General features: G+C 40.0%; 1 protein-coding gene and 1 long non-coding RNA gene across 2 annotated transcripts; one reads left to right on the top strand and one right to left on the bottom strand.

The window, feature by feature from the left end:
* Positions 1 to 47,221: 47,221 nt before the first annotated feature.
* Ube2e3 (ubiquitin-conjugating enzyme E2E 3) lies at positions 47,222 to 103,208 on the bottom strand. Its single transcript, NM_001047857.4, has 6 exons — positions 102,858 to 103,208; positions 101,532 to 101,754; positions 99,698 to 99,748; positions 54,047 to 54,179; positions 49,168 to 49,315; positions 47,222 to 47,989 (listed from the first exon to the last, which is right to left on the bottom strand). Exons 2-6 carry the CDS (start codon positions 101,723 to 101,725, stop codon positions 47,892 to 47,894), a joined length of 624 nt encoding a protein of 207 aa, NP_001041322.2. The 5' UTR covers positions 101,726 to 101,754; positions 102,858 to 103,208; the 3' UTR covers positions 47,222 to 47,891.
* A 408-nt stretch (positions 103,209 to 103,616) lies between these two features.
* LOC120101585 (uncharacterized) lies at positions 103,617 to 107,229 on the top strand. The gene is made up of 2 exons (XR_005502261.2): positions 103,617 to 103,786; positions 104,145 to 107,229. It is a non-coding gene; the product is annotated as an uncharacterized LOC120101585 (long non-coding RNA).
* The last annotated feature ends 36,950 nt before the right edge of the window (positions 107,230 to 144,179 follow it).

Raw genomic sequence — 144,179 nt, 5'->3', positions numbered from 1 at the left:
AAAAAATAAAAAATAAAAAAACAACAACAATAAAAAAGAAAAACCAAAGCAGACCAACTTAATTCATATCTGTGTGTGTTTATTTAAAATTGAGCCATTCTAGAAATGTCCTGCTACCATTCATTTACACCTTTTTCAGGTCACTATGAGGCAATAATTTACACCTTTTTAGAGATGATTCAAAAGCAGATGTAGTCAATTAGTGTGCAACATGTTGCAGTTCAAGAATTGTCAAAATAACAGTATCACAGGAATACATTCAGATGCATGTGGGTCTCCTGCAGCATGGGTATGGAGAAGAGAGCCACGGCCTGCAGACACAACAGTGTACTTTCTATGCTGTCCACTCTGTCTACCATGCCACTAAACCTTAGTGTCTTACTGGTTTGCTTTGCCTTACTGGATGATTGTAAGCTAACCAGATCTCTGGTGTCAAGAATGGTCACTAAATTCACCAGGCACATATAATCATAGTTATTAGAGCCATTCCTTCAGCAGGTCCTCATCTACAGCTCAACCAAAATTATGGTTTCAATGGAGAAAATTTATTGTAGTACATAGAGGAAATGAGTGTTCCCAAAGAAAAGGAATCCACATTGTAGAGAAAATAGAGACAGAATGCATTACTGAGAAACTGTCTTGGAGACTCACACAACTAGAAGTAGTGGCTTCCAATGATAATAACATGCAGGATTCTGTTTTCCAACTCAGCTGAAATTTTCTTCTACTGTGCAAATGGTAGCTTGGTGGGGAAGTGGGTTTCCCCCATGATTCCTACTGCACAGAGTCTTACACGAAGAATGGTCCACCTTTCCAATTTAAAGCTAGGAAAAATAGAACTCAGATTGACTCTAACTTGAATGGACATGAAAGGCAGAAATATTATACTTAGTTCATAAGGATAAGACAAAAATTTCAGACTTTTTAAGTTATGGGAAACCGGGCAAGCAAGGAGTGAGAGAACAAACAGGCAGTGATCTCCTGTGGCACTGGGGCACATCGAAGTCTACTACTTTTGGCACCCAGAATTTACAATTTGCATTTAAGAGGGTAAACGTCATTCTGCTATAGGAAAATACATGCCAGTAAAAGGCAAGTTTACTTACATGGTGTAAACTAGATACTAGTGTCTTCTCAAGGACAGAATGGTTTGTGAAATAGCACCAAAACGTAAGCACATACACAACATATTAGTAAAAACCCTAGTCTTTATGTAGAGAACTAAAGTTATATATAAATAAAGGATGGGGTGCCCAGGGACACAGGAGAAGGAGGGTCATGCCCTTCTGGTTGCTGATCTCACAGAGAGCTGAAACCTAGCCCCAAGGAGTGACTTCAGGCAGGAGACCAGAGGTAAGACCAACTTTTCTTCTCCAAGTGATCTGCCTGGAGAACTCAGGACACACGCCCACAGGAACAGCTGAAAGCCAGGGGACAGGAACGACTAGACACCTGAAAGCAGAACACTCTGTTCCCATAACTGGCTGAAAGAAAACAGGAAAACATGTCTACAGCGCTCCTGACACACAGACGTATAGAACGGTCAAGCCACTGTCAGAAATAGCAGAATAAGGTAACACCAGAAACAACCTGATGGCAAGAGGCAAGTGTAGGAACCCAAACAATAGAAACCAAGAACACATGGCATCATCAGAGCCCAATTCTCCCACCAAAGCAAACACTGAATATCCAGACACACCAAAAAAGCGAGATCTAGATTTAAAATCACATTTGATCATGATGATGGAGAACTTTAAAAAACACATAAAGAACTCCTTTAGAGAAATGCAGGAAAACACAAGTAAACAAGTAGAAACCCTGAGAGAAGAAACACAAAAATCCCTGAAAGAATTACAGGAAAACACAATCAAACAGGTAAAGGAATGGAAAATGGAAATAGAAACAATAAAGAAAGCACAAAGGGAGACAACCCTGGATATAGAAAACCAAAGGAAGAAACAAGGAGCCGTAAATACAAGCATCACCAACAGAATACAAGAGATAGAAGAGAGAATCTCAGGAGCAGAAGATTTTATAGAAATCATTGACACAACTTAACAAAGATAATGTAAAACAGAAAAAGCTACTGCCTCAAAACATACAGGAAATCCAGGACACAATGAGAAGACCAAACCTAAGAATAATAGGTATAGAAGAGAGTGAAGACTGCCAACTAAAAGGACCAGTAAATATCTTCAACAAAGTCATAGAAGAAAACTTCCCTAACCTAAAGAAAGAGATGCCCATAAGCATACAAGAAGCCTACAGAACTCCAAATAGACTGGACCAGAAAAGAAACTCCTCCTGACACATAATAGTCAAAACACCAAATGCACAAAACAAAGAAAGAATATTAAAAGCAGTAAGGGAAAAAGGTTAAGTAACATATAAAGGCAGACCTATATGAATTACATCAGACTTCTCACCAGAGACTATGAAAGCCAGAAGATCCTGGAGAGATGTCATACAGACCCTAAGAGAACACAAATGCCAGCCCAGGTTACTGTATCCTACAAAACTGTCAATTAACATAGACGGAGAAACCAAGATATTCCATGACAAAACCAAATTTACACAATATCTTTCTACAAATCCAGCACTACAAAGGATAATAAATGGTAAAGTCAAACACAGGGAGGCAAGCTACACCCTAGAAAGAGCAAGAAAGTAATCGTCTTGGCAACAAAACAAAGAGAAGACAAGCATACAAACATAATCTCACTTCCAAATACGAAGATAACAGGAAGCAACAATCACTATTCCTTAATATCTCTCAACATCAATGAACTCAATTCCCTAATAAAAACGACACAGATTAACAAACTGGATACGTAATGAGGACCCAGCATTTTGCTGCCTACAGGAAACACACCTCAGAGACAAAGACAGACACTACCTCAGAGTAAAATGCTGGAAAACAACTTTCCAAAAATTGGTCTGAAGAAGCAAGTTGGAATAGGGATTCTAATATCAAATAAAATCGATTTTCAACCAAAAGTCATCAAAAAAGATAAGGAAGAACACCTTATATTTATCAAAGGAAAAATCCACCAGGATGAGCTCTCAATCCTAAATATCTATGCTCCAAATACAAGGACAGCTACAAACATAAAAGAAACCTTACTAAAGCTCAAAGCACACATTGCACCTCACCACCTCACACAATAATAGTAGGAGATTTCAACACTCCACTCTCATTAATGGACAGATCATGGAAACAGATATTAAACACAGACATAGACAGACTAACAGAAGTTATGAACCAAACAGGTTTAACAGATATTTATAGAACATTCAAACCTAAAGCAAAAGGATATACCTTCTTCTCACCACCTCATGGTACTTTCTCCAATCTTGACCATATAATCAAGCACAAAACAGGCCTCAACAGATACAGAAAGATAGAAATAATCCATGTGTCCTATCAGACCACCACGGGCTAAAGCTGGTCTTCAATAACAATAAGGAAAGAACGCGCACATATACATGGAAGTTGAACACTGTTCTCCTCAATGATAACCTGGTCAAGGAAGAAAGAAAGAAAGAAATTAAAGACTTCTTAGAATTTAATGAAAATGAAGGGACAACATACCCAAACTTATGGGATACAATGAAAGCTGTGCTAAAAGGAAAACTCATAGCTCTGAGTGCCTGCAGAAAGAAACAGGAAAGAACATATATCAGCAGCTTGACAGCACACCTAAAAGCTCTAGAACAAAAATAAGCAAACACACCCAGGAGGAGTAGAAGGCAGGAAATAATCAAACTCAGAGCTGAAATCAACCAAGTAGAAACAAAAAGGACTATACAAAGAATCAACAGAACCAAAAGCTGGGTCTTTGTGAAAATCAACTAGATAAACCCTTAGTCAGACTAACGAGAGGACACAGAGAGTGTGTCCAAATTAACAAAATCAGAAAAGGGAGACATAACAACAGAATCAGACGAAATTCAAAAATATCATCAGATCCACTACAAAAGCTTCAACAAAACTTGAAAATCTGGAGGAAATGGACGATTTCCTAGACAGATACCAGGTACCGAAGTTAAATCAGGAACAGATAAACCATTTAAACAACCCCATAATTCCTAAAGAAATAGAAGCAGTCATTAAATGTCTCCTAACCAAAAAGAGCCCAGGTCCAGATGGGTTCAGTGCAGAACTCTATCAGACCTTCATAGAAGACCTCATACCAATACTATCCAAACTATTCCACAAAATTGAAACAGATGGAGCGCTACCGAATTCCTTCTATGAAGCCACAATTACTCTTATACCTAAACCACACAAAGACACAACAAAGAAAGAGAACTTCAGACCAATTTCCCTTATGAATATCGACGCAAAAATACTCAATAAAATTAGGCAAACCGAACCCAAGAACACATCAAAACAATCATCCATCATGATCAAGAAGGCTTCATCCCAGGTATGCAGGGATGGTTTAATATATGGAAAACCATCAACATAATCCACTATATAAACAAACTGAAAGATAAAAACCACATGACCATTTCATTGGATGCTGAGAAAGCATTTGACAAAATTCAACACCCCTTCATGATAAAAGTCCTGGAAAGAATAGGAATTCAAGGCCCATACCTAAACATAGTAAAAGCCATATACAGCAAACCAGTTGCTAACATTAAACTAAATGGAGAGAAACTTGAAGCAATCCCACTAAAATCAGGGACTAGACAAGGCTGCCCACTCTCTCTCTACTTATTCAATACAGTTCTTGAAGTCCTAGCCAGAGCAATCAGACAACAAAAAGAGATCAAAAGGATACAGATAGGAAAGGAAGAAGTCAAAATATCACTATTTGCAGATGATATGATAGTATATTTAAGTGATCCCAAAAGTTTCACCAGAGAACTACTAAACCTGATAAACACCTTCAGCAAAGTGGTTGGTATAAAATTAACTCAAATAAATCAGTAGCCTTCCTCTACACAAAAGAGAAACAAGTCAAGAAAGAAATTAGGGAAACTACTCCCTTCATAAGAGTTCCAAATAATATAAAATACCTTGGTGTGACTTTAACCAAGCAAGTAAAAGATCTGTACGATAAGAACTTCAAGTCTCTGAAGAAAGAAATTGAAGATTTCAGAAGATGGAAAGATCTCCCATGCTCATGGATTGGCAGGATTAATATAGTAAAAATGACCATTTTACCAATGCAATCCCCATCAAAATACCAATCCAATTCTTCAGAGAGTTAGACAGAACAATTTGCAAATTCATCTGGAATAACAAAAAACCCAGGATAGCTAAAACTATCCTCAACAATAAAAGGACTTCTGGGAAAATCACTATCCCTGAACTCAAGCAGTATTACAGAGCAATAGTGATAAAAACTGCAGGGTATTGGTACAGAGACAGACAGATAGACCAGTGGAATAGAATTGAAGACCCAGAAATGAACCCATACTCCTATGGTCACTTGATTTTTGACAAAGGAGCCAAAACCATCCAATGGAAAAAAGATAGCATTTTCAGCAAATGGTGGTTCAACTGGAGGTCAACATGTACAAGAATGCAGATCGATCTATGCTTATCACCCTGTACAAAGCTTAAGTCAAAGTGGATCAAGGACCTCCACATCAAACCAGATACACTCAAACTAATAGAAGAAAAAGTGGGGAAGCATCTCGAACACATGGGCACTGGAGAAAATTTCCTGAACAAAACACCAATGGCTTATGCTCTAAGATCAAGAATCGACAAATGGGATCTCATAAAACTGCAAAGCCTCTCTAAGGCAAAGGACACTGTGGTTAGGGCAAAACGGCAGGCAATCAACCGATTGGGAAAAGATTTTTACCAATCCTACAACTGATAGAGGGCTTATATCCAAAATATACAAAGAACTCAAGAAGTTAGACCCCAGTGAAACAAATAACCCTATTAAAAAAATGGGGTTCAGCATGATTGTTGGGGGGAGGGTAGTAATGGGAGGAGGATGGGGAGGGGAAGTCCATATTGAAGGGGAGGGGGAGGGGTTAGGGGGATGTTGGCCCAGAAACCCGGAAGAGGAATAACAATCAAAATGTAAATAAGAAATACTCAAGTTAATAAAGATTAAAAAAAAAATGGGTTTCAGAGCTAAACACAGAATTCACAGCTGAGGAATGTCGAATGGCTGAGAAACACCTAAAGAAATGTTCAACATCTTTAGTCATAAGGGAAATGCAAATCAAAACAACCCTGAGATTTCACCTCACACCAGTGAGAATGGCTAAGATCAAAAACTCAGGTGACAGCAAATGCTGGCGACGATATGGAGAAAGAGGAACACTCCTCCATTGTTGGTGGGATTGCAGACTAGTACAACCATTCTGGAAATCCGTCTGGAGGTTCCTCAGAAAATTGGACATTGAACTACCTGAGGACCCAGCTATACCTCTCTTGGGCATATACCCAAAAGATGCCCCAACATATAACAAAGACACGTGCTCCACTATGTTGATAGCAGCCTTATTTATAATAGCCAGAAGCTGGAAAGAACCCAGATGCCCTTCAACAGAGGAATGGATACAGAAAATGTGGTACATCTACACAATAGAATATTACTCAGCTATCAAAAACAATGACTTTATGAAATTCATAGGCAAATGGAGGGAACTGGAAAATACCATCCAGAGGTAACCCAATCACAGAAGAACACACATGGTATGCACTCACTGATAAGTGGCTATTAGCCCAAATGCTTGAATTGCCCTAGATGCACAGAATGCATGAAACTCAAGACGGATGATCAAAATGCGAATGCTTCACTCCTTCTTTAAAAGGGGAACAAGAATACCCTTGGCAGGGAATAGGGAGGCAAAGATTTAAACAGAGACAGAAGGAACACCCATTCAGAGCCTGCCCCACATGTGGCCCATACATATACAGTCACCCAATTAGACAAGATGGATGAAGCAAAGAAATGCAGGCCGACAGTTACCGGATGTATATATCTCCTGAGAGACACAGCCAGAATACAGCAAATACATAGGCAAATGCCAGCAGCAAACCACTGAACTGAGAATGGGACCCCTGTTGAAGGAATCAGAGAAAGGACTGAAAGAGCTGAAGGGGCTTGAGACCCCATATGAACAACAATGCCAAGCAATCAGACTTTCCAGGGACTAAGCCCCTACCCAAAGACTATACATGGATCGACCCTGGGCTCCAACTGCATAGGGAGCAATGAATAGCCTAGTAAGAGCACCAGTGGAAGGGGAAGCCTTTGGTCCTGCTAAGACTGAACCCCCAGTGAACGTGATTGTTGCGGGGAGGGCGGTAATGTGGGGAGGGTAGGGAGGGGAGCACCCATATAGAAGGGGAGTGGGAGGGGTTAGGGGGATGTTGGCCTGGAAACCGGGAAAGGGAATAACAATCGAAATGTAAATAAGAAATACTCAAGTTAATAAAGAAAAAAAAAAGAAATACCCAATTTAATAAAGATGGGGAAAAAATAAAGGATGGATATTCTGATACTTGTGAAGCAAAGTTCTTGCCATCTTTTCACATCTTCTTATTGAGCATTAGCAATATTGTGTTTGGGGCTTTGGGCTCTGAGATAGGCTCTCATGTATCTTTCTCCATATAGCTAACGATGACCTTGAACTTTTGATCATGACTCCTCCACTTCCTGAGTGTTGGGATTGTGGCCCCAAGACTATATACCCAGATCAAGTGCTTCTTTGGACAGAACCCATAACTTTGTGCCTGCTTGGAAGGCAACTGTACTATATTTCCAGTCCCAGAATTATTTTATATTTGAATTTGCATTAATTTTCAACAGATATCTATAAACATTAAAATTATGTAGTGAAATTATATAATATGGAATTATACAAAATTATATATTAAAGGACCAGTGTAATTCTAAACTATGTATATATTATACAATGTTTGCATTTAGTTAAATGTTCCTCTGAGGTTATTTATCATTTCTTTACAATATTGGCTTTCATAGTATTCAGGTCACTTTTAATCTAGAGTCACCCTACTAGCCCCCATTTTTATCTAGAGTAACCCTACTAATTCCTACCTAACTGCAATTCAAGACTGCTGGTCAGTCCCCTCATCTGCTCCATGCTGCTCTTTCTAGCCTCTGCCAACACCACTCTACTCTCGGTTTCTGAGACGGGCTTTAGTAGATTTCATGTATTGGTGAGATTGCGTAGAGCCTGTCTCTCTGTGCCTGACTTACTTCACTATTCCGATCTTTGACCCCATCTGCATTGTGGCACTGATGAAATTTTACCTACTTTAATGACTGAATAGTATTCCACTGCGTGTAAGTACCACATTGTCTCTATCCATTCATCAGTTGACGGATACAAACTGTAAATAGAACCACAGGCGAAACTGGGTTGCAACTCTGTCTCTGAAACACTGATTTTGTTTCCTTTAGCTGTGTATCTGGGAATGGGTTATTGGATCATGTAGTAGGTCACTTTTAATTGTCTGGGGACCCTCCATATTGTTCCTCTATTCGTTATGTTATATGGATGGTGGATACAGCCAATGAACACTAGTAAAGCTGTTTCAAGATTAAAGACTGCACTCTGGAGATAACTGAATCCATCCATCCATCTACCCAACAAATACCGTTTGACTCCCCATTCTGTGCCAGGCTTACACAAATAGATCCCCTAGAGTTCTCTGGTTAGCCAACCTTGATGATTGGTGAGCTCCAGAATCATTAAAAGACTTTGTTTCACAAAACACAAGATGGAGGGAGAGGAGTAGTGAGTAGGTGAATCCATTCCTGCCAAACCTGACACTGGGATTCCTGGAATCTCCAAGGTAAAAGGAGAGAACTGATAACTGTCCTCTGGCCTCTACATACACCCTGTGGCATATGCATATACATGCATACGCACACATACACACACGGGGGGGAGAATAAATATAGTAAGAATTTTTAAAATACAGTGTGGAAAGTAATTGAGGAATAAGTTCACCTTCAGCATCTCTGGCATCTGCACACATATTCTTGTACAGAGGTACTCACTCATGGACACATAAATGATTGTCTACACATCTGCACCAAATAACTGCTTGAGAAAGACAAGTCTTATCTTAGATATCTAAAGCGCAGAATCATTCATGTATGAAACGCTCCTAGACCTACACAGTCTTCTCACATCCAAATCAAGCCCTTAGAAACCATCCAATGCTATTGCCTTGCCTCAGTGTGTGTGTGTGTGTGTGTGCGTGTGTGTGCATGTGTGTGTATGCATGTGTGTGTGTGTGTGTGTGTGTGTGTGTGTGTGTGTCTGTGTGTGATGGTACTGAAGTTTGAGTGGATTAAGTGACTTACCTTATACACCACCGCTTGCTAAACAAACAGCTTTCACAACTGAAAAGTAGAAAACATTGTGGATATCATTCTGCGTTTTACCTCATGTTAGTGGGACATGCCTCTAAATGTCATGAGGCAGTCTCTCAATCCATTTCAAATTGAAAGAATCTATGCAAATAATGGCCTATTGAATGAGGTTGCTCATCATCCTACATGGTAGTGAATACCATGGCTTCGAGTTCCCACTCTCAAAATACAGCTTTTCCTTTCCAGATTCACTTTAAAAATCTCTATTCATGGGGTGCACACATATATGCATATGTATAAAAAACACTGATACAACGCTTGGAGCATTGCAAAATGGATCACAATGACATCATAAACCTATACAAGTAGAGTCTATATTTAATTAACTACACTGAGGAATAAGACCATGAAACACCGATAAAGCAGGTGCGACTGTTTCCATAGGCCAATTTGTTCATCAAACAAATTAGAATGGCATGAATAGCAAAGACAATGTAACTCTTTGAGGGGTAGAAAATAGATTTGGAAAGCGTAAGTGAACAGTAACAGAGGCCGCACCCATGAAACTAAAATCCATGCTGCTCATCTCAGCCTCTGTGCGCTTTCGCAATCTCTCTCTCTCTCTCTCTCTCTCTCTCTCTCTCTCTCTCTCTCTCTCTCTCTCTCCATAAACAAGCATTATGGAGTCATCAGATACTTACACTACTGCCACAATCTGGGGAAGTTATGAAGAAAGAGACTCATCCATTGTTCTTTAGGAATTCTTCACATAACTCTATATGTGACTGTATTCTTCTACACACCCCCTGGGATGGAGAACTTACATGGGGAATGAAGGACACCTGCCCCTTTGTCCCTCTGCAGATGGTCTTTCTCTCTGTAGTATGGCATTCATACCTGTCGCACCTCTAAAAATTACATTAATATACGCAGCCATTTTAGTTCCCAGTGTTTGGCTGGCTTATCTTCTTGCTTTCTAAGGATACTGTAAAGAAGCACATGTGAGTAGTTACAACAGAACAATTTGCTTCCAGAATAAACCTAATATGTTTAAAGTATTACAGGCAGTCAGAGGGCAAGAGAGATGGGAAGAGGCGCTGGGCATCTGAACTGTTTCATTAAACAGAACATTTGTCCCACGATGGTAAAGAAATTCACAGCTAATACCACTAATGCAAATAATTTTTACCTTGGGATTCCCAATGGCCTGCTCATAGACTTGTATGCAAAGTTCTGCTCTAGTCTGTAAAGTTAGATGGTTCAGAAGCACTTCATGACCCTGACTCCTAGAAGAAGCATGGCTATTTAATGAGGCCAACGGACTCCATTATTTTGACACTCAGCTGCAGAACACTAAGTAAACAGGCAGAGGCCATGTGAGGTGCCACACTGTTCCCACTGGTAAGTGTTTATGCTTCTACACTCACACTCGTCTTCAATGGGCTTGACTTCAGTGACCAGTCACTGGCCCACCATTCCGTCAGCCCTCGGGTTTTTTGTTTGTTTTTCCTTAACTGGGAAAACTATTTCTAGTCATTCTCAGTGGCGGTGCTCTGATGTGGTGGGAAAGGAGCTAGAAAGAAAAGAAAATATGAGCAGGAAGGAGACAAGATCCAGAGCTGACACTCTTCATGCCTGAGGACGTTTAGTGTGCAGGAGGGGAATAATGTTGACTGAAAGCAGAATGGATTTTCCCTCTGTCGATGCTTCAGAACTCTTGTTGATTGATCCTGATGAACTGGCTATAGGGCCGCTCCTTTTTAGGGAAAAAAGGGAAAACATTTTTTCCTTGATCTCTGCTTTCTTTTAATTGATTTATACATTCTCGTTTTCAAACACTGAAAAGAAGTTAGGACTTCTGTGATCAGGAGTGATTAGTGATGGCCTGCACGGTGCAACTTTCCCTACTGAACTAATGACTCTTTAAGTAATTCATTAGCATGAAACCTGCAAACAATGAACCATCTTTGGACAAACTCCCTGGAGAACATGTTTTTCAGATGTTTGATGGTATCAGAGTTTTGGGGAGAAATCATAAACACAGAACTGGGGCCATTTGCAACTTAAATACAGAATTTGGTAGTTTGAGACATATTTACAAAATATTGAAAAAGCCTCTCCTACAAAACTGGAAATAGAAATAAAAGGAAAATCTCATCCCCTTAATACTTTTTATTTATTCTTTTCTGGGTTAGCTAATACCTCATCGTATGAGAGAACACTTCTATAGCAATGTAGAAAAAATCCATCCTAAATTATGGTCTGTCTAAATTATGCTAAAATAATTCAGTTTTGGAAATGTCATTCTACTGATTAGATAACACAATGCACCTTCTACTTCCGGACAGGAAATGTCCCTTTCAAATCTCTACATGGTCTCACTTCTCTAGTTTCTTATAATTATAGATATATGTGTATTCCCTTATTTACAAATAGTTAAACAAGTAAATAGAATTACGTCAAGTTGCTCATAGAAGAGCAGCAGCTTTGTCCTGCTGCGTGTGGAATGCCACCACTGCAATTATCTGATGAGTCTCTGATCCTTTTTAAGGCGACTGCCCAAGACACCGCTCTAGGGTCTGTCTTGCTGATTAACTCTGTCATTTATTGGAAAGCCGCAGGCTTCTCCCTGTCAGGTCAGGTTTCTGTACAGATAAGTCATGTGTTGAAAGCACACTGAAAGCCACCTAACAGATGTCCAGAAAACCTAAAATATAGAGGTCGGTTTTTAAAGCATCCTTGGAATGAAACCATTCGCTGAGACAGTCTTAAGGGGCCTATTGAGGAAAGCAAACTTCCTACAGAGCTGACTGAGTTTGTATCAAATTATTTCAAACGTATGAATGAAAGAATCTTTATGCCGGAGGACTGACTTCGTAAAACAGCAGAAACCACTTGACACGATGACATAGAAAGATTCATTTGAGAAGGTCGTCAATCACTCAAGATTTCCCGTATTGGCCTAGAACATAAGGGGATAGTCAGCAAAACTACAGACACCATCAGCGGGTAACAGAGAATACAGAAACGATTATGAAGCAAGGATGGGTGTCTAGGCAAGCTTCATTTGATGACTAGTATAAGGGCCTGCCCTTGGTTATAAAGAGAAAATTCACTGTAGATTAAAATGTAGACATTTTTCCCACACTAACTTTCTTGCATTTTGAAGCCAGATTACTGGTTGAGATTATCTGAAATGCTTCTTTTCTCCCCTCAGATTCACATTCTTATAGGTCAGATACGCTTGGGAAAAATCAGCATACATAGGAATGTTGGACCTTGGTTTGCATCTTCTTATGGACTTTCATTATTGTTTGAAAATAACAACAACAAAAAAGCCCCTGACTCTTCATTTAAAGATCACCTGGAAAATGTTAATCTTGGCTTCCTCCTACCTGGGATAAGAACGTCTAGTCTCCAGCGCCTGTGTGAGCACTGCAGCCAATGGCTGCTCCTACTGTGGACTCTTCGCTGTTCTCTGTCTTCCAGGCTTTGACCTTGATCCTGTCAGAGTCTGCCAACACATCCCGCTCTGAGCCCTGTGATACTTCAGCCTGCTTCTTTCTGCCCTTGCTGCTGTTGTTTTTGAAGAGGCATTCCCAGTTAGAGCCCCAAGTGTTGTATTCTGCATCCGGGATCAGATCCTATCCAATTCCCCTCTTTAATTTGCTCAGATTCACCTTCTGTCCACTTTTAATAAAATTCAGTGATTCTTTTTTTTTTTTTTTGGTTCTTTTTTTCGGAGCTGGGGACCGAACCCAGGGCCTTACGCTTCCTAGGCAAGCACTCTACCACTGAGCTAAATCCCCAACCCCAAATTCAGTGATTCTTATTTGGTGGTTTTCCATAGAGCTAAGAAGGTGTCTTCCTGGACTTTTCAAGCTTAACTTTGAGCCTCTTGAACACTGTGTTATCATATGGCTGCTTTTCCATAAAGTGGAATGGACCAGACCATGCATTAGCTATTACACTTCTAGGAGATGCTCAAGTTCTTCAAGCATCATCATCCAGTACACCATGGCATATCCACTTGCTCTGAACTCATTTGTGGTTTAAGTTTCTATCTCCAATGAACCTAGGACTGCTAGACATATCACAACACTTAATAAATGCTATGGAATGCTGGACGGATAAATATGTTATTGATATACACTGGCATTTATACATTTCCAGTTAAAACAGACTATTTTTAGACCTCCACAATCAGTTTTTGTTTTTAACTGAGACTGAGTTGAGGACAGATATAACATTGTATCTTATCTTCTCAAAATATTATATGTGCCCTTTGTGTCTACAGAAAAATACACTGAACATAAGCAGTAAATAAAAATTAATAAATATAAGAGTTGATTGACTAAGTCACTAGCAAAAGCAGTGCCTTGGGTACAGCTCGTATATGAGGTACCTAGAAAACAAGGGTTGTTTATCAAACTGGCCACGTTTCAGGATAGAGGCCTCAAGTTCAGTGAAGGAAGACAGAGAGGATTGAAATATTCAAATGAACAACAGGAAAAATGGCCTTTTGTAGACACAGACACAGTCTAATGAGGAAAGTGCTTCAGTTAGTTGAAATGCCAAGCCAGTGGTTGATATGCTTGGGAATAAAACCAAGCATTATCACAGGGGTAGGCAGATGGCACATTTTCCCTTAATTCAAAGCTTCACTTTTGTAAATAACAATGGAAATTGAACAACTGGCACATTCCGAGCTTCACAGGCTATATTAAGAGTTCTCAAAAAAAAAAAAAAAAAACCTTCTCAGCCATTTCTGCTTTTGGAACATACACTAGCCTGCAGGGCTATTGACTCCTTGTTCCCACTCATGTGCTGTATGTATCTGGTCCCACACAGACTGGAGCCAGCAAGAAGGACCTTATCTGTATAGATAGATAGATTACAGATAGATAGATAGATAGATAGATAGATAGATAGATAGATATGATATGATATGATGTAGAGTAGAGAAGTGATATAGATTTGTTCCCATGAAGGCTGTAGCCAGCAGGAAAGACCTTATCTAAATATCTCTATATAGACATCTAAATATAAATATCTCTAAAAATGTTTATATAGATATATAGATAGATTGAGATATGTAGATAGGTAGAAATACATGTGTTAAGTATAGAGTGATGCATGCTAAATGAGTGAATAATTCAGTAGGTCTTGGATGCCATGCAACCAGGTTCGAGATGTGGCTCTGGAGTTGAGAAGGGGAAGCATGGGTCAGGAAACGGAAGTCGAGATATACAGCACGTGAGCAGATTCTCAGTCTGGAGACGGAAGGTTGCACAACAGCTGTACATTTCATCATATAGATTCATTCCAGTGTTCCCCTTGCTTTGTCCCAGTATATTTCTAGAAGGTAAACTAGTTTTGAGTTCTGCTATTGGCAGCCTCTTTAACATTCTATCATGGAAATAGGTGAAAACTGGTTCCTTCCTGAAGGTTTTATAACCCTTTCACCAAGTACTGGGTCTGTCACCAGATTATTAATAACTAAGCTAGACACAAATACTTTTTCAACGGATGCAGTGAAGTTTTCTTTTGACTACATTATATTTGTCGGGAAAGTTACAAAGGCATACAGATACTGTTTACAGAGAGTCATATATTTATGAACAGTACCGATGACTACATGGTTTGAAGTAGACTGTCGATGTGATGACGTCAGGCTCATGTTTTAATCTGTTAACTACCTACCTATCATATAATTACTGAAAGAATGATGCTTTGATTCCACTCAAAGCAGGGGCTCTGGTGGGAGCATAAGAGCTTCTTATTTGTAGAGTATTTAAAACAGAATGAAATTAGCAATCTGTAACTTAAAATTATACCTAACATTTAGCTTCATTTAAAATTAAAGCAGTAGAAGGAACAGATTTTCATGGCATTTCCATTATGCAGAGAGGTAAACAACAAATAAATATGGCACACATGAATATGAAAATCACAGCATGGTAATTGCTGTACTCCATCAGCGTGTGCAGTATTACATCCTCAAATAAACACTTATTTAACCTCACTCTCACACATGCCTATTGCTTTTATCAGAAGCAGAGCCACCTGAACCATTCACACTAACACCTCATCCCCCAGTGAGGTACAAAGTCAGCTGGAATCGTGGCTGTTCCTGAGAAATTTCAGTTGTGTTCCTCCACTGGCTCCAAGAGTGCCAATATTTCCAAGAGCCAGGGACAAGAGAAGGAATGTGGAATTCAATTTGAAAAACTCAGCCTTCCTGAGATTATTTTTTTTTAATGTGATATCATCCTAACTCCTCTGCTGATTCTTTTTTTTTTTTTTTTTTTGGTTCTTTTTTTCGGAGCTGGGGACCGAACCCAGGGCCTTGCGCTTCCTAGGTAAGCGCTCTACCACTGAGCTAAATCCCCAGCCCCTCCTCTGCTGATTCTTAAAGTCTTGTAAAGATCATCAGTCTTGGTTACAGCCATGCCAGGAACCTCTCTGCCTTCCTTCCGGCTGAGGCCACACCCCAGCCCTCTCTTTCTCTAGCACTCATTTTACAACATTTGTGCTGAAAACTATTAAACTTTATTTTCTGCAGAGAGCAGAAACCCTTTCTATATACCCCGTCTCATGCTCTGGGCCCGAGCTTGCCCTAAATTTAACCCTAAGCAACGGTTCTCTGTTTTACTCACAGCCACGAACTGACTCATTTGTGAAGGGACCCTCTGCTACCCTGGAGTTTTTCAACAGACAAGGGTTAAAAGGTCAACCATGGTGTCATTTCTGTCTTTGTGAATAACAACCGGCAGAATTCAGTTCTGTAGAGGTAACGTGCTGAAGATATCTTATCATTTTACACGGTGTGACTAATGGTTCAGAGGAGTTGTGTGGTTTGTGTGCACATGAGACCAAGTCTGCTAGCAGGGGACATCGGCGACTTTATCAGAAACTCGGAAGCAGAACATAAATTGATTAAATTCAAATGTAAAATGGATGCCAAGGAAGTAAGAACTCCAAAGAAAGGAAAACTGCTTTGTTCCAAGCAAATACCTTCCAAGTTTACTAATTTTTGTTGTCCTGGTGATGAAATTAATACGTCTTTGCCGATCTAAACTTAAATTTGACTGGATGGGTAAATTCAAGCCTGAGGCTTTCATGCCATTATCAGAGGCTCTGTCAGTGAGTGCTTTAACCTAATTACATTTGATGCAGCAAATCAAGAAAACCACTGCTGGTTATGACCTCTGCCAAGAGCACTCACGAGCTAGACAAATGGAGCTTAAGATGTTATTAGTTGTTGGTTGCAAAGTTCCAGATCCTGCCCGACAGGAGGCTGCCGCCTGATGTGGGCATGGACCCTCCAGATGGCATTCTGCATTGGCTTGTGGCAAGGCTCTCGGGGACGCTGGCACATTTTCTCCGTCAAAATGAAAGTTTTCCAATTACGAGGAGATAATGTGAGGAGATGCAAACTTAATCTCTTGAACAAAAGGTTGCAAGCTGTGTAATAGCCATTTCAGGGGAGAGATTTCACTAGAGTTCAATTGATTTTAAACGTTGTAGATCACAAAATGAACTATGTTTCCTAATAAAACTGAGGGCGCAGCTGCAGTGGATTCCACTTCATGGAGCAGGGCGCCCATGGGCTCATCTTAGGGACTGTTTCTCTTAACTCAGTGCTCTGCCGAATTCAAGCCGGTGATTATTTTTGCCTTCCCTGTGAATGAATAACAAGAAGCCAGTCTCCCTTTAGTTGGACAGCAAATGTCTTAAACGAAGCCTTCCAGGTGTAACAGTTTAACACTGCCACTAGATAGCAGATCACAGAGTTTCAGCAGGGCATATTAAGTGGTAAGAAAGCCTTATTACTATCAAAACCTTTCAGACAATTTAGCTAAAATGTCAGTCTTTCTTTTTTTCCCCTAAGTCAGGCAACCCTGATGCAAATGGGGTGATATGCCTCAACACTCACACCCCCCCCCAGAAATGACTCATAGAGGCTTTCAAGTGTGAACTAGCTTGTAAGAACACTTCTCAGGAAGACACATGCACTTGACAATTGACAAAGATGCTGTCACAGAACACTCGAGAATCACATATCCATTCCCACAAACCAAGTAGAGACATTGCTAAACAAAACATGGGGAATGAAGCTGTGCCCTGTCGGTCAGGAGCACTTACCATGTGGGCTGTGAGGACTGGGGAGGGGGCTGGGTGCACAGTCTTGTGCTGAATGCACTGAGCTGGTCCTCAACAGTTTAAATGCTAAGCTTATCATGTAGCTCTCCGAGCAAGTACCCTTCAACATCATACAATTCTTTTCTTCTGTGATTTAAGAAGAATTTACGGATACAAACACCCACAGCACAGATTCCTATGCGTCCCCCACAGAGAAAACATATCCTTTCAAAAACCAAGGCAATTCACACATAGAAGAGAACTTTTATAACAAATCCCAAGATATTAAAAATACATTGTAGACATTGAGATGATGATGGATGATGCAGGATTGGATAAATCTCTGAACTGCAGCTGATTGGGCTAGCCATAGTAAGTAGCTGCCTTCTGTTGCTTTAGGAAATCGCTAGGGAACTGCTACTTCTCCATAAAATTCAGTCGACTAAATAAAGCAGGATTATAAATTCTAAGTAGTCTCAACTGCAACGTTGTAGGCTCTGTAAATCGGTCAAGAATATAAGCAAGCACTTCAAATCACTCAGGAAACCTAACGGATTCCTACTGAAGAGTTAATGTATGCAAGCCGTGAGCGCTCTAAAAACAGTCTCACCATCAACATAAAGTGGCCCACAGCAGCCGCTGCAAAAGCTCAACATGGGTGTCACGTTGGCTCAGCTAAGGAGCAGCGACCACAGTGGTGTCCCCTACGAGGTGTTTAAGGGCCCAAGCGTGTAGCAATTTAAAAACTAAGCAGGAAATCAAAACTAATGCCTAGTCTGTTTACAAAATGTTTCTCCCTGTGTGCTTGTACCACCATCTAGTGGCTACATAACTCTCAATCTGATCTCTAATAGGAAAGTAATCTGGAAGAAGAGGAAAGGAAAGGAGGAGGAAAGGGGGATAGAAAAAAGAGAAAAGGAGAAAAATGAAAAAAGAAAATAGGGAAAGAGAAGAAGAAAGCAAGAAAACAAAACTACAAGTACATATAATTTCCAGATCATTAAAAAAAACTTATAAAACTCATAGGATCTTGACCAATTAAAATTAAGATGTTATTTTGAATCACTTGCTTTGTGTATTTCTCTAGATATGAAAATTTTACAGTTGACGTAGCAAGTGCCTGGATTTTAAAATACAGCTGAATTTCTAATGACTTGTCCCACAACATAGAGCCTACGGGAATGTTTGCCTATGTGTCTACAGATATGAATACAAGATCGCAGGATTGTTTGAACACCCTCAATGTTGGTAAGCAGAACTCTTTACATAAAGCATGGTATGTTCATAGAGTAAAGCATCAAGTTGGTCTTGATGGTTGGTACGGAACAATCTTTATGGTTCTTAGTTAATGGAGGAAAAGCAGCTATACAGAATGGTGTGTTTTATAATTTATCACTTCTATAGAACATATTTAATTTACATGTGTACCAGGATATGAAAGATGCTTACACTCATGGGTTAAGTTGGAAGGCAAGGATGAAAAGGGATATACTATAGCTTAAATCATCTGAATGTATTAGGTATTCAAAACTATATGTATTTTAAATCCAGGATATCAGCATGACTAAAAGAAACTGCCACCTGTGGCGTTTCTAAATCCATACAACCTCACTGGCAATTTTCCATAGGAAGAAGCATATGAAACATTTTATGTAAGTGTACATTTATCATAAAATGACAAAGATTAAAGCTTTGCTTTTTCCAGATAAAAAGAAACTTTGGGGATCTGGAGACATGGCTGAACGGTTAAGAGCACTTGCTGTTCTTACAGAGGACCAGACTCAGTTCACAGCCCACACACAGCAAGCAGCTCACAGGCTTGAGTAACTCCAGTTCCAGGTACTAGGCATGCATGCGGTGCACATACACACATGTAGGCAAAACACCCATACACATAAAATAAAGCACACACCTTTTTAAAAGAAGACATTGAATAATCCAAAGGAGGAAGATTATTTGTGAAAAATTGAAGCTGTTACCCTCAGTCTTGCTGTGCTGTGGAGAATCGGCAGATGCACCTTAGTGTGAGGAGATTTAAGATGTTATGACTTCTAGCTCTTGGTTACAATAGTTAGAACAGGGAGGGGAGGGCACTGGGACAGCGACAGTTGGCAAGCATGTGACTAAAGGTAGGATTGGACTCGGTGAATTAAAACAATAAAAAGAGGCCATGGAGTGGAGGGTAGACCTGTTTTGGGGGGATAGAAAGGTACAGAGAGGATCGGAGGAGGACATGGGGTGAAAATGCTCAAACTACATTGTGGAAGGGGACTGGAAAGATGGCCCAGTTGTTAAGAGCACGTGCTGCTTTTGTAGACTCTGTATTCAGTTCCCAGAACCCACATGGCAGCTCACCACCAAGGGCCAAGCAAGGGATACAACACCATTTTTTTTAACCTCAAACATACAAAGGATTCTTGTGGTACACATACATACAGGCAAAACACTAATACTCATACACTTAAAATAATGAACAATGCTAATAAGTAGAAAGGTTGGGATCGGTTATGAGATAGAAGCAGCAGAGAGCTATAGAAGGAGGGTGTTCAATGGTGCAAGGATGCGATCCACATGGGCGCGGTTTGTCTTTCACAAAGGACTTGAGCACCCATCTTCCAAAGGCCTCCCATAGCTACAGCGAACTTTAGACCCTGGCAAGAGGAGAGCCATCGAAGACCTTTGTGCATCTTTTCATTCATGAAGTAGAAATGCTTAATTGTATATACTACCTTTCATTTACGGTCCAGGCCCTCCTGTTATCATCCAGGAAGTTTATGCCATGAACATCATGAAAAGTCTGAGAGAAGTCTCTGAGATAGGAGGACAAGCCGGAAGTAGGTTTGGACTGAAGAAAAAGAACCATTCGCCAGTCTTAGCTCCTGGGATTGTGGGAAGCTGAAGTAACGGGACTAGAGAGTTCCCCAAAACACCGAGCACCTAAGCTGCTCGTCACTACCATGATTTGATCACTTCTCGAGCGCTACATTGACGGCGTTGTTTAGCATGTAGCCTTTCAGGTTAGCTCGCTCTTTGATCGCAGAGTCAGTCTCTAGAGAGATATTCAGCTCCAACCCGGCGGCTGCGAGGCACTCCTTCTTCTGCTCCTCAGGAAAGGAGAAACGCATAGTGTATCTGGGGGTTGTTTACTAATCTGATGAAGAAGAACTGCCAATAGATCTATTTATGCCCTTTATTTCTTTCTATAGCTTGTTACAGCATCAAGATCATTATATACGTCATGATTTTTCCAGGTGCTAATTTCTCAATTAAATCTGTAGGATAATCTCAGAACCTACAAAAAAGGAGTCGTTGGAGGTGAGCATCAGAGGTAAGCATAGCTATGTACAGGTTACGGACCTAGCATTTGGAATATTGAAAACTAGCATCAAATCATCAAAGAATAGAATCTACTAAAACCAACAGGTTCTCTTTGAGCCAAGCTGTAAGGAAGAGCATGTTACCAGGGCAGCAGAGTAAGGGATTTGCTTGAGGAGGTTGGTCCAGTTGCACGGCTGTGCTCAGCGCCCAACTCTGCACAGCACACGCATGTCACGGGCACGCGCTAGCAGAAGGGCTGGAGCTGACACGTTTCTGCATCGAATTTATACACTGCGTTCGACAGGATTTTATTTTCAATCAAAATGCTCACTTTCAAGAGCTTTTTGTATATGTGCATGCATTTGTAGGAAATCAGATTCTGTAATTACCACACCCACTCTCTCTCAAAAAGTCGCATCTTCACCAAATTATAGTGCAACGTTACCATTGGGGCATAGGCAGGGGGAGACGCAGGTGTTCAGCATCCCAGCCATCCTTCAGGTTGCCTTTTAAAAGCCTTACTCAGCTCTCCCCCGCCCCCAACTACTATGTAGCACTCCACGAACATGAATTGTTCACCAGTATCATAATTTTAGAACTGCAGGAGTGTTGTACAGGGAGAGTGATTTAAATAGAAACATGAAGTTTAGCTAGGTCCACTCACAGCATAATCCTGGGGGAAATGCTTGGGTTGTTGCCCATACCCATAGTTCGTTCCTTCTCCCTGTGAGGTGGTGATGCCTCTCCACCATACAGACCACAGGATGCTCCACCATCTGTTTAACCGCTTACACATTGCAGGACATCGAAGGTTCCTTTTAGCGTGGGGAAGATGAGGTTGCTCTGATGATTCCTCACTTTTCTGGGTTCCTGGAAGCTCCAAGTAGTTGGATAGCTTGTGTCTCTGGTGTTTGAAATGTCATACAGTTGAGACAGAGTCTGAAACCTTTCAGATTGTCCTCTTTCCCTTAGCGATGGGCTTTAAGTTCCCGCCATGCCTTCTACAGGAAATAGCTCATTTCTTTTTGGGGATGGACGATATTTCATTGCCTGGATATACCACAGTTTCTTCATTCTTTCTCCTACTGAATGACATCCTGGTTGCTTCCAAGAGTTGACAATTATGAGTGAAGTTTCCATAAACATTTGAGCGTACGTTTCTGTGTGGCAATAAGTCTTCATCTCCTTTGAGTCAGTACCAAGGCGTGTGATCCCGAGAATGAGTGGTAAGTGCGGGCTCAGTCTTTGAAGCACCTGCTAGACTGCTTTCCCGAGAGGCAGAACCGTCTTACAGTATCACCAGCAACACTGAACGATTGTTTCGAGGGATCCTTGCCACCGTTTGGTGTTATCGCATTTTGTTTAATTTTTATTCCCAATAGGTATGTAGTAATATTTAGGGTCTTAATTTGCATTTTCTAAATGGCTCCCCTACTGAGATGGGTTCGTGTCTTCTGTCCACTCTTTGTACATTTATTTTATGAAGTTTTAATATCTAGTCCAGGAGTGCTGGGATAACAGGTGTATTTCACATTCCTAGCTATCGAATTTTTCTTTAAAATATGAGATTTTGGGGTTGGGGATTTAGCTCAGTGGTAGAGCGCTTGCCTAGCAAGCGCAAGGCCCTGGGTTCGGTCCCCAGCTCCGAAAAAAAAAAGAAAAAAAATAAATAAAATATGAGATTTTAGGGTTCTTCATATATGCAATCCTGACATGTGTAGAAGATACTGTTTTGGTATGGTCCTCCCTAAACTTCTGGCTCTCACAATCTTTCTGCCTTGTCTTCTGAAACGGCTCCCGGGTCTCGCGGGGACTTGCTGTGATAAAGATGTTTCATTTATAGCTGATCACTCCACTGACAGTTATTCTCTGCACATTGACCAGGTGTGAGTTTATGAGTTACCCACCATTCACTGCACAAAGATGTGTCTCTGTTGAGGTCTGAGTGCTGCACTAATCTATGTGTATAGAGATACAAATTCAGAAGGCAGTTCAGTAATATGCCCATTTCACAAAATACTTGTGGTAGGTTCACTCCACAAGTATTCTCCAGCTAAAGGGTTCTTGGCACTATTTACAATGGCTGGTATAGTTTTCCTCCTATAGAGGGGCCCTTAAACCCAATCAGGGAACGGTCGGTTATGCTCATAACGTTCTTGGCAGTATTGCACCTATGAGCATGTCCACAGATATCATTGTAGTTTGCAGTGTTACTGGCCGTGTAAGAATGCTGATTTCTCTCCCACCTCAGTGACCGTCAGGTCCTATGAAAGACACTGAGCAGGAAAGAAACATCTAAGTCAGCAACTTGAGTTCTCCATTTTCTGTGACCGAAGTATGTGATGACATCAGGAGAAGGGCCTTAACAGCGAGCTCTGGTCGGGGATGAGAACCAATGGCAATGGCCTCTGACTAACAGCGTGAGGGGAGAAGGCTACACCCAGCAACCTTTTTCTGGAGGAGCATTATGCAATGTGCAGGGAAAATACGGCTTATCTCTTTCACACATTTTCAACAAGTCTTCCCATCTTTCAAGGTTCAGGTCACATGTGATTCCTCTACAGAAATGTTAATGCCTCTCATTGGAAGGAAGAGATTTACATATGACTTTTCAAATATCATTAATGCTAGTTACCATTTCCTCTGCCCCCACCTTTGCCCTGCCCTCCCATCTGCTCCACACTTAAAACCTCCCATCATCCCACTTTCTCCTTCATACCACCCATGCTCTACCACAATCCCCTTAAGTTCTTTCTTCCCTTGCTCCACCAATGGCTTCTTTCCAGATTCCTGAAATAGAAGGTTAAAACTTGCAAAATAACCAGAGACGATGTAATAAGGCAAAGAGAACTTTTAAAGAGAAGACACTGAGCTTATGAGTGCTAGAGATAAAAACTCACAAATGTCGGTCCTCAAGCTTGTACTACAGGTGCATTACTGACTATAACCCCAGTGCTGGGGTAGGGAGTGGGTCTGATGGCTGATCCCTGAAACTCATTGGTCATCCAGCCTGGCTGAATCAGTGAACTCTAGGTCCAGTCAGAGACTGGGGTGTACATGTATGTGCATACACACCTGCATATACACGTGTGCATAACACTTGGTCATGCATACAAACACACATACACACACACACACACACACACACACACACACACACATATCCAAAGGGCACAAATGTTTCTCTCCAGTCAAGAGTCTAATAGATAGATAGATAGATAGATAGATAGATAGATAGATAGATAGATAGATAGATATATCTGCAGGTATTTGTCTGCACACACAGGTAAATACTTACATTAAAAAGAAGCTCAATGGTAAGTAGCCATGACAGTTGAATTCATACAGCAATAAGGTTAGATTGCAGTTCCCAGAAATTCCATCACATATAAGTTTAAATGCTCTGGGAAGGTTTTTATGTGATGGGATTAACATTTAAAACAAGATTCTGAGTAAAGCAGACTGCCCTGCATCAAAAACCTCTCTCAGCAGCTCAACACAGTAAGAAACCATGGACTGATGTGTCCCCGAGGAAGAAGGAATTATGCTTCCAAAGTATCCTCAAATTTGAGCCATGATTCTTCTCTGGGTGCTGCCAGTAGGTGCTGCAGTTTGGACTTGCCACCCCCCTAATCACACAAGAGAATGCCTTAAAAGTCAATTATAAAATATGCCCATGTGGGGTATGAAAGGAAGGGGGAAAGAAGGGGGATGGGGTTCAGTTTCTCTTCCACATCATGTAAGGACGTACAAAGAATGAACTTGGATTCTAAAATCCGTCTGAATTTGAACTAAGTAAATAAGGGCATGCTGGTAAGAAGGCCTTAGAAAATGGAAAAATCAACTGGCAAGTGGTTTCCATAAGCACAATGTAAGGGTTAGTTAGCAAGGCATGTTTGTTGAAAGATTTACATTTCAATTTGATCATAAGGGATGCTATATGGGTAAACTTTTCACAATAATCGAGTGGTAAATCACAGACTGAAATCAAAATGTTAAGAAGAAGCTTAAGCTATAGAAAATAGGAAGGAATCAGATTAACCTACTTTCAGACACTGGAAAACATAGCTTCAAATCCCTACTGTCTGGAATTTGCTGTCTTGTCTTGGATATGTTATTTCTTCATCCCTGTAATCTTGTATTCCTGCATCTATCACAATGGCGACGATTATGCCTCTCATATGGCTATGAAGATAATTAAATAAGAGGATGTATGTGAGTATAAAATCCACATTGCACTGGACAGGAAGCCATTAAAGAGTAATGAGTATTAGTTGCTTCCAGGGAGCAATTTAAAGAACATCAGGTTTTAAGGTGACTCTTCCTGACAGAGTGAGTTTAATATCTCTCTCACCATCTCAGAGGAGGGAATGAGGTGGAAGGAGAAAACAAGACAAGGCACTGATCTCTGAGAAATAGAGCAACCGCCATGGGCTGGGGAAGGGGCTCTCTCTTGTGCAAACTCCATCTATAGGAGGAAGATAAGTGAAGCTGGGAAAATACATTTGTTCTTCACTGAGTGAGTAACGGGGTTAAATGTTTGAGATTTTAATAGCACCAGAATTTCTCTCAGGAAGAGGAGAATTCTCTTCATTTACGAACACAATTTGGCCACTTGCCCCATCACGGTGCAGAGCAGTGGCCAGTGACAAGCATAACATTAGAAAGACAAATGGCTGCTTTGCACAAATGAGGGGTTCTTGTCTCTCTCTCTCTCTCTCTCTCTCTCTCTCTCTCTCTCTCTCTCTCTCTCTCTCTCTCTCCCTCTCTCTCTCCCTCCCTCTCTCTCTCCCTCTCTCTCTCCCTCTCTCCCTCCCTCTCTCCCTCTCTCCTTCTCTCCTTCTCTCCCTCTCTCCATCTCTTTCTAAACTTACTGGGTAAAAGATGAATAAATGAATAAAGGTAGAAGAAAGAGAGGAGAGAAGAGAAAGAAAGCATAAAACAAAAACAAAAGCTCCTTGGAGAGAGGTAGACGAAGAACCAGTGTACCTTGAGGTTTCAAGGCAGTGAGAGGGCGGGGTGCTCATGTTCTGAAACTTCATCCCGGTCGACCAAGTCTGTGCACGTTGAAAGGCTCTCTTATGTACACGCAGACTTTCTTTCTTAGGAACATTTTTGGTTTGTTGGTTGGCTTTTGGCTTTTTCAAGATAGGTTTTTCTGTGTAGATCTGGCTGTCCTGGCTTTGTAGGTCAGGCTGGCCTCCAACTCAGAGATCTGTTTCCCTCTGCCTCCTGAGTGCTGGAGTTAAAGGCATGTGCCACAACTGCTCAGCTAAGGACATTTTTTAAGTCCCTAGGACAGAGGTATCTACAGGTCCCAGGGAATCTACACGTTTTCAATGCGTTTACTCTCCAATCAAACCTACTAAGTGCACTTACCATTAGCATTAGAGCTCTGATAAGGTCTCATCCCACCTCCTGCTCTTTAACCAATTCCTAGACAAGGCTTGACTCAGGGCTCGTTCGTCCAGGAAGTCATCTTTGATTACTCTAGGCCAAAGCTATTCTCCTCATCACAATGTTTAATCCTTGGGATATAGCTGTTATTAATTTGATGACAGTTTTAATCTTTTCCTATGAAACTATTTTATTGACTTGACTTTATCTGACAGTTTTATACATGGAAATAATTTGTTCTGATTGCCCCCTCCCTAATACCATCGTATGCCTGTCCCGTCACTGTCAACCCACTGCTACCCTAGCCCATACCAATCCCTTTTCCAGTTTCATGGCTCCTGGGTTTGTTCTCTGATTCATTTGTTTAACCAGGGCCATCTGTGTGACAATTCCTCAAAAGTAGCTAGGAACCCAATGAAGTCACACAACTGAAGGCAGTAACTTTCCCTTACTGAAACCCTTGAATGACAAAGAGTTCAGCAGTGAGGGATGCATCCTCTGAGCTCCTCATTCATGCAGTGTCTGAATATTCCAGACCCAGTGCAGGCATCTACATAAGAAGAACTGTGAAATGAGGTAGGGACCTCTGACTTCTAAAGAGTCCAAGTCTTTTCAGAGAAGAGATTAATTAATTCAGCAATTTACTAACTAATGACAGGAATGCTGCTTGATATGGTAGAGATAAATAGCAGGGAATGTGACTAATATGACCTTTCTATATTTAAAGCAGAGGAGTTTTTTGCTGAAAATCATATAACACAGTTATTTCTTAGAAACCATACACTAATTGTGAGCCCCAGTGGATAATAAATACTAATTCAATTTCATTATAAACCACAAACAATTCACTATTACAGGACTAAGGCAGTCTCCACCAGTAAGAACAACTAGCTCTTGTGTTTATTTATCAAAGACTATGACTAGCTCTTCCTAAGAGGTCCCTGATCACACGGTTTCCTGGAAACAACATATTTTGAGTGGATTTTCCAATTAACGGCAGTCAACCCTTTAACTACATGAAATGAATCAATTATCGTATTGATTTCTCCGAATGGTAAGTGCAGTGGAACCAACAAGCCATCCTACAAAGAACTCACTCTCCTTTGTAATGGCCACTCCCCTTCAGCTGACTGTGACACTAGACAAGAAACACAAGTGTGCACTGCACACCTGCTTCCTACAAACGCTCTGGGTTTTCATTGACTAAGTCTTGTGTTGGGGTGACACTAACAGGTAGTAGAACGGTACCACTGCTCAGGAGAAAAATACTCTTGGCTAATTCCATCCGAAACTACTGCAGATCGTCATTACCAAAACTCAAAAAGGAAAAGACATGGAGATTTGAACCCTGGGGTTTTGTGAAATAGCTTGTTGCTGACTTCTAAGCCCCAGGAGGATTCCAGTATGAGGCTGCACTATAATATTAGTGTTTTAACTACAGTTGGATTCTACTGAATGAAAATGGTGGGTTGTTTGTTTTTTCTTTTAATTTTTGTATCCTGATCTCAAAATACAAAGAATAAAAAGAAATCATTAGCAGTGAGAGAAAAATCACTGAGGGTGGTTCTGGTCTGTAACTCTGGAAGGAAAGCCTCTGGTGTCTGGTAAGTAGCATTGTACTGAAAAAAAAAAAAAAAAAGACCTGTCTGTATGTTAGCCAGTTGTTTTAAACATTAATGTGTATCACAATCATTTGGGGTGTTAAAAGTAGACTCCTGAGGTAGAAGAGAAGGTAATGGGTATAAAAACTACTTGCTACACAAGAGTAAGGGTCTGAATGGGAATCCTCAAAACGCATGTAAAGTAAGGACATACGGTGTGGGCCTCTGTAATCAGAAGTCCTACTGGAGACAGACCCAGGAGAATCCCTGCAAACTCATGTACCAGATAGACTGGTGCATACATCAGCAAAACAACAAAGAGACTGCCTCAGACAAGGTGGGGAATGTGGACTGACACCTGAGGTTATCCTCTGGCCTCCTCAGGCAGGCCTTAGCATGTGCACACCTGCATTCACAGACAAATGATTGCGTATGCAGGCACAACCACACACACACACACACACACACACACACACACACACACACACACACACACACACAGTGGACTCCCAAGTCATTTTGTAATGCTGTTCCAGTATATTTTGAGTTGGGCCTGGCCGTTGCTGTATTAGGTAGCAACTGAAATGACGAATTGTATCACATTTAAGAAATACCGCTTTTGGTCTTATACGATGTAGGTTCCAATGTATCTGCAGTGAAAAGTAGAAAAGATGCGGATGAGCTTTCCCACATAGGACCTGAGCCAGCCAGGCCCCAAAGGCAGTAATCACATCTGAAACTGCCTAAGCTAAAAGGGACTTAAAATTTAAAGACTCCAACAAGATGGGTTATGCCTTGTACTTACGACAATATTAGAAAAGGTTGACATTTGGCTTCCGTGTGATCAAACTTCAAACCAACAAGACAAAATAGATCATTCCAGTGCTGTGTTTCCAGTGCAGAGTGAACGATGTACCTAGGACCCTCTAAATATTCAGCAGTCGGGCAAATGCGTCTGGGTAGGCTGTGGCAGACCTGGCATCCTCACAGTCATCGTCATTTTCTGGTGGAGTTGCAACTAGGAGAGTCTGTCTGGTTTTCTATTCAGAGCACAGCATTGGCAGTGTAAGCAGTGTCCTAATCAAGAGGGTGTTCATTGAGAGCACGGTCACCTTCTGGCCTTTGCACTTACGGTCCAGATCTTAAGTTCCAGTTTGTTTTTTCTTCTTCACTTTAGTTTTGTATCAGTGTCAAAATCTTTTGTATTGTGAATTTGAAAGAACTAAAGGCAACCATGCCTAGATGTGGCAAGACTCAGTGGTAGCCAAGTTCTCTCTCTGTCTCTTGCTCACCTCCCAGTGATGATTCCTTCATGGACTTCTTATTCAGAATAACTTTGAGACTCAGCCCCATCTTCATGTCCCCTACATCACTGAATACCAAGTCTCCAAACTCTGTTCCTACAGGCTTCACTAGGGGCCTTGGGCCTTATCACCCCTGTGTGCTTAGTATGCCTGTGAATTAGAATATCCCCTCCGTATCTCTGATGGGGTCTCCAGCCTCAGCCTTTGACTATGCACACTTTTCCTTCATGCCTCTTACACTGTAGGATGAACATCAGTAACCCTTTGCCCACTAAGACCACATATATTCTTTAAAAGAGAAAGAAAGAATGAAAGAAAAGAAAGGAAGAAGAAAACGAAAGCCTGTTGCAGATCGCTCCTCGGAGAGCACAATAATCTCTTTTACAGACAGTAAGCACGGATGGAGTCATTGGTTTAATGAATTTCAGCACATTTAGAACTACAATCAAGACAGAAAGAGGAGCTATATCAGTTAGAAAGGTGGCCAGTGACTCATTGCGATGAACACATCCAAGTAAAGTTGTGTGGACAAGGGGTTCACTGTGTGACGCACTGAGACACAGTGTGGATTCTATGGCAAGGTTTTTGTTTTTTTAATTCTATCTTATTTTATTTTGTCTGGAAGGGTTACAAGGGAAGAAGGTGATGAGTGGGATTGGGGTGTATGATGTGAAATTCACAAAAAAGCAATAAAGAGTTTAAAAAAGAAGAAGAAAAAGAAATAAAAGATGTGGTCGGGGAGGTGGCTCATCCAACACAATGCTTAGCAAGAACAGTTAGCAAGCATGACTGAAGAATGGTTTGATCCTTAATAACCACAGGAAGAGGACACACAGTGAAGTGTGCAGCCTGGGGGAGCAGACAGGCAGATCCACACTGCTCATTGGTCAGCCAGGTTTTTATCCCACCCAGGGAATTGCAGACAAGGGAGAGACTCTGTCTCAAAATGCGAACACTCAGGAGGCAGAGACAAGCAGGTGACTTGGGAATTTGAGGACAGTCGGGTCTACTTAGAGAGCTGTAGGCCAGCTAAGGTTAGAGAGTGAGATCTCCTCTCAAAGACAAAACCAAAAACACCCAAAGTGGATGGGAGCTGAGAAAGGACACACAGAATGTGTATATGTATTTGTGTACGTGTATATTATTCACTTTTCAAATTCTTTAAGCACAGCTTTTTTTGGGCTGAAGAGATGGCTCAGTGGTCAGGAGCACTTGCTGTTATAGAAGACCTCAATTTGGTTCCCAGAACCCATAGGGTACCTCTCAACTATCTACCATGTGTAACTACAATTCTTGAGAATCTCACAGCCCTTTCAACACCAGGAACAGATGAAGCACACATTCCCACATGCACGGAGATATTTATACACATAAAACACAAACAAAATTTTTAAAGGAACAGCTGCCTTTTCATCTCACAACAATTCATCCAAATTAGTTTTGAAAGCTAAGCAAAGATTACATGTTAGGAAACTGGCAATACTTATTAAATGATTTTTCATAAATCACATGACCAGTTGTTGGTAACGGTGGACCTAAAAGGTAGAGCACAATTATGTGACACACAAAATAAAGACTATAAAAACGAACCGTGTTACCTTATTTTTCTGTTGCTCCTTCCAAGAACAAAATTCGAAGGTTTGGTCAATACTACTATGAGTATGGTATGCTTAACACTGGGGGCAAAGAAAAAGTTGGTTTGAGGCCCCCAAACAGATCTTCTGTTCATGGCACAGAACTCAAAAGAGTAACGGGGGAGGCGACGCTTGACATTCAATATGAACTTACATGAGAATATCCATGTGTAACTCTATTACCATGCACAATAATTCATATAACCATTGTTTTTAAAAAATAGAATTAACAGCTAAAAACTGTTATATGTGTTTGGGACTTAATATTGATTTCATTTATCAGATATGCTCTCTGAATTCAGACAGAGGTCTGGTTGAAGAACAGCGAGGAGACTTTTCATGATTAATGTGACACTCTGCTTCCTTTCATCTTGCACTTTCCACAGTATTTCTTCAAAAGTCCATCTGTGGCTGGAAATCCATTGGCCAAATAAACCAAAGGCACTAGCCATGGGCTCAGTTAAGCACGAGGCTACAGCAATGAAGATAGCTGGAGGAGTTAGTCTAGGAAGCAGGGTGTTTCCCTGAAAATAAAGACTGCAAGGAGCTGTTTGCAATCGTTTGTGGTTTGTTTAACCACAGTCTCATTCAACCCTACACAGCTCTATTGGCATTTGCATTTTACAGATAAAAATGTAAACTACCAAGCCAAGCAGTTTAAGCTATGGTTAAACGACTGGGGTGGGTGACAAGCTTACGGTAGTAACTACCACACTGTATGCCAATCTTCCTATCAGAAATGCCATGGAAGCAAATTTGGTCTGTTTGTGGTAAACCGAAGACCACTTCTTGCACGTTTAAAGATAATTATCAAGTCATTCTTCCTTTCTGTTGAGTATACAATTAAAAATGAACCCAGATAACGGGGGTGATTTGTAAAAAGCACTGCATGATAATAAAATAGTGGGTTCTCGATGTATAACACCAGTATATTTTCTTCAAAACAAACAGAAATTCATGGTACAGATGGTTCACAATTGAATGTAAACCTGGTTAATACATCTTTGTGTGTGTGTGTGTGTGTTAAACTTGCTGAGCCCTGTATTTTACATCTACAACCCCCAAAGAATCATATTAAATGTAGAATTAAGTTTGATGTAAAACATTTTCTTCTATATAACCCCTCTTGATGTCCCACGCTAAGATATGAATTAATTTGTAAGAACATAGGTCAAGGAATGCCCAGGACCTAGAGCACACGAAACAGACAGAATCCTAATCTTGTCAGGGTTGGATGGAGCACAGAAAGACCTTAAAAGGTATCTTCAGAGGCAGTAGCTCCTAGGTGAGACTTGGACTTGCTTAATCAGAAGGGAAAAAACAAAACTAGAATTCTCAAATTTTTGTCACAGAAACCAAATAGCATCCTTCATATTGACTTTGTCAGAATTTATGAAGGACATCTGTGTCAGTTACCAGGTTAGACACATGAAAATGACAATTGTTTTTTAACTTAACATCTGTGGTAGACAAAGGGGAGGGTCTGGAGCAGTCCTGAGAGAAAAGTGGTTACTGGGTTCTGGAGAATAGAGGTAGATGTCTTTCAATGAACAGAGCCGTTGCACTATGATCTTTGGTTGCACCCACCTCCCTAATGGGGCAGCCTTTGTGTTCAGGGAGCAAGGTTCAGGGTGGAGCTGGGAGGTAACAACTGCAGCTTGCAGGTTCTTAAGACTACCTACGAAGCTATTAATAGTCATGGTAGCCACAATGCAATGCAAAGAAGATAGCAGTTGGGAGATTTTAAAGCAACCATTCCCTTCTTTGCTTAGGGAAGAGAGAAATTTTGAGGGACTGAAGTAGAAGGCTATTGGGGCATTTTTCTGATTGTCCTAGGCTGTTAGGCTAGGACATTACTGTTCTATAGGAAACCCCTGATACCAAATGCTTAACAAGCTCTGACAGAGTTCTGAGTGTCAGAAGCAAGAACCTTCTAGCTTTGGTGTTTATACACTTAGAAGGGTAGCCAGGAAGACCATCCAGATGGTCATCCCAGTTACACCAAGATCCCCAGCTATATAGTTGGGTACAGTGATGGCAGTGGCAGAACAGAATAGCCTGTCACTAAACTATTAAAGCTTAGTGAGCTGAGAAATTCTTGACTGAGGCAGCAGAGTTTTCTGCAGTATGGAAGGACTTATGCTTGGGGCAGATGTCAATAGTATTGACATGCCTACCAGTCACCAGTGATGGATAGTGGGCCAAGATATTGCAGCTTTTCATCTCTCTTCTCTTCTCTTCTCTTCTCTTCTCTTCTCTTCTCTTCTCTTCTCTTCTCTTCTTTCTCTTCTCTTCTCTTCTCTTCTCTCCTCTCCTCTCCTCTCCTCTTTCTTTCTTACTTACTTTCTTCCTTCCTTTCTTTCAATTTGAAAGGTAAAATGGCTTTAACCTTTTTGGCACAGGCTCATTGAAAACATGTGTAGAAAATATTATGTTTTAAAAGAATAAACCTATTGATTTTTTAAATTAATTTTTTCTTCATAAAATATTATTTTGGTCATGTTTCCTTCTCCTCAATCCCCTCTCAGTCCTCTCCATCTCCCTACCTACCCAATCTTATTTTCTTTTTCTCTCTTTCCACAAGCACAACACAAAACCAAAACCAGAAAAAAATTAGAAACGGCCTAGGTGTCCATCAACTGATGAAGGACTGGCAAATTTATACAATGGGGTATTAATTAGCTATTAAGTGAGTTTCTCCTCACTGTCTCTGAATCTTTGTCCAATACATTTCCAAGTTCTTAAGGTATCTTAAAGTTTTGAGAAAATTTTGTAAAGAAAAGCCTACGAGATTTAGCATCAATTCTATCTTTTTCTGTACATCCTTACGTGTGGGTTTCTAATAATACAACTCACTACAGCAGGGAAATGAAGGCCCACAATTTTGAGGCCCTGCGCCTACTGAACTTTTTTTTTTTAATTTTCTTGACAGTATTTCAAGTGATGGACACCAGAGTCCGGGCTTCTAAGCTTGCAAAGATAAGAAGCCACCTTGACAGCTTGAATGGGGAGCTTGTCTGGGTAATACTTTTGGCCAAAAGGGAAATGCTGGCTTACCTTTCCAGCTTGTCAGCAGCTCTAAATTCAAAACACAGGTATCTGCCACAAACAGGGTGCTGTCAGGACTGCAGCTGCTGAGGGCTGTGTTGCCCAAAGCATTAACTCAGTCAGGACCTAGCATCACTAGGAATACAAATTTGGAAGCCTTTCCAACTACGCCAAACTGGTATCTGTTTTAACGAGCCAGTCTAACTCATGTGCTAGAACTTCTGAAGATCCCTAGATGATGAGTGCAGGATTTGCTATGGACAAAGATGTCTGTCCCTGCACAGCAGTATTATGGACTCACAGGGTAGCTTATTGGACAAGCAGAATTTCCTGTCCAAGACTAACAGATCAATGTCCCCAGGGATTCCTTCAGAAGTTCATGTTGGAAGCTGCAAGATGCTGACATCCCCTGTTCTCCTCAAGGATTTTTCCATGAGCAATCAGTTCCTTGGGGCCTGTCGTATCAGGCAGTAGCTGGAATGCTTTGGGCATCTCTCATGCTCTTAGTCAAAATCCCCACGACTTGCTTCAAAGCAGATGCGGGCAGTGAGTTTCATGAGCTAATGAGCTGTATAGTCACTAATAAAATTCAAGTGTGACCAATTCCTGTCACAGCCACAATAAAATGAATTTGGGCGATACTGTTTTTTAAGCTACAGATTCTCTAATGATGACATTCTAGAAACAAGGAAAGCATAAACGAGGGTTTGTGTTGGTTTGGGTTTAGAGTAGTAACAAAGTGGAATTGGAAATGGCACTGACTGGTTTTGTCTGGTCTTGCACGAAATTCTTTTCCTTCAGATTTAACAAGAATTGACTGGATAAAGAATTCACCTAGGATAACCTGTCACTTAAATTTGCTTCAATGATGCATCTGCAGACTACCATGAATTCAGATTTTCGTGCTGATGTCAGGAATATTTCAGTGGGTTGAGTTGTGTGAGAATTAAATCAACTTGAGAATATATTTGGTGAGTTAGGGTGAGGAGTTGATGTCAAAGTATCTTACATACACCTCACAGCCCCATCCCCTCATCCCTACTCCAAAACTCCTGAAATTGTACCATTTTAACTCCAGTACCCACAGCTACAGGCCTGGAAACCTGGGGTTACAAACATCATTACAGGATAGAGGTGCTGGTTTAGGACCACAGAGATAATGGCTTTTAAATTTTCTAACCAATTCTGATTCACATGCCCAACTGGTAGTCACTAACCAGCTAATAAATTTATTGGCTACCAAGATTTTACACATAATCCAATAGTTGCTACACTATCACTAAATATACCATTAATGTGTGGCGACACCATCAAAGTTTTCTTTTATGCATACAGAAATTATTGTACGCCTCAATTTGATGACTGCAGCATTTGCTACATACTGCTGAATGAAAATATGTGAAAGGCAATAGTGACTTCAGTTTTGATAACTTCAGTTCTTTACACCATCCTAACGCTAAACACTTCCTTACCGGTACTTACACAATCCCAGGAAGACATTGACTACCACAACGTATTATTGCATTCAGACAATTTGAAGTTTACACTGTCTGAAAACCTGCCTCTGTACTTTTGCCTTTGTGCCCCTGATGATAATTATTTAAAATAGACAAAGGACATTAATCCCATCTCTTTCAACTCCAATCCTATTCAATGCGACTGAATATGAATGAGACCTTTCAGGGCTGACATTGTACCATATTCCCATGACATCTGTTCATATGTTATGAAACATTATTAATCCATAAAAAGGAAATAAATTTTCCAATCACCTTTTCAGCCTATGTGTATTGTTTTGTTTTTTTTACAAGCAAAATTTTTACGTAAGTGCAACCTATGTTATACAAGCAAAGAAAAAGCATCACTAAGTTGTAACATTCGGATTAAAAAATCTCCTTTAGGAAGCTAACGCAAACATACAACGCAAAATAAGCACAATAATCTATTAAATAACTATCAGTGTGAGCCTTCATCTCAGGCTAAATTTTCCTTTCATATATCTCCCTTAAGTAAATGGATTAAGACAAGACTCCTGTTGGTCCAAGTTCACCATCTATGGAACACTGTAGAGAAATTATTTTTATGGTTGGTTTGCATTTTGTGTGGTTATACTTAAAATTTTAAGTTTTTAGTATAAGCATTTCATTGGTGTACTCTGACTGATTCTCCTCATGCCAGTCTTCCTGAACGTTTTACAGGAAAGGTAGCTCAAAGGACTAAGCACAGATGTAATACCGTCGTCACCAAGAGATCCAGGACTCAGGGGATCAGGCTGGTTTTCCTGCATGGGAACATTGCAACCTCAGGCCAGTCAGTGTCTCCATACAACTCTACCATAGACTGAACATCATACTTACAGTTCGCATAGTATTATTATGGAAAAAGTGAAGGTGTGCAAGCATCTGAAGTCTTCTGATAAAGGCAGAGGATTACTTAGTGAAAACACAGTAACAATTGTTGGAAGGATAGCACTTCTAACTAATGGGCACCAGTAAGATGTCTTTGTATCATTCTAAACAAATGGATTTCCCCCCCCCCCCCCTTACCGGCTTCAGACGGATTCACTCAGTCACACACTGACATCTAGTGGACATTTATAGTGAGCTGTGGGATGGACACCTTACACCCTGAAACTGGTTCGCAACCTTCCTAATGCTGCAACCATCTAATACAATTTCTCATGTTGCGGTGACCCCCCTTCCGTACCATATAATTATTTTCACTGCTACTTCTTAACTGTAATTTTGCTGCTAATAATTGTAAACATCTTCATATGCGGCCCCTGCTAAGGGGTCATTGACCCACAGATTGAGAACCACTGCCCTTCAAAGAACCCATTCTGATGGGGACAGACAGAAGCGAAATCGCAACTTTTATTCAAAACATCAAGAAAAGAAATGAAAAGATTTGATCAAAGGTGCATCTTCTCTAAATCTTGCTTTTAATATTGGCAGTGCAGAATGTAGTGAGAGAACGGTGGAAGTGTGAGTGGTGAAGAGCTATTTGGTACTGTGATGCTGCACTTCCCCAAACTCCCATTAACGTACACTTAAGGTCACGTGACTATAACCATCGTTCTTTTCAATACACAAATAAATAAGTTTTCTTAAAAACACAGTAAAAGACAATGAAGAGGTGAGAGAGAAGCACTTTCCAGGATTCTTTTTTTTTTTTTTTGCACACTGTGTACTCTCCATAGTTAGAATTTTATTAATTCCAGACAAGCATGTGATGTGTATGTTTGTCGTGTCACTAAGCATTTATCTTAACCTATTTACTTAGCACTCTCTGAAATAAAATATGTAGAATGTTTATTCTATTTTCCCAGGCTTTCCAAAGTGTGCAGTACCATCAATAAAAGCACAGCATTTTTTCCCCCTAAGAAATAAAACGTAGTGTCCAGGAGAAAGTCAATATAACACCTTCATATTTCATTTAATACACAAGTATTCAAAACAAACAAAATCACTATTTCAAGACTGATATAATCACATTTTGTACGTTACAAAGTGAATTTAAAGCACGGGCCTGTCACTGCTTTAGCGAGGCTGGAAAGGACTCATAGTCCAGGTGATCCGGCCACACCAGGTCACGTCTTTGTTCCCTGCTGGTTCCAACTGCAGGATGGGCTGGCTTCCTTGTTGAATACACAGGGGAAGTTGAAGAGGAGGCATTCTGGGAGCTGGAATAAAGAAGTATGTATACACATGGCTGTGTGCTTAGCTTCTACTCAAGGCAAATTTTCTATATCGTATCACTTCTGGGAAAACAAAATAAAAATACAACAACAAGAAACAAAGAAACAGAAAACCTTATGGTTGGTGTAGAAAAAAGTCCTAAATAAATGCTCAAAAACTAGGCAAAGCATGATTTCCCCGAGAATGTGTAATCGAGTTTGTTGACGCTACATCCAAAATAATTCTAATTCCTAAAATGTTTCCCCTCTTCCATTGCTTCTGGGACTCTGAATTATCTAGAAATGATTGGCGCGACCAGCCCTTAGGGCAACCATTGCTTATATAAGCTATCCACCCTTGAACATAACTGTTGGCATTCTTACATGTAGAAGAAGTAACACTTGTGTTACTCATCAATTAATAGTGAATTCCAATCTTCGGAGCTAGACAAAAACAAGCAAACGAAAAAGAGAGGTGAGTCAGAGACCCAGCAAAGCCATGGGGTGTAAACTCAATGTTATTGTCTTACCTTTGCTCTCTGAATGACTTACAATGCCCATTGTTTTGCCACTAAAGTTTTCTCTTTCCCTACATTTTTGCAGTGCTGTTCACTGGCCGTAGCTCAATTTCCTAAGAGAAAGTCAAATTCCAAGAAGTAGGGGGAAATACCCTAGCTATAGAACAGGATAGTAAATAAAACTGGTGGTAAAATGTTTTGTCCTTCAAGTTCAGTTTAGTAAAGACCCATAAATCAGAATGTAAGTATCAGCTATCCTGAGACTACTTCAGTCACTAGGTATAGATATATTACTTCCATGGTTTACTGAGCATACACTAAAAATTAAGTTATGATTTCCATGTTTGTTCTTTTCAAAGCAAAGTGTCAATCAAGTATGGCGGGATGCAACCTTGGTAATGCTTTCATAAACGCATACTGTGATTTTCTATTGGATGGCGGGTTTTGATAGCAATATGAGAATCACGGGCCAGGCTTGTTTTAGAACTAAGGCTACTATCATTACTCTGTAAAATAAGCAGATTCTGGTCGTTTACAGACGCCATCCATCATCCTGGGAGTGGGCGACGGATGGTATAAGCTGGTCTTCTAGCTCCATTTTCCGAGGCTGTGCTACAGAACAGTTTTCCAGATGTGTTCAAAACAGTAAATGCTGAGGAAGAGGGAACCTTGAAAAGACCAGTCCATGGCATGTTTTATGAATCTACTTGCACTCAAAGCACCAATGGACAATGTGTTTAATTTTAGAAAATGAATTTAGAGTAACACCACAGACCTGATAACCCACCACCCTTTGTGAGCTTGGTTTCCCTGGGGAGGTGTTCATGTGCCATTAAGTTGGTCTTCGTCGCTCCATTATAAATGGATACTTCATTATGGAATAGTTTTTCAAATGTGTTCAAAGTTGTAAATGCTAGAGAGGAAGCAATTGTTAAAAGGAGACACTTTATATACAAGATCAACAGACATGTGGTCAGGAAAAAAAAGAATTTACAGTAACACTAAAGAATCAGTAACATTTCTACCAGGAGAACCCACCACCCTTCCTAACCTTGGCTTCCCTGGAACATGAAGAAAATACAGACAAGTGACTTAGAGAAGCAGAGAAAACTTTATTGATCTCTTTATGCTTCCAGCAATGAGAGCAAGCAAGACAGTCTTTTTAACCCAAGCTCAAAACAGTACATCTTTTCTTTTTCTCCCCAGAATTTAAATGGGTTGGCTGGTTTTCCCAGTGTGGTGCCTCCCTAAATCATACCTCCTGAACCACCATCACCACAGGCAACACCCACACCCCAGGGCCAGGGCCAGAGGGAATGTGTACTTTCTCTGCAGGAGTCCCACTGCAGTACTGTATCTTCCTGCGAGCTTTCGGGATCCCATAATTTATAGCTAGTATTCCTGAATGATAAATAGGTTATGTTAATCCTACTTGGAAAATATGTGAGAAAAAAAATACATTGAGAAGGGTATAACAATCTACAAGTCAAAATACAAAAGGATTTCCAATTTTAGTTAGCAAGTTACAGGACTTCAGAAACGCTAATGGATTTGTGACACACCCTTCTATAAATACAGACTTGAGAGACGGAGTTGTGGTCCTCCAGCCCAGGAATACATGGAGAGTGTAGTCTAAGTATCTGAGAGGCACTAACGGGGATAAACTGAAATGGGGGTGGGGATGGAGAACCACTCTGTCCCTTTAAATCGCTTCGGTAATATATGAACATTTCAGTTTACCATGAGCTTAAGACTAGGAGTTTTGTGTGCAAAATTAAATAGAAGCAAGCACTTGCTAGTCTCCCTAGAAACACCGTTATGACAGAACAAGTGATACATGCCAACTGAAACACAGGACTTAACCACTGACTAGATACTTGCCTACTCACGAAGTCTCATTTTTGAAGGTGCTTACACATAGTTAAATATGGTTATATGTAGTTTGAGTCACTGGAAGCTAAGGTTTCCAAATACTCAAAATCTGAGGGGAGAAAAGTACAAAGTAGCCCACTCATCGCTGAATTATTTTGAACTCAACAGAAAGCTCAATTTTAGCACTGCCAAATGCTCTTAGGTACATACAGCAATGTGCCACCTCACCATCTGGTTCAAAGCACCAAGTGCACATTTAAAATATGAATGTGCCTAGCAAAGGATCATAAGCGATGCATGTGTTGGTGCTTAAGGGAAGTGTTCCTGGTCATATAACTACTCCAAGCAAAGTACAAAGATGTCAGAGTATCCAAGAACTGCAGTGTTATTCAGCAGAAAGCCTTGAAGAAGAGTGTGGAGATTAGGAAGTATCCACAGTGTATTATCCCTGTAGTTACTTTTCTGAGCAAGTATTTGCAATGCTGCAGGTAGCAAGAGAGATCCTTGAATTTCTTGGAAAACAAACATCTGGGGCTGCTGAGCTCATGGACGCTGCTTCATTACAGAATGGTGCAGTGACAGAAAGCAAGGCTTTTGCAGAATGGAGACTTCACCATTCAACAACAGGCAACCACTGAAGTCATGAGTAAGAACAGGCAGATGGAGCTTGTATGGGGAAGAGTTATGTGCTAGTAGTGTGAAGAACAGGGGTCGGAGTCTGTATAGACAAGAAGGTATTCTTTTAACAAGGTACTTGTAGATAAGGGATAACCGAGCCCTGAATTTAAATAGGGCTAGAAAGGAAAATGAAGACTCAAAACCCTTTGGAAATAAGGAAAATAGGGCAATTATCAAGTTGCCTCTAAATGAAATATGCTAAAGAATACAATTAATTAACTTAGGAAAATAAGCATCACCTATTTAATATTTAAGTTTAGACGAAACATTTACATGTGCTTAAACATGAACAGCTATAGTAAATAGTATCTTTTTTCCTCCTTTGGTGCCATCTACAATCAAGCCTGGAACTAATCATAGACTTGAACAAAGCCACACCTGTTAGAGTCATCTATGCAAAACACCCCCAGGTAGCTAATGCAAGTGGCCATTGGAGTTCTGACTTGGTTCCTGAATGCCATCTGATGCAAGAAGACCATTCTGACCTCCTTAAAACCCACCTCATCCCAGGTCCTTCCACTCTCCTGGGTTCCTCACATCAGCTTCTTTGTGACACAGTTGAGTCCCTAGCAGCATTCACCTGGCTGACAGCCTTGGGTATAGCAGCATTCACCTGGCTGACAGCCTTGGGTATTTCCATACAGCGGACGCTCCATCATCACATTCGAGTTCCAAATACACACTCCTGGTTCAGATAGGACTGCAACCCAGATCTATATATCCGCTGTCCTGACACGCCCACTGCAATGCTTAGTCAGGCACTTGACAACCAGACTGTCAAAAATAAAGCTCTTAGCCTTCTTCCCAACCCTGTTCCCTTGATTCCCTCACAACTATATCCTTCTGCTCTACTCAAGTCTCACACATTGGCTCCTTTTCCACAAAGCGCATGTCAAACCTTATCAAATACTATTAGCTCTATCCCCAATCCAGACCCTGGTATTTCTTGTCAGTAACACTGTCGCCCAGGTCAAGGCCACCGATATCTGGATGGCTGTATTAGTCTCCTAACTGATCACCCTGCTCTCAAATTTTGGAAAGTGTCCTTCCTCTATTCAGCCTAACAGACCCAAATCATATCCTGGATCTCTGGGTGTAAGAACACCCTCCAAGAGCTTTCCCTTTATGATAACCAGAGCTCACCCAAGACCTGAAAATCTGTTCAGCTACCTCCTCCTGACCTAGCACCACCTACTCTTCCACAGAGCTCACTATCCTCCAGCCTCGGACACCTGAGTTCTGAGTCTCTCGTGCTGGAGCCTTCTCTCTCACCTGCCATTCTCCATTCACTTCTCGTCCAGCTTATCCTTCATGTCCAGCTCTTAGTTTTCTGTCCATGGCTACTCTCAACTCAGCCGCTGGTTTCTAAAGCAGTTTTGCCGGGAAAATAAAGAGAACACACAATCTTACAACTAAGTTGTACAAGGGTCTGAAAAGTCTTATTTCCATGTCTTTGAAGATTGGGACCCTGATTTATATACTACCCATCCCTGTTTCATAAGTAAAGAATGACTTCCCCTCTTCCTTCACACACACCCACTCCCTAACTCCTTTTCCTGTTTCTGTTTTCTACCTAACACTACCTAACAAACACAACCTTTTCATTAGAACTCTCTGTGTTTAAGAATAGGGTTTTTTGTTGCTGTTGTGTGGTTGGTTGGTTGGTTTTTTTTTTTTTTCCCCCCCATTTTGGGGCTTTTTTTGTTGTTTTTTGTCTTGTCCTTTTTTTTTTTTTTTTTTTTTTGCTTTGCTCTCTCTAATACTTCTAAGAATCCAGGACAATATTAATTTCCCCAAGTACACAAATAACAATGTATTGACAGTAAAATTAATTTATTTCTAGAAGTCTCATTAATGTAGATGATACACACAATAGAGTATAATATGCATCTTTAAATGTGCCATTTAAAAACCTATAGAAAACTTTCTCATTATATATGGATATAGTAAACCGTTACCACTGTTTGGAGATACATATAAGCTTCACTGTTTGGTAAGGACACATTTAGAAAGCTAGTGTTCCACTAACGATGAAGCAAGCAGATAAGGGGACGAGTAGACCACTCTCTTTGCTCCCTTAGTCCTTTATACTCCACACAACTTATTTTTCATCACTTCATAGGTAGTAACACGAAACTTGACATAACTTTCCCAATCTCAGAACACTAGAAAATGTTCAACCTCCCTTACAGTTTCGGGGTCTTGTCTGTCTGGGTTCTGATGCACTGTCTACCCATTTCTCATTGGCTTTACTTCCTGTCCTTAGTGTATCCTGGTGGGCCCAGTTTGCTCGGTTGATTTAAATGCTCGTACTGTAAGTGAGATAACTGGAATCAGGGAGTCACCTTCCAATAGGACTTACTAGAACGCTTTGATTTGTATGTTATTCCATTTCCCTCTTTCACAGACTGTATAAGAAAGAAATTTCACTAATGGCTTTCAACATTCAAGGGTAGCTTCTCTCTATATAGCAGCACACAGCATATTATATACTTTTACATAGGTCTTTTTCTTAAAGTATTTTTGTTAAAATAATTCCCACAAAGACCATCCTTTTCATTTTTCCTACTTTCCTAAAATACAGGTATAGTCACAAGTCTCCTAACATAGGCAATATACTCTTGAGAATGCGAAGACAGTTCTTCACCACTGTACAAACATCAGAGTACACTTACACAAACTTGGGCAGCTATACTAGACTACTTCTAATCTAAGAAACACCATTGGTGGATTTCACTCATCAAAATGCTGGCACACAGTACACAAGGCTACCTTTGCAACATTTTTCTTTTTACCAGTGAAAGGAAACTAAGAAGATGCCAATGATAACAGAAAACTGTGTGCAGTCATAGACAATGATTTCTGGTGTACTGATGAAGTTTTACAATTATAAGATTAAATTATTCTTCTAAGATAACAGGAATAATCTACGCAGCACCTACCATGTACAAAACACGGCATTCAGTGTGCTAAAGAGTTAAAGCAGACATCCCTCTTTATGCAGACAAACACTATGTGGTATGCATGGGTCAGCCTTAAGTTGAAGTTTATTTCCATGATAAATAATTGTTCAGTTGGCAGCTACATGTTAGATTCCAGGCTAGGTACTGACACACAGAAGGGTGTGTAATACCTTCCCAAGGCTCACTATCCAAGCATCCAAATAGGACGTTAAAATGAACGAATAGCAAAATACAAGACACAGATATTGAATATTAAAGAGTAACTTTAAAGACTGTATTTTCTCTTTTTGTGTGTACATACACTGACTAAGAGAAAGGCAAGGATATAGGGTGTTTTTCTCCTTGCACTTATGAGGACTCTGGGCTACCTCTGGTCTTCATGCTTGTATTTATGGTAAGCACCTTTCTCCGATGAGCCATCTTGCTAACCCAAAAATATTTTCAAAATGTCAGTTAGTATTACGTATATTAAATATTAGATAGACTGGGTAAATTTACTAAATATTACACCAATTTTTGTTGTTGTGGTTGTAGTGTCAGCAGAGTCATCTGTTCATTTTCTCTTTCAGCAGAAAATGAATACATTTTTACCAAAGATGTGTTTCCTTTTGCTAGGGAGAAAAATCTATCTGGATAGGAAAGTAATAAACTGCCTAATAAGGGTGTGAAAATGTATTCACATCTGTCTATTTCATACTCTAAGTAAACCAATCGATTCAATTTGCAAGCATTTAACCTTTGCAGGACAAGCCCACAACGTAAACCAGTAAAGGGGTTATACATATCCACATCTAGCCACCACCTACTCCCTGTCTTTTCCAAAAAGAAACAGGAAGGAAGTGCTTGACTTTTAGGGAGGACACTTGGTTTGCGGCTGCTGATGGAAAATAAACACATGCGTAATTCTGTGTGATGCTTGTTATCTTTGTGATGCTCGTATGGCTGTTATCTCAGAAAAAGAAACTGCCAAACAGAGTTGTGCAGCAGAAATGTTCACTGAAAGGGTGGACTGGAGATAAACTGAGGGGATTTGAGGAGAACACTTTTCAGTGACTTGCATGTGACAGACCTCCACAAATAAGGTAATCACTCTGTCTATATGCCAAGCTATTATTTATTTAGGTATGTATACGCTGCTCTACTCACATGAGAATACATCTAGGACTAAGCTCCAAAGCTCTCTAACCTACACTTAATGAGGCTGCGAAAGGATGTCTGTAACTATCCTTGTGCCCAAATCTGGGTCAGGAGCTGCTTAAAGTTTTCCCCCTACAAAGTATCGCCTCTTAGTATGTATGTTAACATTGATTACTTAAAATTCACTCTGGGCTGCCAGTGCAAACACAAGCAGTTGCAAACAGAAGATTACAAACGTGAAGATGCTGGTTCTGGGGCATCCCCTACACAGCTGCTTATGAGATGAGCAGTGAGGAAGGAAAGAAGAGGGAGCAGCCAGAGCAGAAACGCATATGCCTTTGACAGATCTTCATATGTCCGTCAGGAGGGTCACCTCGCAATTCTAGTTTAACAAGGTAGACGCTATCTGACAGTGATTGGGCTTTATTACCACTACTCTTCACCATGTAAGCATCACATAAGCTACTCAGTAATATGCTCTATGCCCACTTTGAAAGCACTTTCAGTCCACCGTGCAGGGACACTCCACTGCACACTGGAGACAGACACTGAAAACGCCAAACAACTCCCTAAGGAAAGGCTGAAGAGCTAGTGAGATTTGACTCAACGATTTCTATCTACTAAAATGTAATTATTTTTATTTGGGTATTACTTGCAAAACCTAATTTGACTAGAAATAAAACAAAGAGGCTTACTTACTCTGAATAAGAAACATTAACTGAAATATAACCATGATGTAATTATTAAGATTAGTTTCTTTGACAAAAAATAATTGATGTTTAAATGATCTATTCAAAGTCCACAATCTAAATTGGGAGTATCAATTGGGTGTGCCAATGTACATATTAATGTGATGATAATGGAAACAGCCTCACACTTATACACTAGTAGTCCTTGTATTACGTGAATACCAGTGGACTGGCTCCAGTTCTTTACATATAAAAGAGGAAAACTCTTCTGAGAAAAGGTAGTATGGGTCAAAACTATAAATTCTGAAGCCCACAGTTAATTGAGATTTCCTAGTTTAAAAGAAAAGTTCATGCCCAGATAATTAAAGCGATATATTCAATATGCTTACCAATATAAACATTTTATGTGTTTATATAAGATGTTTTTGTTTTTAGTATTACTTCCTCATTTTCAAGTGTTTAAACAAGGGAAACGGTGCTAAGTGTTCCTGTAACAAATATTAATAAACTACCCAATATTCACTAGAATATTATCAAAGTCTGAAACTAAAATAGATTCTTATAGATTTACTCAAATATTCTTATCTGATTGGAGAAGTTGCAATTAATCCACAAATACTTCTTTTACAGACAATAGTTACAGGCAATATATATATTCAGCATTATTTTGTACACTGATCATTAGAACACCACAGGTCTGGTGGGATACACAGTGGCTCAGCCATTTTCATACTTACGAGTTGCAATTGGACTGGCAATGCAACACACTAGTATTCAGAATGAGAGCTTGCTAGCACCAAGAGAAACTCATTACTTTAGGGTATAGAATGCTAGTCTGAGCGATGGGAAGTCCTTTCTACAGTTCGCAATGGTTCATTAAAATCATTTTGGTTTTCATTTAACACCTCTAACCTCATCACATTGACTTGAACGGTGGACTTTTAATTTCTACTTAAAATAAGACTCAGAAGTTTTCAGAGATAAAGCTTAAATCTTCTAAATATTAACACATTGCTAGCTGTTCTCTTATAAAAGGGTAATGTGTGTGTGTGTGTGTGCGCGCGCGCGCGTGTGCACACGCATGCGCTCACACGCAACTTTCAGAAAAAATAGACAACTGCTAAATTTAAGCTTTCTTCTGATTTATGATTTCTATCTTCAAATGTGACTAGAAGCCCCCTATTTTATAGTGGCAGTCTGTCTACATAACTGAGACTCACTTCCTGAAGAAACGTCTCCATGTGTAGGTGCTAAAGATCCCAAGCTAGCCTCTACCACTGAGCTAACATTCCCTCGCCCAAAGCAATGTCTGTTTTTATCCTAATAATTAGTCTCCATGAATTTTATTATGGTACTGCTGTATTACCATACTCAGGACTGGAAAAGACACTGACCACAGGTAATTTATTCCAGGCACAGGGGAAAAATAGTACAATTATATTGTTTATAGTTCTCTTAAGCAAGCTTACTAATCACACTTAGAAGTGATCTGACCCTAAAGCCTTACAACTTGCCTGTCCTGCCTGCACACGGACACACACTCTACCTTCAGGGCATACAGGACTTTTGAGCCTCTGGCTACACTTGCCGGCCATGTATCACAGTAACAATAATGCACCATAAAAATTCAGGATCAGGATGAAAGGGAAAAGCACCATAGAAAAGCAATCACAGCATAGCAATTATCTGACAATACTGCCCAATGTTGAACAGAAACCACCAATTTGGAAACAAAATGCTTTGTTAAGATGGAGTGAGTTCTGAATGATCCAGGACTTCATTTTCAATTTAAATATTACACTGTCCATGTAGAATTTATATGTTGTTGTCTTTTAAGACCAATGGTTTAAATCCAGCTTCATATTTAAGCCCACTGTATTCTCTCCTTAAAGGAAAAAACTCTACACACTTAAGATTTTTAAATGTTTTCGATTTAATAATTCATTCATTTGTACTAGTCCTTAATAATCAATCTTCATAGCCACATCCTTATTTCATCAACAATCATCTCAGACACACCTTCTGACAAGACTTTCAACATTATGACAAGAAACTCTGCCTTCAGGAGCATGTTTATTGTGTTTGAGATGATACATCGGTGCTCTCTGAGCTACAAAGGGTAGAAGGAAATCCTTTCATTACAAACTGACAAAGGTAAAACATTTTCACAACAGCATGAACCACATACTCAGAAATAGATCTGGGCTTAATACAAATGACATAATTCCTAGTCATCTACAGCTACTTTTATAACTTCATACAGATAATGAATTAGGCTAAAATGCACTATAATATTTGGTAGACTTCAGGACCAGTATCCTTAGTACATCACAAAATACATTTTGATATCCCAAAGAAGCAAGACTTGCAAGTAGGCATTTTAAACGTAACTAATCTACAGCTACGAAGTTCTACTCTTGGTAGCATTTACCTTTTGGGGGTCTCCCAGTCTCCAGAGATAAAGGCAAGAGTAGAGTCAGTATAACATATACACAGAAGTCCGTATTGTAAAGGCTATAAAGATCCGCAGCACAGTGGGAAGAGGCCTTCTGCTCCTTCACACCGCATACAAATTATGTGAATTATGTTGCGTATCTCTTGGTCCACTGTCTGGCTATCCTGTCGTGTTCTGCTCTGTTGGTCAAATACTGAGTGGCTATGCTTCCAACCAGAGGGTCCGCTGGAAAAGTGAAAAGGACATTAAAACATGCATGCTTTAAACATAATAGTTCCAACAAGGCATTATATTAAAACAGTTATATTTCGGCAGCATTTTAATTCAGAATGACCTTACTTTTTCATAAAAAATATTCTAGAAACAGCTATATAGTTTAATATTTAGAAAAAATATGTATTTTATTTAACAAATATTTTAAACTTAAAGTTATTTTTTTTGAGAATCACAGAGGACTACTATATTTACACTACTTTTACTTCCCTTTGAAGCCATGACCTCTTTCTTTAAGGTTAAATATATGTACATTCCTTCTTCTCTCCCTCTCTTTTCAGTCCATGTCTTTAGGGATGACCACTTAGAATAAAGACATCACCCTATCAGGGGCTCATCACTAGAAGAGACATGTTCTTGCTTCCCCAGCAGCCACTGATCATCTGTAGGTCATTATTTAGGGGAAGAGACTTGTGAAACTGCTGATGTCACTGTGTGGGTCTTGCTTGGGTGCCCTAAGATATTCTGTTGAGATGTCACTGATGTAAGTTCCCTGTCATGCTATTCTTGGTATTTTATTCAACTAACAAAGTCTGGTAGATAACGGGAAGCTACATTTTTTGTTTTGTTATGCGTCTTAATCTAAGTTTCACATAAAGCTTCTATCTTATAATGCTAATTCAGAGTGAATTGTTCCTTGCTGGTCATACAGTAATGTCTATAATTGTAAACATAAGCTGACTAAAAAGTTACCTGTCATTTCACTTTAAATAGAATTTTGAAGTAAAAGTTGAATCTGAGGTTAAATGTTTATGTATGTACATATGGCACAGAAAGTGTGCCAAACAAAGCCAATACAGACACAGTAAAAGGTTTCCCTTCTGGACGCCAAAAATTCAGGATCCAAGCCCTGGCACACAACTGTTAACCCTGGTTTTCAGATAATGTATGTATGTCTTATATTTACAACTTAACATTACTACAGTGTGTATACATCCTTACAGATCCCCGTATCTTGACATACTATTGACAACTGTCTCCCTGTGAGTTCTGAGTTGTCTCATTCTTTAATACCTAGTCTCTTAGTGGACACTGCTTATTTCTGAGGCTGATCTTCCTAATGATAAAATTTATGTCTTGACCAACATTAAACAAACATTTTATTTGTAGATTCATAAAGATTTGCTTACCAGGGTTGCAATCTGTCAAAAGGGAACAAATAGAGAGCAAAACCTTTGAAATAGTCAAAGCGGGACTCCAGTTGTCTTTCAGAATATCCAGGCAGATGACTCCCTGACTGTTGATGTTGCAGTGGTAGATTCTGGTGCGGAAGGTAACCTACACAGCACAGCACAAACAGGAAGCAAACAAGTCTATCACCAGTTCATCCCAACAGCAACACATTACAGATGATACCAACAGCAAATTACTAACCAGCACTATTCTTACATTGGATCAGACAACAGCTAGTTTTCTTTAAGACTATTTTTAAAATATTTTAAAAGTTAAATAGTTTTATTTTAGTTAAAAGTATTGATTTTTGGTTTTATTTTGACTTAGAAAACTATTTTTAGCTCATTTATTTTTGTTATTGTAATTTTGTTTTTGACACAGGTCTCTAGGTATGTAGGTCTGGCTGGCATGAACTTGCTGTGCACACTGCCTTGGTTTCAAACTTACGGCAATCCTCCTGCCTCTGTTTTCTGAGTACTGGGACTATTGGCATGCACTACATACGATACCAGGTATTACCATGGCTTAAGAAAAAAGTGAATAGGTGAATAATGAATACCTAAAGAATGGTATTATGCATTTACACATGTACCATATACCATATACATATTTGTGGACATACATGAACATGGAAAGTGGAGAATATTTTGGCATCAAAGGTAAGAAGAAAGTATGAATGATTCTAGTAAAAGTAAGGAGTATCACCAACTCAGCCAAGCCTCTTTCTACATCAGAATAAAATGAAAGACTGGGAACAAGGCTGCAGTCACCATCCGTGCTACCTTCCTTCCTCTTAGTCACTCTCCTACAGACACTGACATAGAAAAGCAAAGTTTTCAGTTATGGGTCAAAGAAACTGGCATCTCTTTTTCAGGAATAAATACTTGTATGTTTCTAAGCAAATGCAAAAAGTAGTTGAGAAATAAATTCATCACTTGGACTTGTTGAAAAAAAGAATTTTCTGATCTTAGAATTTGCAATGTACTGTGAGCTTCAAAGAAGAATCTGGGAACAGGAAAAAATATCCAAAAGTGCTTTTTTGGGGGGTGGGGGCAAAAGAAAAGCAGGAAAAAAGGAGGAACACATTAACGAACTACCTAACATGGCTTAAAAGGGGCTACAGAGCAGTCATATGTGAATACAGAGATCTGAAATATACCATGTTTCAAAGACTCAGTACTAAAAAAGCCATAAAAGAACTTAATAATATTCTTATGAATATTACTTCCAGCATGTTGAAATGGTAATACTCTAGATATATAGGGTTAAATATACATTTAAAATTAATTCAGTTGCTTATTTATTCAATGTGGCTATGGAAACTTAAAATTATACATGTACTTTGTGCTTCCAATAGACAAGGTTGTTCAAGAAAAATGGAATACTTGTTTGTCCAAATGACTGAGCTGACTACATCAAAGACAGGAATTAATTTCAAATAAAACCAATATACTGAAATCTCCTAGTTATCAATAGTAAATAAACAAATTAATATCCAATAACAAAATGTTTGTTTCTCTTTAGGAAGTTCAACAGCTTAAGTGAACTCAAACACTATAGACCAGGCAGAAGTGGCACACAGATCTCTGTGAGTTCGAGGCCAGCCTGGTCTTTTCCAGGACAGCCAGAGCTACACAGAAAAACTCTTGTCTCAAAAAACAAAAACATATATTTGAGAGAAGGAGAGGAGAAAGTGAAAGAAATAAGTCTTATTACCAAAATATCACAAATTTTATTTATATTTTATTTTGGAATAGGGTTTAAGAATGGAAAAATCTGCCTTAACAAGGAGAGAAGCAACATTACAAAGTTATAAATGTAACACACTGGAACTTCTAAATAAACTTCTAAATCTATAAATAGCCACATACTAATAAAAATGGCACGCCATATACAGGATTATAGTTCAAAGCCCTTCTACTAAACAATTTCCACTTCCACTAATAGTGCTAAGGAAATGTAAGTATCTTTTAAATTACATTATTTCTTCCTCACATACAAGAATTATATCATACAACTATATCTTGTTAACTTTTCCCCTATTTTCTAAAGTATTAAAACCAATTTCCAATATGAAAAACTATGCATGTGGAATTTTTACTATTTATAAAAATAGATATGAGGTTTACTAAACATTTATTATACAGAAAACAACAAAAGAATAAAACTTGAGCAGTTGGTAATAAGCTGACATTTATCATTCTAAATGAGGGTCTAATTAATGGATCTAGCATGACCTGACTCTGAGTTAGCTCTGAGTCTGGACATTAGACTTTAAGAGCTTCTAAAGATAACTTTTAGGACCTTAGATTCTAATGGGCCACACTGTAAAACACTCAAACACAGCCTTAATTTGAAGTAAATCTTCCCAGGTCATTAGAGGACCATCTTGTCAGAAAATGAGGCACACAGGGAAGTATTTCTTAGCTGTTCAAAAAAAAAAAAAAAAAAAAAAAAAGGACATGAAATTTGCAGGCAAATGGATGTAAGTAGAAAAATACCATCCTGAGTGAAGTGACCCAGAGCCAGAAAGGAAAGGATGATATCTACTCAACATATAAGTGTTTATTGCTGATAAGTAAATGATCATCAAGATCTAACCCATAGACCAAAGAGGTCAGGTAGAGAGAGCTCTGGGGACCTCTGTGGCAAGAGGAAATGGGACAGATTCTGCAGGTGGTCTAGGGAGAGGTGGGAACAGGAGCAAGAGCAGGTGGAGACAGGGGCAATGAGAATCCAGTGAGGCAGGGAGGGGGGAAGGAGGAGATTACAAGGAGAGATGGCTTGCCGTGAGAGGCATTGGGTGAGGGTGGAAACAGGTCAGTGAAAATCTTTTGGAAGCTATGAAGGTAACCCTCGTGAGGACTCTCAATAATGGGGTCTGAAGTGGATATCTGTTGTAGCCAAGGAAGGCTTCCAATGGTGGAATTGGGTGGTATTTGGTCAAGTTGTTGGTCAGAGAGGGTCCCGTAGAGATCCCTAAACGACCCAGGCTGATACAAGGACAGAGGGGTGCTCTCTGAATGGGGGAAGGGGCAATAGTGTGGCAACATTCATATAACTCACTGAATGCAAAGAGGTCAAACCAGGACCTTCATGGAGTCTTCACCCCTGCATTCTAGTCTCTTGGGCACAAGACGATTCTCTATAGGCTATAGAACAGAAACCTAGACACTAACACAGCCACAAAAACCTTGTCTGCACTCTGTCCCGCCTTCCAGGTATGCTGGAACAATGGTGGCAAAGAGTATGTGGGATGATGAACCAATAACTGGTTTAATGAGGCCCACTGAGAGAGACCACACCATACACAGCCTGGATGGCCAGGAACCAGAAACTGGACAGCCTCGAGTCCTGAGGCAGAACCAAACCATTTGGCAAAACACAAACAAACAAAAACTAGTAAAATGATTCCCAATGATGTTCTGCCAGTGCTTTGCCCAGCCTGTTTCCTCCAATTGGGTTGTCTTGTCCAGCCTCATATGAGGGCTTTTGCCTTGTCTTGTACCTTGTTTTGTCCTCTCTGACTGTTTTCTCTTGGAGCCCTGCTCTTTTCTGATGAGGAAACAGAAGGGGAGAAGTGGATATGGGGGAGGGAAGTGTGTATGGGAAGGGGTCAGAGATAGAAAGAAACCATCTTGTCTGTAATTCGAGGTACACACCACTAGGTGGAACTATTGTTACACTGTTAGAGAACACTGTCCAGAAAAGTGTCCTTTCTAAAAATCATGAAGTAAGCCTTTATAGAACGAACAGAGAGAGAGAGAGAGAGAGAGAGAGGGAGACAGAGAGACAGAGAGACAGAGAGAGAGAGACAGAGACAGAGACAGAGACAGATAGAGACAGAGACAGACAGACAGACAAGGAAGGATGGGGGGAAGGTGTGGATAGGTAAATAAATAGATACACACATAGAGAAATACACTGGATCACAAATATATTTAAGTATTTTCAGGATTTAAAACAAAAAGCATTTTTCACACAAGGAACCCCATAAAAAAAAAATCAGGAAATATTTTTGGCTCTTTTGTTGTTTTTATTTGTTTTGTCCTATTTTGGTTTGTTTTTACTTTATTTAATTTTATTATTTAGATGCCTGTTTGTATCCTAAGGAAAGAGAAAGAAGGGATTTGGGCAGGAGGGAAAGCAGGATAGATCTGGGGGGAGTTGGAGGAGGGGAAATCATTATCAGAATATTGCATTAAAAAAGAAAAGCATTTTACAAGTTGGGGGCGGGATTCCTCTTCAGCAAACTCAGCTCCACAGAGGAAGCATTAGGGTTTTTACTTGACTACTGTATACTGAGAAGTCAGGCAAGGAAGACGCCCTTCAAATAAGCATCATGTTTAAGCTCTGCAAAACCATAGTTTCCCCTTTGCTACCCAAGCAGCAATCAAGCTCTTTAAAGGAATTGAGAAGACAGTGGAAGTGAGCCTACCACTCTTCAATCTTGTATTACACTCACAGAAGGCACAAAATGAATATGGAAGTATTGGCTAGTTTTATAGTTTTTGCTTATCTAGGAATAAAGACAAATCCTATTATTAACCTATTTCTGAAAGCTACAAATGAGTCTTATTTCAGAGGGAATTTCACGTATATTCACATTTATGTTTTCTTCAATGCACAGTTTTATTTACTATTAGTAAACTATATCGAATATAAAATTATTATTAAAAGGCAAAAGTCAGTAATTTTTGGTTTTAAAATTTGGTTCTGAGTTTCCATATTAATTCATAAACAACAATTAAATAAAATTACAGTAATATACATATAAATTCTAGAATAACTGGGTTTTGGAGGAGGATAAATATTAATGTACACATAAGCTCTTACCTTTGGTGGCTTAAATGGATAATCTGAAGAAAATGTGATATCCAGAAAAAAAACACCACCTTCATACACAGAACCTGGTGGACCAAGTATAGTTGACCTCCATTCATAAATGTTATCTCCTTTAGGCCCAGCACTATTTAAAAGAAATTAAAAATTAATATATACATCTATAAATAATACAGGTAACATCCTAAGAGGAATGCAAAATTAGAAGTTAAATAAGCAATCTAAAGCAGTAAGACCAACAAGATGTGTTCTTGCACACAGGTATAAATTCTGAAATATTCCAAACAGAAAATTATAACGAAAACACAGAAACTATAAGTTTATTGGATATCTCCTATTACCATTTTACGATCTGCCTCCTATTCTCCCTTCCCTCTTGCTACACCCTATACACACAAACACACACACAAACACACGACTTGGTTACATTGTGACAAATTGTGATAAATACCTACGTGTACTCTTCCAAAAATAATTAAGAAGTCAATAGTTACTAAATGTCAACAACCACACTAATCTATAATTTGTATGATAAAATTGTCAACCAACTCTGTAATATATCCCTCCCCCTCAGATAAAAGATCCAGTCTTGGGAGTCAAGAAAATCTTATACCTAAATCTAGTCTAGTCCAAGACGGGAGTTTACTATGTAACTGTAGGCTGGCCTAGAACTTGGAATCATCTTGCCTTACCATCTGGAGTGCAAAATCCACCACGTGCACCTCAGCACACCCACTCATGCTTTTCCTTTCCTTTAACATGGGTCCTATCAGAATTTATTCTTTCTGACTTTATTTGGCAGAATATAGTCCTTAAAAGAAATAAATGTACAGCAACACTTGAGTTTGCCTGTGGTTCTCTGATGAGACTCAAGTAACACACTGCTAACTAAAACACTAAATAAATCATGTCATTTTGGGGTCATGACATTGTGAAGCACATGATTTGGTGTCCTGTCCCTCACTGGTGATATTAAGTTTCACCCACTGAAGATGCTTTCCAAAGTTCCTACTGCTTAGTTACTAACTGTTCTTTATTCAATATGTACTCTTTGGTTACATTACTACCATGCAAATACCATTCTCTTTATTCAAAATTCTCTAGATTTAACACACTCGCTCGGAAATCCTCTGAATGCTCCTATGATATTGGCATAATCATAATTTTTCAACTCCAGTTATTCCTCCACATTTAACAGCTGTCTTCAGCCCCTTCTTGTTCTTGATTATATAAATGTTATATATTATTGATATGAACTCATAAAGTACTATTTCTTTCCAATGCTTTATAATTCATTATTGCTTTTAATTATTTTGGTGCTTGAATCATAGATTTTTACACAGAGAAAGAGTCTACAAAACAGCTCCAACACGCTTCTAACATGCCAGCATTTTAGAGTACACCCCGATACACTTCTAACATGATGGTGCCATTTTAGAGTATATTCTTCCTTCCTGGTATGAGGAGATGCTTTAACCTCCGAGCCCCAGAATCACCTTCAAGAATCCTAGGTCCCTGTCTGAGAATGTTAAGAAATCAGGACTTGAATTCTACTGAACCACAGAAACATGCAATGTGCTAAACATCAGTATCATTTATACAATAAAAATAAAATAGTTAAATATAATTTAAACTCACAATTTCTGGATGGTAATGTAACTCAGTGACTCCTATAATCATTGCTCAAACACCTCACAGATTGCCATTTTCCTCTATTTGTTCAGAATTTCATTTTCTCTTTAATCATATGTATATGCAGGTGGGAGTGGGCCGGGGAGGTCATGTGCATGAGTGAAAGTGCTCATCCCCTGAAATACTGGGTGACTTGTTATGGGTGCTGAGAGTCAAACTGAAGTCCTCTCTACAAAGGTATGCATCCTTAATGGCTGAGACATCTGTCCTATCCATTTTCCTCTAGATTTTTACACTGAAAATTATCCTGGCTTTCTGCAAGCATGTATATGCTTTTGTTCTTTTAAACTACCCATCAATCTAGAAATGATCTGGAAGATCTATTTAAGTAGTGCAAAGTAGTACTGCAACCATATTAATAATAGGGCATCAGCTTAGCTACATGTTATTAATCCTGCAAAACTGACATTGTAAATCTAGTGAAGTTCAAATGACATATGTCAAAAAGGCTTTTCTTATAGCCATCAAACAATTCTATTTGCTACTGTAATTTCACTGTGGTTATCTCTGCTCTCCCAACAGATTTTACAAATACTTACTTGTGTAAGTACCCAAACTTCCAAATAACCAAATTCAGATGACTGAACAGAAGGTAAGTTAAGGTCAATGTACTTTAATGGACTGTGGAATTGTACACTGAAAAAATGATGCTTTGGACAAATCTACCACCCTTAAAGAAATAAAGATGGAGAGGGCAAGAATCCATCTTAAATCCTATTACACGGCAGAAGAGATTCACACTGTAAAACCAAATTCCTGATTCTAAAGTTTGTTTCCCCCTCTTATGTTGCATGAAAAAGGGTCCATTTAACTCTATCACATCAGGACTATAAGAGAAGCATCTAGCCTAAGGAGTCTATTTTCATTTCCTTTACAGCATCTCTTGGAATAGACAAGAGACTCTTTCCCACCAAGAGACATGGGAAAGGAGAGCTTCAGGACTGAGTCTGTTAGCTCAAAGCATCTCACAGCTGAGCGGGAAAAAAAAACTGGCAAAACTGAGCAAGCATTCCTGTATCTTTCCTCTGACCTCCATGCTTTCTGTTTCTCTCCTTTCCACAGGGAAGAACTCTACAACCTTCCTTCTTGCCTTATACCATAGACTTTTCTCTTTCAAGTCAACAACATCCACAAGAATCCAGCAATGGCATTTTCCCAAACTTGACTAAAAGACAAACTTGTTTCTCTATCCCTTCTAGCTTTTAACTCAAATTATTGTTCCTTTAACAGAAACACTCCTTAAAAGTATTCCCTTTATGTGTCATCTCTAATTTCTCTCCTCCTGTTTTTAAAATAGTTTCAAGCTGGATTTCTTTCCTCATTTTTCTGTAGAAACAACTCTTGATGTAAGGTCAGCAATGACATCACTGATGGTAATTTCCCATGCATCGAGTAACTAAATTTTAAAGTAGTAAGTCAACTGAAAATTAAACTCAAGAAACCAGAAGAGGGGGTAGTCAACAAAATGAAGAATGTATAAAAATCCCATATGGAAAAGCTGTTGCTAATTTAAAAAATAAAAGTAAAATATTAATAAAATTAAGTGGCTTTGAGAAATGACTCAGCAGTTGAGAGCACTGGCTGCTCTGTAGAGGACCCAGGTCCTGTTCCTAGAACCCACATCATGGCCTATCACCATCTGTAACTCCAGTTTCACAAGTGCCAATGCCCTCTTTTGGCCTCAGTGGGCACGGCATGCACATAATGTATATACACATAAACAGGAAAAACATTTGTCCATAAAATAGAAATGTTAAAAAAAATAAAATTAGATAGTCTGCCTATCAAATTCATAGGGAAACTAGTGCCCAAATGTCAATTCTAACTTCACCTACATATCGATGCTAACCCACTCCCCAAATAAAACATAACAAATTATTCTGTAGATACCAACAAATTGATTCTAAAGTTTGTGTAGAGAAGAACTGAGAATATTTGCTAAGGAAGGAAGGAATGAAAAAGACAGGTATTACCCAAACTGAAGACTTACAACACAACTGCAAAGCCCCAGAGAAGACATCAGTGTATACAGGTGAAAAAGACCAAGAGAACAGAATGGAGAACCCAGAGAGTCACCCAACTACAGTTAACATTCGTAACTGCAAAAGTAACAATAAAGCAAAGGCAGCTTTTCAGCAGAGGGCACAGTACTAGTAAAGCAAAATGACATAGGCAATGAAAAATGTCTAGATTTCCCCTGATTTTGCGTGTGGATAATTCACTTTGGAAGATACTTTAACAGTTTCTTAGAGACTAAGTTCATCTTACTATATGATCCAGCAATAACATTTGTTGCTATTTAACCAGGAAACAAAATTCAACACAAAAGCTTGTGCATAGCAGTAATATTCATAATTGTCACAACTGGCAAGCAGCTGTGAACAGATACCATGACCAAGACAATTCTTATAAAGAACATTTAATTGGGGCTGGCTTACAGGTTCAGTTTCAGCCCATTATTAGTATCAAGGCAGGATCATAGCAGCTTCCAGTCAGTCACAGCACAGAAGGAGCTGAGAGTTCTACATCTTATTCTGAAGGTAGCTAAGAAAAGGTCTAAAGCCCAAGCCCAGTGACACACTTCCTCCAACAAGGCCACACCTCCAATAGTGCCATTCCCTCAGCCAAGCACATACAAACCTCCACAGCAACCAAGCCATATTAACTGAACTAGAAGCTGCTCTATTTAGATGATGAACTATTATTCAGTGCAAAGGAGCGGTAAAGAAACAAAATCACACACATGTACCTTAAATTCAGATTACTTGGTCAAAGAAGATAATGTGAAAACCTATATACTGCTATATACTATAAGATTCCAAACATACCACATCCTGAAACAGTCCAAATTATGGAGAAAATAAAAATGCTAGCAAGGTACCAGAAGATAGGTACTGATGTGATAAGCTAGATAAATGTATCAGTGTGTGTGTGTGTGTGTGTGTGTGTGTGTGTGTGTGTGTGTGTGTCTAAATTCATAAAATGTACAGCACCAAAAATCAACTGTCATGTACTAGGGACTTTAGGGAACTTGTGTGGCAATGTATGTTCAAAGCAAGTTCATGGACTGTAATATACAACATCCACAGCACCGGTGTGAATGCCACTGAAGATAGCATGAGGGAGGCAGGAGACAAAGGGGCACATGGTAATGCTTTAGTTTCTACTAAACTGTTATGAAAAATGCCTGTAACAATAAAGTAATATATTTATTTAAAAGAAAAACTATAGAGCGTATAAAAACGTACATGCTAATGCAAAAAGTAGTAAATGTTATTCAAGTCTTGGTTTATTAAAAAGTTTCTGAGTTCCAAACAGATATACTCTAAAGTACAGCTTGAAACCAGGTATTCTGAACTCTGGAAGCATACTAACCATCAACTATAAATGAAACCTTCCACACCTGCCCATCAACAGTAACATGAACAACTTTCCTCCATAACAATAAATGAATAATTATATGCATTTTTTAAGTAACCAATACTTAAAAAAAGAAATCAAAGCTTACCATGCTACCAGGTTAAGCATTTAAAACTATATTATCCATACTACCTCAGTTTAACCAGAATGGCTTCAAGTTCATGTCACCGGCAGGTATTCACTCTGGCCTCTTTCCTATCTTCCAAACACAGCTCAACACCCAAGACAACAGAGACAAAAATTAAGATTATATTCAAAGAATGGAAGGCCAAAATATTCTTCTTATTTAATGGTTATAAAATGAAAGACAGAGAACACAGTACTGTCAGAGTGATAGATAGGTGGGCTATGAACAGGGAGGGAAGTGGACAGCCTATCAATCAGCCTAAGACAGGAAAGAATCCAAGGAAAAGGGACAGGCAGCAAGTATGTCACAGCAAGGATAAAATGGAGGAGTTTCTTTTGTAAGAGAAGAGACAAAGGAATCAGGACAAAGACAATAAAGGAGGAACAAGGGAGGCACATCCCCTGCAAACATGATGAGGACAAGTCCTGGGAAGACTGGAAACCAAGCTCTGGCTTACAAACAGGAAGGAAACATCTATAGCTATTAGCCTTCCAGTAAAAGAGTAAGCCAGTTATTGTTAGTGTTAATAAAATATGTGGAAATAAAATATATTCTCAGTAATGACTATTTCTAAAAGCACTCAGGCCACCTTTTTAAATAAAAGTTTCTAGAAATAAAGTTAGCAAGTATTCTAGCAATTTAGTTATTAATACCTCAAACTTAAGGCAAACACTTACTTTTGATTCTAAGTGCTAAAACTAGCTCAACTGTTCACTGTAAATAAATACTTCAAAAAAGTCCTCTATATATCAGAACTGATATGTATCTGTCCTTGAAGGACACTTCAGAATTGGTTCATTTCATTTAAAAATGAAATAATCCTGGAAATGAACAGATTACTATTAATATCCCTAACATAAGCAATGACTTCTAACACTGACACATGTTCCCACAAGGAGGCAATCACCACTTAGCATGAGTATTACAGAAGGAAAAGAAGAGAGCAGAGAAAGGAATCCTCAAGTTAGATAAATTTTTTAGGGACAATTAAGAAGAGTAAAACAAAAAGTTCACCAAAAACTCCCAGTCAGCTGCATACAATTCAGGGATTAAGGTAAGGTTTAATAAATAAATGTTTATGTACTTAAAGAATATTTAAAGTACAAGCACTAGCATCTACAACAGTATAAAATTGCACATCAAAAAGAAGTGCATTTGCTAGTCATAGTGTCACCACCTGTTATTATAGTTGGCACTCTGCCTGCCTACACTCAACAATTCCTGTGCTCCTTATCTCCTGCCCAGATTTGTAACTTCCCCGTTAGCTACTACTGACACCTGTACATATGTTCATACACAACTGTAAATCTTTAGTCTACTGCATCCTCTTACAGTTGTTCCTAGGTACACATGTCCAGGCTGACCACTTGAAATTCATGAGCCCATCCCTGAAGGAAACTTTTCTCCTTCTCTCAGCAGCCACAGACTGCCTATAGCTCCTTCATCCAAGGAAGAATCATATTACTAAGATTTCATGCGTGCAATTGCCATTCCACTTCTAGGGGACATGATCTCCTAGCAGGGTCTACAACCCCTCTAACGCTCTTCTGTGACTTTCCTGAGTACAGGGGTTGCACTGATTACTTTTAGTTGGGGCTGGGCACCCTATAATCACGTATTCTTCACATTTTTAACGATCTGTGGATCCCTGATCTAGTCTCTATCTGCTGCAAAAAGATGTTTCTTTGATAAGTGAATGAGAACTCCACTTACTTGTAGGTATAATGATAAGTATTTAGAATGAAGTTACATGTTATATTGATTAGGAAAATGGTAGGTTCTCCTCCCAGGTCTATAACCTCTCTGCTCATGGGTAGTTGGTTTACAGCATCAGACATAAATCTTATCCTGAGTGGACTGTGAGTCCAATTAGACAGACTTTAGTCATCCCTAAGATAAAACTGCAACCGCTAGACCACTGTGACCATCTCGTCAAGGTGGTCATTGTTATGACTTGTAGGCCTTTCACCTGGGTAAGATTATCAGTTGCTACTTTCCTTTAGCAGACCACACATGACCTACCAATATTATGAGAACCAGTCCTCAAGAAGGAGGCTTCCAGCTCAATTTTAGCTCAATACCTCCTGTGTTTGAAGAGTATATAGTATCTTCAACAATTAGGTCTTAACCTTCAAGCTCTGGAGAATAGCAATGGGCAATAGAAACCGTCCATATTGTTTGGGGAGATTTGTGTCCTCCGAAATAATGATTTGAGGGAGTGATTCTCATGCCTGGCATTTGCATAGTTGTTCAATAGTGTTCAGCATTCTTAGTAATTAAAGAAATGCAAATTGAAACTATTCTGAGATTTCATCTTATTTCCGTCAGAATGAATGAGATAAAGACAAGAAACGCCAAAGAATCTTGGTGAGGATGCAAGGAAAGGGGATCCACATTCTTTGTGGGTAGGATGAAAAACTGGAAAGCAGTGTGGAAAAATCTCAAAAAGCTAAAATCAGATCTACCGTATGACCCAGCTACACCACTTCTTGGCATGTGCCCTAAGGACTCATCACACTGCAGGGACACTTGCTCAGTTATGTTTGTTACTGTCTCTTCACAACAGACAGGAAATATAAAGAACAGAACCTTTTCCAACTGAGGAATAGAAATGTAATACGTACACATAATGGAACTCTATTCAGCTATTAAGAAAACATTAAGTTTTCAAGTTAAGTCGAGGCCAACTGATAATTAAACACTGGTGAGGTAACGAAGATCCAGAAAAACAAGTGCCACATGTTCTCATTGGTGACTGATTTCCAAATCCTTAGATTTGAGTACATGACCTGACATATCTAAAGAAGCCAGAACGGAAGAAACAGTCCACAGTGAGGGCATACTTAGGACAGAGGAGCTCTAGAAATGAGGACAGAAGACAGGAAACACAAAGGGGCAATGCACAAAATAAAATGTAGAGAAGCCTTCAAACTGCGGAGAAGCAGGAAAGGGAGTAGAGAGGGAGAGGAAGGAAGGAGAAGTAACATCAGGAATACTTGAAAATGCCAGAGAAAACAGTCTGCAAGCTTGTTTTAAAAAACGCACACACTCTCTCCCTGTCTCTCTCCCTCTCCCTCCCAAGGAGTTATATGGCATGAGCTGATGGTGTTTTCCAAGAGTCATGCACTATTCAATAAATCGAGTAAGTTTAAAGAGCATCACCCATCAAAAATAATGTAACTCATCTATACTGTAAGGCTGCCCACTGCCTACACTATATGTAACACTCTTCTGAAACACGTTTTCCAATTCCAGAACTAAAACCTAATATACTGCCCTGTAGAGTAGACTCTTCAGTAAGATCTATTGTTAGGCACCATCTAAACACTGTTATATGTCAGCACAAAAGCACAGGCCTTCTAGAACATTTATGAACCACCCTGCACCAGCAAAATGTTTTACACAAATTACTGCAAAGTGCTGTGTAATCTCCTGGCTCTTTTCTAAATTATTGTGACACATGAAAAGTAATTATGTTTTTTTGGGGGGGACTTAATCTTTTTGTCACATATTGGAGTGAGGCATATAAACTGCTTTCCTCTTTCTTCCCAGCCCTTACAATGTGGTATAGTGTTTTACAAGGGAAAAAGTAGTATTTATTTTCACAGCTTTTTCTTAAAGGAGTTAGATTCAACTTGTTTTAAATACACACACACACACACACACACACACACACACACAAACATAACTTGTTTTAAACACACACACACAACTTGTCTTAAACACACGAACACACATTCCACTTGCAGAATTATGCTTATGAAAAAATTAATATTTCTGACAGTTGTACACATAAGACTGATGGACTCAAAAAGTCCATATGGAACCTGCTTAAAGACATTCCACATAATTCAAACCTTTCTTCTTGAGCCAGTGTTTCCAGAGAGCCTTTGATCTAAACCAGTACAAAGCTCATGCTCTGTCGATGTTGACATTCATCATCCCAGCACAGCCGTACACAGTAAGAGAAATGCCTTAGAAGACAGTTAAAAATGCCGGTCAGACACAACTCAATACACAATACACTTGTCAGGTGAAGTATTTCTAAAACTAGTCTTAGATGTGAAACACATTTTTCAAGACTGACTCCAGTTAGTTCTGTAATATTTCAGTGTATCAGAGATGATGCTAAAAAGCAAATTTTAAAGATAGGAGAGTCAAATTATCAGCAGCTGTCAGTGTACTCTTAAGTCTTTCACGCTCACTGTGGTATGTAATAGTAAGTTTAATTGAAATATTTATTTGAAAAAACTATTCTTTCTCATTAATGGAGATATCAAAAATCTCTTCCTTCATTTAAGTCTCCCCTTGTCCACCATCCCCCTATTTCTAAGCTGAGGCCTATAAATTTCTAACTTTACCAAAACACAGGAACAAAGAAAGAAAATAACTTTAGCTATTAATGGCTGGGGTTTGGAATTTCCTATCATGTAAGACAGATTACATTAACTACATCAAATGTTTACACATGAGCATGAGTGACCTCTATGGGAAACCTAGGAAAACTTCTTCCTAAATTTTCCTAAGGAAAAATCATGTGTCTTTATTTCTTCTCAAACTTTGTTTTTTAAGTGAACAGTTGCTATTATAGGGGACTGTCTTTCTCTAGGTTGACAATGAATCAAATTTTAATGATTTATTAAATGAAAACAATAGCAGAGGAGGCGGTTGGATGACAAAAAAGCCCACTGAAGAGGAAGACATAGACACTTGCTAGTTGTTTTCAATTACTTTGTGTTCCTGCTCTCCCCCTATACAACATGCCTTCAACAAAATGAGCTTGTAAATTTTACTGAAAGGAGTTATCAGTTTCTACCATAACTAATCAGGCCAGAGTACTGCATATTCCCCCATATTGTGGTTTGTTAAAATGAAACCACAATGAATTTAATCTTTATAATTACAAAATATTGCACTTAGTAATTAGATTCACTGAGGAAGAGAAATGAATGTATCATTTCACTAGAGATTTATTGACTTCTACTATTTTATTATGGGCACCTTTTCCAAGAATGATTCAAAGGCCCCTAATGTCAAGACTATAGCCTGCCTGAGGATAAAGACCATAATTACACAAACCCACAACAAACCACGCAGAAGTGTGATACTCCTTACAGAGAAGTTTGCCTTGATGAGTGCCAGGGGCACATGACCACATTAGAAAGGGCAGAGGGCAGAAGTGAGGACCAGGAGGAAGTAGTACATGGGAAACACAATTGAGACCTACATGCATTCATTGGTAAGAAGTAAAATTTCCAAAAGACTGAGCAGCATTTGCAAATAGGCTGGGGCAAGTGGAAATCAGAACAATGTGGCAGAATCATGAAAGCATGACAACACAGTAAGAGTAAGCAAGCAGTGTTCCCAGTGGACCTGCATCTTTATCCTGAAGACAACAGAGTATTGGTAAGCTTCACGTCATATCAAGAGATAGTTAATTTTGGATTAGTTTTGAAGACTTCAGTCCAAGATTTGGAGACTCCACTACTTTAGTCTAGGTGGGGTGCCAAAGGACTGTGGCTGAGAACACACGGCCCAGTGTGTGGCTCACCTAAGCCGACAAGAACAGGCGCAGGAGAAAGAAAAGATAATGATTTCACAACTTCCTTACAGGGCACATTCCCAGCGGCATATAGCTCCGTTTTCCAGCAGTGTCACCCAGGGACCACCCCACTGTTCTCTCTCTAGCCTCACTGCTAAATGTCTTCTGCTTGCTGTGGATTTCTGTAATAATCTAAGTGAAAGACATCAGGAGAGTGGACTACGATAGAGGAAATATGAAGAAAACAATGAGATTGAAAGGACTTAAGACTTAACAGGTTTGAGAAGATGGCTATTCAAGCTTGAAGACTGACATTCAAATTATCACACCTACGTAAAAAATGCCAGTGTGCGTATAGCTCAGATTTAGGTGTGTTGTAAGTCAGGGTAGAATTGGGCAAATTTATCCCAAGAACTCACCAGAGAGTCAGCCTAACTCAAAACTACAAGCTTCAGGTTCAATGTGGAGTGGTGTCAAAGGAAACAGGGCGAAGGGCCTTAGGGAAGACACAGCACAGCCTCCTGTAAGCTCTGCCTGCATGCACACAGGTGCATGTCCATCTGCACATAACACCAATCAACTGAACTTTTATCAGATAGGAACAATGACAGTAAAGTTTCAGAAAGTTTGTAACTTAAAAGATGATTTGTACAATCCACTAATTAATTATAAAGATGATAGATGGCATTCAGTATAATATAAAGGTTTTGATATAATACACTAAAAAGCCTTTGAAATACCCAAGGAATTCATATGTCAAGGAGACATACACATGTAAGTAGGTAACACAAACCTCTGGAGCCTGGACTACAGCATATATCAAAACGTTTCCGACCTGGTTAGGGAGTGATTAACCAGAAGTCCTAAAGGTGGAATGAGACTGCCTTGGGAAATACTACAGAGAAGTAGGAGGAGACACACCAGGCCCAGGACAGATGTGTAATGGGGGACTACTGCCACCACTCATCCTAAAAAGATGAGAGCAAATCAAAGGGAATTTCAATTACATGAAGGTTAGAAAGGGATGTTAGAATTAAGGGGAGCTGAGTGAAGAAAAACCTGTGTTCCAGGGCAATCTTCTAGACAGAGGTTAAGAGGAAAGGAGAAAACACTCATACAGGGTTGGTTGTCTTTACAAAGGACCAGGTGTTCCACAATAAAAAGGAAACCCACTTTTCTGTGCCTATCTACCCTGCACTGTCTCACATGGTTAGATAAACAAGTACTGCAAAAGAAAAAACTAAGCCATGAAAATATCAAAATTAATTTCTATGGCATACTTTAAAATCCTTAGTTCTTGAAGTCTGCGACCCCTGTGACTGAATTAGGGAAAGACTGGAAAAAGCTGAGGAGGGTGACCCCATAGGAAGACCAGCAGTCTCAACTAATCAGGATCTCTGAGATCTCTAAGACACTAAGCCACCAACCAGACAGTATACACGACCTGGTCCACGGCCCCAAACACATATACAGCAGAGGACTGCTTGGTCTGGGCCTCAGTTGAGGAAGATGCACCTAATCCTGGAGACGTGAGGCCCCAGGGAGTGGGGAGGCCTGGTGGCGGGGAGGAAGAACATCCTCTTGGAGACAGGGGGTAAGAATGGGATAAGAACTGTGAGAGGGGAACTGTGAGAGAGGAAGAGGCAATGGCTGGACTGTAAAAAAAAAAAGTAGTAGTAGTAAATAATAACAATAATAATAACAATAATAATAATAATAATAAATCCTTAGTCCTAAATCTGAGCAAAGATTCCCTCATAAATAAATACCACAGGTTGCTAGGAGTTTTCAACTACCACCAGCTAGGAGTTTGGCTACCACTGATGTCTCTTTATGTAACTTCCTCCTTATCCATTTGTTGCACTAAGGGTCCATTCCAAACTTTATCTTATTTCTAATCGAAGTCAAGCATACTTGATAGGTGAGTATCATCTGCATTTTCCAGCTTCCATTCTGACACAAGCTGTGTTGGATAAAATACAACCAACAGTTGGTAAGCATGACAACCTCTAATGTTTGCTCATAATGAAAGTCACGCTAGTATGAATGAGATGTCTGCACTGTCTTGAATATTGAACAAAGTCCCCAGCCCGTGGCACTTCTGGGCGGTCTCGGAGGTTGTGACCTCACTGGAGATAGTGCGTCACTGGTCACTGGAGAGGAGTTTGAGAGTTTAGAGACTCAAGCCATTCTAAGTTTGCTCTCCTTACTTCCTCTTACAGTGCAAGATGAGCCCGAGCCTGCGCCCCGGAGTTATGCTGCGACTTGTGCCAGACTTCCACTCCAGGAACTCCTAGCACTTTGGAACCAGAGGTCAAATCAACCCTTAAGTCTATACGTTGCCTTAATCATGGTGTTTTATCACAGCAACAAGTTCAGTATTACTGTATCAGCATTTTTGCGACTTCTTATGTCTTTGCCACAAGTTTTTTCTCCTACTTCTTCCACCTTCTCTGCCTCTTTATTGGTCTTTATTTGAATTTAAGGGATAAATGGAAGGGTCTGCACAGTGCCAAGAGTTGACTTCACCTTTGTTTTGAATTTATATATACCACCATCTGACTTTTTAGTATGACCTCACTGATGAAAACCCAAAACACAACAGCATGCACTCAAGTGAGAAAACAGGAAAGGTGTGTGTAAACAGCAGGACCCACAAGAGTAACTGAAATATCACAGCAGCTTCAAAGCTAAGAGAACTGAGCAACACAAACATTGTTGTATCTTTGTTTACTAACAGGCAAATATACTGATCTCCAAATAAACTGAAACCTTAGAGTATGATTGAAAGTTGACGGGCTACATTGATGAAGTAAGACAGAAGATGGTAATAAAATCTCATAATAAAACCAAAAACCTTAGAAAATCTGCACAGACTTTAACTCTAACTTACCAATATTAACTTATTATTGACAAATCTAAGAGCAGGGATAACATCTCTACTATTTCCTCAAGCACTGGCTTCCTGAATGTCTCAGACAAGTAACACTACAGTATTTACCCTCTGGAGATTTGCAAACATGAGGTTTCTCAGATCAGCCTTTACCTTATGATGGACGTAAGTAGTTTTTACATTCCAATGCTCAATCATACTGTGACAAGGGGTCTTAGCTGTCACTCAATCCACCAATGAAAGCACAGGTCATCAATATAATTCTACAATCTGTGCTATTAAGAATCCTTGTGTGGGGGTTGGGGATTTAGCTCAGTAGTAGAGCACTTGCCTAGGAAGCGCAAGTTCGGTCCTGGGTTCGGTCCCCAGCTCCTGAAAAAAAAAAAAAAAAAAAAAAAAAAAAAAGAACCAAAAAAAAAAAAAACCAAAAAAAAAAAAAAAAAGAAGAATCCTTGTGTGACACGGAAATTTAGAATCTCACCACCTATTTTAACAATTAGTAAAAGTACAGTGACCATCTGTAAAATTGTTCAAGCTGAAGCTTTTGTTACTGCCCATTCTATGTGAAGAGAGGAAAGGGTTTTGGCGCAAGTGTTAACATTCCATATGAAAGCTAGAATCTACTTCAGAAGAAAACCACTATGAATTCGAGAAGCGTTACTCTCCATCACATGGTTTTAGAGATGAGAAAATGTGAAGCATCAGAGGAAAGCTTTCAAGGCATACTTTATGAAAACTCAGGTCTCCTGTTCCTCTCCATAGTCAGTGCACTAAGTGCATAACCCCACTAAAAGTGACAGGAGGGGAAAGGTTTTATTTTTTAAAAAAATCTCAAGTAGTTTTGCAATGTGACATTTTAAATGATGGTTGTTTTTATTACCAGTGACTCTGTAATGAGACTTTATAGTATTTTTACTATGAGCCTCCTGAAAGTTCGAGTAACCACCCACCCACATCCCTTGTATTACACCCCATAACTAAGAAAGAACTGCATTTTACTCTAACTTAAATGTGTATATGTTACATCTTACACATCCACAAACACCTTATAAAATGCTTGCTACTTAACAAATACTAAATAAGCCTGTTGAATAAATAACAAAGAGGATAAAAATGGCTCACGACCCAAAACTGACTCTAATGAAAAACAACAATGTTCCCTATCCACCATTATATATACATCTTAAGTCAGAGATTTTAGAGTGATAAAACATGCCGAATGATTACAACAGATATAAAAATGGCCAGATGTAATACAGTATAACAAGTAGAGCCAAAGACAGCCAAACGATCTCACTTGTAATGCGAGGTGGTTCTACCTCTGTTACTTAGCGCTACGGTTCTCAACCTGTGGGTTGTGACTTCTTTCCCTTTCTTTTAAAGGATCACCTAAGTCTACTGGAAAACATAGATATTTACCTTAACAGTAGCAAAATTACAGTTATGAAGCAGCAACAAAAATAACTTTATGGTTGGGTGACATGAGGAGGAATTGTATTAAAGTGTCCCCGCATTAGGAAGGGTGAGAACCACTGACTTACCACAAACTGAGGTTTATGACTGCCTGACTGCTCATTTTCCCACTAAGAATACGTTTCTTTCTTTTTTTTTTTTTGGTTCTTTTTTTCGGAGCTGGGGACCGAACCCAGGGTCTTGCGCTTCCTAGGTAAGCGCTCTACCACTGAGCTAAATCCCCAGCCCCAAGAATACGTTTCTTTAAAACAGTTTATCATATAAAGATGTCAGAATAATAATACAGATATGTCTAAGAAGGCATTATGCTAAATGAGGAAACCCAGTCACTGGCAGACATGGGTGCTCCACCTGTACAACACCAGAGAGCAGGCAGAATTCTAGTGCCAGAAACACATTGGTAGTTACCAATGGGAGGCTGAGGAAACTGACACTGCCATGTAAAATATTTATTGGTTTAGCTATAGGGTGTCAAAATAACTAAATAAAACAGTAAATTATTTTACAATTAATTTTTCTCCATATTCACGTTTCACAAAAATATTACCCAATTAGTGTTTACATTACTAAAACACAGCCCTTTTGATTTTGCAATGGACATTAAGACATTTTATGACTTCCAAAATGTCTATCAATACAATCTAAAACAAATGGTTTCTCATTCTATTTTCAATGCAAATAAACACATACTTGTTTTAAAAAACAATCTTGTAAGTTCAGACAAATGCATACAGCCCTGTAACATCCAGAAAACCCGTACACAGAACAATTTTACCACTTCGACAATCTGAGTCAACCTCTTCTTCCCATCACATGCTCCAGGAAACACCAACTTCCTGCTGTCTGAAACTATCAGTAGAAACATACAATATACAGATTTTTGGTAACTGTACCTGTAATTACATCCTATCTCCAAAGACAATAGAGGTTAGACGGCAAGACATACATTTTCAGAGACCAAGCTCAATTCTTAAATACTCACTTAAACTAAAAAAAAAAAAAAACAAATAAACAAAACCTGTAGTTAAGAAGTCCAAGAACACTGTTGGTTTGCTGTGACGTTTCACTCCAAACTGAAACTCTGAGCATAGAGGGGTAAGTACATAAAGTGCAATATAGTGGGGGGTTAAGCAGGTTCTATGGTTCCTTGTGTGAGCTGCCACCTCAGTCCCCCAGCAGCTTTACTTCAGACCTTGGTTTGTAGTTCCTTAGCCCCTGCCATCCCCTTTATGTAGAAACTCAGGCTGGTTAATTTTGTAACATTTCTGTCTGTCTCCATGCTATATGAAATTGGAGTTGTTTGAGTTCATTTATCTCATTAACATTTATCAATAACTGATTTTATTCTTTTTATTGGTTATTGTATTCATTTATATTTCAAATGTTATCCTTGGTTTCCCCTCCACAAACCCTTATCCCATCCCTCCTCCCCACTGCTTCTAATGAGGGTGCCCCCCCCACACACACACACACACTCCCTCCGCCTCACTGCCCTAGCATTCCCCTACACTGTGGCATCAAGCCTCCACAGGGACCAAGGGTCTCCCCTTCCATTGATGCCAGATAAGGGAATCCTCTATTACATATGGGGCTAGAGCCATGGGTCCCTCTATGCATATTCTTTGGTTGGTGGTTTAGTCCCTGGGAGCTCTGGTTGGTTGATATTGTTCTTCCTATGGGGTTGCAAAACTCTTCAGCTCCTTCAGTCCTTTCTCTAACTCCTCTATTGGGGTTCTTGTGCTCAGTCCCAAAAGTTGGCCGTGAGCATCCACATCTGTATTTGTCAGGCTCTGGCAGAGCCTCGTGGTGGGTGGAATATCTATACCAGCTCCTATCAGCCAAGTGCTTCTTGGCATCAGCAATAGTGTCAGGGTTTGGTGTCTGCATGTGGGATGGATCCCTAGGTGGGGCAACCTCTGGATGGCCTTTCCTTCGGTTTCTGCTCCACTCTTTGTCCCTGCATTTCCTTTTGACAGGAGCAATTAATTCTGGGTTAATATTTTTGAGGTGGGTGGGTGGCTGTCCCTCAACCAAGGCCTAACATCTAGATAGTCTCTACAGGCGCTCTCTTCCCTTTGCTGGGTACTTCAGCTAATGTCATCCCTGTTGGGTCCTGGGAGCCTCTTGCTTTTCTGGCATCTGGGACTTTCTAGTGACTACCCCCAGTTTTCCATCCCCCAGTGCTACACACCTCCATTTGATTTCCTGACCTTCTGTACTTTTTCCCGGAAAAAAATAGATTTCTTTTACTCATTTATTTCTCAAACACAAAAGCTGTTTCGGGCCCCAGGATGACACTAAAACCCCCATTAATAAAAATTAAAAGTTAGAAAAACATGAGCTTAAAGAGAATTCTCATAGGATTTCACTTCCTGTGCTCTTTTAAATATGTTTTTGGCTATGTATTATAAAAAAAAGTCTCACACAACGATTAAAAACTGTTGTAATAACAATAAAATCTTAAGATCAAGTAGGTTCTGTCTCTCATGGAAGTGTTTGGTCTGATGATGTATATATACATACTAAATATTCAAATACCTATGTGGTCAACACTCTCAGATAGATACATGGATATAGCTGCTGTCAAATGATGATGATGACATATTTACCATGTAGTTTATCTGCAGTGGTTTCCAAATGTATACACAGTTAGACAAACTTTTCAATTCAGACATATTCTTACTGAGTTTTTATCTCAAAGGGCTCAGTAAAATATAGAAAAAGCAGTAATTATTTCTGGATAGGTGTTTTATAGAAATAGCAATAGAGATCATTTGTCATTTGGAAAGAAATAAATCAATTATTACCAGTACATATAATATAGCTGTGACATATAGCTGTGACAAAAAAATCATGGGATTAGCCAGGATTGTGATAGTTCTACTTATAAATAACAGGTATTAATCCTGATGTTTGACATCTTGAAATAACTCATTTAAGTTAGACTTTTTCTTTTCTTGTCCAGAATTTTATAATTGGCCAAAAATTAAATCTGTCACCTTCTTAAATTTATTTTCTGTGGTTATAGAGCCAAATAATTTGTGGTGGTATCTTTTCCTAGGTTTGTTTCTTAAATTTAAATGATTCTAAATGTATCTCCAGGTTTGAGAAACTTCTGAGACTATGACTTTAATCATCTTAATAGATGAATTTACTTCTACTTTTAATAATGCCACTGTTGAAGAAAAAATTGTGCAAAGAAGAAAGAATAGTAGCTTTGTGTGTCTGCATGATGCACGTACATAAAAGAGTACCTACTTTTGGTGGCTACAGGTCCACCTCATGTACTTTCCATCCCCTGGCTCTCTACCTTACTTACTGACACAGGGTGTGTCACAAAACTTGAATTTCACCAATTAAGACAGACTGACTGGCCAGTAACCCTCAGGTACCACCCCCAGCCCCGTCTCCAATCTGCCAGCACTGGAATTATAGGCATGTATTGCATGGCTGGTGCCTGGCTTTTTTGTGGGTACCTGCTCCAAATTCAGACACTCATGCTTACAAGGCAAGGGCTTTGATTTGACAGACTGTGGCATCTCTCTAGTCTGTACCAATTCCAAAATTAAAAAAATGCAGGCCAGATACACTTGGTTTCCATTAAAAAATTGGAACTTAAATAGAACAACAAATGTCACGAATATTATTATAATAAGTTACCATAGTTCTGGAAGTGCTATTTTTCTATGAATATTCCAGTTATTTTCAGTGATAACTCTATACACATCAGGAAAATGCATGAATGGTTAGATAAAGAAAACAGTTTAGATGGTATTGCTTCATAAGGTTTTCACAGTCTTTGAACTACTGAAGCCTAAACTACAACTTCTGAGAAGAGAGCAAGTTTCTCTGTGCCTATATTAAAATTTTTGCCAAGGTTATCAGCACATAATTTTGTTCTATACAAAGATACCTTATTCACTATATACTGCTGATTCACTACATTTAGACACATATTTTATTTTAATATCTTAAGTGTTCACAATGAAGTGTATACCCTTCGCATCTGTCTTCAGATTCCTTATAAGATATAGGGTGCCCAAACTGAATATTAATTACTGTTTGCCTTTTTATTACAGGATTATGTAAAACTACTTAAAGGAATCGTGAACTACTTACTGTGCAATATAATATAGCAAAATGGCTGACAACCTTTCTCTTGGAGCCAGCACTTTCAATAAGTGTGACGTTAGATTCATTACTTACGTTCTCTTTTCCTCAGTATCTGCTATATAGTGAAGTTACTAAAAGTGCCTACTTTTTTAGTTTAGTTGAGAATTAAATTATTATGCAGAAGTGCTTGAAGCAGTATCTGCTACTTAAGTTAGTACTCAAGAAATGTCACTCTCATCATTTAAGTCCAATCTGATGTGTACTTTCTCTCATTCTTCCTACCTCTTACTGTGATAGTAACAAAATGATTGACAAACTTCCATGACTGTTCTCACATTTGTCACTTCACTCCACACCTACATTTGCTACTTTTCACCCTCACTGCTGTCACTGTGAATGGGCAGGAAGGGAAGGAGGTAGTTATCTGTCTGTGAACCAGATGTTAAAATGTTGAGTCACCACAGACTCATTGTTTTAAATCCAGTCATTAGTATCTTCATCTGGGTTCACCTAAAATTAGACTTTTGACTACTCCTATCAGAACCTAACTGACTAAATCACGTGCCTAACTTTTACTATGAACTTGGTTAGTAAAAACACTCCATTTTGTCACCACCTTTTTCCTCACATGAGGAACAATCCAGAAAAATTTACAATTCCAAAGTATCAAGTATTTTGGAGTTTCCAGTCATCATGAAATAAATAAGCAATAATCAAATTAGAAAATGCTCTAACGAAATAGAATTTTAACAGTGCCATACCCTGTTCCTTGAAAAGTTTTTCTAAATTTCTTTTCAAATTTGACAATTGATATATGCGACAGCTGTGATGGAGACGCCTCGTCATGTGTGCTTAGCTGCTACTGTGGTCTACTTTTTAAACATCTTACTGTGAACATGTTTAAATACCTGAAAGGGATTTAGTGTAAACCTACATGTCTGCTATGATATTATTATTATGTCATTAATAATTATTTGTTTAAAGACAGTTTACTAGAGTTCAATTTTAATTAAAAACCATACACTCCCGGAAATGAACTAATATAATTTGTTATCAGGTGACTTTGAATTTTAGCATTTAGATGGTAGTAAATATGCTTTTGTATTATTCTGCTTCATTTTAGGTTCTTATAAAAGACTTAAATAAGAGATTTCCTTATTCGAATAGCCAATTGAAAAGAAATTATTAATAAATGCTTTTAGAATTCAGCACAACCTTCTGGTGGTTTGAGTCCTTTTTGGTAGATTGTGAATGATCCTAATCTAAAAAAATCCATAATTGATCAATTTCAAAGTTCAAAACTTTTGAATTAAAAAATTCAAAACAGTAGAGTTTCCCAAGTCAGAACCTTGAGATAGCTACATTGAGAACTTTTATCTTTATAAATTCAGAACGTATCCCATGCCACTCAAGGTTGCTTGTCTGGGCTGTTGCATTAAATGCATCAGATAGTTCTAACAGTACAATGTTACACTGAGGCACAGGTCATAAGTTAAGGTAGGCCTAGAATTTGTTCAGAAACCAGATTATTTTAACCAACATATTAAATTCTTAAATGGAAATGAAACTCTTATACCCACAGTGCTGAGTATAGAGTGACAGTGACATACATGGCTTGCTTTCTAGGATGCTTTTATGTCTTTCCAGTATTTTATTTGCAAATATGACATCCAATGTCTAATGTTGATTTTTGACACTGAAAATACTATCTATTTTTGAATTTGAGATATTAAAATAAATTTATTTTGTTATATAATGATATTCCTTCTTCACTTACTATCAGAACACACAATTTCTTGGGAAATAAACCACTGGGGCTATTCCTGTTTCTAACTGTTGTTTGAACTATCTAAACTACAGTTGTTAAATGTCATGCCACGTTCTCAGGACTTCGGTGACCACCATTTTTTATTACTGAACTTTGTCACAGAAGTGAGAAGTGGAAGACTATTATAGTTATTCTGGTTTCAAGTCATAGTACTAGCTATTAATAACCATCCAGAATCATATCTTCATATGGCAACTGTGAATAATCATTTGAATGGAAATCTCACAGGTTTTGAAGAAAAACTGCTGACATGCTATGGGGCAGCAGAGCAGGGTGTGGACACACTCCTCCACAATCCAGCCAGAAAGTAGAGCCTGCCCAAGAGAAGTCATTCAGATAACTCAGGGACCTGTCTCCTCTCAACAGCCCCTACTTTACCTAGTTCTACTACCTTCAAACTATTCTTATCTTTATTGGGGGGAGGTGGGGAAAGACATCAGTGAATTAAACCATACATTAAGTCAGAGATTCAGGATTTCATCATCTTTAGGAATGTCGCAGCAGAAACAACTAGAGTTATGCTTTACTGAGCTCAGTATAACCAGACTGACGATCCAGATAAGCCACATCAGCTTCTGTCAGATTTATTACTAGGCATTTACTATTGCTGATACTACTGTAAACTACATCAACATATTTTAATGCAGCTATAGCCATTCTGTTATGTAGAATTTTTTTCTAAATCTAACTTGATAGTTTTGTTATCTCTAAATAGTTTTCACTAGGTAAAAGAAAATGGGAGGGAGGAGAGAGGGAGGAAGGGAGAAAGGGGGGAGGTGGAGGAGGAAATTTGTTTGATTTCTGTGTCTAACTGATTCTACTGTTTAGGAAAATGAGTCCTAAGTGGGCTGTCTTCAGGATTTAAGCAATGATACAAATTTGCCTTTAATATTTGCCTTTGTTTTATAACCACTCCCTTTTCAGACAGGGTCTCATATAGCTAGGTCCCCCTCTGAATTTAATACATAGCTAAAGATGACTCTGAACTTCTGACCCTCCTGTCCACCACCTAAGAGCTAGGATCACAGATGTCCACTACTCTGCCTGGTTTTGTGTGGTACAGGGATCCAATCTAGAACCTTTGTCCATCACTGCCAACTAAGCTAAGTCTATCCCACCTCTAAACCTTCCATGTTCAAAATGATGTATCTCGCGGATGTCTCATTACTATTTTCCATTTAAATTTAACATTGCAGTACTGATATAGGAGCTGAAAAGAAAAAGATACCTGTATCCAGAACACGTCTTAGCCACACAGGACTGTCAGACTAGTTTAGGTCTTACAGAACCCTTTTACAAAATGAATCGCCTAGCAGAGCTGCCTCCCCTTAACTGTACTCTACACTTACTTACTATACACCAATACTATTCATCTGTTTCTATCAATCATACACAGGCTTAGACAAAACCCGAGTTACTCATAATTTCACTCTTACTACCTAAGAAGAGGCTTTATGAACATGGAAGTTAACTTTAAATTGTATAAACTTTTCTAAATTCATTACAAAAAAAGTCAGATAAGGGTGAAACTTGAATATACTGCCATCAAAGGCCTTAATACCTCAATTCAAATTACAGATTTTAAATTTCAAAACTATATAATACATCCATAGACAGACAAAGTTAATCATATAACCTTAACTGTTAGTACACACAGAATAGAGTTGAGTCATGTAACAAACTTTCAAAATTAGCTTCAGGTCTAACAATGTGATAGCTGCAATTACTACATGTTTTCCCTCTGTGTGGATGCCAGTTCAATTACTTAGGATTGCACACATACTCTTGACTTTGTAAAAGCATGCACACATCATGTACATACCAACCCCTAAACACATCGTGATTTTTAAGATTGTAATGTATTTAAAACACTAGAACTAGGGCCTACAACCTAAGTTTTATGCCTGGAACCCATATAGTGAAGATAAGTGACTTTTGTCCGTAGCCCCGGCCACCTACACCCCTACACACACACACACACACACACACACACACACACACACACACACACACACACACACACAAAGAGTTAAGGAGGAAATGATGAAAATAACAAGATAATAGTGAAGTGGCAACAGCAGCTGACAAATACCTCGACAACTGAACATATATATTTGATGTATATTATAGTAACCACTATATGTCAGAAAACTAACCAAATCAGTGCTTCCAATATAATATGTAATACTTAAGTTATTATTAAAATAAACAGTATATAATATTAAATGTAACGGTTTCTGGGACCCTAGGGCCCCCTTATGTATAAAGGTTATCTTACATCCATCCATACATGCGTGTGCATGTGCACGCTTTGGTGCCTGTGGAGGCTAGGATATAGGATCCCTGAAACTGGAGTTATTTGTGAGCCACCATGTGGGTGCTGGGGATTGAAGATGGGTCTACCTGACGAGCAACAAGTGATCTTATCTGCTGAGCCAAATCACTAATCAAAATCACTAAATCTAACCAAATTACAGTAACCAATGTAGCTTGTGTTGCTTCACTATACTATTAAGAAATGTCAGCTCCTGCAGGTGCAAAGCATGGAGCTAGCAGCCACAGCAGCTTGTTCGTATGAACACAGTCCTGGATTTGATCCCAAGTACCATAAAACCAAACCAAATCACTACAGCTTCCTCTGTTAAGACAGGATTTGTTTTCCCAGGAAACCAGTAAGTAACTCTTCCACTCTGCAGTTCAACCAAGTAGTTGCCCTTCTACACAAAATGACAATTTAATCCTGACAGTGGAAAGCATAACATATTCTATAAAATATATTTTGTCTAATAAAACTCATAAACAGAACTTTAAATCAAATAAATAAAAATACTACTCACATTAACCTAACCAGAAAAAATAAAAAAAGTTCCACATACAGCAAACCAGTTGCTAACATTAAACTAAATGGAGAGAAACTTGAAGCAATCCCACTAAAATCAGGGACTAGACAAGGCTGCCCACTCTCTCCCTCCTTATTCAATATAGTTCTTGAAGTTCTAGCCAGAGCAATCAGACAACAAAAGGAGGTCAAGGGGATACAGATCGGAAAAGAAGTCAAAATATCACTATTTGCAGATGACATGATAGTATATTTAAGTGATCCCAAAAGTTCCACCAGAGAACTACTAAAGCTGATAAACAACTTCAGCAAAGTGGCTGGGTATAAAATTAACTCAAATAAATCAGTAGCCTTCCTCTACACAAAAGAGAAATAAGCCGAGAAAGAAATTAGGGAAACGACACCCTTCATAAGAGACCCAAATAATATAAAGTACCTCGGTGTGACTGTAACCAAGCAAGTACAATAAGAACTTCAAGACTCTGAAGAAAGAAATTGAAGAAGACCTCAGAAGATGGAAAGATCTCCCATGCTCATGGATTGGCAGGATTCATATAGTAAAAATGGCCATTTTACCAAAAGCGATCTACAGATTCAATGCAATCCCCATCAAAATACCAATCCAATTCTTCAAAGAGTTAGACAGAACAATTTGCAAATTCATCTGGAATAACAAAAAACCCAGGATAGCTAAAACTATCCTCAACAATAAAAGGACTTCAGGGGGAATCACTATCCCTGAACTCAAGCAGTATTACAGAGCAATAGTGATAAAAACTGCATGGTATTGGTACAGAGACAGACAGACAGACCAATGGAATAGAATTGAAGACCCAGAAATGAACCCACACACCTATGGTCACTTGATTTTTGACAAAGGAGCCAAAACCATCCAATGGAAAAAAGATAGCATTTTCAGCAAATGGTGCTGGTTCAACTGGAGGTCAACATGTAGAAGAATGCAGATCGATCCATGCTTATCACCCTGTACAAGGCTTAAGTCCAAGTGGATCAAGGACCTCCACATCAAACCAGACACACTCAAACTAATAGAAGAAAAACTAGGGAAGCATCTGGAACACATGGGCACTGGAAAAAATTTCCTGAACAAAACACCAATGGCTTATGCTCTAAGATCAAGAATCGACAAATGGGATCTCATAAAACTGCAAAGCTTCTGTAAGGCAAAGGACACCGTGGTTAGGACAAATCGGCAACCAACAGATTGGGAAAAGATCTTTACCAATCCTACAACAGATAGAGGCCTTATATCCAAAATATACAAAGAACTCAAGAAGTTAGACCGCAGGGAGACAAATAACCCTATTAAAAAATGGGGTTCAGAGCTAAACAAAGAATTCACAGCTGAGGAATGCTGAATGGCTGAGAAACACCTAAAGAAATGTTCAACATCTTTAGTCATAAGGGAAATGCAAATCAAAACAACCCTGAGATTTCACCTCACACCAGTGAGAATGGCTAAGATCAAAAACTCAGGTGACAGCAGATGCTGGCGAGGATGCGGAGAAAGAGGAACACTCCTCCATTGTTGGTGGGATTGCAGACTGGTACAACCATTCTGGAAATCAGTCTGGAGGTTCCTCAGAAAATTGGACATTGAACTGCCTGAGGATCCAGCTATACCTCTCTTGGGCATATACCCAAAAGATGCCCCAACATATAAAAAAGACACGTGCTCCACTATGTTCATCGCAGCCTTATTTATAATAGCCAGAAGCTGGAAAGAACCCAGATGCCCTTCAACAGAGGAATGGATACAGAAAATGTGGTACATCTACACAATGGAATATTACTCAGCTATCAAAAACAACGGCTTTATGAAATTCGTAGGCAAATGGTTGGAACTGGAAAATATCATCCTGAGTGAGCTAACCCAAACACAGAAAGACATACATGGTATGCACTCACTGATAAGTGGCTATTAGCCCAAATGCTTGAATTACCCTAGATGCCTAGAACAAATGAAACTGGAGACGGATGATCAAAATGTGAATGCTTCACTCCTTCTCTAAAAGGGGAACAAGAATACCCTTGGCAGGGAAGAGAGAGGCAAAGATTAAAACAGAGACTGAAGGAACTCCCATTCAGAGCCTGCCCCACATGTGGCCCATACATATACAGCCACCCAATTAGACAAGATGGATGAAGCAAAGAAGTGCAGACCGACAGGAGCCGGATGTAGATCGCTCCTGAGAGACACAGCCAGAATACAGCAAATACAGAGGCGAATGCCAGCAGCAAACCACTGAACTGAGAATAGGACCCCCATTGAAGGAATCAGAGAAAGAACTGGAAGAGCTTGAAGGGGCTCGAGACCCCATATGTACAACAATGCCAAGCAACCAGAGCTTCCAGGGACTAAGCCACTACCTAAAGACTATGCATGGACTGACCCTGGACTCTGACCTCATAGGTAGCAATGAATATCCTAGTAAGAGCACCAGTGGAAGGGGAAGCCCTGGGTCCTGCTAAGACTGAACCCCCAGTGAACTAGACTGTTGGGGGGAGGGCGGCAATGGGGGGAGGGTTGGGAGGGGAACACCCATAAGGAAGGGGAGGGGGGAGGGGGATGTTTGCCCGGAAACCAAAGAATTATTATTACGTATTAAATAAATTAAAAAAAAAATAAAAAAACAAAAAAAAAAAGTTCCACAGCATTTGCTTTTTTTAAAAGCAGTTAAACTAAGAAATGACTGATTGGTTTTAAAATCCAAAATAAACCAGAAAGTAATGGCACAAACCATTTTGTAACACTAGTTGCCAAAGGACTTCAGTGGTCCAACTTTACAGCTCAGACAAAATTACCATTGAGATAAAAGAAGAGACGTGAGCTAACGATCAAGGTCCAAATAATATTTCTCATCCTACAGCTCCTTCATAACCAGAGCTAATTTAAAAAAGAAATAATGTTGCCCATTTGATGATGACATGCCTTAGAAAAGTACTGGACTTGCTATGGTATGGATTTCCCCTACAAAACTCATGGTTTTTAATTTTAACATCCAGTGTGATCACATCAGAAGGCATAGGCTAATAAAGGATGGGTTTTATCCTCTACTACGTTCTATCTCTAACACCTTTTCCTTCTCTCTCCATAGATGAAGTAATAGAATGGATGCTCCCTAGATATCAGCACTGTATCATAGGACTTCCGACCTCCAAAACTCAGTCAATTAATCTGCTAGGTATACATAACCTGATCTCAGGTATCAGTTTTAGTGACATAAAACTGAGTAAGACAACTCAAATCCAGAAATCTAGATCTTTTTTCCAAATTTTATTTGTGTACCCAAGTCACAGAATCTCTACTTAATTTCACTGAGAAGCCTGAATTAAATTGGCCTATAAAGATCTTACCTATTATATGCCAAGTTGAAGGTGACAAGTCATCAAAAGTTTTAACTTTACTATAAAGAATCTACAAATAAAAAATCATATCAAAATTAATCAGAAACAAATCTCTATATTACAATGAACTTCTGTAGTTAGAAAAGCTATTCTTAGAATGTGTAGCTTCTCACTGGATTTTACATTTCACTATCAAATATATTTGTATGCACTTATCCATTACCAGAAAAAACAAACAAAAGCTGGTGAAGTTAAAACTAGAAAATTGGCTTTATAGACTCATTTGTCATGATGCCTATCCTTAACCTCTCTTCAGTCCTTACCACCTAATAGTTACCCTTCCTTATTCTCCTTCCTACAGTTTACAGTGGACCCAGATTACATTTGCTTACATATACGTAAGCACAACGCCCAATAGTACAGCAAATACACACAAAAAAGGAAAATCCAACCTTACTGTTGCAGAAATCCCTAAGCCAGGAAGATGAACAAGAGGGGAACAGAGGAAATACATACAAAGCTTGAAAACTAACAGAATGATACAAGTGTGCCTCTTCCCACAAGTTAACAACCCTGAATATAAACAGATACAATGTCTCAGTCAGAAGGCTCAATAGCTAAAAATAAAAGATAGACCATCTATAAGAAAGTCACTTACCACAAAGACATACACAAACTGAAAAAGAATGAAAAAAATGATATAGCATAACAAAAAGGCGAAAAGCAAGAGGTACTACTAGTTATACTATATATATATATATATATATATATATATATAAGATATATATATTATGATGTAAAATTTTTAAAACAGATGTCAAAACGCTAAAAGTGAGCTGTAGTTGTGCACAACTGTAATTGCAGCCCTTAGGAGGGTGGGCAAGAAAAGAAGATCAAAGTTCACAGGGGCTATGAAGCAAGGCCTTACTCCAAGGAAGGGGACACACACAGTATCCATTATAAAGGAATCAGTGTAAAAGAAGAAAATACTTTTAAATACATATACACATATGGTATTGAGAGCACCAAATTACATCAAGCAAAATATGCAAGATCTAAAGAGAGGACCTCACTAAACACGCATCCTTGACAAAACACACAGACCCTCATAACAAAAGAAACTCAGCAAACAGTTAAATAGTATTAAAGAGAATCCAAAAGTACTTCAAAGTGCTACAAAATACACATTCTCATAGCTTACAGAACATTTTACAGGATAACCACATGCTTTCAGTCTAACACATATTTTCACTCTTCACTGATTATTACTCTTGAGTGGATCTGCAGGGGCTAGGAGGTAGCTCAGGATATAAAGAGCTTATCTCCAAGCTTTTGGACTTGAGTTCAGTCCCAAGAAACCAAGTAAAATTGGGATATTATGTCACACACTTGCAATCCCGAGGAATGGGGAGACAGATGAGACTCCCTAGCCAACCAACTGTTAAATCCCAGGCCAGTTGGACCCATCTCATAATAAGTTGGAAAGTGTTTCTTAGTTACCAGTTACCAAAACTGTCTTCATCCCCCATATGCACATATGTACTCAAATCACACACACATACAAACATAAATGTCAAAAATGAACTTGTATTTTGATATTATAAATGCTTGTGATGACTAATAATGGTTATGAACTTGACAGGATCTGGAATTACCCAAGAGTCAATCTTCTGGGAAGAATTATCTAGACTAGATTCATGGAGGTAGCAACACCAATTTAACTGTACACCCCACATGACATGTGACACCATCCTTCAGGCTGGGGACCTAGACTGATTAAGAAGGAGATAGCGAGGGGTTGGGGATTTAGCTCAGTGGTAGAGCACTTGCCTAGCAAGCGCAAGGCCCTGGGTTTGGTCCCCAGCTCCAAAAAAAAAAAAAAAAAAGAAACCTTTAAAAAGAAGGAGATAGCAAGCTGAGCATGAGAATTCATCATTCTATTTCCTGACTACTGGTACAATGTGACTAGGGGCCTCAAGATTCTGTTGTCATGGTTTCCCCACCATAATGGACTATAATCTCAAACTGTGAGCCAAAAATGAACCTATATCTTTCTTTCATTCCCTAAGTTGCTTCTTCTCAGATATTAAGTCACAACAATAAGACAAATAACTAATACAATTTATATTTTCAGTCTAGTCTGATAAATGGGACAGGTATTATTCAGATTTAACTGAAGCCATGACATGTGCACACGTGCGCGCGCGCACACACACACACACACACACACACACACACACACACACACACACTTGACCATCACTGAAAAGAAATAGAAATAAACAAATCTTTAGAAGATATACAGAGAACTAAAAATGGTATTTAATGAATAATGGGACCCTGGGAAATTTTTTTTTTAAATCTTAGTAACAAGATAAAGATAAAAATAGTACGTAAAAACATAGTAAGCAGTATTGTTTGCAGCAATATATACCCAAGTTAAGAGAAAGGAGTGGGGCGCAGTAAAAGCAACCCGAAGATACAATTCAGGCAACAAAAGCAAGAATAAACTAAATTCAAAAAGAATACAAGGAGAGATATAACAAGATCAGAGATGAAATAGAACACTAAAAAAAGATTAAACAAAAAAGTCTTCTCAAAAATTAAACACAACTGGAAAAATATGTTAGCTAGACTAAGCAAGAAGAGAAAACCCAAATAAAACCAAAGAGGAAATACAACATACTGCAAGAAACACCACAGAAGTGGGAAAATGTATGTAACCATTACTAAGCATCATACATAATAAACAAACAGACCATAAAGACAGAGAAAACCTTAACTATCCAAGAATATTTAGTTCATATATAACTAGGCCCTATGCCTTCATATATACCTGGGCGCATGCACACTCGCTCACTCATACATAGTTGGTCAGCCCCTCCCTCCTTCCCTTCTTCTTCCCACCCCTCCATCCCTCTCTCTCTCTCTCTCTCTCTCTCTCTCTCTCTCTCTCTGTCTCTCTCTCTCTCTCTCTCTCTCTCTCTCTCTCGTGTGTGTGTGTGTGTGTGTGTGTGTGTGTGTGTGTGTGTGTGTTTAATAATTCACTGTTGATCTGAATTTAATTTTAAGTAAAATCTCATTTATCTTACCACCTTGGACTAAGAAGCAGCCTTCATAGAATTTAAAAAGACAAAAATCAGAAGGTCAAATCCCTAAGGAGAGACTGTATCCTAGCTGGAAAAGTGTAGTCATGTTTATATAAGTCAACTTTATGCCTTTAAATTGAATAAGGGAGTCGTCTGAGAGAAACTTTTCCTACAAGAATCTTAATTCTAGCTTTTGTTGTCTCTGCGCCATCTGCATTAGCCTCCCACAACAGCCCTAAGCCACCCACTGGTGTGTAGGTCAGGTCTCTTGGCTCATCTGTAATTATATACTCACGTACGTGTGTGTGTGTGTGTGTGTGTGTGTGTGTGTGTGTGCGCGCGCGAGAGAGAGAGAGAGAGAGAGAGAGAGAGAGAGAGAGAGATCTTGACCTCTGCCTGTTCTACAACAATGCATGACTTCTTACTGAAGTTAACTAATTCTAGGAGTAAACCTGGTTTGGTATTGTTGTTTGAAAGATAAAACCATTTTATAAGCATTTTTATTACTTCCTTAACTAAAACAAATAACTTCACAGTCACAAAAACATATTACAATATTGATACCTTATACCCTTTTAAAATTATAAAAGAAGATCTTGGAATGATAGAATAAAGATGTATAATTTCACAGCCATAAAAAATTCTTCCACAGTTCTGACAATAGCTATAAACCAGAGATCCATACCCAAATGTCTCTATGGTATGAAAAACACAAATTCATTAAGACAATATAAGAGATAAAGGTGAGGTGAAATGTATGTTTGTCATTCTCAAAGTCACAGATGCTGATTCTGCTATACTATTTCATTCATCAAACTATGGCAAGCTATTTCAAATGTATGTCCCTTTCTAACAGTCACCTCAACCTCAGGGACAAGCAATGGCTGCAACACAAACCACATTCATATGCCAGCTTCACTGTTCTCACCCCACAGCAACTGAATTAATGATTAGTTGAATAAATTAACAAAATTAACACATAAATGTTATACACTATATAAACCAACTTAACAGAAACTACATAATCATTCTCAATACTGAAACAGCTTTTGACAAAGTTTAAGAACACACTGTTTCATAACATAAGTACTGGTGACACTAGGAACTAATGAAACATAGATCAAAATAATAAAGACTACATACAAACCTACAGCCAACATCACACTAAACAAAAACAAACTCAGAAGACTGCTTCTATACCCGCTCTTATTTAATACAGTACTCTAAGTCTGAGCTAGAAAGACACAAAAATTTTTAAAATAGGAAAGTCAAACTATTCCCACTTGCAGATGTGATCTTACACTTAAAAGACTAAAAAGACTAAAAGATACAAACATTTAAAAGAGTTGCCTAGATAGCAATGACCCCTCAGAGAAAGAAAAAAAGAATTTCATGCACATTAACTCAAAAAAAAAGTAAAAGAGAAAAAAACCTAAATGAAGCCGAGAATATACCTAGCCAAAGTGAAAGTTCTCTACAATGAAAATCTCAAGACACTGAAAAAGAAAATCAAAGATGACACTCGATGACGAAAACCTTCTCATTCTCCTAAACTAGCAGAATTAATATTGTGAAGTTAGCTTTACTGCAATATATAATCTACATTCTGATGGCATACTTGATGGGTCTAGCAAACTCAATTCAAGAATGTATATGGAACCACAAAACAAAACAAAACAAAACAAAACAAAACAAAACAACCGCCATCATCCAAATCAGTCCTGGGAGTAATAGTCCAGCTGGAGTAACATGATATCTGACCTCAAGCTATACTACAATAAGCTCTGGTGATAAAGATATCCTGGTATTGGCGTAAAATCAAACAGATGGTTGGAGCAAAATACGAGGGTTTGGCAATAAACAGACAAAGCTATTGTCACCTAGTCTTTGAGTAAAGTAACAAAAACTACATTGTAAAAAAACACAGCCTATTTAAAAACTGTGTCCAACAAAACTGGATATCCATGTTCAGGGAATGAAAGAAACCCATATCATTCACCTTACACAAAAATGAAGGAGAATCAGATCTGAGACCTGACTTAAAATCCCGAAACTACCAGAGAAAAACTACTGTGATTTTGGGAGGCAAGCAAGAACTTTCCAAGCGGAAGTATAATGGCACAGGAATGAGGCAACGGACAGGATTCTATAAAATTAAAGTTCTGAACAGCAAGGCAAAGAGATCCCAGAAGAATGCACACTAGCAAGCCAGAGTAGGGAAAATCTTTATCAGCTATATTTCAGATAGAGGTAATACCCAAAATTTAAAAATAACTCCAAAATTAAAATCACCAAGAAAACAAAACAGCAAATCAACCATAAACAGTTTGTTTAAAATTCATCATTTTTAGTCATCAAAAAAAATGCATTTTAAAACTATTTTCAAGACAACACCTCACCGCAAACAGAATGGACAAGATATCTGACAACACATGTTGTGAGTATATGGGGGAAAAGCAACCTTTAACTCACTACTTACAGGAGTATTAATTAACTTTCATTATGGAAATTAGTTGGAAGATTCCTTTAAAATCAGAAATGAAACTACTGTACAATACAGCTGTGCCACTCTTAGACAAATGCCAGCAAGGCTCCATGCCCTGCCACCCAGGCATCTGCACACCATGTTTGTCCCTGCCCTATTTACAACAGTAAAGAATGGACCAGCTTGAATGTCCATCAACAAATAACTGAATAATGAAAAAGTGGCACAGACTCAGTAAAATATTATTCATCTGGAAAAGAAAAAGGAAATAAAATTTTCAGGAAAAAAGGACAGACTTGGAAAGTATACTTAAGAGACTGGATCAAAGCTAAGAATGAAAATATGTGTCCATCTTCTCTCTCATATGTGTAGCCCTAGTCTACAATGCATACATGCACAGATGAAAGCAGGCATAAGTGTCGATGTTATCTAAAACTTGGAAAGAAGACCAAGGGAGGGTACTGAGGAAAGATGGCCATAGGCAGGAGAGCATGGAGTCATGAAAGAGGCTATGCAACTTTTTTTAAGTTTTCATTCCATAAGTTCTTTTCTTATAGATATGTAAACTCAACTTTCTGAGGGAGAAAAAAAACCATTTTTTTTTGAGTTCCTAATGAATGAATCCCACATGTTAGTCCTTTGAGGCGGTGATGATGAGCGTGTGGCTGCCTTTTTACCTTCACTGACTGCTAACAACAAAGGACTTAGACACAACCTATCATGGAACACATCTGCCACACTGACCCATTTAGAAAACATGATTTAAAAACTGTTTTGGTAGGATAGGCACTATAATATGAAATCTCCTTTTTCTTCTGCTTAAAACTTATCAAGTCATTCTGTTACAATGTTATACAATATGTAAACTTCATTGTCAGTATAAAGTATGCTTTTGAAAAATTAAAACAGATGCTGGAGATGGCTCAGCAGTTTAGAGAGCCTGCTTCTCTTCCAGAAGACCTATGTTCAATTCCTAGAACCCACATGGTAGCTCACAACCATCTGTAACTCCAGTGCCAGGGGATCTGATGCCCTCTTCTATTCTCCAAAGGCACTAGACACACATATGTACACAGACATACATGTAGGTATGACACCTACACATATACACCAAACTAAGAAAGTGATTTCTCTAGGGAGGAGCTGGACTGGAGCAGAGCACAGGGCAAGTGACCCATAGATGTACTCAATGTAAACAAAGGGAGGACAGGCCAGGTACACAGAGCCAGATAAATAAAAACATTTTCTAAAATAAAAATATTTAAAGTTTGCTAGTGAGTAATTGGCTGCACCAAGTCAGATACACACTGGGTTTTTTCCAATGTACACATAACGGTGATAAAATCTAGCTTCAACGATCAATAATACTAAATAGATCAATACTAATTATACACTAAGAAAACACTTCTGAAAAAAAAAAAAAAAAGCCTAGGATGGAAAGTCACATTATAGGAAAAGGTAACACAACCCGAAAGAGAAAGCTGAAAGGATTACCAGTTAGTTTATGAACATAAAAGGGGGTGTTTAAAACTGCGGTTAACTGAAGGAAGAAGTCAGTACAATTTGAAGGTAACGAGACACTGATGACCAAACAGACCCTGAGCTGTGAGTCCTGTGAGCCAATCTGTTCTGAGATCCTGTATCTGCAACATTGACTTCTAATACAAACACTCCAATTTTATAAGCAACTCACACAGAAACATACTGCCAGAACACAGCCACTCACAGGCTGATTTTATTTCAAATCATTTGAAAGGGCTGGTGCATTGGCTTGCCAGGGCAAGCATGTGCTTTGTAAGACTGGCAGCATGAGTTCAATCCCCAGAACCCACATAAAGGTGGACGCAAACAACTGATTCCACATGGGCACATGTAACACCACCATCACACACACACACACACACACACACACACACACACACACACACCCATACACACACAGTGTTACATCATGAATGTACAAATTTTAAAATATCTATACTGTAAAACATACTCCTCAGATTGTGTTAAACTAATGAATTACCGTTCATGCCCCACCCCCCAACCTCACATAAACACCCCATGCACACATTCACGATATTTGTAGTGATTTCAAAGAAAATGGCCCCATAGGTTCATATATTTGAATACTTGGTCCTCAGGTGATAAAGGTATGAAAAACAAGAGACTAACAGGCATTAAAAACAGGTTTTTCTTAGAATTCAAAGCTAATAGAAGAGATTAGAAAGGCATATTTCAAATAACAGGTGAAAATCCTATTAACAGAGGTTTGCCTGTAAATAAAACTCACTAGTAAGAAAAACGAAAACAAACAAACAAAATAACCCAAAGGGATTCACAGTGGCATTGTGATTGGTGGTGGTAGCAGCAGCAGCGTGCGTGTTTGTGTGAGCACACCCATGCACAGCAGCACATAATAACCCTGCAACCCTCAAATGAACTACAAGATTTCATGATGAAAGAGTGAAAAAGTGAAATTTTGAGAGAAGAAAAGTATTTTTTTTCTTATGTTTTTTTTTCCCCCCCCCGGAGCTGGGGACCGAACCCAGGGCCTTGTGCTTCCTAGGTAAGCGCTCTACCACTGAGCTAAATCCCCAGCCCCGAAAAGTATTTTTCATAACAAACACTTACAGAATAAAATTGGGCCTGAGGAGATGGCTCAGAGAACACAGCACTCAAGCACGAGACTAAGAGTTTGGGCCCAAGGACCCAAACAGAGAAAGACAAGAGGCTTTGGTAGCTTATCATAGTCCTATCATTTCAAAAAAAGATACAAAGGATTCCCAAGGGTAAGTAGGTAGGTAGGCGAGCCATAGTAGGTTCAGCTAGAGACACTGTCTCACTAGAGAATAATAAAGGAAGACCCCCAATGTCAACCTCTACAAACACCAGGAATGAACATGGTGCAGACACACATGACAGCAAAGCACCCATACCCATGAAATAAAAACTAAAAAGAGAAACAACCCAACTTTTACAACAAAGAACCCATTTTCAACAAAGATATGAAGATATTTCTATTGTTCTACTGCTAAGACTTAATTTCTCCACAATAACAAGTGGCCAGGACATCATGTTTAAAGGAATAGCTTTTGTTAACTTTTCAAAATACCTTTATTTCTAATTTTTCCTAAGGCCCAGTGACTTAGCCTGAAGTATGCTTATTCAAAAGTAACAGGTCTTAGGAGATGGCTCACAAAGGCTTCCTCCTCAAGCCTAGAGACAGAGTTCAAATCTCCAGTGCTCACATAAGACAGGTATGGTGGTTTCAACAATAACCCCAGAGAGAAAGAGTGGTTAAACATTAGGCTCATAGTGGCTCAATGGCTACCTGCTCTACTCAAACAAGTTCCAGGTTCAGTGATAGATCCTGTCTCAAAAATAAAGTAGGTCACTGTTGTAGGTCACAAGGTTCATGGCTGGATGTGACTGATTACTTTTCTCCTCCATACAATACCTTCCAATACCATGAATGCAAGTCAGTAGAGGGGAAGCTTCTAGCTGGATACTAGCTGGATTTCTCCATTTTCAATGGTTTTAAGTGGTTTCTTCAGCAAAAAAAGACCTAACCATTATGTTTAGCGAGGAGAGGGCAATATGACCAAAATATATCTATGAAAAATTTTAAAATAATGTCATAAAAATAATTAAGTAAATAAAGCAGAGATGACTCAGCAAGTAAGAACATTTGCTGCTCTTACAGAGGACCTGAATTTGGTTCCCAGCACCCTCATGGGGCAGTTTACAGCTCCAAAGGACCAGAAACCTTCTCCTGGCTTTTGCAGGTAACAACACACAGGTACATATGTACATACACACACAAATGTCTGCACATAAACAGACACTACACAACATTTTTTAAATTATCTTTTACTAAATTACTGCTGTTCATCACTGAAGACAGTCTGGACAGGACCTTGCACAAGGAAAGAGCCTAGAGCAGGAGCTGATGTGGCCATGGGGAGTGCTGCTTACTGTCTTGTTTCACAAAGCTTGCTCAGCCTGCTTATAAAACACAGGACCACTGGGCTGTCCCCCATCAATCACTAACATAACATAGAAAATGTCCCTTCGGGGTTGGGGATTTGGCTCAGTGGTAGAGCGCTTGCCTAGGAAGCACAAGGTCCGGGGTTCGGTCCCCAGCCCCGAAAAAAAAAAAGAAAAAAAAAAAAGAAAAGAAAATGTCCCTTCAACCAGATCTTATGGAGGCATTTTCTCAATTTAGGTTCCCTCCTTTCAGATAGCTCTAGCTTTTGTCAGGTTGACATAACTAACCAGCACAATGGGAAAAAAGAAAAGAAAAGGGTAGAGTATGAATTCAGTTTGTCTCTGATCAAGCCTCTTGCCCTAACTCCCAAATTTAATGACACACCAAGGAAATAAAAGATCTTAAATTACTTAGTAGGAAACTAATAAGCAAAATACATACCACAGCAAATTCAGCTCAGTTTCTCTAATAAGAAAGATGCAAAAATGAAATAAAATGGAGAAATCTTGAGCTCAAAAGACAGGAAAGCTGTGGTTCTCAACCTTCCTAACATTGAAACCCTTTAATAAATATAGTTTCTCATGTTGTGATGACCCTAACCATAAAACTATTCATCTGCTACTTCTTAACTGCTATGAATTATAATACAAATATCTTATATCCAAGATATCTGAAAATGAACCCCAATGAAAGAATTCCCAGACCAAGGGAGAAGAACCCTGCATTAAAGTCACATTAACCAATCTTGATTCACCTGCTTTATATGGATTCTGGCCCAAGTTAAGTCTAGAAGCAGCAAAGTCATTCACAGCACATTTGTAATTTTGAATAATGACTATTACTATTACCTTGTAGTTAAGTTAAAAGTAGTTTATATCTTTTGAAAAAGAGTCCTACAATATCTACTCTAAAGGGGGCGAGAGGAAGCAATGCTAAAATCTGCTGAGTGACAAGGAGAGTTACAGGGATGGACTGTGGAGATGCAACAAAAGGGGCCAGAGATCGGTGACTACTGCACCCAGACGAAGGCTGCATGAAGTGTTTGTTATGCTGCTCTGTTTCCTTCTGCACCTGTGATAGTTTCCATAACGGTATTTTTAAAAACTTAAAATGTGCTCTATCGAGGAACAATTCACTTACAACATATTTCAGGGTTAAAAGCAAAAAACAAAATGAATACAATTTAAACAAAGCCCTTTAACAGAAATGCTAATAGCAAACATAAGCAAATTTAACAAAAACGACTTTTAAATTTTTTCAGACATCATACAAATAAAATGAAGAAAGCCTATTTCATAAGTCACATACTTGCCTCAAAATGCGTTTGCAGTTCAAGTGGGAGATTATTTTACCTCACTGTGGTAACAGGTAACAGTTGGAGCGTGCGTGTGTGTGTGTGTGTGTGTGTGTGTGTGTGTGTGTGTTTATGAGAGAAAAAAATATATATATATATCCCAAATCCAAGGATTAGTCCAATGCTCTAGTATGCAGCAAGGATAAAATCATTAAGCCAATGCTTCTACATTTTACTGCCACTACTTCTTAAGTTTAGAAAACTACGGGAAGCATTAAAAGCCTAAAAACACACGGCCACACACTTATGAAATTCACTTTCTTGGGGACTCTAGATTCTCAACTTAAAAACTAATGTGGGGGAAAAAAAGATACATTTGTCAGAAACCTTTTTAATTTTATATAGCAAAACTATCTAGAAATAATATCTTCAAGAAGGGAAATAATGGTACTTAAAAAAAACTGGGACACGGATGTAAAGGGAAGACCATCATGATGATTTGTGAATAATGGAAAGTAAAACGAAGAGGTAGCAAAAATTTATGTTTCCGTAGGTCTTTCATTCAACCCAGAAGATACGCAGTTACACTCCCAAAAGCAATTTCAGACTAGATATGTCTTTATTTTTCCCCAGACAATCTGGATGTTAAACAGAACGACAAAGTATATTTGCTCTTGGACACTGAAGGAGCAAAAGAGAAAAACAGAAAGAAAAACCTCTTGTGAATGACATACAGCTGGTCAAAATCTCTCCAAACAGGCTGTAACCTCTGACAGTGAGTGAGCATTGCTACTGGGCTCCCTTCCAATCTTTTCCAAAGTTTTGTTACAAAAAGCTGTAAACGTAAAACAACTGTACACAGTAAAAGCCACACAGAGGACCAGATCTTAAGTTTAGAAACTTTTACCACAAACCCATCAAGTTGAACCATTATTAGTGATGCTATTTTAATCACAACTGACATCACAGGTGTCCTATGTAAGCTCAAACTGTTTACGTATAGATCCCTATAAACTGCTACACCATTAAGAGATGCGACCTCAAAGCAATTCTAAGTCAGCATCGAAACACAATGTAAGGTACAAATCTGAGTGGTAAGTTTATAAAGTTGGCCTCTCGCTCTAAGAACATTATATCAATTTTGCTTAAGAAAGAAAGGAAGGCAGGAAGGCAGGAAGGCAGGAAGGCAGGAAGGCAGGAAGGCAGGAAGGCAGGAAGGCAGGAAGGCAGGAAGGCAGGAAGGCAGGAAGGCAGGAAGGCAGGAAGGAAGGAAGGAAGGAAGGAAGGAAGAAAGGAAGGCAGGCAGGCAGGCAGGCAGGCAGGCAGGCAGGCAGGACAGACCAGCTCCTAGTGACATATTAGAATGAAAAAACTTCAATAATTTCTGAGAGCAATTTTTGTACACAATCATGTTTAAAAGAAATAATTTTTACATAAACTGTGGTACTACTGAAAACAAAACACAATTATGAGGAATCTAATACAAAGCCAACATCTGCAAATGTGGATCTGGCAGCAGTATTAGAAGATACATGTATGTGCTATCAGCTTTAAGCTTCTCCTAAAATTTGGTGCTGACAGTTTTCTCCAACGCAGCACAGAAATTCCTAACTGCGCAAAGACTTTTATCAAATTCAAACCCATAAAAACGGACTGCTCATATAGTAACCCAGAGAACAATGTGTAGACCTGTCATTTGTGCACAGGAAAGCCATAAGCAGAAAGCAGAAGTTTATTTCCCACTATGAACACATTCAACCCTTTACCTCTGTCCTTACAAGGGGAGAAGAACAAAGAGCTGGTAGCCTTGGGAATGCTTCCTATGAACAAAATCCTTCAGAATGATACTCACTCCCTAAAAAGAAAGGCCAGCACCACTAAGCTAGAGAAAGAAGCCGCCCACCTCCTCCAACTTAACCGCTTGAACCTCACTTTGGGCCAAATTCTAAAACCATGCAGTATCAACATTTTGGATACTTTCAGAGAAGACAAAGGAATACACTTACAATAAATACCCCAAAACCCACAAACTGAATACTTTTCATCAGGTTTTCAAACAATATTGTTTGAAAGAGATAAAGCTTACTTTCAAATCGGAAGTTAGCTAAGATGTATGCCTGACTGACTCTTTCACATACACCATATTACATCTTTTAGATTTCTCAACAACTCTTAGATTTACTTTTCAAATTTAAACCAAAAGAAGTTAGTTATCCACTTAGGATTTAAACAAAACACTGTATTAAGAAGTTATTGAACTGCTAGGCATCCTTCAGTGCCAGGCTGCTACTCAACTACTTATTACTCTTAGAAAGAATGACGGTCATCTATCCTAGGCAGTCATGTTTTTGTGGCAGAGAAATTGGTCTCTCATGGAATTCCCATGAACTCTCTCTCACACTTACACAGTCACCTTACAGTTTGCTAGGCACAGCTGTGAAACCAATTTTTTCTTATTTCCAGACCGAAGCACTTAAATCTAGCACATGACTCCTTCAAGTCTCTTGAGCAGACACATGTTCCAAGTGGCAGAGCCACAGGATGGAAGCATGGATCTCAGTTTGCATGAGAAGAGCAACAGTGAAGTGTCCCTGGGCCACTTCTGAGTGAGAAATGCACTTTCTATGCTGAGCCAGCAACTCATCTAAGCTTCTCTGTAATGGCACCACAGCTATCAGGATTTGGTGTTTCTCTCTACAGTCTAATTGCAGTAAATTGCTTCAAGACAATAAATATTTGAAAATAATATACCTTGTATGTATTAAAGGACATATTTTCTATGTAATTTTATATATATCTAGAATGAACAGAAAAATTAACAGTATTTTTAAAGCAAAGTGAGAAAATAATCCAGTATAAAGACCTTTAAAATACCCTAATAAATAGTTACACTCTAAGAGTAAAGAACTCTAAATCCATTTTTTTTCTAGTAAACATACAAGATATGAATCAACAACAAAACACCAGTAATCCAAAACTAGCAACTGAGAGAGTGGAACCCACTACGAGGCAATGTAGCTATGATCACCACAGTGAAGAGCTGAAGCCACCCTGGGCAGCACTTACTTATGCACATGCTGTGTTCCAAGCCCTCGGAAAGCTCAGATTCTGGTAAGGTTGGCACAAAATAACTTGGTAGCAAAGCCTAATTATGAGCTGGTCTTAAATTACTTATTCTTTCTACTCATCCCACTTAGTACGAATAAGCACAAGTCTTTAGTGTAGAAATATTCATATTGTGATTATGGAGTGCTGTCTCAAGTAAACATAAAACACAGTAATCACATCCTACTACATTTGCAAAACCTGGCAATTCACGTACCGTGAAACCTAACGGGACCCAATGGCTAACCTAAAGAAGTATGAAACTGCAGCAATGGGATGCCAATCAAGCAGACTAGTATTTTAATAATGAAAACAAAAAGCAAATGAAAGCAAATGGCTTTCTTGCTTGTGTACACTTCAGTTAGTGTAAAACTGAACCTTGGTGATTCCTCAATGGTATATGAGAACCTCACACATGCTAAGCAAGCACTCTACCACTGACCACTATCTCTGGTCCTGCATACTTCTCCCTTACATTCCTTACTATTCCTTAGAGCACCATAGATAAACCAGCCTAAAGCCAAACCATGCCAATAGTACTATCAACAGCTATGAGACCTAAAAGAAACACTACTGAAAGCATTTCTGAGCTCCAAAGCTGTGATTTAACAGGCACTCACGGTATCAATCCCTGTGGCTTCATCATACATTGTAATAATTGTAATATAAGACACACACTAATACAGGACTAGCAAGAGATGGGGGCATCAGTTAGGAAAGAATCATAAGTGAAAACAGTCAAAAGCAAACTGTCCCCTGACTTAGGAGCTGAGTGCAGGAAGAGGTATGTACAATGTCCCTCCCAGCGTTACTAGTCACTAATGCTTTTGTTCTGATCATCCCTGGGGTGGCGGGAAGGGGGCTGTCTTGTGTCTTTACAGGGGCTGTAATAGCAGCACCTCCGTCCAGCATCTACCCTCTCAATCTAGTAGCCTTCTTCCTCAATTCTCAAGGACAATGCTATCTCTAGGCACTGGCAACTGTTCTTGGGGGGTAGGGGGTGAGGTTTAGGCACTGCCCCAACATAAAACCACTGATTAAGAGGCAAACGAAAAATATTAAAAGTGTAATACAATTTATACTCTAGATTCTAAACCTCTAGAAAAATGTCTGAACATATTTTCCTGTTGAAAGACATGGGAAGAAAGAAAATTATCATACTCTATTCTCTAAACCTGGGCCTGGTTATTATAGTTGTAGTTGTAGATGTTGTTATTGTTATTGTAGTAGTAGTAATAATAATGATGATGATAATAATAATAATAATAATAATAATGTCATTCTAAATCTGAACATCCAGTAAATCTAATTTTTTTTAAGCAAACACAGTACATCTGCTGTTACACAGTCACATTCTAGATGAGAATATGGTATAGAGTACCAAACAGTTGAGTGAAGAGAACACAATTTACAGCATGTAACTTTTCAAAAGTCCTTATTCTTCCCACCTACTTCCTGACATTATCTGAACGGCACATGAACAGATACTAAGAAAACCATGACTTTGCAGGGGTACTCTTTCAGGTACTCCTCTGGGAACAGAAATATCTTAGGTCTTACAGCAATCCAAGTCCTTCTGTACTGGTTTACATGCAAAAAGTAAGATTACTGTCAATGATTATTTACAGCCTACTCTGAAGCCTGGATGGCAAAGCTGTAAATGGAAGCCGTGAGTAAATAAAGTACACAGTGCATCATGCATCAGCGGGCTAATCTTCATGCGCAACCTGCTTGGTCTGAAGTCACCTAGAAGACACCTCTGGCCATGGCTGGGAGGGTTTCTTAAGAGAACTGGGAAGGGAGTCCTACCCTGCAGCAGCATCTCATAATTCCAAAGCGGAAACACAATCGAATCACCAGACATAACCCCTTTATCAACGTTCTTACTACCAGGAAAAAGAAGGCATCTACCAACCTGCCATCAAGCTTAAGGGCATGCAATTCAACGGTTAAATCAATACCTGATCACTCCGGGTGATTAGACCTAACTGAACAATGCTAAATAAAGGAGGAAATTCAAGAAAAATCTTCCTAGCCTGAGGAATCTGCCTTTTTCCCACAAATTTCCCTGCATTTCCCTCAACTTTTTTCCCCTGAGATACAGAGATATATGCTAGGCTAAATAAAAAGTAAATTTAAAGCATACAATTTCTATTAAGCCTTACAATAAACATTTAAATACCTGTGAATTTTGAGAACACAGTGGTGTTCTCAGAATCTGACATAAAGGTGAAATAATAATAATAATAATAATAATAATAATAATAATAATAATAATAATAATAATACGAATTTAGGCTTCTCTGTCAAAATTCAACATTGCCTGCATTAAAACAATCTGCAAAGTTCCTACCCAGTAAGGAGTAGACCTTCCACACAAAATTAAACATAAAGTATTTGGTCTCTACAAGTAAGGCATATAAGAGAAGAAAGCCTAACTTCAAAGTGCTAAGAAACACTTCATAATGCCCACTTTTTCCCAATTCCTTAAACAGCTGCAAAGGAAGTCAGGCAGTACGGAATGGAGAACTGAAAGGCATCACCTGCAATACTAACAGTTACCAAGCCCAGCGAGGAAAACAGACACAACTGCTGTGTACAAGCAGGAGCCAAGCCTCACGCTCCCACTGGTCTAACTGCCAAATGCCTAGCGCTATCTCATGGGCTGATACACAAAAGAAAAATTCAGGACAAATAAAGCTCTCTGCACCATGGAAAGGTTCTATTTTCTCTAAAGTAATTCTTGGTGACCTTGTGGAAACATGCTGGGTTTAATGTACAAACTGTCTTCATCACTACTAGAGCTCTGATCCAAGGGCATTCAACACATCTACCACCCTCTGTACACCTGATTTATTCCTGTCCCCTGCATTTTGCTATTTGCAGAAAAAATCAACTACCTTTATGTTTGATCTTACACACAATTTTTAAACAGCAGAGATTTTCCTCTGGTCTTTACATCTCTCATACTGAAAGAAATAAGTATGTGTGTTGTAAATTAAGTTATTCTTTCAGAGAGCAAACAACTTGACATTCCTAAATGAACACAGATTCCACGGACCACTTAGGAGGGTGGACAGAAATACCTCAATGTACTTATTTTTAAGGCAGCAAAAATGTAGCATTAGTCATTCATAATTAGTTGTACATTCTCTAAAAACTAAAAAGAGTAAAAACAATTTTAATTTTACTTTTACTTTATTAAACATAGCCACAATATTATCACTTCAACATGTAAAAGCAAAATTTTATACTCTGCTAAGCTTTTAAAATCCAGTACATATATCACACCTTTAGCATGTTATTTGAACTAGCCGCAAGTAAAGCCATCACTAGCTACATGTGGCTAGTGGCTACTGTATTGGACAGGCAGCTCATAAGTTAATCCTCTAAGGTTAGACATACCTACTTTTAATAAGCGAAATTATTAATCCATTGGAAAATGCAGAATCAGATCACCTTATCAACAGATCTGATTTAACATATACAGTAAGGTCAGTGATTATATTTGTGCTTACAGATGACTTCAGAGATCTGTCTGATCAACACAAGCAACTACAGAATTTATAACAGAAATAGAGTAAACAGTGAGGAATTTTCCTACCAAACTGTACCATGACTTCAACTGTACCAGCAACTTTCTCTACGCAAATTATTTAAAATTTATCTCTAAATTTGATTTATTTCATAAGCCATATAATCACTGTTCAAAAATTAAAAAGTAACAGAGAATGAAACACATGACAAAAAAAAAAAAAAAAAGCAACCATTAGCTGTTTGGGTTCCAGTGAAATTCTTCCCATAATTACAACTTACTTACTATTTACTAAGAATTTTCGCCAGTAATTAGGACAACTGCTTAGAATGTAAATAATTCCAACAATCCATCCTCCAAAATACAACTGAAACCCATTGTTTAGCACATAAAATTTACCCTTAAGGCAAGTTATTCAATAAACTAAAAAAAAAAAAAGAAAGAAACCCAGCTATACTCTTGTTTACTGCATTTACATTTTCTAACACTGCATTCAGCAATTTCTAAATTTGGAAAGTCGGTTCAGATTGCACACAAACAGTTCTTTAAGGCTGAAAATTTTAGAAATCACTGAAATATGGTTGTGAACAAAAATGCTCTCCAGACACAAGCAAAATCAGCACCATCACACTAATCTCAAAAGCACAAAATCCTGTACTCACAAGCGCACAATGTGTACATGCCAGAGTCTCTTTTCTCCCCTTTTTACTTAGTTAATGTAGTTAGTGCACTTTTAGTTGGTGCACTTCAAAAGATAAAAGGAAACGAATGCAGCCAGCTTCTTGGGCTGTAACGTTGGTTCATGCGCGATCATTCATCCCCGAATATCCAAACAACAGAATTTATTTCTTACCTGCAGTTAGGAGGAGGATCAAGGGTGATCTCAGCTAGCTCCTTCTGAATTCTGTTAGTGAAATGAGAACAAACCAAAAGGATCTGAGGTAGTCTACAGAGCAACCGGGGAATTACACTGCCCTCTACCACCATGCAGTTAAATGCAAGGCTGGCTTTGCCTTCAGTAATGCTAACATGGCTGCTTCCTCTTTGTTCTCAGAGGCATAACCCAAATCCCTTAGCAGAAACTTTGCGGCTCTTTTTCTCACGTGCAACTGTAAATAAGTGAGTCATTTACACCTGATTCGGGAAATAGCCCCTTCTGACTACTCAGTGAAGGATATATAATCTATTAAAAAACATTTTTTACCAAAGAAATTCTCTTTTCAAGCTTATATGCAAATGAGACAAAAAGGGAGGAGGGAAAACACCAGAGAATTTGACAATGACTTCAAGTCACTTTTTACTGAGCTAAAAATTAATAGACTGCTACAAGAGCATATTAATGATTTGGGCAATATTTTAGCTCTCAGAAAAGTTTAAAATTTGTAAATATCTTTGCCAATGAAAATTTCAAAGTAGCATTCATATTAGCTATGAGTGTGTCTTCTCTGATTTTAGATACACCTTTAAGGGTCAATAAATCTGCAGTGGGGAAGAAGATAGATAAATATATAAGCAAAAGGCAACTGGCTGATTTTCTTCAAATTCAGGGTATTTTTCAAAACTCGGAACATGTTTAATATGTTCCTCCACAAGATTACAACAAATTGGACATTTCAGATTATTTCAAATAGTGTTCCTGGTTAATAAAATATTCTAAAGCTGTTAGCATTTGAGTGATCATTAAAGTTTGAATCACAATAAAAATGTAACATCTGATCAGTTTTTACATTTTTCTTCCTTCATTTATACCCTACGAAAATCAACGAAACACCTGTCCTGGGTAAAGTGGGCACATTTCATCTTAATCACTGGTTTCTCTGGACAACCCAACACTGCTACCACTTGGGAGTTCCACTGGCAGAATCTTTCCAGTCACCACAGAAAATTCAAGCCAATCGTGAACAAATGATCTTTCACTTTGGACTTTCCCCCTGTTGTTAGACTGTCAAGCTCATGCAGTGCTAGAGTGAGGAGGAGGAGGAGGAAGGACGGGGTGGTTTCAGTCACTGGGTAGCACCTAAAATGGTAACTGGCCACTTGTGAGTTGTGTTTGCCCTCACAAGAAGGTGGAATAATAATAGCGCACCCACGGCTGCGCCTGTGCTGCAAGACTTCAGTCCTCTTCCTACAAATTGTAAGCAAAATTTAAGCACACTTTTAAGAGCTGCCTTCCACCATGGCCAAGCCTGGTATTGACCAATTTTCTGGTAAATATTGTCATTTCTGACCATTCAATTTTATGGAGAGAAGCACTGCTGGCCTCTAGATTTGTCAATTTCACCCAAGCATGACTCACAAAAGGAAAGCTCTCCAATGGACCATCTAATTTGGGTTCGCCAAATTTCCCTTGCCAACTCCTTCATCCGTCAGAATGAGCCCCAGCTCTTCTGGAGACGATCCTCGAGTTACCATACCATAGTACAGAACAAAGTACACTTGCTTTAAAGTCAATAGTGCTAGGAAAACTGTATACACACACACACACACACACACACACACACACACACACACACACACACGCCACACGCCACACGCCACACGCAGAATGACAGCTCATTCAAGTTCAAATACGTTTACGTTTGATGGAGAAGTATTTCTGAACTACTGCCACTGAAGTTAAGCCAACAAAAGCAACCAATGGGAGGGAAGTCAAGCTGACAATGTGAGTCCTCCCTTGTAGACATTACCTTTTAGCACTAGTGGATAACTTAGCAGTCGTTTTGCTAGAGAGTTTGGTGTTTTTCTTCTGCTGGGTGGCAGAAGGTTTTCTTTCTTCCTGTTCCTCAGGCTCTGGAGCGGCAGGGTCTCGCTGGTCTGCATCTGAACTACCACTGCTGGTGCTAGGGCTCTCATCATCCGACCTTTGCCTATCACTGGACATCTTGGTGAAGTTATCTCTGGGAAAAACTTCTAAGGAGAGAAGGGACCCATAGAGAAATATTAGATCTTTAAAAAAAAAAAAAAGAAAGAAAAAAGAAAAAAGAAAGAAAGCAAGCCCAGCAGCATGCTCCTCTCTCAATAAGCACCTTTGAGAGTATCTCATTGAAAAGGATTCGAAAGTCCCTGTAATTATTACGGTACAGCAAGGTTACAGGGAGCCTGGCATGTATTATAATGCAGTCGTTGAGGGATTTACCAAATGCAAGTTAGAAAACCCACTCACATTTTTCCCCATCCCTTAGACAATCTATCAATTGTCTACTTTCTCAGAAGGCATGAAACAGATTTGCCAGGGAACTTGGGCAACGGGCATTAATAACATATGACAACTGTAAATAACAGATCTCGCTGAGAATGTTCAGAAGTCACTAATGCCGTCTAAATATTTACAGGCTGACACCGGTCTGAGCTACCAAATCCTCCTTCCCAGAGGGAAACATACCCAGTTAGTCGCCCATATGCTTATTTACGGTGGCGGGTCCTCCCGTGCGCACCGAAAGCCTTTGAACACAGCACTCGAATTAAAAAAAAAAAAAAAATCCAACTGGCAGCCACCCCACAGGCGTCCCCACGGCCGGCGGCGAGGCTTCACCGGGCCAAGCCCGAGCTGCCACCCAGGGAAGGGCAGGATCCAAACTGCACCTTCTGCAAAGCTCCGGGTGCCATCGACGTTCCCCGCTCAATTCCTCCCTCACCGACCGACATTTTGTCAAAAAAAAAAAAAAAAATCCGCAAAGCGGCCAAAAGCCCGAGGGCAAAACAAACAAACAAACAAAAGCCCTCCCCCACCCCGCACCCCCAGAAGTGCAACAAATTGGCGCCGCCCGCCCCGGGGCTAGCGCTGGGCCACGCAGCTCCGCGGTCCTTTGTGGGGAGGGCCGCGCAGGGGACCGCGCCACTGCGCCCGCCCGCCCGCCCGCCCGCCCGCCCGCCTGCCGGGGGATGCGGGACCCGCCGCCCCGCGCCGCTGACTGACGAGCGCGGCTGACTGAGGAGCGCGGCGCCCGGCGCGAACAAAGCTGCCGCCCCCGCCCCCGCCGCCCCCCACGCGGGCCCCGGCCCCGCCGCCTTACCTCGGCCGCCCGCCCGGCCCGCTCGTGCGCCGCTACGCTGTGGGGGAGGGAGAGCGCCGAGGAACCTTCCTTGAGGAAATGGAGGCAGCCTGGGGGGGGGACCGGGGGGGCGGGAAAAAAAGCCGCCGCCGAGGCTCCGGCCCGGGAGTGTGGAACATCGAAAGTCGCAGGCGGCCGTGCAGTGCCGCGCTGCGGCCGGAGGGTGGCGCCGCCCCGCGCTCCGGGAGCCACGGTGGGGTGGGCGCTCCGCCGGCCGAGGCGCAGGGACGCGGGAGCCCCCCGCGCGCTCAGCCTCCCGCCGCCCCGCTCGGCTCGGCTCGGCTCCTCCCGGTCGCGCAGTCAGCAAGTTCCGAGCGGGCGGGCGGGCGGGTGAGCGAGCGAGCGAGCGAGCGAGCGGGGGAGGGGCGGGCGCGGCGGCGGCGGCGGCGGAGCGCGCGTGCTCGCCGCCTGCCTGACGGAGGGGGCGCGAGCTGCTCCCGCGCGCCCCCGCGCGAGCGCGCTCCCGCCGCGCCTCCTCTCCACCGGGTTGGGGGGTTGGGGAGGTGGGGGCAGATGCGCACGCGTCCGCCCGCGCGCGGCCCGGACAAAGAGCGCGGCGGGGACCGGCGGGCTGGCCCCTGCGCCCTTGGCCGCCGAGCTCGTACTGGAAGAGGAGGAGGAGGAGGCGGGGGCGCGGTCTCGCGGGGCCGCGGGTGGCTTCCGGCCTGAGCCCGCCTCCGGGCCGACGCTGCCCATTGGACTACCCGCCCCTGAGGTTAGGGCCGGGCGGTTACCCGGGAATCCCGTACCTGAGCGAGAACCCTGGCGCGTGGCTGGGGCTTCCCCGGTGCCCTGAGAGGCAGGAGATGAATGGTGTTATTGAGGAGGCCAGGCACGCAGGCAAAGGAAAGCTGCTTCTGGCCCCTCTGAGCTGAAAGAAGTGTGGCAAGGTAAAGAAAAGTCTTGGGCCCTCAGCGAGGTGGATGGGATTTCGAGACCAGGGGACCAACATCAGCTAATCTCTGGCTCCCATCCTGCAATGTCGCTGCCAAAGGGGACTGCCCTCTGGACGCTTTGAAAACTAAAAAAAATCCCAAACTGTTTTTTAAATGTCCCGCTCAAGATGTACAAAGTGGAGTGAGGAAGTTTAGGGGTTATAATCTGACAGGTCTGGCGGCAGGCTCTGCTTTGCAAGAGAGTCACCACTTAAGGATAGAGAATCCATGGAGGGTTCTAAGGCAGTGTCTTCATTAAAAGTTTTAGATAGGGATCCTGAAGGTGGCTTTACTCCTGCCTTTCTTTTTGCAGAATCTTCAAATGGAGGCCACTTTTGCCCCAAGCACAAAATAGACAGAAGTACAGAAACTTCCTGTTTGCAGCTCCTGAGACCATGTTCCGGTGATGGAACCTCAAAGGAATTTGTGCATTCCTCTCCCACAAGTGTCCAGGGGCAGGGGTGCTGGGAGAATGAGTTCACAGAAGAAGCTAGAACAGCAGAGCCATAAGAGATAAGACAATGTGCAAGAGAAAGAAAAAAGAGAGTGAGCCAACATACGAGTTTTCCTCCAAATAGGAAAGCTTTGGTAAAAAGGCTACTCGAAACTAAATAAGTCACATCTGTAACTTCAAAGACACCCATTTGGCAAACTTACACAAACGGGTTATATGCTAGTATATGCTAGGCACATAAACTCCTTCCAAAAGTGTGTCCAGAGCCAAGTCTGCTCACTTCCTGCCAAGAGGTCTAAGTCTGGAAGAGACCCCATCACTGACATTCACCTGGATGGGAAGAAGGAAGGATATTCCAGTTTGAACAAAGTCGTGTCAGAAGAGAGATAGTGATCTGTCTGTGGATCAATGCCCCAACACTTTGATTTGACTGAATGAAAGGGTTCAGATGGACGGGGTCTGAATCAGAAAACTCCCAACACTACATTAAGGAAAGGGCTCTAGAGCAGCAGCCTGCCAGTTTGGGCATTGTTTGGGGAGGCAGCCTTGGCTTCTGAGGGAAATTCAATACCCTAGAAGTAGCCTGAAGTTTATTTGGTGAGTTTGGATTCATGGAGTCCGATCGTCAGAATACTTGGGAACTACCAAATTCTTAAGCAGTTGGTGATGTACTTATTACTGCTCAGTGTGTAGTTGGGCAGAAAGAAAATAAAGACTGAGAAATGGTTTATTACAGGAGAATGAAAATGGGATTGGAACAATATTGACCACCAATTAAAAAGTAACTGGTTCAGAAGCAGCCTTTCTGTGGAGAGTGGAAACAACTGTATACAAAGTCGAGAAGTGCCCTGTGCTAGGTCCACAGGATCTAGAGAAGTATTCATTTATGTGAGGACAACCTTTATGTAATAAAAGTTTCTTTAAAGTTAAAAAAAAAACAAAACTAACTATTGGGGCTATTAATGCAGCTTGGAGTTGGTGATGGACTTGAACCAAGAGAAGTTATATTAGGCCGAGCCTGGAGGGACCAGCAGGACTGGAGAAGTATACACAATAAAGACAACGTTCCTGGCAAAATGTCTGCAAGCTGTTCTGGGAGATCTAGCTCAATAATAGAGTATTTGCCCACGTGCTCAAGGGCCTGGATTTGATCCCTAGTACAGGGCAAAGGGAAAGCAAAAATTAGAAATTAAGAGGCATGGAACAAGTAGTACTTCCCATGTTGTTAAGCTGTGAAGACCATTGAGAGGATCTGTAAGTTTTGAGAGAGGCCCCTGCCACCGTAATACTAAGTCCTCAGCTGCCCCCACCCCCATTGCGTTTACTAACATGGCTGGTCAGGTGCTTTTTCTAGCTGTCCTTCAAATACCATGCTGTTACCCCCCTGACCCAGGAGCGACTCTTACATTATGAACTGTTTGGATGAGAAGTCCTTCCTCACAAGGCACCCTGCTTTGTACCTTTTCTCATTGTTTTTGCAACGTCCATGTCTGACGTTCAGATCATCATGATAACCAAGCACTCTAGGTGATATAGAAGTCTAAATTCATGTACATTATCCCCTGAAATACACAGGAGTTTCCCTACAAGGTGCCACAAAAGAGTACCAAGAAACAGACATCAGCTACATGATGACTGCTGTTTCCTCCCTCTCAACTTCCCTCTGTCTCTGTGTGTCTGTCTGTCTGTCTGCATCTCTCTGTCTGTCTCTCTCTCCCTCCAACCCTTGGTCCCTCCCTCCCTCCCATACACACACACTCCCTTCATTAGTATGGGGTCCTGCCAGCCTTTCACAATCCTAAAAGGATCAGAGGTAAGAGCAAAGACTCCTAATCCAAGTGCACTGGCTATTACCATGACTGAAACCCCCCTTTCTCCTCTTCCATCAACACTGACTCATCAGAGTATTTTTAATTGTGAGAACAAGTAAGGCACACACCATACCTTCTTAGTTTGGGATTTGCTTTTCCAGAGGCCTTCCCTTGATCTCAGTGTTTTCTAATTACACACCCATGTCTTTTATTTCTTTGTTTATTTTTTAGTTGCTTCAGAAGTTTCTGAGTTGTGTTATCATGTAACCTAGGATGAGACTTAACAAAACTAAACTCATAGCAACACACACACACACACCAGATATAAAATACAAACTTGCTAATCTACTCTGGATTTAGGGTGGGTTTATTGTAATTTCTTTTCACCCTGTATCTTCCCTCTATGTACTTTTCTTCACCTCTTTCCTTTTTCCTTTTTTCTTTTTCTTTTGGCTCTCGCTGGTACTTTGCAATCACTTGTACCCTTCAGGCCCTAAACTTTTCTCTTTCTATCCCTATTCAGTGAACGGGATTTGTTTCTTGGGGAGTCGGGTCAACCCAGCCGTACTTTACCAGGCTCTACCTGCCAAGAGTCTGAACCCCTGCAGTCCAGTGGACTGCTTCTCATCTGGGGTTCTCTGCAGGACGTACGTGTGGAACCCACTGCAGGGCTGAGATCGAAGGGTGGGAATGCCCGTAGGCCTGGGCTTGGCTTCACAGGCTTTAGAAAGGTGATCAGTTCTTGCTTTGTTTCTTTGAGACAAATGAGGACTGTTTAGTCCTGAAACCTTTTAAGGAATTAAGATCCTCCACCGTGAACACCTCAAGGCGTGAGAGAGTCGTGAAAGAGGAACAACTGTAAGGAAATGTGTTTTACTTATTAGAGAAAAAAAATGAACTGTGCTAGTAGGAGGAAAGGTGGGAGACAGAGCAGAAGGAGGCGAAAGGGGAAGAAACTCAGGAAAGGGGAGAAATAGATGAGAAAAGTAAAGGATTGAGAAGGGGAGGGAACTCTTCCAGGACGTGGTACAAACTCAGCAAACAGTGCATCGTGGTAGAAAAAACACAAAAACCCTAAACTGAGATACTGCTCATTAAAAAAAAAAATTCATGATTAAATTCTGGCAAGTTGAGTTTTTGAGTTCCCTTTGTCCATTTTCAGAGGTGATGAAGATTGGTTAGGAAAACAGTGGTGCCAGGGTGTAGTTTTTCTGGGTCTTAGTTATACAACCCCGACTGACCTGGAACTCACCAAGCTCTGCCTGCTTCTGTCTCCTGAGTGCTGAGTGAGGAGGTCTGTTTCACCTCGTCCAGCCCAGTTTGGGGGTTTTATCAGAAACCTTAACTGTACTCAGACCTTTCAACCAGATTTCTCCATTTTAAGAAAGCCATCTTGCCAGACATGGTGACTCATGAAAGTTCATGGCTAGCCTAAGCAAGACCCTGCATCAGAAGAAGGAAAAGGGGAGAGGGAGAGGAGAGAGAGGAGGAGGAGGAAGGGGTAGGGGGAGAAGAACGACAAGAGTTATTATCATTAAAGGATAGATCTGTTGTCTTAGGGTTCTCTAGAGTCACAGAACTTATGAATAGTGTCTCTATGGTCAGGGAATTAGTTATGATGACTTACAGTCTGTAGCCCAACTCCCCAACAATGGTCAGCTGTGCATGGGGAGTCCAGGGATCTAGTAGTTGCTCAGTCCCACTAGGCCAGTAGACTCCAACCGATGTGCTGGCAAGTAAGTGCAAGCCAGCTAAGAGGGGATCTTCCTGTCCAATGTCCTTACACAAGTCTCCAGCAGAAGGTGTGGCCCAGATTAAAGGTGTGTACCACCACTCCTGGATCTGGGACTCGCTTTGTCCCAGCTGACCTTGAACTCAGAGTCTCCTTGTCTTAGTATTCTGGGATTCATAGCCACTATGCCTCAAGATCTCCAGGCCAAGATCCAGGTCCGAAACTTTGATCTCCCAGCCTCAAGATCTGGATCCCAGGTGAGCCTTCCAGTCCTGGATTGTAGTTCATTCCAGATATAGTCAAGTTGACAACCAGGATTAGCCATTACATCTGTTAATAAATGTGAGGGAAAATATCACTGCAAAAGGGGGAAGATCCAGCTTAGGAACACAATTACACCACAGATTCACCCGCACCACGAAGCTCGCTGCTGTCAGTGATGCACACGACTAGTATGCATACATACAGAAACAGATTTCCAGCAAATACTAATAAAGGTAGTATATTGTCTATCTTATACGCCATAGCAGCACACTAACACAAAAACAACTATTTTTCAGTGGTTATGGACTGTATTTTTACAGCTTCCAAGACTAAAACCCCTAAGAGAATTCCATAAAGTTGAGTGCTTCGTGATGGAGGTGATAAACTTTCCCCGCTGTGTTCATTGCTGTTTTACTTTAATGAGCAAGTGATATCTTTACAGAAGGGAGGGGCAAAGTATGAATAAATACACAGGCATGAGCTTAGTAAAAGCAGAGGCTGTTGTAACAGTGTGTAGTTCTGTTCTTGTGTAAAGAGGATTTAGGCAGGCTACTTTAGAGTTTAATATTATTTGTCATAATATTAAAGTTGAGGAAAGAAAAAAAAACTGAAAGAACAATTCTAATCACGAAAAACCCAGTAAAGTAATTAATATAGGTGACCGTCTAAATCACAGCAAAAAGGCTTGTGCAATTAACTAAAAGTGATTGGAAGTACTTACTTGCCAACATGAAACAGATTATAAAAACATATCTATCATATCTGTAATGTATGTTCACATACGCATGATAAGATATAGCTGGATGCTGAAGCAAGAGTATCCACGGATTCCAGGCCAGCTTGGTCTACAAAGTGAGACCTCAACTCCAAACACGAACGCTAAAACAGTTCCTAAGACTTCACTCCTTGGCAAAATCAGAATAATTGGCTTCTTAATGCAGGCAGAGAGGAGGTGCAACACTCGGAACAACAGAACAACCCCCAGCTCAGGAGAAAATGTATTCAGCCAGGCAAATTGCAACAAAATTTAAACAGTAAATTACAAAAAAAAAATGGTTTTTACTTTGGAAAGGGATTCATGTATGCCTCATGCAGTTCTGCACAGATTTATAAAAATATGAGAACATCATATAATTACAGGAAAACTAGAAAGACCCACTTTTCTGCATCTAAAAATGATTTGTCTTTGCCTTAAATATTTGAAATGTATGCTCAGACGAGGTTGTACGTTCCTGCACCCTAAGTCTAAAAGCCATGACACCAACTCCCAGTTGGTACTTTAGGTAGAGCCCTTCCTTGTATCTCGGATGGCCTGGTAAACAGACAGAACCTTTTTGGAAAGCCATTCAGCAGTAGGTTTCAAAGCCATAGAAAAACGGTCACATCCTTTAACCTAGTGATTCTGCTGCTGGGAATCTATCCTAAGGAAATAATACAAAGTATTTTTAAACGCCATATGCCTGACAGTGCTTGTTCCCAGGTAGTTTGTTCTCTATAAAAATGAAGACCACTCCCGCTGTCCAACACGAGGGCTAGGCTCCAGTAAAATATGGCTCGCTCACTTGATGGAAAATGAGACGTGAATGAAAAATGGTAAGGACTGCAACTATGACTGCTACCAACTCCTGTCTGTGCCTAAACCAGTTTCTCCAAGCCCTGCTCATAGACTACTGACTAACTAGAGGTATCAGGCACCATTTTAAACAGCTATCTTAGCAGTATCATGTAGGTTGGTCTAGGATACATTACAGTATCTCGTGTGTAAAATAGGAACTAAAGTTTATCTCTTCTTCAGTAAACGTGTGTGTGAAGTGATCATCTGGGAAAGATGCTCCAAAGGAAATACGCAAGGAATCATTTTGGATTAAGGAACGTGTTTACTTGTGGTTCTGGCTACCTTGTCTGTTTTGCACCAAGGGTGTCTAATAGGAAAAGCTCTAATATGAGCTTTTATTTATACATAAAGTAGTTTAATCTTCCACGAAAAGCATGTTTACATCCTCACGAACACCTTTGCAACCGAGGCAGAATAACGAAAGTATCATTTCATGTTATTAGCGGGAGAAATTAAGGATCTGAGACCCTAAATGACTTCCCTAGATCCCTTGAGGTAGCTTCTAACAGAACAGTAGACAGAACGTGAGAAGCCAGGCACGGTGGTTCATGGCAGTAATTTCAGCTCTCGGGGTGCTGAGGAAGGAGAATTGCCATGAGTTCGAGGCCAGCATGGGTGAATAGTAGGTTCCAGGCTAGCCTAATATAAAAAAATGATAAATGTTTCAAAAGCGAAACTTAGAATTCTGTCCCCATTCTAATCTCCTTCCCATAGCCCCCATGGCATCATCAATTTCTTCCAACAGTTTATATTCACCTCCATCTGTAACATGAGAGATGTTTTGTTACAGTAGCACAGATCAATCCTGTTAAAATCACTCAAAACACGCTATTTTCATAATTTAATCATAATGTACTTGTAATGTACCATTACCCACTAAAGTAAGGAAAAGACCCATGTATGTACTTCCCAAATAATGAGCAGGTTACCTCCAGGCTCAAAGCCAACTGAAGGAAATACTATGGAATGATAAGGAAAGCAGTTTTTTTCCTATAATAATTTTCATAAAACGTAGCATTGGCTACACACATAGGGATAAAAGTAAGTAGGTAATAAAGGACAGTGAGTTTGCACACCCAGGTAAGTGACGGTTGTTCAGCATGTGACCTCCTAAGCTCCTAAACAGTGCCTGGGCTCCCCTTTTCTCACTACACTTCTAATAGAGCCACAGTCAGAGCATGAGCACTCGACTCCAGGCTTCCTTTTGTTTCTAAAAGCAGTAGGGCAACAAAACTTCCCTTAACGTGCTTAATAAAATGACTGAACGAATGAGATTAAGTCTTGTGTATCCTATGGCTTCACTGCTGACCAAGCTAAAAGCCATCCACCCCAATCAATCTCAGGCTCATTTAGGACAATTTTCTGAAGATAAGTGGAAACAGAACGCGTATTTATTTGGCCGGAGTAACTGCACCTCTTGCTGGCTCCCTCACACAGGAAGCAATGGCAGAGACTCTAGTCCTAGTTAGGAAGTGTGCAGATGCCACCTCGGAGGTAAGAGAAGGAACCACTTGCTCCCTGTCTCCCAGGAGCCCATGGCATCATAGGAAAGATTGGAGGAAGGCTCACAGATCTCTTGGGAGCAGCTGGGATGAGGCCAGTGACTGTGGGTTGGGGAAAGGACCTGTTTTTGAGGCCTCCGAACCTGAGCTCTATTAAGGCTTGACACTGGAGTTCAAAAGCCTGAGCCCTCCAGCCAGCCCTTCTGCTTTGTAAGTGCCCAAATTGAGGCACAGAGAGTGAGACGGGAGGTCCTCTGAAGTTCTAGCCAACCAGCAGTTTATGCTTTTGCTTAAATAAAGCCATGTTAAACAAACCGAATTAATCCACATGGCGTGTAGTCTTAAATTGGCATGGACGCACACACACAGACAGACAGACAGACACAGACAGACAGACAGATGCAGGACGGTGCTTTTAGGAATTAAATCAACAATGATTTAAGAACATATCCAGCTGCATGATTTGATATTTCTTTCTTGTTATTAGAAGTTGATCTTTTAAAAAGCCTGTGATGGCCAGGCAGGGTGGTTCTGTGGAGATAAAGAGAGAAAGCAACTTGCTCAGCAACTGAGGAAGAGTCTGGCTGCATCGTGAGAGCTCAGTGTACACAAAGCACACAAGAGGTCTGTGCTTACCTTCCAGCCTTTGCTTCCACACACACAGAAATCCCTGCAAAGTGTAGTGAGAAGGTGTAATGATTAGCATATCTAAGACCAGATTCATTGAACAAGCCTAGCACAGACCACAATGCTAACTATGCACTAAACAAAAACACTATCCTCTCGGCTCTAAAGGGTTTATAATCCAAGGGTGATTTAAAAAGGAGGTCCTCAATGTCCCCAACGTCCCCAAACAAGAGCTTCTTGCATCATAAACCGTGGCAGTTTCGTTTATCTGTGTGGCATGAGATAAGCAGCCTTCAAGGCCTCCGCTTTCACCGCCCTGAAGTGCGTAAAATGTAAAAGGCAACTTTACATGCTTATCCAACAGAGACTGAGTGTTCGCCAAATGAGAAAAGAGTATTTTTGTATGCAGGTGATGAGTCCTTCAAAACACACACACACACACACACACACACACACACACACACACAAGGGGGGGGGTGTTGAAGGGAAGAGAACAGACACCATGAGCTGAGCATTGGTGAGGTAGATGAAAACCAAGTTCTATCTTATATAGGTAAAAAGGCAGCCATTGAATTTCATCCATTCATCCATCCATCCATCCATCCATCCATCCATCCATCCATCCATCCATTCATTTTGCATTGTAGTAAGTTCCCCTTCCTTTTAATGGAGAGGGCACAGCCTTCCTTCCAGCTCTCACCTATTCCCTGCGGTCACAATTCCATCACCAGCACTGTGCACCATTCTGTTGGTTCTCAGTAAGCATTTCTTGAATGAATACAGCAAACGTGTGTCCTACAGACCTTTGCATTGGTAGTTCTACATACTGACTTGTGAAATACTCAGATGAGTGTTACAGATAAGGGAACCAACACACACACACACACACACAGAGAGACAGACAGACAGACAGACATGGGGGGGCAAGAGTGCACACAACTTGGTCACATGACCACTACCCAGTGGATTCTGACCCCCGAAGTCATACTTTTGCCTTCTCTGAGCTGCCACTCCTGAAGAGAGAAATAATATTGCAAGTGAGAGGGCACCCACAGATGGTAGAGAAACAATAGTGTTCTTGGCCCAACAATTAACAAACAGTAAAATGTTGGGGTCTCTCAGGACCCACTGGAAATGCTGAAGGCCAGTGGAGAGAGTTAAGTGCTATGATTTCAGGAGTCCAAGGATGGGGAAGTTGCTTTTGGATGGTCTTTGAAGCATTCAGGGTTGGTAAAGGCTGTTCCATGAGAAAGAAAGGTTTGAGTAAGCTCTTGAAAAAAATCAGAAATGATTGTGGTCCTGGACACATCTCCTACCATTGCCTCTGCAATTTACTCTTTCTTTATGTTGTTTCTTTGTCTCCCTTCCCCCACACACTATTTCCCTCTAGCCTGTGACAACGTTGACCTAAATTGTAAGCCATTCTGTTTGTTAAATCAAATGTCCAAATCACTCCACTCTGTCCTCCACTGCCATTAAGGGAAAACAACTGAACTCACTCAAAAACGTGACTTTCTAGGGTGGTACATGCAGGTCAATGACTTTAACAACAACAACACGTCCCCCCCTGTGTTGATTAGAGAGTGTATATTGTAACTGATTAAATCATACTGCCTTGTCACATCAATATTAGAAGACGTAGACAACGTATGGCTGAAATGTAATCGTTTCTTCAGTGCTTTAAAAATGTCCCCCAAATCAGATTTAGGAACATCTTAATATTAAGTAGAACCTAGATTTCATAAAGGGAGCAAGAAATTCATGTATATCTGATATGGACTGAGAAAACGTTTGCAAAATCCTGAACTGCCTTTCCGTAAAGAAACTAGAGCAGTGCTTGTGAAATGAACTAGACGAGTACATAGAGATAATGATCCTCGAAGCTCTTATCTGGAGGAAGTCCCCAACATCATTAGGTAGCTTGTGCCCAGACTACTACAAACAGTGTTTGCACTGATGATCGGGTCTAAGTATACTTATCCTAGCAAACCAGAGCTTAGATGCACACGCATGTATAAGATGTACTCGTATGCATGCATACCCATGTATGTGCATACACAGCTAACCAATGCTACATGACGAGGCACGTGTCTGTTAAAGGCCCTGCAAAGGATGATCAGCATTGCGCCCTCCGCGGCCTTATCACTTCACAAACACAGAGCAGAGAATGGTGGATACAAAAGGACTAAAGCCAGTATGAGAGTCTGACACCAGGAGCTCTGTAGCCTGAGTCGCATAACCACAGTATGTTTCAGTGCCCTTCGTGCAATATAAAGCCTAAACCAAACGATGCCACTGTAAAGAGATTGATTTGAGGTGAGGGAAGGGATATGATATCCATCTCTGTTCAGCTCCTTAAAACTGATTTACTGCTGTGGCTTGTGGAAGTAACAGATGTTGATTTGAATGAATATTCATTCCCTGCCATCCAGTCCCAGTAGATGACACTCTCCTCTTAAGAGGTCATATTTTCCTCATATACAGTGTTTGCTCTTACAGCTGCCAATTGTCTATTTAGAAGACATAACATTAAGGGGCTGTTTAAAGTGGAGTATTGATGGGTAATGATGTAGAGTCGGAACCAGAGGTAAATATGCTAATTAGAAACAGCTATAATGCCAGATATAAACATCATGGCAACTTCCATTATCTGCCTGGACAGCACCCTGATCACTTCTTGTCAACCAAGTTGGAATTTTCTTCTAAATTACCTTTTTAGTATACTGTTTGAGCTCTAAAAATGTTTATTCAAGAAAGAACTTTACCAAGAACTGAGGCAACTTTAAATCACCACAGAAATCAAATAATGAAATTTTATTGTGAAGATTATTTTAATTATTAAATTCTTCTGGATAGAAATTATTATCATTATTATTTGGATATCTAGTGGAAGCCACATCACTTCCACTTGGTGGACAAAGTCTTGCTGTCTTGTATGGGTATTTTTCCAGCCACCAGTACTGTCAGGGATTCGGATAGCCTGTTACAATTGTTTGCTTCATAAGGTTCATGTATTGCAGACAGTTTATCATACCTAAAGTTACTTTGGCTCTGCAAAGGATTATTTTGGCAGAAGTTGTATTAGTGTGTCAAATTGTCTTTTAAGAGCATTGGCTGGGAGAACTGCCCAGGATGGCAAGTAATAAATTTGTTACTGCTCACTTCTCTTGCGCTCCCTCAAGACAGTAGTAGTAGAGCGTCTGGGTTTTCGGGTACTGCAATCCAAACGCAGATTTGTAACCGAATTCCAGAAACAAATAAGATAATTTTAAGAGCAGGGTTTTAATGAGGTAATGGTATGGTTATAATTTTGGTTCATAAGATACTAGTGTAGTTAGTAGCATATCTAAGTCTCCATTTTCTATGGTGTTTTGAGAGCACATAGAACGTATACGCAAAATCTGTAGCTAATTCACAAGTATTACCGCGAGGCTCTTTGAGTCGGCCTGCCTTCTCAGACGTGCAGATGTGTTTTCTATTAGCTAACTCTTTACTCAGTGCTCCTAGACTTTGGCTGCACGAGATAATCATCTGGGGATGATTTGGGAGCTTTTTGAAAAACTCCTGATGCCCAGGACATAGTCTCTCTCTCTCTCTCTCTCTCTCTCTCTCTCTCTCTCTCTCTCTCTCTCTTAAATCGCAAGCTATGGGGAAAGCGGGCTAGCAGTTTGTATGGTGTTTCTTTGTTAAAACTCTTCCAGGTGATTCAATAAGATGGGCAAGTTTGAAGTCTGTCGCTTTATCCATCTTCCTGGTAGGAGTGCCAACAATTAGTGAAAGAAAACACACAAGAACAGACTGTCCGGTTACTACAGTAAGGAGAGAGTATTAAAGACTGTCCAAATTGTCATAGACCGGTGATGTTAGAGATTGTTGGGCTGTTTTCCCCGAACTATTGGAAGATCATAACCTCAATTTTACCTACTATATAAGAGCACATTTCTAGATTATATAAATATACTTATTGATGCTGAAATATTCCAGTGAATAACTCACTACAATATTTCAATCTATAATAATTAGTTTAAATTTGTAGAGCTATCTTGGCGACTATTTGTTACTTCATGGGCCTTTTTTTCAAAATAAATGTTGGTTTTTTAATGAACACATACTGCTTAGCTATAACACAGAATGGATAGCATGTGGTAGTTGGGGGGTTACAGACAGGCCTCCAGCTGAAGCCGGTTTTAGTCATTTAGAGAAAAAGGGTGACTATGTATTGTGCTATTGCCCTTTAAATTATTACCATGTTAATAAAGAATAATTTTTTGATGAGAATTGCACAGTAAGAATATAGACTATAGACACAAACATTTTCTCTGAGGAGAATCACAAAGCAAAACAAACGCCATCACTGTAGGAAATGATGTGTATGAAAGAGTGAGGCTAACAGGGAGGGCAGTAATGCAAAAGAAGGTGGAGGAAGATGGTGGTGAGGATAAACACACGCAGCACACATCTGTGTGCAATCGTCAAAGAACAAATTTAACCAATAAAAAGTCCTCTCTGACTTAATTTCAGTTATTCATTTGCTTAGATATAACCCATGTAATTACATAGAGGCCAATCTGGTATAGTAATCAGAGGCAAATAAACCAGGGTTTAAAACCAGGCTGGCTTTTCAAAGCCATGATTCCTAGACCATCCGCTCAGGGATTCTCCTTTTTATATCCTGGCAGTGATTAGTCTTCCTTGTCAGTTTGACTAGATTTGGACTGGCCCACCAGATCCACCCCTAGACACATCTGCGAGAGCATTTCCAAAGACGCTTAACTGAGGAGGGAAAGCCCACCCTGAAAAAGTCAGAAGCACCACCCCCTTGACAGGGAGCCCACACTGAATAAGAAGGGGGTCAGGAGGAACCTGTTGAGCTCCAGTGTCCCTGGTACTCCTCTTCCTGAGTGCAGAGGCAACACCCCCAGCTGCTTTGTGTCCCCTCTCTATCCTTTCCTGCCTAGCTGATGGTATACCCACGTAAAGCATGAGCCAAAATAGACTTCTCCCTCAAGTTATCAGGTATGCTGTCACAGTGACGTGTGAGGTACTTGGTGCATATCCTATGTAAAGTTGTTATATTGGGAGGTTGACTAGAAAAGTCTTTAGAAAGCCCCTATCATAGCGCTTGTGCACAGTAGGCCCTGAGTAAGTGGTAGGTGTCTCTTTAATTGTTCAAACAGTAATTGTTTGCATAATGTATGAGGTCGACACTGCCAAAAGCTACAGAGAGCTTTTACATAATCTTAAACTTTGGCAGAGAGTGACAAGGAGAGTGTAAGTTTCTGCATGGGTACTCTCGAGGCTGTTGCAAGCTGAGTGCTTAACCCACCAGGCTCATTAGGTAACTGAGCAACCGTATCCTGTGCAGTAGACCTAAGATGTGTGCAGTATGTGCTGCAGAAAAGCACAAGTCCTCGCCCATCACAGCCCTGCTTGTCAGTCACCGAAGGGGCGGAGTCCGAATGGCCATATTCGAATAATCTCCCGAGTACTTGTGTGTATATCATTCACTTCTTCTAACCTGCGGCTTTTAACATCTCTGAGATCCAAATTCACCTTCCAGTCAATGCCATCTTTAGGCACTTTGAACCAGGCACCGTTCATGACGCAGCCACTACCCTGGACTGCATGAGCTTGTCTGTCACTCTATACACTGTTGTCGCATGTGATAAAAACCCAAGTCTAAGTAAGTTTAAGAACAACACACTCTTCAAGAAACGTTAAGATAAAAATGTAAGTAACTATAAGTCATCAGCATGGAGGTTCTTTCCATTCTGGACCACAAAAGCAGGATCCAATTGTAGAATAGCATTTTGAATTCCGTGCTTTCATTTACTCTCCTGGTTAGTTGTCGGTTTTCTTATAGTTTTATAAAATGATGACATTGTTTTAGAATCAACGTTTTAAGTTCACATAGTGACAAAAATGAAAATTTGGGATCAGTAAAGAGCACTTACACTTATCAAACTACTGAGCATGATTATCAAAGGATTCAGTCATTGATACACCTAAGTGTTTAAATGCTGGTCGAGTTGCCAGCGTTTTAGGCACAGCAATCTAAGAGAAGGTTAGAGAAAGTATTTATAGCTACTGATTATTAGGCGCTTACTACACGTGAAGCGCTATCCTCAGCTCTCTTTATGTCTTGAACGTTGACTCTTCCTTAGCCCTAGAAGGTCTAAGCATAGTTCAGAACACCAAAAAGATATGGCAACTGTGGAACCAGGTGGTTTGACCTTAGAGCCCTTGACTGAAGATGCCATAACGGCCAACGCTCATCACCGTCCCAAGTAACCGAGTCTTAGGAGAAGAAATAAGGACAAACACATAATAAAAATAGAACAAACCAATTGCCATAACTGAGCTAGAGACACAATATAAGAGCTCTGTCGAGTGATAATCGTCTAAGGAAGTTTGCCGTAACATATTGTGAAAGTAATGTCTGTCACGGTAACCGTAGGTTCATCAGTGGACTTGAGCTTGGTTTGTTGGTGCACTGTTTCATGGTCAGCTTCTAGGCTCTGTTGAGGACTTAGTTATCTTCATTTTGCTTTTGAACATAAAGAAGAGTAAGGAAAGTAATACCTGAACAGGCAATGATGACTTGAGGGATTTTTGAGTGTGTGTGAGTTTGACAGTGTGCTTCAAAACCTTTACAGCAGACAAACTCCACTTGCTCAGCACTGGAATGCAGGGTAGAGGATGAGACAACAGTATGCGTGGAGCTCAGATTTGCTACTCGTCCACAAACCAGAGGATGCAGAGGCCGCAAAAGGCCAGGGGAGACAGAAATGTGTCCTTCGGTGAGAGCCACATCGGACTATTATATTACAGAATGATAGGACACTAATACACCATCACTCTAAATAACATTAAAACGTGACACCGTTGATTTTTGTGACTGGTTTGTAAGCTTGAGAATTCCATAGACCAGTAGAATGTCGAAACAATATGTTGGGGCTAAACGCTAGCTGTAGAAGTTCCTGCTTTATTATAAGAATTACTACTTAAAAGAAAAAAAATCTGCAGACTATAATATAGTTTTCCACAGGAAAGATAATATAAATGTAACGTAGACAAAGAAACCCAGATTACATTTGAGAAAACAAGTTACACTATCTTTATCGTCTTACTTCATCAGTCCCAGTTCCGTGATATAACCAAACACTTAGCAGCTCACGCATGTCTCGCATTTGATGGATTTTAGTTCTGTGAGCTTCGAAGCCACCCAGAAAGAGGGAGATTGGCATAGAAACAGCAACAAACTTCTGATTATAAACTATTAATATGGTGTTCTTATGGGGTTGGGATTTTATTCTATGATATTTTGAATAATTTTTTTTTGCAGCATGGTCCCGCTGTGTAGCCTAGCTGTTATCAAACATGCAGGACTCTGGACTCAGCTTCCCAACAGCTGGATTAAAGGCATACACCACCATGACTGTCTGTAATTATTACTTTAGCTTCAAATTTTGACTTCTCTTATCTTTTTTCCAATTACCCAGACATGAGTTATTAGGGTTTTTATAGCTGCTATAACAAATCTCCATAAACACTGTAGCTTAAAGCAACAAGCATATTCCTTTATAGACATGCTGGCTGGTCAGTCACATGGGATGCAGTCAGGGCAAGCTTTGGGCTGTGGAGAGGACCGAGGTTCTGGTGAGGGACTGCTATTCCAGCTCTGCATTAACAGGGTGGCCCTCCACAGCCCATGGCTCCTTCCTTCTCTTTAAAGCTAAGAGCATAGCATCTTCAGATTTCTCTGACAAGACTGTTCCAGGGCTTGCTTTCTTCTGAGTCCAACCTCTGCCTTCCTCTTCCACGGATACCTGAGGCAACAGCAGAGTCCACTCAGCTAATGTAGGGTAGTCTCCTGATTTCCAGATCCACAATGTAATGACTTCTCCAGGTTCCCGTTTGCCGCATCGGTAATGTTCGACAGGACCTAGGTTTCCTCAGGACCTAGGTTTCCTCAGGACCTAGGTTTCCTCAGGACCTAGGTTTCCTCAGGACCTAGGTTTCCTCAGGACCTAGGTTTCCTCAGCATTTCTCAGTCTTATCACCTGTGTCGGTTTGGGTGTATATTGTCATCATATTGCTGTTATGTTTATTTTAAATTTAAGTAATGTTGTTTTCTTTCTTAGAATTCTCACTTACATGTTAAAGTTGTAACCTGTTTTAAGATTTTATAAGGCTGTGCCTTTAAATACCAAAAATCAAAAGAGGAGTGAACACAGTGAAGCAGTTCTGATGAATAACTATTTTTACCATAAAATATAGTTTACCAATGACCCTCTTCCAGAGAGGAAATGTACCATGTATAGAAATCCACCATGAAAGACTCACTGGCGATCCTGCTGTAAAAGCAATGCCCACCCCGCTAGTGTAGAACTGCCCACTGAGAGACTCTCTGAACAAATATGTAGGCATTCCCTCGGCCATCAGCTAATTCCTTAGCTCAGCTGTCACCAGGACGTAAAAATGTAATTTAAGAGAGCTAGGAAGGGCTTCTTCTCCTTCTATAGATCTGCTGTCAGAGACCTGGAAGATCATTTGTCCTGAGGACAAAGACATTACAAAACAGTCTCTGTGACTGACATCAGCCATCCTGGCCCGAGTGGCCCTGACTCACCCAATGCCTAGATGATTGCTGAGGTATCTGAGTAAACAGAAAAGTCATCTTTACTCACCAGTTCCTAGCAAACAAAATAAAGCACTCTGTATACTCTGAAAAGATATAACATCTATTTTTTTAAAAAGTAGGTGACTTTTTAAAAAAGATTTATTTATTTATTTACTATATATGAGTACTCTGTAGCTGTCTTCAGACACACCAGAAGAGGGCATCAGATCTCATTACAGATGGTTGTGAGCCACCATGTGATTGCTGGAATTTGAACTCAGGGACCTCTGGAAGAGCGGTCAGGGCTCTCAGTCACTGAGCCATCTCTCCAGCCTAACATCTCTGTTTATATTATTACAGGCACCATGGTGATCCTAGGCACCCCAAGGACCTTCCAAGACAGACGGAATATACTTGAGGTCCCACTCTGGTCTACTCACCCCAGCTATGCACACAGAAATCTTACTTTTATGTACTCTATAAACCGTTAGGATCTGTGATGTTTTGGATGATAGATTACCTATAGGCTCGCAAATCTGAATGCTTGGTCCCCAGTTTAGAGGGACTGTGTTGAAAGGGTTAGGAGGTGTCCTTGTTGGAGGGGATGTCAGACTACGAATGGACTTTGAGGTTTCCAAAGCCCACTACAGGCCCAGTCTCTGCCTGCTACCTGCCAATCGAGATGTAAGCCCTTAGCCACTGCTCCACGGCCATGCCTGCCTGCCAGCACACTCTGCCATGCTGACCATGGGCTAACTTAGAAACTATAGGCAGGATCCAATTCAATGCTTCCTTTTATAGGTTGCTCTGGTCATTGTGTTTCATCGCGGCAGTAAAACAGTAATTAAGACAGGGTCTGTTGGAATGTTTATCTTTAACAATGACTCAACTTTTTTTTTTTGTAGTAAAAGCAATTCCAAAGGAACATGAATTATGTCAACCCTTGGTTTTCAAAACACATGCACTCAGGCATACAGCAACTGCAAATTGTATATACTGTGGGTAGGAATACAGGCTTCAGAATTAATCAAACCTGATGAAAAACACTATCATGTTGTATGACACTGGTCTTGGTGATTTCAGCCAGGTACAGGTAGACTGGGTCCTGCATTTGTATAATGATGATCGTAATAATTGCCTGATTTCTCATAGGTTTTGTTTTTTGTTTTTTAGGTTTTTGTTTGTTTGCTTTTTGTTTTTCTGAAAATTATGATGTTGCCCCTCATGACATCAGGAGCAGGACAAGGTGATGTGCCGCTGTGGCTTGAGTTCCTTGTTGAGCTGGACAACATAGCAGCGTGGGTAAAGGCAGTATAAGGCACAGAAATAAGGACGGGAGGATAAACACCGTCACTGTTCATAGGTAGTTATTAATAAGAGAATGCCAGAAACCTCCGAAGAGCACGCAGTCGGTTAATTCAGCTCAAATACTGGCTTTTCTTGTTTGACTCCAGCAAATTTGTTTAGAAATATTTGCTCTGCCTCAGCCCTCACATTTAAAATAAGAATATCAGTAACAGCCACATTGCAGTCAGCAAGTGGTTATGGAGACGGTATACATACATGTAATATAGGCATCGTGGACATGTTTGTCTCAATCACTAGCTTTTCAGCTACCTTATTAGAGTTCAGAATGGAAAAACAAAAATTATTAATGGTCCACACGCCTGTGAATCAAAGGCAATGACTTAACAATTCTAAATTGCATGAATTACAATAAAACATTAGAAATAAATACAAGATCTGTGCAAGGTATTTATGGAAGTGTCACTTATTTTAGAAATAACAAATAGGATTTAAAATAAAACAGCTTTACCATATTTGTGAATTATAGATTCAAGATAAAGTATCAACTCACTCCAAATCATTCTATGAATGCTTTGCAGTTCCAATAAAAATCCTGACTCCATCATGGCGTGCAACCTGACACGTTAAATATGAGATACGTTGGAAAAGGCAATAGGCTAATATAACCAAAACAATTTTGAAGAGGAACAAACTGAAATAATGAATTCTACTAAGGAAGAAGACAGAAAGCTATATTAAGACAGTGTAGTGCTGGTCTAGGAAGGGACAAATAGGTCCTGTTTGACATAAACACAGTGAAGGTGAACAAACTCACTCTTCAAACCAGTAGGGGAAAGCCAAACTTTAATAAGTAAATCTAAAACCACTCAGTAAACAGGCTTAGCCCCAAGCATAGCAGGCAGACAGACACCTGTGCTGTGTGAGAGCATTTCAGAACATTGGTATTTCACACCTGGGGAAAATATTAGATTCTCCTCTCGCCTTCTGCACAAAACCAAGCTTTGAGTAGATTGAAGACTATGTATGGGAAACAAAAGTTTCACATTTGTTAAAAATATTTAGAACTCTGGTCACAGGGTGAACATCATTTATCTAAAGATACCACAAAAATTGAGAAGGTGACTCAAAGCCACAAAGAAGACACTTACAAGACATTGTTAATACCCATAGTATCTAAGTTCCACTGAGATCATCAAGGAAAAGAACACAATAGAAAATGGGTAGAGGTAAAAGCAAGCAATTCATGAGGTGGAAAGATGACCAGCTACTAATAAATGAAAAAAAAAATCATCTCACAGACAGTTCTATCCGCATCAGCTCTATCCGTGTCACACAGCTGGTCAATGGCTATTAACTCTGAAGCATGGCTTTCCATCAATTCAATTAAAGGATACAACATACCATGAAAAAAAAATGGTACAAGCTAGCCCATTTTTCCTGTCCCAAAGGAGAAGCAAAAGAAAGAATAAGAAATAGATGTGAAAACAATTGCAAGGACTTGAAACTGCTCTCGCCAAAACCACTTTAGTCTACATCACGTCAGAAAGGAGTTGGTATTCGGCTTTAATCTTAAAGGAGTGACTCTTGTCTAAATCAGAAGCGCCTACTCTGTGGCTAGCACCAAGTCCATGGGAAAGAGGCCATTAATGAAAGACAATGCAGAGTGCTCTAATCAGTCTCTAGTCTTCCCACTGCATTTGCAATAGCCAAGTCTCCTCAGAGTACAAAAACACAATAAAAAGATTTGTTTTACATGGCTCACGTGTGCCTGAGTGCATGCGTTCTGGGAGGCTAGTGGCATGGGATCCCAGGGAGCTGGAGTTACAGGTGGCTGTAAGCAACTGGGCGCTGTGAACCACCCTAGGCTCCTCTGCAAGAGCAGCACATGCCCTTAACTGAGCCACCCCTCCAGACACAATTAGGTAACTTGCTATTTCGTCTAATGTTTATTTGTTTGAGGCAAGGTTTCCCCTCTGTAGCCCAGGCTGGCTTTGACCAGTTTGATCCTCTCGTCTCACTCTTGGAATGCTGGGATCACAGACTGTGCACCACCACACCTGACACTAAAGTAATTCATAATCCGCTAAGCTACAAAGGGCTAGCTCAGTTGATGCTGCAAAGGGTATCTTAACAACTGACACATTTGTAAATCTTACCATTCCTATGTTCCAACAGTGAGGGTCACTACGCAGATCCTTCCACAGATAACATTTCCTTGATGCAGTTAAAAATGTGTTAGCTAGTGAGATCTATTTTCTTGTTTGTTTGTTTGCCCCATGGCTTTCCGTCGTAACTCAACATTTTTGCACCACTTACTTTAAAATTGTAACAGCATAATATGTTCAGACTTGAAATATTTAAATAGTAGGTGTAAAGATAAACACGAGTTGAAATTGTTACTTCAGCTTACCAACTGAACCCAAGTAATTAAGCAAATTTAGGAACACTTTCATATTAAAATGATGCAATAAAATAAAAAAAATTAGCCATTTTAAATGCTAAGTGATTATATTTCTTAGTATTAGCAAACATCAAAGTCCTAGGATCTAGGATAATTCCAGTTTATTTTTTTATGTTTCTATAAAGAGATCATATCTTAAATTGCTGGATTTTGTGTGAATGCGTGAGTGTGTGTGTGTGTGTGTGTGTGTGTGTGTGCATATCTGTGAGTGTTTCCACATTTTTTTCTTCCCTTGTACTTGCAATCCAATACAGGGGGAAAAGGTAGCTTTCTCTCTTGCAGACCTGACAGAAATAGCAGTCACGGGAGAGTATAACACTATCGATCAACCGTCCCAAAAGATCCCATTGCTTTTCATGAGCCGTGATGACTACTACAGGCCACCAGTGATTCTCGGGGTAATAAAAATAAGACTCGCGATGCCAGAAGCCCCATCTTTTCCTGCACTTGCATACAATGTATTACTATCCTTGCGTGTGTGTGTCTCCCCCACTGCTGAGCACATGCATGGCTTATTACCGTTTCACAGAGAGGAAAGCTAAATGAAAGTGTCAGCCCTCAGACTACAGAAAGGGCTACAGCTACCTTTGAAACGGAAAGCCATTGTAACACGCGGTGCTCAGTGGGCATTAAGCCTACCAATGGGCTCCGTCTCACATCCTTTCCCATTAGAACCTCTGAAAGCACATGAGACCCCATTACAGACAATTTTTAAGGTTATTAATATTATGATCTAAAGAAAATTACTTGAAATTATTTTTAAATCATGTCCTGATGTTAAAATGCAACTGTTTTTTTTTTTTTTTTTAGAAATAAAATTAATCAGTGTAGATGCCTTGAGAATCATCCTCAAAAGCACTCTGGCATAATTAACAATTTGGCGACTTTTACACATTTTCTTTTTGTGCAAAAATGGAGGCACATGGTTAGAGCTAACAATTATATGCCAATGAACTCCAAATCTAAAACTAATGCCAGCTTTGTACAATTGTGTTGCAACTACCTTTCTAAGGGGCCATACCAGGCTTATTAAAAAGTCTAAGATGAAACCCGTTTCCTCCAGTATTACAAACAAATCTTTACGATCTCATTCACACTCTGGTTTTGTCTTTCATCCTCTTTGTCAAGATTTGCAGCCCAATTTAGCGCAATTGATAATCCCGTCTTTATGGACCCATGCATTTTTCTCCATCTCTAAAGCGTTAGTAAAGAGGATCACATTTATTCCTTTCACACACTCCATAGAATGTAGAACAATGTGTGACTTAAGGCTACAATTAAAGGAAAAACATCTAAAGGTCAGCAAGGAAGGGAGTCAAGAGTAAGCGAGACCTGGAGCTCCTCCTGCGTTCACTGACTTGGCCAACAGCAAGCCCGATGGCTTCCCTAAGGTCTGCTCCTGGAAACAGAAACCAACCAGACTTCACTCCTTCAGGCACTTAATTCAGGCCCTGAATTCCTGTTTCCGTTCACAGAACGGATTCTGCTGGACTCTTGCTCTGGTTACAAACTCAAGCTCTACCATACCGTTCTGGCAGCAATGACATTTCTGAAGTAGGATGTCAGTGTTTAATTCAGACTTTACGATCTATTTTCTCTCCATCCCTTCTGTTCAGTCCCACAAAGAACTTACCAAACTTTGCCTTCTGCTGATTATATCGCCAAAAAGACTCTTTAAGATCTTATCATAGCCACTCTCACAGTGCAAACAAATGGTATCCTTAATATGAACGTTCTTGGAGGTTGCACAAAGGTTCTACACGTTCCATTATTGCATTCCAAATCCCACAAGTTGTGTGCTCACCTGTGCAGGTTTGCTTGAAATTGACACTGTTTTTCGTGGTTCCCCACAATTCAATGAAAAATGTATGGAGTTTTATTTTCACTCTCATATAATTAAGACAGTTAAAATGGGAATGCCCTGAAACATAGCAATGCCATAACCACCTTGCTCAATATTCATGGTCATTCTATGTTTATAACATGACAGACCAGTATTTTGGTGTGTGTGTATATGTGCATGTGTGTGTGTGTGTGTGTGTGTGTGTGTGTGTGCGTCTGTGTGTGTATGTTGGGCTCTAATGACAAAATTAAAAAGTGGATTAAGTGACCTGCCTACACTTTTAACATTCGCTTTCTTGCAATGAAGGCTGCATTTCCCAGCGTCTCTTGCAGCTTATGGGTATAAGCAAACGTGGCTTGCCAGGTGTGACGCAAGCCTGTATGCAGCCCAAGCACTGGAAAGGAGGAGAGTATATTTAAGTGATCCCAAAAGTTCCACCAGAGAACTACTAAAGCTGATAAACAACTTCAGCAAAGTGGCTGGGTATAAAATTAACTCAAATAAATCAGTAGCCTTCCTCTACACAAAAGAGAAACAAGCCGAGAAAGAAATTAGGGAAACGACACCCTTCATAATAGACCCAAATAATATAAAGTACCTCGGTGTGACTTTAACCAAGCAAGTAAAAGATTTGTACAATAAGAACTTCAAGACTCTGAAGAAAGAAATTGAAGAAGACCTCAGATGATGGAAAGATCTCCCATGCTCATGGATTGGCAGGATTAATATAGTAAAAATGGCCATTTTACCAAAAGCGATCTACAGATTCAATGCAATCCCCATCAAAATACCAATCCAATTCTTCAAAGAGTTAGACAGAACAATTTGCAAATTCATCTGGAATAACAAAAAACCCAGGATAGCTAAAACTATCCTCAACAATAAAAGGACTTTAGGGGGAATCACTATCCCTGAACTCAAGCAGTATTACAGAGCAATAGTGATAAAAACTGCATGGTATTGGTACAGAGATAGACAGATAGACCAATGGAACAGAATTGAAGACCCAGAAATGAACCCACACACCTATGGGCACTTGATTTTTGACAAAGGAGCCAAAACCATCAAATGGAAAAAAGATAGCATTTTCAGCAAATGGTGCTGGTTCAACTGGAGGTCAACATGTAGAAAAATGCAGATCGATCCATGCTTATCACCCTGTACAAAGCTTAAGTCCAAGTGGATAAAGGACCTCCACATCAAACCAGATACACTCAAACTAATAGAAGAAAAACTAGGGAAGCATCTGGAACACATGGGCACTGGAAAAAATTTCCTGAACAAAACACCAATGGCTTATGCTCTAAGATCAAGAATCGACAAATGGGATCTCATAAAACTGCAAAGCTTCTGTAAGGCAAAGGACACTGTGGTTAGGACAAAACGGGAACCAACAGATTGGGAAAAGATCTTTACCAATCCTACAACAGATAGAGGCCTTATATCCAAAATATACAAAGAACTCAAGAAGTTAGACCGCAGGGAGACAAATAACCCTATTAAAAAATGGGGTTCAGAGCTAAACAAAGAATTCACAGCTGAGGAATGCCGAATGGCTGAGAAACACCTAAAGAAATGTTCAACATCTTTAGTCATAAGGGAAATGTAAATCAAAACAACCCTGAGATTTCACCTCACACCAGTGAGAATGGCTAAGATCAAAAACTCAGGTGACAGCAGATGCTGGCGAGGATGTGGAGAAAGAGGAACACTCCTCCATTGTTGGTGGGATTGCAGACTGGTAAAACCATTCTGGAAATCAGTCTGGAGGTTCCTCAGAAAATTGGACATTGAATTGCCTGAGGATCCAGCTATACCTCTCTTGGGCATATACCCAAAAGATGCCCCAACGTATACAAAAGCCACGTGCTCCACTATGTTCATCGCAGCCTTATTTATAATAGCCAGAAAACGGAAAGAACCCAGATGCCCTTCAACAGAGGAATGGATACAGAAAATATGGTACATCTACACAATGGAATACTACTCAGCTATCAAAAACAACGAGTTTATGAAATTCGTAGGCAAATGGTTGGAACTGGAAAATATCATCCTGAGTGAGCTAACCCAATCACAGAAAGACATACATGGTATGCACTCATTGATAAGTGGCTATTAGCCCAAATGCTTGAATTACCCTAGATGCCTAGAACAAATGAAACTCAAGACGGATGATCAAAATGTGAATGCTTCACTCCTTCTTTAAATGAGGAAAAAGAATACCCTTGGCAGGGAAGGGAGAGGCAAAGATTAAAACAGAGACTGAAGGAACACCCATTCAGAGCCTGCCCCACATGTGGCCCATACATATACAGCCACCCAATTAGACAAGATGGATGAAGCAAAGAAGTGCAGACCGACAGGAGCCGGATGTAGATCGCTCCTGAGAGACACAGACAGAATACAGCAAATACAGAGGCGAATGCCAGCAGCAAACCACTGAACTGAGAATAGGACCCCCGTTGAAGGAATCAGAGAGAGAACTGGAAGAGCTTGAAGGGGCTCGAGACTCCATATGTACAACAATGCCAAGCAACCAGAGCTTCCAGGGACTAAGCCACTACCTAAAGAGTATACATGGACTGACCCTGGACTCTGACCTCATAGGTAGCAATGAATATCCTAGTAAGAGCACCAGTGGAAGGGGAAGCCCTGGGTCCTGCTAAGACTGAACCCCCAGTGAACTAGATTGTTGGGGGGAGGGCGGCAATGGGGGGAGGGTTGGGAGGGGAACACCCATAAGGAAGGGGAGGGGGGAGGGGGATGTTTGCCCGGAAACCGGGAAAGGGAATAACACTCAAAATGTATATAAGAAATACTCAAGTTAATAATAATAATAATAATAAAGAGTTTGTTGTCAGCCTGGATTATATGAAAATTTGTCTCAAAAAAAAAAAAAAAACCCAGAGAAAATAAACAAACGTGGCATTGCTGCCTCTGGAGAATGTCCTTACAAAGAGAAAGAGTACTTTTTAAGAAGCACTTGCTTTGTCCTGTGGAACACAGCCTCACACTTATGTAAACTGTGGCCTTCTTATCTCATGGATATTCCGAGTTGTGGGGTGGGGATAGTCAGTCACCTTAGTAAGAGAGTGAAAGAGAAGCCTGAGGGCCTGACAGCATGTGCTGCACAAGGCCGCTGTCATCTTTCCATCCGCTGACGAAGACAGCCATAAGTGTCTGTGTAATCATGCTTGGACTTTCTGTCACCTTATCCAAACCCAATCCTAAGTAGTGCATGGACCCCCAAGATCTTACCTGAAGGTCAAATGACAGCAAATGGGCCATATACATTAGACTTCACAGCAGTTTTTGTGGGGGAAAATTAGTGGATGAGCCAAGTTGTCCTGTGACACACAGTGTAGGGACAGACTGACCTCTGAGACCGTAGCTGTCTGCCAGCACAGGGGCTCATAATTCACTTTGGAAGCAGAGGCTTAGCCCAGCAAGGAACATCATTCTACACTTTGAATTAATGTTACTAAATTTAAATTCCACTGGCTTCTAAATTTTTTTTAATATTTCCCACCGGCTATATTTTGTTCTCCTCTAAGATGTCCTATGCATTAACACAAGTTTTACAAACACTGACCTGGGATGCTTATTAGAATCTCCCCTCCCACCATATGACTTAGTCGGTCTCCATTGGATGTGGGGATCTACCATTGTGTTTCAGGTGATTCACATGTGACTCGCCCGCTGGGAACAAATGGGAATCCTTGCTGGGCTCAGCTGTCCTGAGAAGACCTGCCTTGTATCTTTCCCAGTTTTGTATCTTACAGCCATACCTGTCATCCCCTAACAACTTAAAAAATGACCTCAAGTGCCGGAGTTTTGAACTCCCTTTCTCCTCTGTGCTTTGACATGTATTTACCTTCTATGCGAAGTACTTCTGTCAAGCTTTCTTATATTTGGTCAAATCCTACTTGTCCTTCTAAAGGTTTCAGGGAGAACCTTCTCTCATCCTCCTGAGCCTCCCTATGGTACTAATGGTACCCGGGGTCAACTGCTATTGCTGTGTATCAAAATGGTTATTGGCTTGTCTGACCTGTCAGACTTAAGTTTGGAAGACCAAGATTAACTCTAGCTGAGTAGATAACCTAGATCGTATTGCAATGTCCGGCCGTAATAGGGGCTCAGCAGATGCTTTCTAGATGGATTAATGAGAAATCGAATGAACTGCACTAAGATATTCCAAACACACGAAACACTTGGCATTTTATGATATGCGTATCTAGGCCTGATGTCATGGCTGGTACGCCTACTAAGGGAAGTACTTTTTAATTATATATTTAGTTTCCATTATTAGGGATTTCAACAAGATTTGAAAAAAAAATAAGTTTACACATGTCACAGAAACATAATGGGAGTGATACTTTACTAAATTTGATCATGGAAATCTCCACCAAAAACAAATGAACAAACGAACAAAAGAACCACCACCATCAACAAGAGCCAATTTTATAATGGCTTTATCCCCAGAAGATCAAATTCAATACAGTTAGCCATCCCATTGCTGGCCCCCAAAGTAGAATTAGACTAAATTTAATATGGAAAGAAAAGCAGTGAATATAATGCTATAAAACTTGTTTATCACATTGTAACAAATTCGCTCAAAACTTGGTGGTCAAAGCTAAAAATATTTATCATCTCACACAGTTTCTGTGGGGTAGGAATCTGGAAGTGACTTGGCTGGATCTCTAGCTGGAGGTCACTCACGAAGGTCTGTCCAAACGCAGAGCTGGGGTCTCATCTGAAGAAGACTTGGCAATCCTCAGAATATCTACCTCCAGCACCATCTGCATGAGTTTTTCACAGGACCTCCTCACAGTGAGGTTTCTGGCGTCCCCAAAGAAACTCAAGCAAGGAAGAACAGGAGACCGAACAAGAGTGCCCAAGACAGGACAATTGGCTTTTTTATGTTATACTATAGGAAGCAAAGCAACATTACTTTTGTCCTAACATATTTCTTGCGTCGATATTCATAAGGGAAATTGGTCTGAAGTTCTCTTTCTTTGTTCGGTCTTTGTGTGGTTTAGGTATAAGAGTAATTGTGGCTTCATAGAAGGAATTCGGTAATGCTCCATCTGTTTCAATTTTGTGGAATAGTTTGGATAGTATTGGTATGAGGTCTTCTATGAAGGTCTGATAGAATTCTGCACTGAACCCATCTGACCTGGGCTCTTTTTGGTTGGGAGACCTTTAATGACTGCTTCTATTTCCTTAGGAGTTATGGGGTTGTTTAATTGGTTTATCTGTTCCTGATTTAACTTCGGTACCTGGTATTTGTCTAGGAAATTGTCCATTTCCTGCAGATTTTCAAGTTTTGTTGAATATAGGCTTTTATAGTAAGATCTGATGATTTTTTGAATTTCCTCTGAATCTGTAGTTCTGTCTCCCTTTTCATTTCTGATTTTGTTAATTTGGACACACTCTCTGTGTCCTCTCGTTAGTCTGGCTAAGGGTTTATCTATCTTGTTGATTTTCTCAAAGAACCAACTTTTGGTTCTGTTGATTCTTTCTATGGTCCTTTTTGTTTCTACTTGGTTGATTTCAGCTCTGAGTTTGATTATTTCCTGCCTTCTACTCCTCCTGGGTGTATTTGCTTCTTTTTGTTCTAGAGCTTTTAGGTGTGCTGTCAAGCTGCTGACATATGCTCTTTCCTGTTTCTTTCTGCAGGCACTCAGCGCTATGAGTTTTCCTCTTAGCACAGCTTTCGTTGTGTCCCATAAGTTTGGGTATGTTGTACCTTCATTTTCATTAAATTCTAAAAAGTTTTTAATTTCTTTCTTTATTTCTTCCTTGACCAGGTTATCATTGAGTAGAGCATTGTTCAATTTCCACGTATATGTGGGCATTCTTCCCTTATTGTTATTGAAGACCAGTTTTAGGCCGTGGTGGTCCGATAGCATGCATGGGATTATTTCTATCTTTCTGTACCTGTTGAGGCCCGTTTTTTGACCAATTATATGGTCAATTTTGGAGAAAGTACCATGAGGAGCTGAGAAGAAGGTATATCCTTTTGCTTTAGGATAGAATGTTCTATAAATATCTGTTAAGTCCATTTGGCTCATGACTTCCCTTAGTCTGTCTACATCTCTGTTTAATTTCTGTTTCCATGATCTGTCCATTGATGAGAGTGGGGTGTTGAAATCTCCTACTATTATTGTGTGAGGTGCAATGTGTGTTTTGAGCTTTAGTAAGGTTTCTTTTACGTATGTAGGTGCCCTTGTATTTGGGGCATAGATATTTAGGATTGAGAGTTCATCTTGGTGGATTTTTCCTTTGATGAATATGAAGTGTCCTTCCTTATCTTTTTTGATGACTTTTAGTTGAAAATTGATTTTATTTGATATTAGAATGGCTACTCCAGCTTGCTTCTTCTGACCATTTGCTTGGAAAGTTGTTTTCCAGCCTTTCACTCTGAGGTAGTGTCTGTCTTTGTTTCTGAGGTGTGTTTCCTGTAGGCAGCAGAATGCAGGGTCCTCGTTGCGTATCCAGTTTGTTAATCTATGTCTTTTTATTGGGGAGTTGAGGCCATTGATGTTGAGAGATATTAAGGAATAGTGATTATTGCTTCCTGTTATATTTATATTTGGATGTGAGGTTATGTGTGTGTGCTTTTCTTCTCTTTGTTTTGTTGCCAAGACGATTAGTTTCTTGCTTCTTCTAGGGTATAGCTTGCCTCCTTATGTTGGGCTTTACCATTTATTATCCTTTGTAGTGCTGGATTTGTAGAAAGATATTGTGTAAATTTGGTTTTGTCATGGAATATCTTGGTTTCTCCATCTATGTTAATTGAGAGTTTTGCAGGATACAGTAACCTGGGCTGGCATTTGTGTTCTCTTAGGGTCTGTATGACATCAGTCCAGGATCTTCAGGCCTTCATAGTTTCTGGCGAAAAGTCTGGTGTGATTCTGATAGGTCTGCCTTTATATGTTACTTGACCTTTTTCCCTTATTGCTTTTAATATTCTTTCTTTATTTTGTGCGTTTGGTGTTTTGACTATTATGTGACGGGAGGTGTTTCTTTTGTGGTCCAATCTATTTGGAGTTCTGTAGGCTTCTTGTATGCCTATGGGTATCTCTTTTTTTAGGTTAGGGAAGTTTTCTTCTATGATTTTGTTGAAGATATTTACTGGTCCTTTGAGCTGGGAGTCTTCACTCTCTTCTATACCTATTATCCTTAGGTTTGATCTTCTCATTGAGTCCTGGATTTCCTGTATGTTTTGGACCAGTAGCTTTTTCCGCTTTACATTATCTTTGACAGTTGAGTCAGTGATTTCTATGGAATCTTCTGCTCCTGAGATTCTCTCTTCCATCTCTTGTATTCTGTTGGTGAAGCTCGTATCTACAGCTCCTTGTCTCTTCTTTTGATTTTCTATGTCCAGGGTTGTTTCCATGTGTTCTTTCTTGATTGCTTCTATTTCCATTTTTAATTCCTTCAACTGTTTGATTGTGTTTTCCTGGAATTCTTTCAGGGATTTTTGTGACTCTTCTCTATGGGCTTCTACTTGTTTATTTATGATTTCCTGGAATTCTTTCAGGGATTTTTGAGATTCCTCTCTGTAGGCTTCTACTTGTTCTCTAAGGGAGTTCTTCACGTCTTTCTTGAAGTCCTCCAGCATCATGATCAAATATGATTTTGAAACTAGATCTTGCTTTTCTGGTGTGTTTGGATATTCCATGTTTGTTTTGATGGGAGAATTGGGCTCCGATGGTGCCATGTAGTCTTGGTTTCTGTTGCTTGGGTTCCTGTGCTTGCCTCTCGCCATCAGATTATCTCTAGTGTTACTTTGTTCTGCTATTTCTGACAGTGGCTAGACTGTCCTATAAGCCTGTGTGTCAGGAGTGCTGTAGACCTGTTTTCCTGTTTTCTTTCAGCCTGTTATGGGGACAGAATGTTCTGCTTTCGGGTGTGTAGTTTTTCCTCTTTACAGGTCTTCAGCTGTTCCTGTGGGCCTGTGTCTTGAGTTCACCAGGCAGGTCACTTGCAGCAGAAACGTTGGTCTGACCTGTGGTCCTGAGGCTCAAGTTCACTCACGGGGTGCTGCCCACAAGCTCTCTGCAGCGGCAACAACCAGCAAGATCTGCGCCACCGTTTCCGGGAGCTTCAGTGCACCGGGGTTCCAGATGGCGTTTGGTGTTTTCCTCTGGCGTCCAAGATGTGTGTGCAGAGTGCAGTCTCTTCTGGTTTCCCAGGCGTGTCTGCCTCTCTGAAGGTTTAGCTCTCCCTCCCACGGGATTTGGGTGCAGAGAACTGTTTATCCGGTCTGTTCCTTCAGGTTCCGGCGGTGTCTCAGGCAGGGGTCCTGCCGCTCCTGGGCCCTCCCCCACGGGAACCCAGAGGCTTTATACAGTTTCCTCTTGGGCCAGGGATGTGGGCAGGGGTGGGCAGTGTTGGTGGTCTCTTCTGCTCTGCAGCCTCAGGAGTGCCCACCTGACTAGGTGGTGAGGTCTCTCTCCCATGGGGTCTGGGAGCAGAGAGCTGCTGCGGGCCGGGATCCGAGGGTGTGGGACTCCCGGTAAACACAGGAAGTGCCCGGTCTTAGAGGAATTCTGCCTCTGTATGTCCCGAGTTCACCAGGCAGGTCTCTTGCAGCAGAAAAGTTGGTCTTACCTGTGGTCCCGAGGCTCAAGTTTGCTCGCGGGGTGCTGCCCACGAGCTCTCTGCGGTGGCAGCAACCAGGAAGATCTGCACCACTGTTTCCCAACATATTTCTTTAAAATGATTCACTAAGGCCAGTGTATAATGAAGGGGAAGTGACTAGTATTCAGGGTGTGTGAAAAAAAGGGGTAGGGCTCATCAGAGAACTTCTTACATCTATCAAAAAGTATTTTCTGTGTGTCAGATATAGGCACAGAATGAAGCACCAGATTAAGGCCCAAGTCTGAACGAACAGCATTTCAATACTGTTTAGAAGCAATGTATGGAAGCCATTGTCTTTACATTCTTCCATCAAAGTTAACAGGAGGGCTTGACTTGTTATCAGAGAGGCACATATCTATTATTTGTTGCATGGTTTTAAAATAATTTCCTGTTTTGGAGATAATGAAAACATGACATGAGGGCCTACTAGAAGATGAAGAAATCATGCTGGCCCTGCCATTACATTGAAGGGATTGATGGTGATTATCTGAGAAGATCGATTATCTTCTATACCTTAACCCATTTTCTTTGTGAAACTTGCTTCCCTTTCATCCTCCTCGCCTTCCTCTTCCTCCTCTTTTACCCCATCTCCTCTTCTTTCTCTTTCTTCTTTATTGAGATCCTAAGACCTCACTCATGTTAGTATAAAGAACCATAGCAATGATATGTAATAAATATATAAATATAGTTATATCTCTAGACCTCTTTTTACTCATTTATTAGTTTAGTTTAGTTTTCTCAGATAGGATCTCATGCAATCCAGCCTGCCCTTGAAATCACGATTCTCCTGCATCAACTTAAGGCCTGTCCCATGAGGCCTAGCCAAGATGGCTGTTACAAAGCAAGGACATTTTGCATGCTGGACCCTTCTGTTCTGGGTTATTTCCCTGTCTGCTTATGCTCCATGCCATGACACACAATCAGAAGCTCAATTAATAGAAACCAGAGTACTAATGGTCAGACTCCAACCACAGCAAGTATGGTGAAATTTTTCTTTATAAAATATTCAATTTCAAGTATTTCATGAGTTACAAGACTCTCTCAGACAATTCTAATTGAATTAGAATTATTTATCTTTTATATTGAAAAAAATTTGAAATGTCTATGTCTCAGACCTAAGTTTTCTAATTCTATGATTAATTCTATATTAATTCAAAAATTTAATACTATTAGAAAAAGATGCTATATGTCATGACAGTTAGAGATGAAGGTGAATGGTTTGTTTCAGGCTTCTTTCTATGATTCTGCATTTCTTATCCATATGATAAAACCATCTTCATCTGGTTTTCTCTATATGTATTGTATACAAATTTCTTATTTTAAGGATATGGTCATCTGGATTAGCTGTCTGTCCTCTGCCAGTGTGCCTGTATCAACCCTGTTTCCAAAAGCGGTCACATTCTGAAGTCAGTATATTTTATGAACTTCAAAATATAATTGGAGGGTGATGGAATGTAATTCAGTCTATTCCAAAGCCCAGGGAGTCTCCTTGGCTTCATGCACGGTACATAAATACCACGAGATCAGTTTTCGATTTTGTTGCTTTTACCCATTTTCTTTCAGTCAGGAAGCCAACGTGCATCAACAGATCTTTCAGAAAAAATAAATCCTGTTGGATCAGGTAAGAGTGATGGTAGGGCATGCCCTAGAGCTTCAAAAGCCAATTTCAGATTAGCTAAGGGCCCAAATCCAGTGCTAGCCTATAAGAGGTACTTGATCAGACCACTCTGCCTTGCTGACTCAGGACAAAACCATTATCCTCTCTGCCTTGCATCCAAACTAGCTTTGCCTCCATGTCTGAAATGCCCCAGTTTCCTTTCCATCTTCAGTTTCTTTAAACATATTACTCTCCATGCTGCCCCAAACCCACCTGCTCTGTTAAGCTAATGCCACGGATGCGGAGCTCCACGTAAATGTCCTTCCTTACAAAATCTTCACTCGAGCTCTCCAGACCAGATCTTCCTCTTAGGGTATTTTCCAGCAACTGTGAAACATCATGATCCCTGTCATGACATGATGAACCATGCAATCTGTCATTTACTCTCTGTCTGCCTTGCTAAACTCCCAACTCCATGAAGAGCAGTCATCATCTTTCTAATACCAGGGTCATAGTATAGCATGTCATGCAGACAAATGGATGCTCTGTATATATCTGAAATAGAGGAGACAATAAAAAGCCCACAGTAGGGTAGGAGCTGTAGGTATGGAAACATGAAACCAGAGGATTGACTGAGGGAACTTGAAGGCATGGCAACCTAATACAGCCATCAAGAAGCATTGTTTCATTCAAAAGATGGGCCAGGAGTCTCAAGTGTGAGGAAAGATGTTACCCCCCCTCCCCCAGTAGAAATGAAGAAAGAGTGACTTGGGGCCCTTCTAATGTGATGCTGATGCTGACACACTGGGTTGGAAATGGCTTCCAATTAGTTAAGAAAGGAAGAACAATAGTCCTTTGCTGTATGGATACAATTCACATTGGTTTTAGAGACTTCCAGTAGTTGCTGCTGGGGAAAGGCCTGTTAGCTTGATGGAGTAACATTGCTGGTGCTCTATCTTTAGCCATTCGTCATATATGTTTATTTTTATAATGCTAACATATAATGTAGTTATTTGGATAGAAACATAAAGAAGATAGCAAATGAGGTATGCATAGGTGAGAAATTACTTTGCCTTTGACAGATTCATGGGATGCCCCTGGGTGACTATCTGTTTTACCTTGTTTTGCTTTGCTTAATCTGTTTCTTTGAAACAGGGTCTCTATATATTGCCCATGCTGTCCTTGAACTCATGGGCTGCAGGAAACCTCCTGCCTCAGTCTCCTGAGTACCTAGATGACTCTTGGAGAATGACACGAAACACTAGAATCACAACATGCCTTGTACTGAATCATGTACATACTTAGGAATGCATTCAAAGTGATTAATCAGAGATGTGCTCAAGGTTTGCCTAGAAGCTGTAATCTCTTTATGTATCTATGACTACATAAAGAATTGCCTTTCAGTAATTTTTCTATATTGAACCTTAAAATTCTAAACTTTAGGTTACTCTTTTAACACCTTAACATATTAGGCTATAACCAAAAATGCATTAGATTGCTTTAATTTTTTATAATATGTTGTGATAAACACTATGCATGACTACTTTATCCAAAGGTATAATCATATGTAGGCATGAACTGGAAATGCTATGCCTCTCAAAGCTTCTAATTACATCACTAAATGATCTTTCACACCGTAAAAACAATCTGTATCCTCATTACCAGGATATGACATTTTTTACAGTCACCAAATTTGGCAAAATGTAAAGCTATCTCTGATTAGACATATATGACTTGCCATGTCTGATCAATGACAAACAGGCACTTGTCATGGCTATGAGAAAAGAAGAAAAGGAGGTCACAACCGACCACACACCTGTCATTGGTGACATAAATTGTAGGGACTTAAACTCGTGTAATGAGCACTCCTGTTTGTTTACACTGAGTTCATTTGAAATGCACACGTGTAGGGCCTAAACATAGAACTCTCCTCTGCCCTACAATTGCCTTCTTCCCCTCCCTTCTTCCCCAGAGAACTGTTTTATTTTTGTTGAGGTGCTATTAGGCTCTGGGTGCTACCCTGTGTGGTCTGTACCTGGTTCCACTCCACTCTGCAGTGCTGAGACAAGGGATTCAGCAGCAGCTGTCAGCAGAAGGACACTCTTCTACATACGGCTCTTTTTCAGTCCTGGGATTCAGATTAAACAAGCCAGTGCTTCAGCAGGACATGCACAGGTTATTTTCCCAGTGACCTCTTATGAGTTATTCCAGCACAGCTGGCTTTTTTTTTCCTGGCATAGAATTCATTGCTTTGCATTGGCTGCATGGGAATTTATGAAAAGCCTCTTTGCAGACAGATGAATATCCCATCTTCTAGAATAGTTATCTGGAACAGAGAGCAATTTAGACAAAAACCTCTCTGCAGCCCTTATTAAATCAATGTTCTGAATAGAAGGAACAACAATTCAAAATAAGAGAGACAGCAGGAAAGTGAAGACTGCCTTTGAAAAGGAGCAGAGTCAGACAGAACAAAAAGATGATCTCACAGTGACAGGAAATTGAAATTCAAAGTTTTAAGTTGAAGATCTCCTTATATTTGATTGCCTCGTCAAAATAGTTTTAGATTTTGAAAACCACACCTTCAGGAAAGCCTTTATATGTGACCATCAATGAGGAATGTTTTTATTTTATTTTTCTCATTGATGGAGAAATTTGGCCCAGAGATTTCATTAGTTATACATGTTTGGAAACAGTTTGCAAGTAACGCAAGGACTTCCTCCTAAACATGAGGTTGTGATTACGTGCAGCTTTACAGATGCAGACTTTACTTAAGTACAGCATTTACCAAGTGACACAATACATTATATTTTAACCCAAAGCAGACTGAACTTGTGTTTCGCTCTTTTAAAATTATGGATTTCTTTTAAACTGTGAAGATTAAGCATTCAGTGGTAAAGTCAGTTTTGAATGTGGTATTGTCAAAGTCCGTTTGGGCTGCTGGAACGCAATACTGTGGACTGACGCTGATGGCGTTAAGATAGAGTTTTCACCACGAGCCTCTTCTAAGCTGCAGACTGTTGTCCTCCCATCAGACCCATTCATGGAAGAAAGACAGCCAGCTCCCTGGCCTCTTCTTGCAGTTCCCGAAAGTCCCATGTCAAGGCCATCAGGATGGAAGCACATTCCAACGTAAGAATTCTAGGAGTGGCAAGATGGCAGGAATGGCTCAAGTAAGGCCACTCGTCACACAAGTCTGATGGCCTGGGTTCAATGCCCAGCAGCCACATGGAAGGAGAGAACCAACTCATGAAAGTTATTCTCTGACCTACACACACACACACACACACACACTCATGCATGCACACACACTCATGCATGCACACACACTCATGCATGCACACACACTCATGCATGCACACTCATGCATGCACAGAGGCACGCACATGCTCACACACACATACACACAGACGCATGTTCCCACACACATGCATGCATGCACATACATACACAGACACACATTCTCTCACACACACACACACAATACTAATGAGTAAAATAATCCTAATACATATTTTTATAGAAGCATAAATATACCATATTTGGCAAGTATTCACTGCTTTTTACCCAAGCAATTCTTATATGTTCTTCATTCTTACAAACAAATGCACATTTTCTTCAGGAAAAAAAAGTAGTACCAAAAATACTTATTTCCTAATGTCACCTGCCATATGGGTTATGGATGTGCCACAGACTGTGAAGGAGCCAACTGAAAGTCTACTGTGGATGTGTCAGAGTCTTTAGCTGCCCTACAATGTCCCCATGCTTTTTTCCTTCTTCTATCTAACTCTTTACCATAATTTAGATGTGCATTGTGTGGGCAGGGATTGCAAGTATTGCCTGGTAATCAAAGACGAGAAGCAGAACAAAAATGACTAGTAGAGACTAAAAGTGCCCGGCTCCTTGATGATGTCACCATGTAGTTGTATACATCTAGTGAGTTTCTTTGATACGAACACTTGCTTCATTTAAACTACAATGGCAGTTTTCTATTATTCTTTATTCTTGGGCTCCTAACTTACACAGAGACCTCACCTAGGATAAGGACTCCTTATTCTTATCTATTTAGATGAACAGCATTTTCATATACTTTTAATTGTGACAATATGTTGACTGTATACTTTGCATATTTAATGTTTACTCGTTTTCTCATAGAAAAATTTAAATTTAAATTCTTTTATAGTATGTAGTAAAACTGCCACAAACCACCAGTGCTTTTTTGTTTTGGGTTCCAAAATTATTTAAGCCCAATCTCCAGTGACCAGCATGTCCATCAGGGAGCCCCTAGCCTTCTGTTTCATGCCCCATTGTCTTAACCTGGGATGGAGATTTGGAGACTTGATCTGGAAAGACTTCCAGATTATCACAGATCAGTGCCTCTTCTTCTAACTCAGACCTTTCTATGATAAGTTCAAACAAAGACATTTGGCTTCCTTTTCCTTAGATGTCCCGAGAAGGCAGATCTGAGGTCTACATTTACTGTTATTCCCGTTCTTCTGTTTAAGCATTGTAAGCTTTTATGCTTAGAGAAAAAGAATTGCTTTAAAGAAAAAATCTTACCTATTTTACCTCAGAATTTATCTTTTTTCCTAATAAAATCCAACAAGGAAACCATTGTCTTATATCAGGGAAGTCTGTATATAGATGCAGAGGGGATGAAGCTAAGGAGAGTTTACTAAATATAATAAACCACTCTGTTTAATAATAAGTTATTAAAACTTATTTCTATCATACTATAATGTGTATGTGTTAAAGAGCAGAACTTTCTGGGAAAAGATAACATCATGGTGTCATAAAATATAAGACGAATGCATGCAGGCATTATAAGGTCATCAATGAGAGCGCAAGCGAATGTCACCATCATTTCAATAAGGCAACTCAGAGCTAAAATCAAAAGAAGTGTGGACAAATGTCTGTCAAAGGGACAGGGATAGGGGACCGTGTCATTATTTACAGGGAAATGATCACCAACACCCCAGCAACTATAACATATAAGTATGTAGATGGGAGCTGTCTGCGTCACTGTTGGTTCCGACACTAACTGGGGTTATTAGATCTTTCACATAGCCAGCACATTTCAAAGTTGTTCACAATTTTCCCATCTCTGTAACCTGGCCAAGTATAGCTATAAGATGGTGTACTTTTCTGATCTCCAGGCTGGTAACTGTGACTTTATGGGAACTCACTTAATAACTTTTGCCATAGGAAGTCCTTAAAAATTGGGGTGGTCACAACTTGAATAAAGGAAAGCCAGCAAGGCAAAATGTCCTTTTCCACCTTACTCAGAGGTATACTAAGAGCTTGACCCCTAGAGCCACTACACATTTCTGTGGCTGACCATGTGTATGCCTACTGGATAAGCTATATTTAGATTTTCCAAACTCCAATGTATTTATCTATATAATGAGGTCATTAGTAGTACCAAATTGATGTGCTTGTTGAAGGGGATAAAATGTGATGACCTAAGTAAGATGCTTTGCATAATCACTGGCTTTGCAAAGTGACAATTAAATGTTAATTGTCATCATTAACATTTTATCAATATTACAATTGTCTTTTAAATGAAACTGATATGTTGAAGTGAAATCAGCTCCTAAGTGTGTGAGAGCATCAAATTATTTCTTTTAATAGCACAACTGAGATATAACTGGCATCTACTATACTCAGTATATTTAAAGCACACTGCTTGGGAAGTTTTAAACATATGCATTATCTACCATGCCTGTAATGAACAGACATAGCACACTAAACGTTCCCTATTTCCTGTAACCATAGCTCAACAGCCACTTGTTCCTATAGCTTATGGGTTTTAGAAAATCATGAACAGTGATTATAGTGCCCATCATTTTCGCCTCATATCTCTCACTCAGCATAATTTTTTCTGACTTACATTCATGCTGGAGAACACTTACTACTGTGTTCTTTTCTACTGCAATACAACATCCTATTGTATTTATACAATCCCCTCCTCTTCTGTTTCTCCATTGGTAGATATTTTGGTTGTTTCCTGTTGTTAACTATTACAAAGGAAGATATCCTAAGTGTTCATGGGCAGGTATCTGTATCACCAATGCATTCATTTTGCTTTGTTGAGTGGAATTACTGATTCAAACTGTAGGTATATAATTAACTTTAGAGGAGACAGCCCATCTATTTTCCAAACTGTGTGGGTTTTGATTTCCGCCAGCAGTGTATGATCTACTACTTCTCTGTGTTACATCTTCTCTTTCTAGATCACCTTGAATTTTGACTAATCTAATAGGTACATGATTGTATCTTACTATAAATTGAACTTAAGCTTGGAATGCCCACGGATAAAACTCATAGACCCTAAGAAACCCAAGAAAAAAGAAGACCACACCAAAGTTGGATGCTACAGTCCTACTTAGACCACTTTGGGGGTTGGGAGGATAACTCCAGGAAGTAGAGGGAGGGAGGAACCTGGGAGGGAGGGAGGAATCTGGGAGGGAGGGAGGAGGGGGAGGGAAAAAGGGAGAGTAGCAGTGGAGGAGCAGAGTGGAAACTGGGGGTAGCCACTAGAAAGTCCAGGATGCCAGGGACCCAAGAGGTCCCCAGGACCCAATAGGAAGGACATTAACTGAAATACCCAACAAAGGGGAGATAGAATAGAGACCATATCCAGTGGATAGGCAAGGTCCAGGGTTGAGGGATAGGGCCACCCACCCCCCTCAAAAATATCAATCCAGAATTCCTCTGTCAAAAGAAAATGCAGGGACAAAGAGTGGAGCAGAGACTGAAGGAAAGGCCATGCAGAGACTGACCCACCTAGGGATCTATCCCATCTGCAGACACCAAACCTAGACACTATTGCTGATACCAAAAAGTGCTTGCTTACAGGAGACTGGTATAGCTGTCCCCTGAGAGGCTCTGCCAGTCTTAGATGCAGATACATGCAGCCAACCATCGGACTGAGATGGGGGACGCAACGGAGGAGTTAGGGCAAGGACTGAAGGAGCTGAAGGGGATTGCAACCCCATAGGAAGAACAACAATATAACTAACCAGATACCCCAAAGCTCTCAGGGACAAAACCACCAACTAAAGAGTACACATGGGAGGACCCATAGCTCCAGCTGGACATATAGCAGAATATTGCCTTATCAGACATCACTAGGAGGGGAGCCCCTTAGTCCTGTGGAGGCTCAATGACCCAGGGTAGGGGAATGCTAGAGTGCTGAGGCAGGACTGGGTTGCTGGGTAAGGAAGCACCCTCACAGAGGGGTTTGTGGAGGGGAAACTGGGAAGAGAGATAACATTTGAGATACCATTAAATAAAATAACCAGTAAAAATGAAAAAAAATAAATTGAACTTCTATTTCTCAAGTGACTAGTGAGGTTAAGCCTCTTCTATGTATTTATAACATGAACTTCTGATTTAATGTAAGATGCTTTGGTAAACAATAACGGGATTCTGGTCAAGCAAGTGATAAAATCATACTTGATGTACTTCCTCTAACGTAAATTTCCAGGCATAGCAGGGACAATACTCATAGAACATTCTACATAAACATCTCCACGGCCTGTTAACAGGCAGAAATGTGCGTGGATCTGTGAAGAAGCTCATGGTGGGGCCTGGCATTTCGTCCTGGACAATCTGAAGTAGGGTACCTGCTCGCATTAGTGATGGACACGTGAAGATTTATCAAACAAACTTTTGGTTGCCTTCCTCCTGGCAGCTGACCCCCTGCCTGGGGCCCTCAGGAAAAGAGAGCTGAAGAAGGAAGAGGACTGCTGCTGAGGAGTTTAGACAAACTGCCCCCAGGATCTGAGGCTTCCTGAGCTCACTGGTCATAACTATGAGCAAATATTTAAAAAACATAAACTCAGTTCTGAGCTTGAAAACAA

Source organism: Rattus norvegicus, chromosome 3 (assembly GCF_036323735.1).
Source record: "Rattus norvegicus strain BN/NHsdMcwi chromosome 3, GRCr8, whole genome shotgun sequence".
NCBI lineage: Eukaryota > Metazoa > Chordata > Mammalia > Rodentia > Muridae > Rattus > Rattus norvegicus.
The sequence above is the reverse complement of the archived record's forward strand: the minus strand, read 5'-3'. Positions and strand labels throughout refer to the sequence as shown.

Excerpts from the sequence above, each read along its gene's own strand:
- Ube2e3 (NM_001047857.4), bottom strand. The coding sequence starts at position 101,725 with ATGTCCAGTGATAGGCAAAGGTCGGATGATGAGAGCCCTAGCACCAGC. Across the intron at positions 99,749-101,531 it reads TTATCCACTAGTGCTAAAAG|AATTCAGAAGGAGCTAGCTG; the intron begins GTAATGTCTACA and ends TTTCACTAACAG. Across the intron at positions 49,316-54,046 it reads ATCCATTTAAGCCACCAAAG|GTTACCTTCCGCACCAGAAT; the intron begins GTAAGAGCTTAT and ends TGTGCTGTGTAG.